At 38.2% G+C, this 120,979-nt stretch overlaps 4 protein-coding genes across 6 annotated transcripts; 2 read left to right on the top strand and 2 right to left on the bottom strand.

The window, feature by feature from the left end:
• The first annotated feature begins 5,343 nt into the window (after window positions 1–5,343).
• Window positions 5,344–16,108, top strand: LOC108680864 (DNA replication factor Cdt1). The gene is made up of 14 exons (XM_018169782.2): window positions 5,344–5,762; window positions 7,194–7,319; window positions 8,219–8,398; window positions 8,758–8,962; window positions 9,400–9,553; window positions 10,141–10,260; window positions 10,416–10,559; window positions 10,793–11,020; window positions 11,391–11,478; window positions 12,198–12,296; window positions 13,077–13,227; window positions 13,378–13,619; window positions 13,912–14,113; window positions 14,577–16,108. The coding sequence occupies exons 1-14, from the start codon at window positions 5,436–5,438 to the stop codon at window positions 14,732–14,734; spliced, it is 2,424 nt and encodes an 807-aa protein (XP_018025271.1). The 5' UTR covers window positions 5,344–5,435; the 3' UTR covers window positions 14,735–16,108.
• A 5,317-nt stretch (window positions 16,109–21,425) lies between these two features.
• Window positions 21,426–48,179, top strand: LOC108680863 (orcokinin peptides type B). Of its 2 annotated transcripts, XM_047881074.1 has the most exons (5): window positions 21,426–21,680; window positions 42,334–42,406; window positions 44,671–44,710; window positions 46,141–46,636; window positions 46,727–48,179. In XM_047881074.1, the coding sequence occupies exons 1-5, from the start codon at window positions 21,606–21,608 to the stop codon at window positions 46,802–46,804; spliced, it is 762 nt and encodes a 253-aa protein (XP_047737030.1). In that variant the 5' UTR covers window positions 21,426–21,605; the 3' UTR covers window positions 46,805–48,179. The 2 variants fall into 2 exon arrangements, with proteins under 2 accessions (XP_047737030.1, XP_018025269.1); XM_018169780.2 differs by having other exon boundaries at window positions 46,141–48,179.
• A 959-nt stretch (window positions 48,180–49,138) lies between these two features.
• Window positions 49,139–79,444, bottom strand: LOC108680861 (facilitated trehalose transporter Tret1-2 homolog). 2 transcript variants are annotated; one of them, XM_018169777.2, is made up of 6 exons: window positions 78,986–79,444; window positions 64,965–65,411; window positions 54,555–54,801; window positions 53,938–54,111; window positions 52,492–52,626; window positions 49,139–51,871 (listed from the first exon to the last, which is right to left on the bottom strand). In XM_018169777.2, exons 1-6 carry the CDS (start codon window positions 79,307–79,309, stop codon window positions 51,027–51,029), a joined length of 2,172 nt encoding a protein of 723 aa, XP_018025266.1. In that variant the 5' UTR covers window positions 79,310–79,444; the 3' UTR covers window positions 49,139–51,026. The 2 variants fall into 2 exon arrangements, with proteins under 2 accessions (XP_018025266.1, XP_018025267.1); XM_018169778.2 differs by lacking the exon at window positions 78,986–79,444 and adding an exon at window positions 65,739–66,118.
• A 4,073-nt stretch (window positions 79,445–83,517) lies between these two features.
• LOC108680862 (ubiquitin carboxyl-terminal hydrolase 24) lies at window positions 83,518–112,433 on the bottom strand. The gene is made up of 40 exons (XM_018169779.1): window positions 112,165–112,433; window positions 111,388–111,532; window positions 110,668–110,761; window positions 109,986–110,109; window positions 109,567–109,656; window positions 109,217–109,355; window positions 108,634–108,746; window positions 108,179–108,334; window positions 107,591–107,714; window positions 107,166–107,380; window positions 106,734–106,943; window positions 106,050–106,184; window positions 105,515–105,664; window positions 104,689–104,820; window positions 104,175–104,363; window positions 103,772–103,966; window positions 103,280–103,452; window positions 102,405–102,585; window positions 101,663–102,130; window positions 101,185–101,422; window positions 100,734–100,887; window positions 100,270–100,395; window positions 98,767–98,911; window positions 97,863–98,077; window positions 97,400–97,527; window positions 96,635–96,895; window positions 96,156–96,260; window positions 95,372–95,529; window positions 94,477–94,577; window positions 93,749–93,933; window positions 93,058–93,217; window positions 91,993–92,143; window positions 91,665–91,825; window positions 91,094–91,357; window positions 90,531–90,792; window positions 89,618–90,348; window positions 89,033–89,131; window positions 88,714–88,850; window positions 88,342–88,504; window positions 83,518–88,049 (listed from the first exon to the last, which is right to left on the bottom strand). Exons 1-40 carry the CDS (start codon window positions 112,348–112,350, stop codon window positions 85,775–85,777), a joined length of 9,438 nt encoding a protein of 3,145 aa, XP_018025268.1. The 5' UTR covers window positions 112,351–112,433; the 3' UTR covers window positions 83,518–85,774.
• Between the last annotated feature and the right edge of the window lie 8,546 nt (window positions 112,434–120,979).

Genomic DNA, 120,979 nt, shown 5'->3' with positions numbered 1-120,979 from the left:
GCAGTTTGGGAGATATTCTATAATCTATGCTAACTGATTCTGGAGTCCGGTCGCGAGACCAGCCGTCCGGTCGTAAATTTGTCCGAGACGTGCAAAACGTAGCGGTGTAGCAACACGGCTTACGTTTAATACGTCTCGGACAAAAACGCGGCCTGTTTCACGGCCGGTCTCGCGGCCGCGCTCCAGATTCAGTGTACATCGAATATCTCCTAAAGTACTGAACGTAGCTCGATGAAACTTCGTGCACGTATTCATTATGGCCTGACGGTGATGTCAAGCTCGTGACAATTTTTTGAATTTATAAATATAATTATGTATATGCAATGCAGCGAGGGAAGAATTATTACAATTTTTATATCATTTCGTTTTTGATCAAAACGAAGCTACCCATAACTATCTTAATTAAACTCAACCTAATTTTTGAAATTTTCGTTCAGTCCTCGTAATCGATGCCTCCTTCATCACAATAATGGTCTTCTAAATGAAGCTCATTCATCGAACAATATCAAAATAAATTACACCATTACAAGACGCAACTGATAGGTCAGCAGATGACTTCAATGCAGACGACTTTTAACTTTTGATCAACTTCAATCGCTTATTGCTCACGTCGGTGCTTCATAATTCGTATACCGGCATTTCAGCGAATTGGCACTCCTGCAGCGGTAAGCGTCTGCTACAGCATTTGGGTGCGACGATCAACGATGTGCGTTTTCTGTTAATCAATAAGGTGCTGTAGTTAGTAAATTTGTTCCTCAGGGAACAAAACACGAGGTAAATTTATCTAAATTGCACAATCAACAATTTTAAACATGAAATTCCAATAATTTGCTGAACCATTGGTTCAATTTATGCTTTATTATTAGTATAAAGTATAAACCTAAAACCTAGATGGATTGTTTTGGCTTTTGCTCTCAAATTTTCACCGGTTATATAATTTATTTGTTAGCTATCAATCTCATAACATCCAGATTCCAGGCAATAGACATTAGACAGTAGACATACCATACACTTGTAGATGGATTACTAATCCTTAAGCAGTTAAGGCTTAAGCCAAGGTAGTGGCCATAGAGTGATAGAGCTGACTGTGCTGTTACCTATTACATGCAAAATTAATTTTTTTATGTTTATGCTAGTTAGGTATTTTGATTTTCCATTACAGAATGTACTCAAAATTATTCTGAGGCTTCCTCATGTAGCCTATAATGTAGGTTACTTAATTATTTAATAGATCAACCGGTTGACAGGTTGCTTGGCTGAAGTTGGCCCATTCAGGCCATTGGCCTGCTGGCCCTGGATGCCTGGACCCTGGTAGTGGTGGACTGGTGGGTGGTGCCTGACTGCCTGGTGGTTGTTAACTTGCTGTCAGAGTCAACTGGTTAGGCTAATAGGTAATAGTACAAAATTTGTGTTTCCTTTTTCCAAACTCCTGTGCCAGTGAGCCTGTCAGTGTCCAGCACTGACAGGCAGCATGGTGGCAGGGAATTATTGTAAGTACTTATCGGTCCACCGCCGTGCGTTGGTCTTAACCCTTCGCAAATCGCAAGGCCCCATGCCCTTGGCCCTTGGGCCCCTCTTGCAAGTTGTAATGGTCTAAACTCAACAGTTCGACCCCTGGCCCCGGGCCCATCCCCATGGTCTCATCACAACTCCCTTTAGAAATATGTGGAGTTTCGAAATTGATAGTAATAAATCAATAAATATTTGAACTGGGAAATTCCTTAGTTACTTACATTGGTTCCACAATGATATCAATGACGTAAAAAATTACAATGACATCGGTTAAGCCTCACTGCCTCAGAGGCTCAGCCATGATTCTAGCTTTGCGAAGTCCTTACACTCTTACCTCGTAATTCATGATGTTAGAACTTCGATATTCAAATGTTGAATATCTGTCAAGTGTCAATATCACAATCAAGATTATTTCACAATCAGAAATATGTTATAATATCACAATCGAAAATATTATTCACAAATAACCATTCATTTCAATGCCGAAATGGACTCCCATCTAATCACGCTAGCCATATGTTTACATACGTCACAAAAGGTGACGTATGTCGTCCCACGGTGACGTCATCATACAAACGAACACGTGGAGACAAAAAAAAGCAATATTTCGCTGCACCACAAACAAATAAATGTAAATAATTGGTAATATAAAAATTTTTCTGGAACATTTTGAGAGACTGTGCCTAAGCAGAATACGATATTAATAAATTATTAGTGAAGATAATAACAATAAAGTAGTTCATTTGATGGCCGCTGCTACTTGCTAGCACTGGCATCTGAATACGGGTACATTCTATGGGTACAACTTCTATGATCAATTTGAATCATAAACATTTACCTAATGCAAGAAATTAGCAATCAATAATTCAACATTGTTTTGTAAGTTTTGTACCAACGGAACTATGGAAAACTACATTAATTACATATTAGCAACTTAAGCTAAAAAAAAATGCACTGTAATGGGAAACAGCTGTGAGAGAAGATGCCAGAAAGCGCGATGGATTCAATTTAGTCGTTTTTAATTTGAAATTGGTGTCAGTTNCAATAGGATCGTAAATTTCAGTGTAAAACCTATTAAAATTTTACGTTTCTGTGTGGATTTTGATGCTGTTAGCATTGAAATACTTGACAGTATCTCTGATGCAAGAAACACTGGCTAAATACATTTTAATTTAGAAATTAACGTCAATCGAAAATTCGAAATTGCTGCTGTCATCGCTATGTCGTTTCTTGCAAACCGATTGTTGCATCCAGTCGCTTATATTGAAAATAAAATGATTTAAGCAAGTATTTCTTGCATCAGAGATAATTAAAAGTTTGCTAATGTTAACAGCATTATAATACATGCAGAAACGTACATTTTTTTTATAGATATTAAAAATTTAGGCTCTATGATTTGTATACTATGTCTATCACAGTCTATAGGATTTTGAATCGCTGCATGCATTCAAATTCAAATTAGGTCCACCCACACCCCACGGCCAGTGTAGCTGTAGCTGTCAGCTTGCTCAGAAGTGTGAAAGCTTTTGCCGGTGAAGGTGTGTTATACGATCGGTCCATAAAGAAGTGTTGATCGGTTCAAAATGACATAAGAACAGGTTCTTTTGAATAACCTATGGATTGGCACCATGGATACCAGCATTATCATACATAAGAAATTGGTTCAAATATTGAGTAAATGAGGATGTTAGAAATGAACTAATTCTAAAAAATCTCTGGTTTGCCACTATGACTTAGACCACTTTTTGTTTTTTTGAACAAATACCCCCACAACTCAAAAACTATTTGACATAGAAAAATTTTGTCAATGAGCATTAAAGGCCTAATACTGAGGCTACATAACACAATAGAAAGATTTGAAAAGTTTGCATGTCTAATAGGTTAAAAAATTAAAAATGTGACCCATGAAAAAAAGCTATTATTTAAAGCCTGTCAGAGCACCCCCTCCAATTTTTTTATTTTTTGGTTAAATAACTCCAGGTTTTGATGCATTGTAGTAGAACTCTTCTAGTTACATAGGCAAATGACAAATTTTAGGAAAGTGTCATAGTTTGCAAATGGGGGTGCTGCCCCCAAATGGGGTAACTTAGACCACCTAATGTCAGCCCTGACGGGGTAACATAGACCAGCTTGGAAGTTAATATAAAATTGCCATATATAACATATTTTATGTTTGACAACCTATTTATGTTTTTTCTTTATGTTTCAGACTCTACAGAGTCTTATATATGGTAATTTCAACTTAATTTCCAAGCCAGTCAATATTGCCCTATCAGGGCTGCCATTAGGTAGTCACATTTCCCTCATTATGGGGTGGCGCCCCCCATTTGCAAACTATGACTCTTTCCTCAAATTTGTCATTTGCATATGTAACTAGAAGAGTTCTACTACAATGCACCAAAATCTGGAGTTATTTGGAGTTATTTTACCAAAAAGTATAATTGATTTTATCACCTGGTCTAAGTTACCCCAAGAGCTGGGGTAACAAAGACCATCACTTTTTTTGAAATTACATGAAGACTATGAGAGGCAGGAGCCAGCAATTTATGGTGAGTGAAGCTAGAGTATAGACCTGTATTTTGCATGTTTCAATTCAAGTTTAATTTAGCTAGTAAAAAAATGGCATCATTTATAAAAAGAAAGTGGTCTAAGACTCTAAAGTTACCCCATTTTATGCTACCTGAAAGGTAGAACTGGTAACCTACTGTTGCGCCCCCCTCATTTGGCTGTGCGGGTTCATGCCGAGCAGTGCGATGTTCCAGTTTCTGACAGTGACTTCAAAGTTTTAGCTTCCAGTTCCGGTGTTTCTGATTTGCGCATTTTAGAATTATTGAACATTTTTAAACAGAGGCCTAGTTTGAATTTAGCTTTTAGTTCTTACCCGCTTGAAATTGTCAATAGGTAGGTTTTACAGCTTAGATTTTTCGTTGTATTCTTGACTGTACTAATCACTGATTTATCTGTGTTCTAGAATTTTCAAACTGACGATGGAGCTGGACTCCAAAACGTTTTCTTTAAAGATACTATGAATTTTTGTGGAGTTTTCTTTGCTTTTAAGTTTTTAGTGAATTTGCAATTCAAGCAAACGAGTGATATTATTACTGATCTTGAAAATTTTCAACAATAAAGCCTGTGCTTGGACTTGTTAGAAAGCTTGAATACATTGCAAACAAGCTTTAGAACCATCAATTGCAGCAAATGAAACAGGGTAATAACTAAATAAGGGACAATTTTGAGGCCATTTGAGTGTGCTTTGTTAATAACTTCTTACCATGAAACATTTCATAAACAAGTTTGGGGAGTTGAAGTGGAAGTGAGTGGGAACGGGCTAATCCAGAACACTTGAAATAGAACTTGATTGTAAAACATTTGAAGCATGCGAATTGCAAAGTGTACTCATCCTATGATCCTGGATTCCTGGGTCATCCATTACCAACACTCACTAACAGTAGGCAACCTAACCTAACCTAGCTACTCTAATGTGAGGTCCGTCTTTTCCTTTGTAGATGATGTATGTAGATGTAGAATAAATGACATTTTTTGTGATTTTTACTTAATTTTCCTTTATTGATATGATATTACCAGATCCATACATTATTGTATTATTAATGTGATATAACCAATTTACCATATCCATGGACATGCCATTGTGCATTTAAAACGACCTTGTCTACACAAAGAACAACGCAGTATTGCTTGTTGTTTCATATAATAGCATAGCGGTTCTATTAAGCCGTAGGCCTGTCTCCTATTCTTAGTGTGTTTAAGTTTTTTAGAGATGCCCATTCCAACTTGTATATAGGTACCTGCTACATTTATTCACTTTTTTTCAGGTTGTACACCCACATGCTCATTGATGAAAGCTTTCCCCAGTCACTGGAGTTCATTGATACTTAATCTGTTCAAATAGTTTAAGCTTTGAGATGGCTTCAACACAACCAACGCTCAATGATTACTTCAAATCTAAACGTACCTCTCAAAGCCAGCTAAAATCAAAGATAGGAATAGAAAATGGTGTTACAAACAAAAAATTGTTAGAGAATTCTAAATTGGGTTCTTCAATCATACCCATAAATGGACAAAAATCTATAGTGTCAGATGTGGCTGTGATTACACTCCCTGAAACTCAGAAACCTAAACTTTCCAGAAAAAGTAAAACTATTGTTCGAACTAAAACCAATTTGAAACCCAATTCAAGTTTAGAAGATGTCTTGCAGAAAGCTGCTCAAAATAAGTCAGAGCAGCAAATGGTGAGTAAAGATGCTAATATCTGTTCTATTCTAAAGTTGTGCTATCCCTATTGCTTTCTTGAGCAATTGATGATCATTATATACATAGTATGTATATAAATGTAGCAGAATATCTTTTTGTTGCATTGTTTATAAATCATGTTTTTTATTTATTTATTGGATAAAATTTAGTTTGGATAAAATCTCCACTTTTATGGAATCTTAGTCCTAAAAAACCATGATGGTGAAATTCAAATAATTAAAGTTTACCTGCATATGCAAAAATTTGAGTTGAATGTGTGTATATATACTTGATTTTGTAATTTGAGCTTCCACCTGTGCTTTGCCATGAAGCTCAAAACTGAAAGTTCTTCATGAATGATATGTTTGCAGGTACAGTTCCATTATGTAACAGGTTGTTTTCTATGTATCTCTTATATGAATGGTAATTAGTATGACCTGAGGGTGGTTCTTCTGTAGCGGGATCCGAGGATATAGAGGAACAGCGTAAACGATTATATAATATACTTGTAGGATTATAGTTTGGCTCACAGTTTAGGATAATCTAAGTTTATAAGTTGGAGCTTTAACAATGATGTCTTCGGCGTCCAGTTGAAGTAAATAAATGAATGAGTCTAGAGTGTATCTGCGGGGCGTTCTCCACTCAGAGTCTCAGACGTTTAGCTAGTGTTACTGTCCTGTTTGACATGGACAGGAGCAATGGGGTATACCATAGTGGTCCTCGCCCAAGACTGAAGTTAATCGCTTGAGACAGAGCTTTTATAGCTTCGCTATCTGACGTCACCAAGGGCGTGACTTAATAAACAGGGAAGGCAAACAAAAGGAAATGTTTATGAACATATCGAAGTGAAGGAGATTATTTTTCATCAAGGAAGATATTAATGAGGAAATATCCAGGGACAAATGGTATAAATATTGTTACCTTGCAATCATGAGCCAGCATTTCCCAGTCTTCCTTTAATTTTGCCTTCTTGCTTATCATGGCTCCACATCATGTGAAAAATGACATCACTGACCTATATATACAGTGATATTTTAGCTATATGCTTTTGCCTTGAAATTCTCTACTAAATTTGGAAGTCAAACACCCATTCTAAACCCATGTGTTACCAAAGTAGTTACTAAAAAGTTTAGCATGTCTCCAATCTTGTAGTACAGCATGGCCAAAGTAAACAATCATGACTTTTCTTCATTAAGAAAGTGCCAGAAATTCATGGTGTAGAGGCTAAGAAATAAATGAATTCAGTTAAATTTTTCATGGGATTATCTATTTTTTATTCACCACCTAGATGGGTTGTGTTTGAGAAGCAAGTTATTTCTGATTTTTGCCTAGTATGCAGTCTTGTTTGACTGTTCTGTTCTGCACTCTTATGATTATCGCAGAAGAAATGCTTGAAATATCAATTTCAATGTTAATAATTCTTATTCCAGGTTACTAGTGGTACTTGTACAAGCAAGAGGCTCAGAACTTCTGATGAAGATGGGAATGAAGTCATTTCTGCAGAACTCTCTCCTGCAGCTGAGAATGAAGACAACATTCAAACTCCTACAAAACAGGTACATAGCTAAGTGTTTATCCACTGAAAAGTTATTTACTCAATAGCATTGAGGACGTGATAGTAGGAAACATTGGTAACATTTACTTGTAGAAATTCAAGCACCCAAGAACTGCTACAAAATCATTGTGTATATGAAATCATAGGCTAAGAATAATTCTGAATTGTGAAAACCTTCATTAACCCTTTTTTATATACATTATGTACACAACTGAAAGGTTCTCCAATTTCCATCATAGATATTGCCCTGTATATTCACCTGTCTGCACTTTTTTTTTTACTTCAGATGCGACTTCATTAGTAGGTATCTCATTGCAGCAATTGCATTATAATTGGAATATTATCTTTGATCCTTTATGTCCAGTTAAAGCATGTCTTTAAAAATGTCCTGATCTTGGACCTGGATGAATTCCTAGAGACTTGATTCACATTCTGTAACCACAAAACTTTTTTCAAAATGAACTAGCAGGTTTGCTAACAGTTCTTAACAGTGGATGCCAGAGTTAGGTATTGAACTGAGGTAGAGTTCATGTTCCTTCATTGTGGTTTTTAGGGCAAATGTATTGTATTGAGTTGTTTAATGCTAATATTTTGCCATGTTTATTGCTATTGGCTTGTGTGTTTTCATGGTTCATAGTTATTTTTTTATCTTCATTTGGTTGAAATTACTGACCTAAAACATAGATTTATGGAGAAATTTCTTTATCAGAACAACACACTTCATTTCAAGTCTTTTTATCAAGCATTCAATTTTTCATTGTGTTGTGCATTCAATTAATATCCAAATTTAAGGCTTGAAACTTCCTAAATAGATACAAGACATTGTGGTTCATAATTTTATGAATGGGAACTCTATGAAACTCGCGTTCTGTAGTTTGTTCATTGTTATTTTGTGTTCAGGTTAATGTGGAGGCTTCTGAATGGCAGCAGCGCAAGAGACACAAGCCTGACTTTGTGGCAAGTGATGTGGTCACTCCAGAGACCAGCAAATCTGATCCCATGCCTACATGTACTACTCGAGGCTCTGCACGCAAGAAGTTGGTAATGGAAGAAACCAAAGAAGCTTCTATCAAGGAAAATGTGAGCATATCTGCTTTGGGTTATAAGATAGTTTCTCATGTGATTGAATAAATAGTAAATCTGTCATTAAGTTTCGAGTATTTGTTTGTGCGCATCTCGGCACTAAAATGTTGCTCTTGTTGGTTAAGATTCAAGTCAAATATAATCAAGACGAAAATATAATCAGAAGAGTGATGGAATACCTATATCAGATTTGCCTTTTTATAATTTACTGGTAAACTTTCCAATCCATTAAGAAAGGTTTTAAAATAAGTATCAATTGGCAAGGTCTAAATACCCAACTGAAACCAGTTTTTAAAATGATTTGAAATTGCGCCTCTTAATAATATTAGTTCTGAAAATATTTTGTTGCCCCTCAGGGGCCTGCCACTGGCAATAACCTTCATCTAAGCAAGTGCAAGAAACTCTCCGAGTTACGGGCACAGTTACTGAAGGTCCGACAGTGTGAGCGCCAACTAGAACAGTTCCGTAGCGGCGTCATAGAGCCGGCCCAGCTGGAGGCGCAGCAGGCTGCTGCCTTGATTGCCAAGCAAAAGGGATTGCCTTCTTCACCAAGCAAAACAGGTTTGTAAAATTCTTGCCTACTTTGCAAATATAAACTCTATCATATTTACTCATATTTTATTATGAAGTACATATAAACAAATCTTGTTCATCAGTATTTGAACATGGATGAGCAATTTCATTGATAGATAATTAGGCCAGGAATTGTTCTTATTGGTTATTGCTAAATTCTGTATCATAGCTAACTTGAATATTGTAAATTTTCCATTAAAATTTTAGGTAATGCATTGCATATGTACTGTGTACCTACTCATTAACTGGAGTCGTTGGTCATATCCTATATGTACATTGAACCTCTAAGAAAAACCAATTCATTTACTAGAGGTATCAAATTGAGCTAAAAGTTTGTCTCTAATTCGACGATAATTTTGGTAAAACTGAGATGGGGAGTTAATATAGTGTGTGCCTTCATACATCATTTGAATGAAATTTTGTAGGGTCTCCCCTGAAGATGGCGTCACCGAGGAAGCTCTTCTCACCGCACAAGGAGCTCGCGTTGCCCTACAAGGCGGCACCTTCCCCCCGACGTCGGCCTGTCAATCCTCTACTTGAGCACTTCTCATCAGCCCTGGAGGTCGAGGTTCCTCTCAGGTCAGTTGCTCTCTACACAATTATTCTTTCAGATTATTTTCATGACTATGCCATGAAGTTTAGAGTGCAATTTTGTCCCTTTCCCTACATTAACTTAAAGGTTATTCTATCTTAATTAAATGAAAACTTATTCAATTCCTTTCCAGCTGCAATTTTTCCATGTTATCCATTAGTATTATTAACCACTTTCTTCAATATTAATATACATTTCTGAACTTTCATTATGTCTTGGTGTTAGCGTTGGTTTGCAAAATGTTGGTCTAGGTATTTATGCACTGTTTATTGCACGAATTCAGTTTTGCAGTACTCGAAACTCCAGGAGAACTACGAAATATAACTAGGCCAATTGTGTTCAGAAACAACCCCTGATGAGGCTAAATGCAGCTAATTCTCAGCTGCAAGAGTCACAATAGCACTTCTATATAATTGCTGCATATTCGTCTCGTTTTATTAATTACTTTACATTACATGAATTTACTTCAGTCGAACATGTACTACCAATATACCAGTTTGTCATAGTATACTAGGACACGGTATTAAAATTATGACGTTTTTAGTGGCTTGATAGTAAAAGATATTTGCTGCAGCCCAGTGAAGACACCTTGCAAGAGTCCCGGCAAAGAGCTGGGAGCGGTCCCGGCCTATGAACGCTTCCACCATCTTGTGCAGTCGCCTGCTGCTGCTCCCACTGCCACCACTTCGCCCAGGTAAATCTATAGATTATATTCTTAACACCAATGATTTAAGGTTGCACAAGTAAGTCTAATCTGCTGTTTGAAGCTTGACCTGCTACATGATTTTGTTTTTTAGGTTTTTTGTTTCATTTTGAAAGTCGTTTAAACTATTTGGTTCCCAATTGCAGCTCGGAGCTTGGCCTGCCGTACCACTACAGACTGCTGCGCGAGATGTTCCGCGCTGTTGACACAGTCGTGTCACTCATGCATAACAGGCACGAGGTCATCACTTTCAGTAAACTCAAGCCTGCAGTGCAGCAAATGATTAGGAGGTCAGTAATATGGTTCACAGTTTTCTAACAAGAATGAAACCTCGCTGGTTAGTACCTGCGATCGTTGATGGAACTGAGCTGTGTTTTTACTGCTGGCTGCATTTGTCATTTGGAGTTCATATTTTGCATTTGTCGCAAATTTGGAGTTCATAAATTACAAATCTTGTTTAATTTCTCATTTTAAACATCCTCTTTGAGACGGTCCTACGAATAATTTCTGTATGTTTCTTCAGGACATTCCAGGAGCGCAACCTAGGCCAAGTGTCTCGAGTGTTCCCTCTTGCATACATATTCAGGCAAGACAAAGTGCGGCCCGGACCAAGCATCACCCAGGAAAACAACTCTGGATACCAGCTCACAATCACGGCTAACCTCGACTACAAAAATCAACACAATTCCAATTCTGCTGTCACATCACAAAATCAGGATCCTCCTGTTGCCCGCATGAACCTCATGACCAAGTAAATATCATTCAATTATTGCACTGACATTTCAGAATAAATCTCGCAAATTTCTATAATACATGAATTTAACTAAAATTTGTGGACATAATTTCTTTTTTTTTCAGCTTGTTGTCAAAAAATTATTTTAGGTTCTTCCTGACCATTCAATCGAATATGCTGTAAAATTGCTTTATTAGTTCAGAATTCTGTAGGTGTTATGTTTCGTTTGACCAGTATGTAAAAAGCCATATGCGATGGAGTCAACATCAATTACTTCTACTATAATAGCCATACTGGTTTTAATGATGCTTTTGAACATTTTCCAGTTAACTTGTTAGTACACGTTTGATTTTGTAAAAAAAAAATAAGTTTTTTCTAATTTTGCCAGGTTTGACTCGCCTGCAAGCAGCAGCAGCCGCAGCTTGTTCAAAGAAGAGCCTCTGAGCAACTCTGGAACAAATGGCAAGGATCCCACAGTCAGTTGAGACAAATAACGTATCTGATAAGACGTTTCACATTGTAAGATTTTTTAATATTATATATACGATATGAACAAGCATTTATCAGAATTTTGGGAGCTGCATTCCAAAAAGCCTCAAGTGGCGAATCAATCGACTTTTGCAGCGAGTTTTATTTCAGTTGGATAGAATGCAAGAAAATCAGAAAAATAGTTACTAAATTATTTTAGTTCTTGAATTGATTCAGTTTTTGTTTCATTTCAATTCTTAAACAAATTCTTGTTTAATTGTCTTCCCTGGTTATCATTTCTTATCTTCAAGAAAACATATTGGCTGAGCGCCCTATATGTTCATCTTTCCAGCTTTATTAAACTGATAGCTCTTCTTGCTGGATGACTTTTGGTTGAATGCCCTAATGATATTATATTATCTTATTTTTAGGTAATATTATTACTCGATTAGGGGTTACACAATGACGAGGTTTGGGATAACATGATTAAAAATTCTCAGGAATTATCACGCCCGGCCAGCGCTGGGCTAACCTTATACCATGTTTAAAATTTCATGTTCATTCAAAAAACATAGTCGTTCAAGACACAGTAGCATTCTAACCCAGTAACTAATTTTGCTGCACATTCTCTGAGACTCCGAAGGCTGCGAGAAACTAAGCCTATTAAATTGGTGCCTGAGCACCAATTTAATAACAATAATAACGTTAATGACCAATTTCGCGGCAGTTTCGGAAAATGGATTCTTTGGTGCTGGTGGAGCGCCGTGCGTTCTTCCATGAGGCGCTCATCAAGATCGTGCATCGTCATCACGTCGAGTTTCTCAAGGTGAGCGCTGAGTTGGACAGCAATCATTAATGTTGAATTTTTGCGCTGGTGTCTGTGTTGTCATTTTTTTTGCCCATAATTTTTCGCGAAATCATACTTTTCATCTCAACTTTTGAGGGCTGCCAATTCTTTGTTATTTTTATGTTGCCACTGTCGTTTTTGTTTTTAAATTCAAAGTTGAATAACAAATTTTGCTCGTAATATCTGTTTTGTTGTCGTATTTATGTTAAACTTGGTTCAAGCAGTCTATTTTTGCTTGTCATTTTTGCTTCCAGGTTAGATTTTTAACACGTTTTTCTTAGCTTAGCTTCGCGTTTGTTTGTTTGTTTGTTTGTTTGTTTGTTGTTAACATTGACAACGAAAATTAGCCCACTTCTGATTGCTCTAGAGATCTGAAATTCGGCATACAGGCTATTTTCGCCTAACAATTTCAGATACGATCATAAAAATTACTTGAAAAAACTTTAAAAAAAAATACGTTTTTCTTGTGGACTAAAAAGTAGAAAATAAATTATGACTCGCCCCAAAAAACGTGTGTCGGGCAGATTTATGATTAAAGCGAAAAGCACACAACACACGAATTTTGCGAAAATTTGATGGTGAATGTACAGCCCGACCCACGTTTTTTGGGGCGAGCCATAATTTATTTTCTATTTTTTAGTCCACTGGAAAAACGTGTTTTTTTTAAGTTTTTTTAAGTAATTTATTAATCAATATATGAATGTTATTGTATATTAATATTGATTTTCCATCATCATTGAGTGCTTGTATCATTTTCAGAGCCTTGAACCAAGCGTCGAAGTGACAGACGTGAGCAGCATACGGCGCTGGCACCCTCAGTTCTCTTTAGAGGACGTGCCTGACATAAAACCTGCCCCCCTCCCCCAGCCTCCAACCACCCAGGTGCTCTCCAACGCCACTCACGTCCTTGGTTGGTACCCCTTTCTGGTGCTTTCAAGTGATACGGGTTGTTTGTTGACTATTTTCCCACTCGTTATGTACCTTTAACTTTGCTTTGAATATACAGATTGTAAATATAGTTATGTTTTATTTGTGGACCATTCGTTCCATGCGTCCCCAGGTGTTGCCCGGGACCTGTTCAGCAAGAACCCTCGGCTTGAGGCCGCTGTCGAGCGCGCTGCCGAGAAACTCTCATCCGCATCTGCTCCTGCAAGTTCAGCCACTCCTGTCAATGAGTCTAAAGCAAGCCTGCCCGCTGTTAACCCTGACCTGGGGAAGCAACAGAAACCCCAAGGGACGCCCACTCAGAACAAAGACGTAGCTCTGGCGCTGAGAGGAATCTCGGTTTCTCTTCTGGAGAAGGTACATAAATCTCACGTTATTTTTTATTAATGGGACTTTTAGTATGACAGTTTGAACGGGAAATTTCAAACATTAATAAAAATTAGTATTGATAATTTATGAAGTGTTCTAGTGCATGGCTTAATTATAAACTCAATTCTATTTTTATTTCTTGGCAGTATTTCAATCAGCTGCAGGGTTGAACTTCAGGTATATAGTTTAAACGGTGATTTAATACAGATTATTTTTAACGGTGATTTTTATCCAAATTCTGTTTGTTGAAACGATGATGCAACACTGAATTTATACGCAGATCCGCGCACGTGAGGCGGCGGCGGCGACGCGTGCGATGGTGCGCAGCGCGGGAGACACTCGCTACCTCGAGGTGCTGAGTCGCTTACCGGAGCTCGCGCGTATCCTGCGGCACACGCTCGTCGCAGAGAAGAAGGCTGCCCTGCACTGGCAGGATGCTATAGCCAGACTCAGGGAGAGCCATTCTGGCATGCTCACTGTTGGTCAGTTTATATGCTCATTGGAAACGTAAGCGTGTTTTCTAACGCGTCTTACCAGTTTGTAAAATTATATCATTTTAGTTAACATTTGCCAGACATTTGCTCTTCTTGATCAAATTAAATCAAGGCAGTTTTGAATTTTGCCAACTTTATTGTGTTTAAAGTACGTGGTGTTGCAGCATGCTCCAGACAGGCCTGCGGTTTGCAACCACTTATTGACAGTGTTCTAAGATCCTACTATTGATCATTATTGTATGACAATGTACAAGACTATTCTTCGTTAATGTTGTTAAGATAAAATTTGAAAACTAGTGGTATACACTAAACCAGCCAGGTTAGCCAAAGCTAATTTTTTTCTAGAAATATTGATTCTTGCTTTTTTAAGTTTAATGAATGTTTAATGACTGATGCTAATAGGCATTAAATATTTCTGAAAAGATGCTTCTACAAAGCTCTGTATTTTCAGGCGAAGTTGAGGAGCACTTGGAGGCTCTGCTGAAGGAAGTTCCTGAGTGGGTGAGCAAGCACAAGCTCAGCTCCGGCGTCTTCCTCAAACTCAACAAGAACAAGGACATCAATGTCATCGTCGACCAATTAAATGCCACGCTCAAGCAAAAGAGTTGATCAACCTAATCCCTTAAGAACAACAAAGAGCTGATCAACCTAATACTTTACGAACAACAAAGAGTTGATCAACCTAATTCCCTTACGAACAACAAAGAGCTGATCAACCTAATCCCTTACGAACAACAAAGAGTTGCCAACCTAATCCTTACGTACAACCTAGTGCCTTTTATAATTTTTGACAGTGGTGGCTTGCAGTTTCGAGAAGAATGTCTTCTAATTTGTGCCAGAATCAGGATGATAGATTTTTGACATCCCTGCATGCGAAATACTTGATGTTAATTTAATTTCCTACAAAATAAGATTTGCTCACAATTGATGAACAATTATCCCTGCATGCAAATATAAATTCAATTTTGGATTAGTTTTGACGTTGGTTCGTTGATTCGTCTGAATGTATTTTTATTGTTTGTATGTAATCTGTGTGGTATTCTAAGGACCTGCATGATGTTCTAAACTGACGTAGTCTTGTGTCAAGCATTAACTTAATTAAAGTCAATTAATGACATTTAGTTTTAGGTTTGGTGATCTCAACGTACGCCTCACGTCGAAAGCAAGTGATAGCTCATTAACGAAAAGGCAGGTTTGTTTTATCACCCAGATTTTTCCATTTATCTTTGTGTATTGTAAACAGCAGCAATAATTTATATCCACTTTTTTATGCGACAACAGAAATTATCTGCCCCATTGCTTTGAAAGCTATTTCATTTACACTGCCAATAGAGTGAGCTTCATTATTCTTGATTTTGTTTTGTTAATAAAATTTTGTTCATTCATTTTTATTTATTTATTTTTTTTTTTGTCAATTCACGACGTCTTATAAGAAGTCGTGAATAAGATTTTTTTTACTATGATCGAGTGTTGAGTGTTGAATTCATCCAACGGTGAAGATAGATCAATTCATGGCGAATTCATTCATTATTTTCCTTATTCAGAAGCATTGTTATAAGCCTTCATTAGTCGTTATCAACTTGTAATTACTGGTAATTAGTGAATAAGCATCGTAGGACTTCATTATTGATAATAGTATAGTCCGAACCTTGATGGTTTGTCTCCTAGATATCGATTTGAAAAAAAAATTTTATGTTCTATTGATAAGAAAAAATTACAAGATTCTGCGCTTGACCTCCAATGAGGCTCGTGTAGCCGTCATGCTGCTTCACGAAATTGAGCGCTCATCATGCCAAGCAAATCATAGAGGTTACGAAGAATTCGAATTACAAACATAATTCTGACGGTGAATCGTACAAGTTAATGTAGAGTTGAATCTATTGTAATTGATTTGTCAGTACATCCATGCATGTTTGAGGCTGACACGTAATTCTAGTTTATTGATGAAATTCAAAATAATTTCAAATATAGGAATATCACTTCGGATTTCTTTTAATTCCTTGATAATTTTAAACTTTCGCAGTTCACTTGGGTTGCCACTTACCTCGTCGTCGAATCTTCATGTGACCTCATCGTGTCCGTATAACTTTTTACCAACTAGCCTATTGAGAACCTTTGGTTCTACATGTGAGTTATTTTATAAGGTCAAAGTTCTGCGGTTGTTGCAATTTTTGTGGATTGCAAAGGGGCTGTGAAGATTGGTAGTCCTCGCCTCATCCGCAGCTACCTGATTGAGCACTGCGTGTCACTGACAGTACTGCACTTCATAGCGGACTGTCAAAGTTACAGTGACATGACAAAACTGTAAACTAAACACACTCGTGTCACTGACAGTACTGCACTTCATAGCGGACTGTCAAAGTTACAGTGACATGACAAAACTGTAAACTAAACACACCCACCCTACATCAAGACAAGATGCTTGCCAGAATGCTGAGGGAGGACCCACGAAGCAATTAAGAACCGTTCATCTTATACAATATTTTATACTATGCAACCTGCTAACAGAGATCTAGCATGATTCTATGATGGCACCGCCGTTTGACCATATACCAGAAAACTTAATTTGAACCGAGACCAAATTTTACTTGACATTAAAGACGCTACATTAACAGAAGAGATGAAGCCGAAGCGGACACGCGTTTCATGAGCGGAGAAATTAATCCCAAATCCCTTTGCTTCCACCGAAGAGATGCTAAGGACGAACTGAAGACCGTACCTCCATCGCGAAATATTCATCTGAAGCGCTAGTAAACCTACTAATAATTATCATTTGTTTTATCTTGGCGTCAAATATCATCTTTAATTAATTTTTGTTGAGGACTTAATAACTTTTATACTAAAATCTTTTCAGTCACATTTCATATTGCAAGGGACATGGAAAGATTGAGATATCGTCGCGAGTAGACAAGACAGTGCGATATCGTCTCGTCGCGAGTAGACAAGACAGTGCGATATCGTCTCGTCGCTAGTAGACAAGACAGTGCGATATCGTCTCGTCGCTAGTAGACAAGACTGCTATAAATTGTATCTGCCTCACCTTATTAAGCTAAGACCTGTCTCTTATACACATCTAGATGTGTATAAGAGACAGAGACAAGACAGTGCGATATCGTCTCGTCGCTAGTAGACGAGACAGTGCGATATCGTCTCGTCGCTAGTAGACAAGACTGCTATAAATTGTATCTGCCTCACCTTATTAAGCTAAGCCTTACTCGGCTCTCAGGCGAGTTACTGCGATAGTGAACGAGAACGTTAGCAAAGAAATCTTTTATGTAAATTTCCGGTACTGCAAATCCGGTGCCTGAATTAAATAATTCAGTCTATTCATTTGATTTGTAAGGAATGTGATACAAGATGCTGAGGATAGCAATGATTTCAAAAAAATGTGAAGATATTTTGTTTTTCTACGTTTATTTTTCAGTATTTTTTCACGAACTGGAATTTTATCGATATAATAATATGTCAAAACAATTTCAAATATGCAATAAATTCATATTGTATGCAACAGGAGATGGGACACCGTTTCTCATACTCGTGTTAATTAGCTTGTACACTAGAGTACAGGGTGCGCCACAGAAACTTACTTATTTGAAAAAATTCCTGTGCGGTTAGTTGGTCGGGTAGAGGGGCGAGAGGGGGTGCATCTGAAGTACCTCAAGAACAACATTCGCGACGTCATTGCCAAAATATCGATTGATATGCTGCATAGAGTGGAAACCATTATGAAAAAAGCGACTTCATTAGTTTATGCGCAATGGAGGCCGTCATTTATGAGATTTAATTTTCAAAACTGTATGAAAAAAAAATTTCGGATACTGTTTTCTCGAATAAAAAAAATTTAAAACAATAACTGAATTACATTTGTTTTTATTGACCTTTCAAATAAGTAAGTTTCTGTGGCGCACCCTGCATATATTGAGCTTCGCCACTGGATGATAACAAACGATAAAAAAATAACCACAGTCGAACTTCGCTCAGAAACATTTTCATTCCTCCACACTTATTTTATCTACATCGTTAAAAAATTTGCATTTTTAAAAAGCTTCGAAGTATTTTCAGCCTTAGTTCGGATAGCACGTACATAATAGGCCAAAGAACATTTTAATATAAAAAAGAAAAAGCTCGTTATTTTCCACTAAAAAGAATTTTAGCTCTTGACGCGAGCCTCGCCCGAAGCTTTGCTCTCGTCAATGCCAACGCCAGGATACCGCAGTTAACAGCTTTAAACCGCTGACATTTCTTCACTAATTCGACCTTCACAAAAACATAGAAGTCTTAAATGAAAACACCTGTGCTAGCTCTGCGTAATAAACAAGGAATCGTTAATTGGGTAAGGCATTGTAATTTTTCCGTCAATATTCCGTAATTTTTCCGTAACGCTACGCAATCGGGAACCTACGAGTGCTACCGAGTGTCAAAACTTGCATTTAAATACTTAATATGCACACAAAATTTTATAAGGCTCTCGCATTTTACTGCACAGAGACAACAATGAATAAAGCCTGGTATATTAACCTGAGCATGCACTTTCGGAAATTCTACTAGAAATCAATTTGGCAGAAAAGTAATAAAATGTGACATGCTGTATAATTTATGAACGATGATTAGTTGAAAGTGGCCTTCAATTAACGTACAGATCGCCGTCCAAAATCAACATACGTCGAGCCCGGCGCTCCTTAGAGGTTCGTTAGCACGCTTTCTCGTTAATCAATTTCAGTTTAAGATTGTTTAATGTGCACGCTGGTGACGATCAATCAATCGTCAATAATATTGTATCTACCCGAAGATGAACTGCACAGCTAATTACTGACTTCAGATAACCTTCATGTCTGGCATCCGTAACATAAAATTATCTTCAAAGATGTTGACTTCGCTTAACTAGAAAGCGCAGTTACTAAGCTGGAGGGTTTTGATGCGAAATTCCACTTATTGGTTTTAATTATTCAATTTATGCAATGGGAGACGAGGTACACTGAAACATGAATAATAAGCTATTAGTGTAATTTGACTTCGAGACACTTCTTTCGGAATTTTTCCTCACTATTGTGACAATTTTCATCCATTCTTGAGCTTCGGTGACATAAATGCCGAATTCGGTGTCTAACATTTTGTTGAATATTTTTCGTTCTGTAATTTCTTTTAATATGGAAATAACGTTCAGACCGTGTTCGTTGCATTGGAGAACATTTTAACCTGGTATCTGCATTTAGATTGTTGATCAACGCCTCAGGCTATAACTTGCTAACCATGTCCCTCAAGGATCAATGATCCGCACTTTTTTTACGAATTACACATGCAGTAAGAAGAAGGTGATAGTTTCTTCCACCTGCGTACATATTTACTGTATATTTACCATCTTCTTATTCTGCATAACTATTCGTATCACCTCTCCATTACCTCATTAGTTTATAAATTACGTGAGATGGTAACGATAGCCCGAAGCAATGTCTTTTATTGACAGGATTCTAATCAGACGAGACACGTTGTCAACAAGACAGCGACACGCAATGCGCGTGACGCACACACACGGGCTTCATTAACTGCCCTCGCATCTATTGGCTGCCCTCGCATCTCTTGGCTGCCCTCGCATCTTTGCCCTCGCATCTATTGGCTGCAGTCGCATCTATTGGCTACCCTCGCATCTCTTGGCTGCGACCTTGACTAGCGCCAACTAAATACGTCGTTGCAACGCACGCAGCGTGTGCGTGCTGCAGTAGAGACACATAGAAAATCGGAAGCCGGAACATTATCTGGAAGCCTTATAAAAATTTTAGTAGTGTTTGTGGCGACTTTTTTCGTCCCTTGCAAAAAAATTTGGATTGTAGTCATAAATATGCAGAGTTTACTTTTAACATTCAATAACGTTTGCTCCCGGTCTCTGATATCTCAACGATTATTTTTTTAGATGTCTCCACCTCTACCTTAAGGTTTGTGTCAACCTGAAAGTTGTCTTTCTGACTGACCAGCTTTGCTTAAGTTTGCTTGCTTAATACAAATCATCATCATTAAGAAAGAAACTGACTAAAAGTATAGCCAAATGACATTTTTTTTATAATTTATATATATATATATATGATTTAATTATTTATAAACTTCAAGTGTTAGTTTTTTTATATCAACGTGAATTAGTTCTTTGCACAGTCAATATATAGTCTTCGTTTAATTCAACTGTACCATTTTGCTAATAAATTTCATTAATCATAGTTGGTATGTATCCGTCTCTACTAAACTCGGCATGAACACGAATGCAAAATAACATAGAACTTCTCGGGCCTCCTCGCCTACAAATTAGATCCATATTTCTCTAACGCTTTAAGGTTAGCCTCGTTCCTTGCAGTGAGAAACAATCAAGTCGCAAAGTCGCCACTGAGAACCTCTTTTGAGGAGAAAAATGTCCTCAATCCCTCAGTATGTCAGCGACGGAGGGATGCCGTCTCTTTATTCCTCAGAATCCCTCCCCCCCCCGCTAAACTTACCAGAATCAATGCAATGTCTAATTTCCCGCTAGCAATTGGCATCAACTCTATTCCACCGCACTATCTTTTTTAAAACATTATATATTATGTATAAAGGCTGACTATAATCCTTTTATACAGGCTGCTGACCATACTCATTTCATGGAAGTCGCACAGCATACATTTTAATTTTCAATGTTACTCTCTATTTCACATCCCAAGGGAACGCACTATTACTAGTTTGTAGGTATTTTTTTTTTTGCTAGTTTCGTTTAAATTTGTAAAATTGTCTTCGTTTTAATTAATTGAACTATCATTGCAGATTAGACTCCCTAATTGTATTTAAGTAGCGTCTATATATTTCTGTTATGTTCATTTTAGAAAATTTACTTATTGTTAGATAAATTTCCAGATTAAGCTTCTTCGCAACGAAACTTGGTTGCCATCGGTTGCCCAAGGTTGCCTATGATTCTTCAAATGTATATTTTAATCCGTTTCTGGTTAAGTTTAATTTCTTAAAGGCTTGCAAAAACATTTAATTCAAAATAACTATTGATCTTGAAGAGTTCTAAAATTCTTCGGAAACGTATAGTTTTAGAGCTTTTTTAAAAATCGAAGACGTTAGCTAGTGCTACTTATGTCATGGTTAAATCAGAACAATGGTAAGGTTAACGGTTATGACCTAACGTGTTAATTGACAGTAATAGCAAGGATGTGATGAGAGGGAGGACACTGAGTGGGAGAGAATCCTGCGACATCCCCACGCACTGGGGCCGCACCTGATGCGTACCGCCGCCTATAAAAGCCGAGGAGCGCGAACCTCGTGTGTCAGTATTGCCGCATCCACCGCAACTGCAACACATCGTGTCACTTCTGCAGCATCACACTAACGGAGACACGAATTCCACGGTATATTTAATGGAAAATAAACCCATTTAAGGTTTTTCACAAGAGTCTCGGGAGTGATCAACAAATTAACAGAGGCCAATAAGCAGTAACGACCTCTACATTCATCACCTCTAATGACCATGGCAAGGCTGGGTCCCATGAGCGTCCTAGTCCTGCTGCTAGCGGCGTCTTCGCTCGCTGCTAGTCAGGTGAGCTCCTAGCAACAGATTTTTATTTTGCAGGAAAAATTGTACTAAAATTCAATGCGAAATTTTGCGATAAATTTACCGAATTGCGATCACAAATGAAACAATAAATAAATATAATTTGTTTATGAAGTTAAGTGAAGTGCCTGAAGAAGCAAACATTAACAAAATAAGTTATTTTGATTGGGATAGTTTTTTCAGACTTTTGTGATGCTGCTAGGAATAATTTTAAAATAAAAAAATATAACTCAGTACTTACAGCAGTGGGTGACAGAGAGCGCATGTTCTCGTCGACGAAAACTTAAGGTCACGGACGGACGGACGGACAGACGGACGGACAGACAGACAGACGGACATGGCGAGCATAATAGTGCATTTGTTCCATAAATGAGAAAATGCGCTAAAATCGAATTATTCATTCATTCACGAAGTACGTACTGGTTTGAATACATGAACATCACTCATCTTGGCGCAAGTAAACCAATAAAATTAATTTCCGACCATCAACAAAAATAACGAATTTTTGTACTATATTTAGCGAGCATCGAGATATTAAAAATTTTTCTAAACGACTAATTTTGAATTGTATCAAAGTATACATGTAGAAAGGAATAATTAGGATATGAGTTACATTTTAATACTCAGTTTACGACTGCGCCGTTTTTTTACTGTCATTCATGTCAATTAATGTTTGAAACAATTTTTCAAATCAATTAATTCAATGCTGAAAAAGAATATAATCTTTGCGAATATTCGTCAATTCAAATTTTAATTTTTTTACCACATAATTTTTTGTTACAAGTAGAAATTTTTTAAAACTCTTAGCCCACTTATTATCATTGTTAACTAAAAATTTTCAATAGTCACTTTTCACTTACTTTTCTGTGATTCATAACTCCGCTCGAAAAATTTTCATAATAATTTTATTTTCTGTTATAGACTCAGAACGCTAAATTTATTCATCAATTATCGTAGCATTTAAATTCAAATTCATTCAATTTTTGTATCATTATTTCCATTTTGTAGATAATTTCAATATTTCGAACTAATACTTGTCCACCTCACCCATGCTGCTTTTCATGCTAGCCCATTTCCTTGTGCATTATTTTGCATTCAGTTTATTTCGTGTGCAGTATTTCAACTTGTCGGGAATGTTGGTTTCCGATGAAATAGCATTCATTTCTAGACAATTTCCAATTTTTGTTTTAAATGAGGGAAATGCACTCATATTATCACTGACTTTCAGAAAATTTGGATTTAAGAAATGCCAGGATGGAAAAACAGATAAACTAATTGCTTTTTCTTGTAGGCTGGAGTGAAATAATCTAAAAAATCAACAGCTCTTTTATTTGCATTGAGGAATTATTTATTGTGATATCTGCTTCATTAGATATCGACTGCCAAAAAACATTTTAGCCTCATTATACAAAGCAACACGACAAACAAATTAGCGTGAATTTTTTATAAGATCATTTTTCAGGATTTTTGCGCAATCTATCCAAAAGCTGCGTGCACGATCTAGCATTTCAAAATGTACCGCAGGCACATTATTCGATGTAGACATGTAGTATACAAAGAGACTTAGAAATTCAAGAGTTTAAAATCGTCTAGTGTAAGAAACATTTTTGCTCTTCAAATTTTAAATTCATTTCTTACCAAGGAATTTTTATAATGATCTCCAAATATAAGAAGTTCCAACAAGACTCAAACGTGGGCGTCAAATCAATTGTGTAGTGTTTTTTAACAATTATTCAGTAGCCACTCGGCCAAACCTACACCCGTGCCCTTATCTCGCCTATATTTACTCACGTGACATTTCAACCATTCCTTACGATATCTGTTCTTATATTTTTTCAGTTCGGCCGCAACGTTTAATGCCTCAAACAAGTTACTTGTTACGACTCTACAATAAACTCGTGGTGTTGAAGAAACTACCAGATTATTTTACATGTCTCTGAAAAGTTCGCTTTGCCGCCAGAAAATCGGTTCCAATAAAGGAGTTTTTATAGGTGTGTTGACTTCGATATTCTAATTCCAATTGCTCACTTCCAGCGCAGAAATTAGTTTGTTTTTAATTAAGTCTGAGGTAGAGCGATCAAGGCGAGCTTCATCACTCGAGCTGATTACTTGCAGGCTTTTAAGAACCGCTGTCGTCGTTGTAAAAGTTTCCGACTGACAACCCCGCCCTTGCTTTTCCATTATTGGTTTGGTTTTATTTTTAATCCAAGTCGCTTACGAAACGTTTTATTTCATGTTTTGGAAAGAAAACTATGAAAATGCTAACCAAAATATGATCGTGTTGATCGCTTCAGGGTTTGATGCTAAAAAATGATAAAGATATGAGCTTTGAATTGCACAGCTTCAGGGCTGGAAATCGTTTATTGATAACAAGTTTTTGTTGCTAAGCGAATTGAACTTCGACGGCTTAGTGGAGCCTAGGGCGATTTGGGGAAACTTCGCGGATGCCTTGCATTTTAACCTGCGACCATAATTTACCGTTGCATAATGCCTGATAAACTTTACGAACGTACTAGAGTGGATGAAAACAAATATGGTTTTTACTAGGAATAAATTAAAGATCATTTAAATTTAAATAAATTTTAATTTTAATTGTGGATTGCGTATATTAGATTAATGATCCATCAATTTAGCCCATTAGTTGGAATACTAGTATTGAGAGAATATAGTTGAAGTGTAACTATTTGGGTAACTATCATAAGTGTCCACAATTTGCTTGAAAAACTGAGCATGTAAATTTTATCAAGTATGCTTAGATTTGAGATTTGCGCTCAGTATAAGGGATGATTATTTTAGCCATTTATCCAGACGTCCCTCATCCAGATTCTTTGATAGCGCTCCTCTGCTTGCTCAGTAGTGGGATCGATAAATTCTATTGAACAAGCGCAAAAAATTTTTCATACAAAACGACATTTTTAATGTTGATACCTTACATTGAGTGTGATAAAATCATGACGAACACAGACAAAAATGGCGCCCAGAAAACACTTCACTCTTTGCATTGTATATTAAAAGCCTCAATTCGTTATCTGGTCTAATAGTGAAGTAATATTGAAACAATTCAATTCAAAAAGTTTCAAAAGCTCAATTTTTTATTTTTACTTTTTACAGACGAAGTTAACACCATCGTAAGCGTTTTCCTTCGTATTGTTGTTGCGTTTCTTCGCTGCAGCGAAACAGAATTTTTTAAAATGTCCTCAAAAGGACGCGGAATATTTAATATGAGATGAGACTGCAGATTTGCATTTCCATCGGATATTTCTCCTATCAAAGTCTAGGCAGAGCTCAAATCTTCAAAACTTGGGCCAATTTGATGTCATGAAATCTTCATCAAGGAAAAATTGTTCGGTTGCTTGACAGCAGAATTTTGAATGTAAGTCACCTGCAATATGGAAGAGCTGAGAGAGCGTCGTAATATATGCTTTGTGAGATCCTAAACCCAATGAAATTTTAAATTAAATTATCGTATAACTGAACTAATCTTGAGGCTCAAGAGATTTAAATAATCTAATGGCTTACTGTTGATTATCGATTGTAAAAGTCATTGTTCATGTCTGATAAAATAGTGCCCCACATTTCCTAAGGCTCCATGTACAATGGCAAGAACTTAGTGGCAGAACCATTAACAACAGTTCGTGTGGCCTGAGTTGGAGAAGCAAAATCATCCGATAGTTATCGCTAGAACTTGATTTGATTAATCTTCGTCACGTTGATAGAATGACTAATAATTTTTCGCAATTCATGAAAATTTAACCTAATTTCTTTCTGAGACATGAAATGATGTCATGCCAAAAAAATTTAGGTGGTAAATGTAGCAAGAAGGTAATTCAAAGAATTATTATTATTATTATTTATTTGCAAAGCTCTCTAATGATTTTGAATTGAAGCTGCTATTTTATTAATGAGAGTATTATATATTTGAATAGTGTACTATACTGAGTGCAAGATGGTGCATAAATAAATTTACATGTAATGAACGGCACAAAATCAATTTATTTGGACAGTGAATCAATTGCGGACATCGTTTGATGTCTTCAGTTGGCAAGGCATACGATAAGGTACGGTGAACTTTGGGGTGGTAAGCAATTCGAATTTATTATGGAGTTATTCCATCTTTCCAGGTAACGCCAATAAATAATCGAAAAAATTTAAAATTAAATGTAACTTGAATATGATTGTTGATTTTCTCTTTTTTCAGTTAAACCAATTGCATTCCAGACATGATGTGTTGATACCTATAGATGAAAATTTTAGGAATTAAAGGATTTGTCCATATCCACATTTTTATCTGAATAATATAATTTATTTATCATGAAAATTGCTACTTATTATTGTGTTAATTTTTAACCGCTACATAATTTTATTAATGTAGACCAAATATTTTTTCCATGAATCCTTTTCTCGGATACAACATTGCAAGTTCTTTCCAGCAGAGCAACTCTTCATACACAGTATTACGACTTCAAATTTATTCAAAGGAAAGCCTGTTTACTCAAAAACCACATTAGTTTTCTTATTATTCTCTTTGGCAGAAACAAGACTTCCATCGTGCCCAAGAGCGAATCAATTACTTTAACATTCGTTCACTTTTTGCCTTTCGTTTGAGTGCACTTGCAATAAAACAACAGGCTGCGAATTTCGTCCTGCAATCATAGCCCATTAGAGACTATAGAATCTGAGGAGTGGTTCGTGAAATTGTACAATTTATTTCTTGTTGCAGTGACTTAAGATAGCGACGAGTGGCGGCAGTTCTTGATTTTGCGACAGGGCAAAGCCATCGTCCCTGGATAAAATTTATGAGAAGTGGAATTTTTGTTTGAACAAGTGCACGCCTCATGTTGGATCTAAAAGTCTGAATCAAATTTTCCTTTGATTCAGGAATTCTAATCCTTTAATTCATTTTTTATTCCTTTTGGTGCCGATTTTGTTACCAGTCTGGATCAATCTCTAATATATGAACCACCATTCCTAGAATTTCGCCTTTCCATCGTAAGTGTAACACTATAGATTGTCAGGCTCTGGTAATTTTTCAGTTTGTGGATTTCTAAGCGTCTCAATAATGAATCGATCCATGTTGTTTGTTTCTTCAAGAGTTTATTAATGCCACTTCATGCGGTAATCTATAATATATAATCCAAAACTGATGTTGCTTGAACGCGTCAACAATATTTAAGAAATATCGCATTGCAACTTGTTAGTCTATTGTTGTATCCGGAATTTTCAAGATAAATTTTAAGGAATAATTTGTAAAAGAACAAGCATGTTTTCTATGCATTAACGTCAGGCTCCTTTATGAGTTCTCAGCAGCAATATTTCTTCATACGGTAAATAGACGGCGACAAGATCTCCGTATTATAAATCATGGCTATTACTCACAATACAAAAGAGAGAAAAAGCATGATACCTCATGGTATGAGGCATGTACGATCGAGTGTTCTTCAGTGATGTATAATTTTGCCGATATCGAGCGTCCGGTGACACGCGACGTAACTACATGTGATGTGAGCAGAGCAGCGTCTCATTATTGGGTATAGTTTCGTTGATCGTCGGGTTACCTTTACCGTTAGTTACCTAAGATGACACACTCAATATCACCAATCGGTTATTTTTTTAGGAGTAAATATCAAATAAATTAATTTTTTACGGGCCTTAAAATTTTGACTTGTTATTTTTGTTATTGATTAAAATTTTTCCGTTGATAAGAACATTTCTTTCAAACTCATTCGCGTTAAATTGATGTCATTACTAACAAATCATGCTCGTTACTTGCGTGCAAATGTGTTGTTTAATACTTTGTGTTAACGAAAGAACTTAAGATTTCTGTGTTAAGCAAGTGTTTCTCTCGTGCGAGGCCTTCCATATGCGTCAGGAAAAGAATATCTCCCAGCAGCGGGCAGCACGGCTGATATCTCAACTGCAGAAACATGATCACGAATGCTGATTCGAATAATTTTGCGTGCAATCGAGTACTTACAAAAACTAGACAGCAATTTGAAGTTGTCTTTCAGTCTGGACAAAAAGATTGGTTTACTCTTCGAAATCCAACGCGAAAAAAATTTACTAACATTGTGACCGTCATGAAAATTTTCATGCTTGATAAGAAATTTGTATGAAAAAAAACTATTTCTACACGTTGTCAAAAAAATTAGTTGTTTGATTACGCAGCACACATGCAATCGGCTTTCCTTGGCCACAGCCACGCTAATGAACAGCGATCTTTCTTTCAGATGAGCGCCTCGCGATAAATTTCTTTGTCCTCGCTGCTAAACGATTCCTAGAGTCTATAGTATCAGTGTACCGTGCCTTTCACGGTCCAATGCGCAAAGATAAAGTGCATCTATAGTATCAGCGTGGGCGTGTAGCGTGCCTGTCTCGGTCTAGAGCGCATAAATAAAGTGCATCTATAGTATTACTGTAGGCATGTAGCGTGCCTGTCTCGGTCCAGAGAGCATAAATAAAGTGCATCTATAGTATTACTGTGGGCATGTTGCGATTGTTGCGTGCCTGTCTCGGTCCAGAGAGAAAAGTTAGAGTGTCTCAGTAGTATCAACGTGGGGATGTAGCGTGCCTGTCGCGTTCCAGAACACATAGAAGAGTGTCTCGAAATTATCAGTGGGCGTGCAGCGTGCCTGTTGCGCTCCAGAGAGCAAAGTTAGAGTGTCTCAGCAGTATCAGCGTGGGGGTGTAGCGTGCCTGTCGCGTTCCAGAACACAAAGATAGAAGAGTGTCTCGAAATTATCAGTGGGCGTGCAGCGTGCCTGACGTGCAAAGATTGCGTGAGTAAACTTGTCCACGTTATATAATTGATCGTTTATCGAAGTTTGTCGGATCAAGGAGTCAATGCAGGTCGTCTATCTACGTGTAGCTGTTCCATGATAGAAATCCTTCATGATCCACGATGTGTGGCTGATCTATGGTATAAAGCCAATAAGCAAGCCCTTATGAATTTAATCTAATAATAATCTCGTTCCTGGATCAGAGTCGGTATCGGTAACGTCCGTTCGTATAGTATTAGAATACATTTGAAGATGGTATATAACAGGCGATAAAACTAGAGCACACGCCTGGTCGCATGTAATATTTTGAAATCAACACAGCATGTCGTGTTCAATTGGTTAATTTTCGTATTTATTTGGTGTCTGCACGTGGCATTTAAGTTGACTAGGATGGAGTTGATTTGTAAAAAACCTGTTGTCACTTGAAGTGCGTACGCCTCCTATATAATCCCGTTGAGTGTGATTGCGACTAATAATCCCGTAGATTTTGTAACGCGACTGGTAATCCTATCGAGTGGTAAGTGCAACTGGTAATCCCGTCGAGTGGTAAGCGACTGGTTACCCATTCGGGTATAAGTGCAACTGGTAATCCCGTAAACATAGTCTACGTTTCTCGGTAATGCTGAGTTCGCATTTTACGGTTGTTTGTTGGGCAGCTGCTTAGAGGAAATGAGCCTCGTTTGCAACGACTTAGTAGAACAGAGCAAACATGGCCTAGTGTACGTCTGCCTCGCGTTATTGGACACAATTCGCTTATGAAGTTTTGGTCTGGGGAAACTTGTGAAAAACGGTGTCGGCCTCCACCTCCGCTGGGTGCTCATGGACTTATGTAGTTTATTTCTTCATTTCGTGGAACATAGTAAGCTAGGAGTGATATTACTCATTTGGTTGTAGAGAAATACTTTCAAGTGATGAAATAGTGACCTTTAAGTGCATTTTTTAGTCTTATAAATGCCGATACTTTTCCATTGTTTTGTTCAATGGAAAAGGAATACAAAATTTATCATTTATTCCGAGTTAAGATAAATAATAAAGTACTGACTCAGATTATGCCGCAAAAAATCGGAGGAGAAAATTAAAATCTGCTAGCAATTTTTTTAGATTAATATTGACAATCAGGAATAGTTGGCAATCTGTTTGTTAACCGAGTATTTAAACAAGTGCAAACAATAGTGAATGGAATCTTGGAAACATTGCAGAAATTTTTATAAACTTCTTTGAAATTAATCGTATGTCTAGCAGCTGTACCAAAGTGATAGTTTAAACCACTAGTCCAAACAGCAAGGAACTCATTTATAAGACATATTTAAATTACTTCGGAGGAAGGCCTATACCATTGTGGCCAGCGCCAGAAATACAAAGGCCTACCATTGTGGTCAATGTCTGCAGTACAAAGACGTCTGGGAGGAAATGGCCCTGACATGCGCTTCAGCTAATGAGTCATTTAGATCGGATCAAGCGATGTCCCTCAAAAACATTCCAGCCTTAGGAGCAACTCGTAGTGGCTCAATTAACGGTTTCAATAACCATCTCTTTTTCAATTTGATTTTTCATTTATATTTTTGCATATATTTCTAGCTAACCCATATTATGTTTAACTAACCTAACATTAGTCTTAAGTAAATTCCACATGTGTAAGTTATTACCATATCTTCCTTTTCCAAATTTTCTTGTGTCCATTCAGAAAATTCAATATGAACTTCTCCTTCGTAAATTTTCTGGGAAACAAAATATTTTTGAATTTGCGTCAACAAGAATTCAAATTCAATCAAAATAAATTTACATCGTGAATTATCACAAAAAAATCATTATTTCCCCTGACAAAAAATGTATCTGATTTAATGTCATAATAATCGAAATCACACGTCATATTTTGTGACTATAAATGTAGCCTCCCAAATTCCAAAGCACTGTTGTTGCGTAATAATGCAACTCTTTTTTATTTAATATTTATGAGCTTGAAAATCTGACCTGGCGACGTGCTGGGGCATGGGTCGAGGTGTCAGAATTTGCATGACGAATGAGTCTGGTTGTCGATCGTCGTCATTACAGGAAACCTCCAATTTTTCTGGAAGAAACTGAAATAATGTCCAGAATTTGGAAGAACAAAGCTATTCAGAAAGAAAGCTTAACAAAAAAATTCAATGATTTGGTTATTTTTAAAAAATAACATACGAGTTATATTTTTGAAATATACAATGAAACTATTATTAATTTTAAGCACTTCTGATCACGCTTTATTGAGCACAAATAACAGTAGGGAAAATTAATGCGTGAAATTGGACAATTCCTGAAGCGTATATGCATCATGGAGCTCGCACCAAGCATAATCATGAATAGCTTATGCAAAGCAGCATTTCCTGCTTACCTGCTCATATCTGCCGCTACAGATATTATATGCAGATATTATATGCATAATATACAGATATTATTATATTATATGCAGATATTATATGCATAGCTGCCGTTACAGATATTATATGCACCGCCTATATGCAATGATTTGAGCGCAGCTCAAATCATTGTTAGTTGCGTATTTATTTATATATGTTTTTATGGACAGATTTGATGTTGAGACAAATTGCTCGGCCAATCGAATTGCAGCGATCACATGTGAGCAAAATATATTTTAATGGCTATCAGACGTTGCAACTTTGTTAAACATTCTAGAATAAACACGTACTTATGGTTTTGTTTCACCAAGAAGAGTTTGAGGGAATTAATTATTGACAAAGCACACGATATTACTCCGCAACTTGGCTGCGTCTTTCAAAGTATCAAGCGCATCATTAGTCAGTCTGCTTCGATGACATTTTTTTCATAATAGCTCGGTCGATGGTGGAGTGAAAATTAAACGTTTTAACGTCATACTTTGATGAATTGTATCCATTTCAATTACAGCTAGGCTAACACCAGATCTTAATGATACAGATCCATGTAGATGGTCTCTGCAGCGGCCGGTGACAGATGAGTTTCGGACAGCAATACATGAAAGCAGATTTGATGTTCACCGGCTGTAATGAACCATTGTATGATACTTCACTGTGAATTTTATTTCAAATTAACCTAGTGGTTGAGTAAATGTTCCGTTGAAACTTCTTTTTCGCAGACAAAATTTGCCGTTTTGTGCGTTTTTACTCAAACACTATTGAAATTGAAATAGGACGATTAGCTTGAAAGTTCTCGTAAATACGGTGAGTTCTTCAGTTCTTTCTGATACGGTGATCACGTCAGTTCATTGTAATACGGTGACCTTTCTGGTTCCTTCTGATACGGTGATCTCGTCAGTTCTTTCTCATACGGTGATCTTGCAAGTTCCTTTTAATACTATAAGATTGCGTCAGTTCCTTCTATCGCGTCAGTATCTTGCTAGTTACTTCTAATACAGATCACATCAGTTCTTTATAATACGGTGATCTTGCTAGTTATTTCTAATACGGTAATCTTTCTAATTACTTTTAAAACGGAGTTCACATCAGTTCCTTCTAATACGGTGATCTTGCTAAATCCTAAATGAACTAGTTAACCTAGGAGACGACAGCTGAATAGATTAGAACTTAATTAGTAGCGCATAGAATCAACGTAATGCCACGCAAGAGTGCATACAGACTTGTCCGGGGTTCAGGTTCAAGCAGTCGCTCCTATATTCGCTGTCACTCGAGATAATCAGAAACGTCATTACGCATGCACAGAAAGCCTTTGGACTTGCTAATGTCCTGTCCAGAGATTTTAGGCATCGCATGTTTGAAGTAAAAAAGATCGTCTTACATTCATTACATGCGTGCGATCCAATATTCTTGGTTCTGGGCTTTGATAAGAGACTGAGATTCTTTGTAAATAATTAAACTTGGCAGACAAAAAATTGATCAAGTTTAGAGGATAAAAAACAATATGATGTCTTTTTCTCAATGTGTTCGAAAGTTACTGGACGTGAAGTGTATGTAAAAAATAGATTGCACAACTAATGAATACAAATCCTTAATTCAGTTAGTTTCCGGATCTGTTTGTTCCGTCACTACTTACATGTGCTTGTTCCTCATGTGGTCTCCGTGTTTCATGATGACCAATCGAATAAACTCTCTTGCTCGGGTCCCGCGCAGGCTAAAAGCCCGTGACAGCCAAACACTTCTACCTACGCCTTCTGCTTGCTTGCTAAATGCGGGCTTTTAAGAGTCCGGACGTAGCCACGTGAAATAGAGCAGTCCGAAGGTTGAAGTACAGCAAAAATTTAGCGCTATGAATTTTTTATTGGTAGGAAGTAAAGGTTCGTCGCATTCGAAACTTACGAGTAACTATTGCTTTGAAGAAGGAAGTAGGGAATGCCGAGTTCTTTGGTATTTTTCTTTTGGAATAAAGAATCACAAAATAAAAATAAGATATTTTTTGTTATAGTCCGCAGAAAAAAATTATTTATATTAGAGTGCCCCACAATCAAGCAAGCCCTTCACAAGATATAAAAAATATGTTTTTTTAGTACGCAATCATTTTCTTTAATTGAGTTTCATAATTCGGTACGCGTGATTATATAAAATTATACAATAGGGAGGCAAACACTTTGATCGGAAAATAACAATATGGCAGCGTCTCCAGACCGAATAAGCTTTCTGCCAATCGAACAACCCCATCAAGCAACTTATTATTAAAGAAGACAGCTAGTCAAAATAACTCAACATGCGCGGCAAAATTCTCCACCAGGAACCATCTGTTGTCAATGTTTCGAAATTTTACTGCGAATGGCTTAAACTTTACCCTTGCAGAAAATTTCCCTGCAGCGCTCGCATTTGGCACAAAAATTCTGATGACTTCCCGGCTTTGGATGTCAGCGTCGTAGCCGTTGGAAGATCATGACATCGATTTCAGGATTACGGTGACAAACATCCCTTTATTTCGTTACCAAGTAAGAATTACACGAACTGTTTTCAACTCCTTCACTATTCATCAGTTTGTACGAGTTTATATTAAGTTTTGATGCATTTAATTATTTTTTGTTTTAACTCTGTTTCATTCCTGTGTTAGCGTTTGACTGGAAAAGTTTAGCATCTAAAGCTCAACATCTACTTGCCTACTTATGTCATAGAACACACCAAAAAAAAATTGACGTTTGATGTTAAGCCATTGTGATATGACGTTGCTGGAGATGATATAACGTTGCTGGAGATGAAATGACGTTGCAATGTTTTAGAACAAATCTGAAGACATATAAACCTTCGAGCACAAACCGTATCTGCAGCAAACAACATCCAATACCGCAACAATCAGATTATATTAGCCTCCCTATACTAATTATAGGCAATCATTCGGGACACGACGGTCGTGACTAGCTCACCGTGTGTTTGTGCTGTTGATATCCCGCCATCAATTGCTGACAACATGAGGTATATAGGCAATTGCTGGCAACATGAGATATATAGGCAATTGCTGGCAACATGAGGTATATAGGCAATTGCTGGCAACATGAGGTATATAGGCAATTGCTGGCAACATGAGATATATAGGCAATCGCTGGCAACATGAGATATATAGGCAATCGCTGGCAACATGAGATATATAGGCAATTGCTGGCAACATGAGATATATAGGCAATTGCTGACAACATGAGATATATAGGCAATTACTGGCAACATGAGGTATATAGGCAATTGCTGGCAACATGAGGTATATAGGCAATTGCTGGCAACATGAGGTATATAGGCAATTGCTGGCAACATGAGGTAAATAGGCAATTGCTGGCAACATGAGGTAAATAGGCAATTGCTGGCAACATGAGGTAAATAGGCGTACAATAGCAAGCCTGCGCGAAATGAGTGTAAATGTCAGCCAACGTGATCTGCGACGAGTGAAGATTATTGTTAAGTCATGAATATTTTTGGAAACATTTTTAAAGAAATTTAATCCAAGACTTGTGTGTCAAAGGTCTAGGGACCAGTGCGATGACAAACAGAACGGTTAAGCTTGATTAGCATTCAAATATTTTAAATAAATAATTGAATAGAAAAACGAGGTAATATCTCAAGGAACATTTTATGATTGTGGTGCCGTTCAGAAAAAAAACTAGATCATATATTCATATTATGATGAATAAGATGATTTTAAGCTCATCTCTTACCAACGTCTTTATTGTAGTAAATATCGAGTCCACAACAAATGCTGGTTACCGTTACATCAGATCAAGGGAACGGCCAGGCATGTTCTGTCACGAATGAGTCTTTCGTCGCTAATCCAGTTTTGTTCAAACGACAGACAGAATTATTCGCAGGGTTGCCGAGAGCTTCGTACCCTGGCTCCCTAATTCTGCGTCATGGCGCTGTCACTTTTGATTTTCCGAGGCGCTTTCTGAAGGTCGCAACTCCAGTCTGCAGAACGCATCCTGCTGGTTGTTCTTGGTCTGTTCTTTTCTGTTGTGTGATCAAGAGATTGACAAAATCCGCGAACAGTACAATATATAGAGATGTTAAAACCGGGTACACCTTATGACTCATTTTATAGTGGGTGGCTTGATCGCAATTTTGCATAACTTCCAAAATCAAATTTACATGGCATTTCTAAGTCAATATTTATCTATTTTTCATAACTTAAATATTCATAGCCGAGTTGAGAAAAATGTTTTAACCCATATCCTCACTAAGAATATCAGTGCACGAATATGAACTTTTTTGTGGAGTTTTCAGCGGTTTGGTGAGCTGCAAGTAATTACCAGGAGCCGAGCGATGAAGACGCATAGCGCCTCTCTCACCTCGCCAGGCTCATTTCTCTGCCACGGGAAATTTTGCAATTATGGAAAAATGGCTAATTACGCAAGCGTTGCTGCACCCTAGGTATTTTTTAAGACGTACGATTACATCAGAGGAAAACCGATTCAAGAAAAAAATTGAAAAATTTTGATGAAACTGTTCAGTCTTCAGATATTGCGTGTAATTCCACGCGCGTTCATTTTAATATGTGTCAGCCTTCTTTTTTCATCAGTCACAAATAACGACAGTCTATGTCAAATCTTTACGACTAACTTTATGAGTTGAGCTCAGATTACATGAGCTATTGCAACGCAATTTTTGCACCTGGTGACGCAAGCATTATCTTCTCGTAGTATATGTACAAAAATATGTTTTAATTATTAAAAACTGGCCTCTTCCAATAAATTTTGTCATCTTTACACAAAGGGTTGATCTCCCTTAATATTGTATCAAAGATGATTTGAAAAAATTAGGAAATTAATCATTATGGAATAAACTCAATATTAGTGTTGTATAATAGTTTGATTTTAAATCGCGTAAATAATTTTTAACATCCCAGGCTATATTTACAATCTCAATTTCACATTCATAATCTGCATTTAGTAAGTTCATTACTGAAAACAATATTTTTACATTATCCAGTAATAAATATTACTCCCTCAGTATCAAATACTCCCGTTCAGAACCAAATTATGTTTACTTGAGCTGCCTTATATATAGTTCGGCACCAACAATGTTATTAACATTAATGGCATTAGATTTGGTTTTTCATTGTGCAATTCATTTATCTTTTGGTTCAACGGAGCAGTCATTTTGTGAACATTTCAACAATTAAATGTGGAGAAGAACAACTTGTGAGTTTAAATCTCACATGAGTTAGGGCTGGTCTATAACTAAATAGTTAATTTCATATTTCAGTTAAGATTTACTTCATGCTTGTAATTTGCTGCCCTCAAGTTCTGTGCCGAAGAAGACATGTCGACCGCAAAATGCGCAAGTCATGTTGATTACTGCAGTTATTATAGAGCGTCACAGTAAATCTTACTGGAACATGTCCATGGATGCAGACGATGCTGACCTCCATCGTAAGATCGTTACAACCGAAAACGAATTTATAGCTCGATTACTTCATGAGAATACGACTTAGTGCAGCTAGGTTCACCAAGGTTGAACCAGCGAGTTGCGGTTTCGAATCCCGAATAGTAGTGAAAATCAACGATGTCTTAAACAATAGGCAAAACATCGTAATTTTCAACTCTAACAACGATCTTTATTATTTTTATTAGTATTATTATCATTCGTGTCAATATTACTATGGTTTATCTAAAATAGAATTCGCAACGAAACATTGAGTTTTTGTTTTTCAATTGTCTGATGGCCAAATCGTATAGCCATTTCAAACTTCTGTCCTCCAAACTATACTTTTATCGGATTGAGATCAAGTTTCTTCGGCTTTCGTAACTATCGTTCCAAGTTGAATTGAATCCAAACTTCACTATACATTCCATTTTTGTCGCCTTTTTTCATGGAAGGCTTTCTATCACAACTAATAACACCTCGACGTGGAACGTTCGAACAAGCAGTGTTTTGAAAATGTGTTCAGTGTTGCATGTAGGATGATTGCCCGGCCCCTTTAACGCCCGCAGGTATTGCGTTTAGTTATTGAGTAAAATGCATCTATGCATTTTACTCAATAACTAAACGATAACTAAACGGATGAGTAAAATATTGTTGCATCTATTGATTTACTCATACGCTGAATACTTTGCCACGCATTTAACAAAAACTTTAAATTCTTTAGTTACTGAAATTTACCCTATAAAATTCGGTTAAATTTTACAGTAACAGAAAAAATTTTGATTTGATTTCTTATGGTTATGTCAGGACTATTGAATAGACGCCAGTTTTCTTGCAGAAAAAATTGTTCAAATATAACTCAATGGTAGTACATGTGCTTCTACATTTGTTTACAGATTGAGTTATTTGCAGTTTCTTAATTCGAGTTTCGTGCTTTTTCCTATTTCCTTGAGCAAGTAAGGATAAGGCTCCTAACTAATATATTTATCAAATATTCACAAATTAAATTATTTAAATAGTCATCAACTCATTTGTTCAATAAATAGCGTTCCTACAATTAAAGCTTTTTTATTTGAAACATTAGTGGAACATCCTTCACAAGGCGTTTTTTCCAAATAGCATGCAATTGTCCAATCGTTAAAATAATTTAATATAACGCTCTGAAAAATTCAATTTTACTCAACTCTTACATTTCATGTTCTTATTTCATTTACAAAGGATGATGCTCGTGTTTGTAATGTTATTACTTTGGTAGTATATGGCTTGAAATTTTCTGCTTTGTATATGTTTTTTATGATGGATTGAGTCGTGAACACGCACAGGCAAGCCTGAGCACGAATGCGAACCGTTGCATTAAATGGACTAAAAGTCTTAGGAAACTACTCCTAACGTTTAATTTACTTTTTTTCGATGCTCGGAAAATTGATGTTCCCGTATTGTTAGCATTATTGACAGTTTAGGCTTATGAAATTGAGATAAATAATATGAATGTTAATAAATTTGTGCATGAGCTTGAAATATGCTGTATCTTTCCAGGTCAACTTTGTTTTTAAATTTAGTCATATGATTTATGAATTTTTTGATTCAGAAAAATGCTCATTAAATACTAGCTTAAACGATAAAAATGTGAATAAATTTTGATTTTCTGTATGAATAAGTTTTTGGTTCGATTAGTTGAGCTAGGCATTTAATATTTGCAATAGGTTCACTGGAAATTTCAAAGCAACGAAAATTCATCATATCTTTATGGAGAACGTTTAGGAGTCCATCTCCGACGTTAGTTCGATAATTCTAGAATATTGATAATTCAAGCAATCGAGTGGCATTGATTGCTGCAAGTCGTTATATGTTGGCATACAACCCATATATTAATTATATTAATTGTCACAATCCGTATATAACCGGCAGTAGTAATCATTAGCCATGTATAGTCTTGATTATAGTAGTATAAGACGCCAAATATGTTGCATGGAAAATCTCAACAAACAATCCTTTATCAGGTTTTTCGTTAAATTTAAAAGGTTAAACCTAAAAGACGTTTAAACGCAGTTAGTTTTGCAATATTTTTTATTTAAGTTAAAGTGAACGATGTAATCAAACCAGTAATATTCTGAACCGGATACAGTAACAATAATAAACAGTGTCATAGGTATTTATTAACTCTAATGACATGTTGGCAGGTTACCGCTAACCTTCAGGCATCAAATCGCCTACCATCCTATGAAAATGAGCCCTAAAGAGTTCAGTTGAGAGACAGTTGAGAGATATACTTAATATTGATTAGATCGGCAATATTCTCTGTTATAATAATAATTGCAAGAATATGCGTAAAATATTTATCAACAAAAAATAACGAGCCACTGAAAATTTTAAAATTGCAGCCTACAGTAACATTATGATTAGTGGACACATTAGGATGTTTAATGTTGCTATGCCACTGGAAAACTTCCTTAATTATGGGCGTCAAACATACTAAAAGCATTTTTAGAAGGCATTATAAAATTCACGTGCAAATGTAAGAAATTTCCTCGCATTTAAATTTGATTTTTGATTCCCCCGTTTGGAGGTTTGCAGCGGCTCGATATATATGATTCAAAAATCAAAAGTAAGTTATTTTAATGAATTTCCTAAATTGAATTGTTCACAGATATGTGCATGTTTAAATTGTTCATGTCATCCATGCTGCTTTCCAGCTGTCGACATAACATAGCAGCGGATGCACCGCTATGCCGCGCTCCGCTTTGAGAACTTTCACCGAGTAATTTAACTATGCAGCATCGCTATCATCACATGCTGTGAACCGCTTCGAATTTTCTCATCGAACGAGGACTCCGGAAACCTGATTTGAATTTCCAGGAGCTTTCGTTAACATTTAGTATTTATGTTTAATCTATACTAGAATAGGAGTAAATATTTTATAATAGATTGATTTGGCTAGTGAAATCAGTAAAATAACTGGAGTATTGAAATGCAGAATTTTGCAATTCCAATTTCTATTTCTGTGAAAATCTTGATCGAAATCATTATGATGTTTTTATTCCCAACAACGTAGCCCATTAAAATTGGAGCTGGACATCAAACCCAACACAAGATTTATTCAATGTAAACTTGGAAAGAAGAGGCTTAAAAATTAAAAGATTCACGACAAGCTAGCACGGAAAAGCCGCTCAGGGGCCGTATTGTTGCATTGCTGCGGCGGTAAATCCATGAGCCTTGAATTCTAGATGAAAGTTGTTTCACTTTCGTGGACACTAAAATATTCTGGAGAATTTGTGTGATCAGAGGTAACGATTGTGAGGAATAAATTCATCGTTTATTGAAGTAAAGATGTTACGCTAGAAATCTAATTTAATTGATCTCATAAACAAACTTTGCACGTGTGTCAAAAAAAAAACCGCAGCCAAGGAACCAATACAGTTAGAACAAATCATTTTTCTATTATTCATCATTATTATTAAACATAATTCTTCGTCGTTACTTTTCTATAATTTTTCCATTAAATTTCGCAATATGTGCTAATATTGCATTTTATTTATTTAAATTCGTCTAATATTTGCTTCGATCAATAATTATTTTGTTCAGAATTGTAAAAGTTTAAACATTTTAGCCTAAACTTTCGAAGCGTGACGGAAACAATTAATTGACGGCCAATCATCGATATTGTCGAAAATGTCGTTCATTTGAAACTTTGTAATTTGTAGTCTTCTCCTAAATGTGTGATATTTCGTTAAAAATTTATAAATTGATGTATGAAATGATGAATTATATGAATATAAAAACTTCTCTTGTTGTTTTAGCGGACATGATCGTTCAACCAGCATCGTGAAGCTAGCTGGCGTAATGTTATCATTACACGCAGGTCACAGTATCAGGCTGACCTTTTTCTTCTTTGTTGCTTAGTCGATTGTTACGACTCACACGCTAATGTGATGGAATATCACACTAATTTCTTTTAATAAGCATGCTTCCTGCACCAAAGTTTCCTTATTCTCTTTGTCAACACTGTAAAATATTTGAAATAAATTCCACAAGCCTGCACAAGTCACTGAGGTCGTTTGCTCGAAGGTCGAGGTTAGTTGCACCTGCATGCCTGTGAAAGGCCTATTTCAAACACATCTTACTGGTTGATCAAGTTATAAAATATAAATTCAACCAGACATTGTAATAGATTTATTTTCAAGTTTAATCACTTCCAACTGAAGAATTTTCAATCCGAATTTTAAAAGACACATTAAATTTCAGTCACAAAAAACAGAAAATGATCGTATTTGCGATCGCTTATAGTTGCATTATTTTAACTGAACATTTTCGCCTTACATCTGCTGTCTAAAATTCATTAATTTATTATTTCAACTCATATTGAGTGTACCAAACGTCTTAAACAGATTCTAAAACATAACTAGAGCTCTGAATTTGTCATCAATCCACAGATTCGGAGACGTTGTTCCTCTTTGTTCTGCAAAGACATACATTGATGGAGCCTCAATGCACTGCATATCTCATGCAAGAACAATATCATTGTGTTGCCATGAATACAATATTATTCGATGGCATAACAGTGCAAAGGCCATTCAAACGAGGCAATGAACTATTTACCCAGAGCCTACCTTTGGACTATAACCATTCCCCGAAGCGGAAATGTGAATTTCAGTGGACATGCGTTTAACCCTTCTGGAATTATGCAGGGGCACAAACTTCTTTGAAGAATGGATCGAGGAAGTTGTTGTAATCCAGAGCATATGCTAGCAAAAGAACTTTCGAATCAATTTCGGGACTAAACTATACAAGAAGAATTTAAATTTGTAAATCCAACGTTTAAACTTCATTAATATTTACGCACCACAGATAACTACGTACTCGAACTTTAATCGATACGAATCCAGCTATAACCATTCCAATTAATTTATGATGGTTGCCGCGACATTCTCTTGCTACTCCCTTCACTGCAAGCGCTCGTAGTCAAGTGCTTCACTAATTCAAATTTACAGTTTTTCTTGAAAATTTGTTAGCGTCTTCTCATATTTTTGTTCATTTGATTTGATAAAATATTTCAGCGGAAAGAAGATTCATCAACTCATCTATTTAAGCTCTGCAAATAAAGTTCGAAGATTCAGCATTACTGAAGTTAATCGCATAAGCGGATCGTGGCTGTACTTCACTTGTGAAGGTCTCCATTGTGCAGCTCTCTTTTTGACTTAACTGCGCAATTTTTGTTTTCGATTATCATTACTGAATCTTTATTCATTTAATTTTTAGGGAAATACCAGACCATCACTTACTTTACCATCACATATTCATCGAAATAATCGCTGAAAAAATTTAATAATCTAGATGATGAAGAAAGGTAGCTTCTGAAAAAATTTTTTATCACTGTCAAAATTTAGGGATAAAACATGAAGTAACCAATTTCCTATCTGCGCAAATAATTTTCAAAATGTATGCCAACAGGTACGCATTTTCAACAAAGTTCCCCTCGATTCTCAACGATGCTCCAGACTCATTTCACCCATTTTCTGAAGATGGAACCCGGAAAAATTGACAGTTCTTGCTACATTATGGCCTCATGATACAAACCAATCTGCAAACAATACTTGGAATTTGAAATATTCAGGATCCTTTAGTTTGGTCGCCTCCTTGAACAAAGTATCCAAAGTAACATCATAAAAAAATTAAATGAAAAAATACAAGTAATATACGTATATACCCAATTCCACTTTTTTTCAAAATATTTCACCTTGATAATAATGTCTATGTCTTTTTGTCCATGCCACAAGAACGTGAAAAATTAGGAATCTGCGAATATAATTTCATCTTGGGCACAAGATGGTCAAATAAAATATATTTTTTATACTCTAAATTAATCTCAAATTAATTTTTTAAAATACAAGAATTTAAATGTATTCATGAAAGAAATAAACAAATTTAAACTAAATCAAATCATCGGAATTTAATGTTTCAGCAAATTTAATTGCTAATTGGACTGTTGACTGGGAAAAAGATTCTGAACTCAAATGTAAACCTCAAAATCCTCAATTAATTTTCTAATGACGTTAGTTGCAGGAGGAGCGCGAGCAACCTGTCGAGACTCCAGCGCCGGCACAGCACCTGCTACAGCTCCTGCATTCTGGTGAGCAGAAAAAAATATCTTTTGCAATTCACCATGAAACTGATGAAATTATATCATCAATTAATAACAAAAAATATTGCGGGAATTTTAGCTCGACGAATTGATACAGCAACCCAACTACAGATACCGGAGTGATATTTATTATCATTATTTATGACGAACATTCACGCATGTACATATATCGGTATAGTTTCCGTCATTATATATTGTTTATATTTGTCTGCTAATATTTAAACCTACATTTTAGAATATAGATAAAATTATTGACAATTATCATTATTCAAATTCTTCTAGAATTTTTATTTATTAAATATTGAAGTTTCTGCTCGATCAGGCTGTCATTTTTTAGGAAATATTCCTTCTGAGCATCAAGCTGTTATAGATTTCAATATTATTCATGCATGTTTTCAATTTTTATTTAGAAATAAAGACGCAAAGTGTTTTATTGATTCAAATTCAGTTCAATCTATTTAAGATTAAACTGTCGTCATCTTCGTGACCTGAATCTTGAAAGCTGTCCGCGACCTCCACGTGACGTGTGCCTTCGACGGCTTGTCGTGATGAGAGACTTGACCTTCCATGTCAGGTCCTAGACTGATGTTAACCTGCTGGCTCCCTCCATGGCTATTTCTGGGGAAGCTTACAGAGAATCAGACATTAAGATGACTGCGTTAGACAGTATTAAAACTGAATATTGTGACCATAGCAATAACTAAAACTAAATTTGAGTCGTGATGGAAAACGTGAACATCCATGTAAGGTCTTCAAAGGATTGTAACTTTCAAGTTTTCTCCATTGCTAATGCAAAGCAAGCTTGGAGAGAATCAGACATTACGACTTCCGCGTTTAAACAGCATTAAAACAGAATATTGTGACCATTGTAACTTCATCGGGAGCTGAGAAAAGACACCAATATCATAATGGCGGAATAACTACTATTTTAAAATTTTCTAGAAATAGCGATTTCTAGTGAGCTATATCAAGACGAGAGATTAGTCAAGAGCTTAGTCAGGAAATCTACGCTGATCTAAGTTGAGTATAGTGAGACGTTTATTGCAGATTGAAGTGTTTTAGTGTGTACGGTAGATGCTAGTGATGCGCCGTCTTGAAAAATGTATCACCTTAGATAGATAGAAATGTATCACCTCAAATGTAACCGCCTACACATTTACGGGAGGAGAGAGCTAGCTTTTTATAGTTAACACGATTTTTTCTTTATTTTTAACCTAAGATTTACCTTGTGCTTTTAAGCTCAAGGTAAGACTCTCCTCCAAACCTCATGACTTACTTTTTAACAATTCAAAATTAATTTTATCAACTGACGAAGAGGAGTTCCGTGTGTTGATAAATTGAATCATATGACCTCATGTTTCTTTCTTCCTGTACCAAAACACATTTGTGTTGGCTAAGCTTTTGGGGCAAAAAGTTCGCTTTAAAAATTTTGTTCCAAGTGTTGTATCTTAAGACTTCTGAATTTTGAGTTGTTTTTCGATTATTTTTCGTAGGCAGGCCTTTGAGCTTGAATCATTCTAAAAAAAAACAATAAATCCCTCGTATGTTCAAAAAGATTCGTGAGAGACTTCAAAATTCTCGGTTCAAAATTCAAAGATACTGTAAAGGAAGAGCCTCTTCCCATGGTTTCGGATGTTTGTTATTTATTACGTATTATAACCGGTACCAGATGATAGTTTTCTAGCCCACAGCTTGGCTGAAAGTTTTGGCTTCAAAAGTAGGATTATTTTCGACATGAATTACCACAAAACTTCATAATTGGGTCACCAGCGGAGCAAAATTTATTGCTAATTGAAACTTGAGTGGTAAAATCTACTAAGATTTCAAACAAACTACGTGTTTTCGCAATCAATTTTCATGAAATCTAAAACTTTTCATAATTGGGTTTCACATTTTCTAAGTTGATTTTTGTCAGTGGAGAACGCGTACACACTTCTATTAACCTTCCATGAACTAAAGGGATATTTTCTCTTATCATTCTTTTACATTTTTAAACAAACTGAGAAACTAGAAATTGAAATATCAAATTATTTAATAATGTGCGTATCATCCTAACAGATAGTGAGACAGTAACAGAATGATCAAGATTTTTGAAATAAAATTGTCCGACAACACGTCAAGTATCTGGAATGTAAGAACACTCCAACTTTTCAAACACAAAAGGATCTATTAAAAGCGAAAAAATGTACAAAACTATCATCAATTAGCAATACTTGTACAGTTTTATTAATCAATTATTTCCGTGTTTACAGAGGGCGAAGATGAACGGCCCAAACGCTTCGACGCTTTCATGTGAGTTTAAAGGCTGATATCTTAATTGTCACTCGTCATGCCATTTTAATTCTCATCGTCATGCTATCATATTGTTCACTTGTAATGCTAACTTGCTGTTCACTCTTCATGATATCTTAATGTTAACTCGTTATGTTAGCATAATGTTAGCTCGTCTTGACATCTTAATGTCAGCAAGAATTGACGACCGGCCTATCCAGGCCTATTCTTCATCGCCGAAGATACTATACTATGCTATACTTAACTTCTCATGTTATCTTATCGTTCGCTAGTCAGGTTATCTTATTGTTAACTCGTCATGCTATGTTATTGTTTGCTAGTCATGATATCTTATTGTTCACCCGTCATGATATCTTATTGTTCACCCGTCATGATATCTTATTGTTCACTTCTTATTGTTCATTCGTCATGATATCTTATTGTTCACTCGTCATGATATCTTATTGTTCACCCGTCATGATATCTTATTGTTCACTCGTCATGCTATCTTATTGTTCACTCGTCGTGATAACTTATTGTTCACTCGTCATGCTATCTTATTGTTCACTCGTCATGCTATCTTATTGTTTTCTTACTTACCACTCCAACAAGTATTATCACCCAATGATGGCCTAAAAATTGAGCTCCCTGAGTCTAAGACTTCCCGGCTTGATTCTGAATGTTTTGGGATTTAATTTTAACATATTTAAATGAGTGTAATGGAACGATCGAAATTAATTTTCAAGATCATGAAAAATTATCCAATAAAATAATTTTTAATAAAAAAATACAGATTGCATTCAAATAACTATTTACCTCTCTAGAGATGTACGTGAGAATTACGTCTTTAATCGCATCTGGATTCTTACCGGTTGACAACAATTTATAATACACAAACTTCATGAAATTGCTAAACTAAATCGTGCATTTACACCCACGAGCTTCATACCAATTCGTATTTGTTGTGACATTTATCTGCCAATAACCATTCCAGCAATTGTTAGTTTCTCGAATTGCAATCTCGCGCACAAATGTGGGAGCTTGTGCAATGTGCGTGACACCGTGGCGCTGCATATGGTCCTAAAATTGAATCATCGTTACAAACAAAGTTATGAATTTATTCACACGAGAAATTCATGTACTTCATAGTTATTACCACGAGCGCACAAGCCTGTACCTAGGCATTTGGTATTTCGAGTTATGCGGGATTATATTTGTAAGCGAAACGATAATTTATTAATAAATTTGGTTTATGAAAAGATCAAAATGTCGTTATCCAAGATTAATTCTAAATAAACGCAATGTTGTGATTCAGTGGCATATTTAAACCCGTAACATAAAGCATACGTTCCCGATTCTGACATTGCACAATTATAGTATTGCGCAGTTTATCAATAAATCAAAATTTGGGAAATCAGCTAATCTTTATTTGTTTTTTTTTTTCGTTTCAGGAACGGCTTTGGGACTTCAAAGAGGAACTCTGACGGAATAAACCAATCAAGTTCTGGACTCAACAAGCGCAATTTCGACGAAATTAATCGTTCCAGCTTCGGCCTAGACAAACGAAACTTCGATGAAATCAACCGCTCCAGTTTCGGCCTAGACAAACGAAACTTCGATGAAATCAACCGCTCCAGCTTCGGCCTTGATAAACGAAACTTCGATGAAATCAACCGCTCCAGTTTCGGCCTTGATAAACGAAACTTCGACGAAATCAACCGCTCCAGCTTCGGCCTTTACAGTCCCAACGATTTCAACCTCCAGGCGATTCGACGAAGCTCACATTCACCGAATTTTTTGTACAGACTTTTTTCGTTCTTAGACTCGCGACGTCTGACCAAGAAGAATTTTGACGAAATCAACCGGTCAAGCTTCGGACTTGACAAACGAAACTTTGACGAAATCAATCGCTCTAGCTTCGGACTTGACAAACGAAACTTTGACGAAATCAATCGTTCTAGCTTCGGACTTGATAAACGAAACTTTGACGAAATCAATCGCTCTAGCTTCGGACTTGACAAACGAAACTTTGACGAAATCAATCGGTCTAGCTTCGGACTCCACAAGCGGAACTTTGACGAGGTCAATCGCTCAAGTTTTGGTCTTGATAAATGAAACTATGCTGAGATTAATCGGTCCAGTTTTGGACTCCATTAATACATTCATTGCAATTTAAACGCAAAACGAGGAGCGACCAACGAGTTCTTGGCTCCAAGTTTTTTTTTCTAATTTGCTTGGACATTTTTAAGATATTGACTTACTGGTAATATTTATTGGCCAGTAATAACAATACTCCCCCGAAAAAAATTTAACTATACGGATGAAGTTCAGATAATTAGATTTAAATATTGATGACCAGAAACGCTTAAATATTACTTAGGCACTAGCGAATGACGGTAACTAAGACATCAATGAGTAAGCACTCAAATTTCTATCAAGTCAGTATCGATAATTCAAAAGGAGAATTAACGTCTTAGTGACATCCTTCAGGAGCTAGAGCATCAATATATGTTATGGTGATTATCAAGGAATTACAAAGCATAATTGATGACGTAAACAAATTGGTATTTATTGTAAAATTTTTTGTGAAGTGTAAGTGCATGAGTTTGGGAGGAGCGTCACTCATGAACTTTGTTCGTTGTCACTTGGTTGTTTCAACTCTGTTAGTTGAACATTTTCGTTAAAAATCTAATTCTTTGATGTTGGAGGCACAACAAACTGAAGCCGAGGCAAACAACTTGAAGACTAATCATTTTCTTAATAATTTTTAATTTTGCCCTAAGGTCAGCAGAAGCAGCAGTTCGTTTTGAATATACCTTAAAATATTTTGAACACAAACTCAGGTCATTATACACCTGTGGAGAAAAATGTTTCGAAATTTGTACCCAGAATTTTCACACACCAATTACATTGAACATGACACCAAAGTTCCTTTTACTGCTTGATATTAATCTTAAATATCAACTGAAAACAACCCGCATGAGACTGCGCATTTGTTACTATTCAATTATTGAACTCGTTTCAAACTCGTTGATTGCCCTGGAGTTATCAATTGTCGCTTCGATCAAGCCTGCGACGTCTGCCAGATTGACCTCATCAATCGAAATGATAGACCGCTGTTGATCTAATAATTATTCAGTCATTCGCTACACTACCTCCTTCACTCAAGCTTTGCTGGTAGCACTGTGAACTATTTTTTTTATCGTGATATAGATGTACTTCGAACCTAATAAAATATGATAACATCATTGAAAAATTTAATCTCCTTTCAATGTAATTGATTGCATATAATCTGTAATTTTAATATATCCCATCATTTTCAATCAGATATTCTATGTTGTTGCATCACTTACCGGATTAAAAAGAAAGCAAGACATATTTAGATGATTTTCATTGGGTCCTTCTTATATCACTGCGTTTACTTTTATCAGAGATGAGGTACCAAAACAAATCAGTAAGTCCAGTTCTCGGAATAAACATTTATAATGTTTGTTAATTTTCTTTATGCACATTTACGGGGAATTTGAAATAATACGCATTAGAAGTTGTACTTAAAAAGAAATTTCAATTTGATGTCAACCAGCTTCAAGCTTCACATGAGATCGAAGATAGAATGTCAGTTACATTTATTGAATTTGCTATCGGGCCTGCGTATTTTTTGCCGGAACCTGTCTCTGAGCTATCTGCAATCAATTGGCAATTATTGCAATTCGAACCAGAATTTCCAGGCGCATGCAATCCATTGTAATGACGCACAGGATTGTCAAGGCCGTTAATTTCAGTGATGCGGCTTGAAATGGGAATTCGGCAGGTAAAAAACTGACTTTTTTAGATATCATTCCGACTGAAACCGGACGAAAATCTGACTTTCTAAGATGTCATTCCAACTGGACGGCAAATAAATTTTTTGGTCTAGAATACAGAAGTAGAAAATATCTAAGAAATTCATCTTCGTCAATGAAAACTTGCAATAATAGTAACATGATTGGCAGCAGCATCTTGTCATAATTACGCCGTATCCTGTCATAATTACGCCGTATCCTGTCATAATTACGCCGTATCCTGTCATAATTACGCCGCATCCTGTCATAAGTTAGGGAGGCTTCATCCAAATAGCGATGCACTTCTTCCCTCTATTTTAGGTCATCCTGACTTACTTTAGGCCGGTTAAAAGGCATATTAGTGCAGCTTGCAGAAAGTGTTTCACCATTTAAACAATATGACAAATTCAATTTTTTTCGGAATGCGCGACCTTCTTACTTAACCAAAGCCAAGGCTGTGATTCTGCTCCTGCTAATTCAGAGGTTCACATGCACTTATATTATATTACCCGAACAACTGAAAAAGTTTTTTAGTGATATTAAAAGTGTACTCTAATATCCCTAGAAAATATGTTTATCCGAAGGAATTCAAAATAATTGAAGACAAATCAGAAATTGAAAACAACAGTCATGGCAGGCTCCTTTACTGGTAATATGTTTTCCGTACAAATATATATATGGAGTTATGGACAGGATATCATAAATATCGTTTGTTGATATTCTACCTACCGTCATGATAAGTAATAACTTCTTCTCAAATCAGTTTTGCAATGAAAGAAAAATATTCGATAGAAATCTGGCAAATTTTGAATGAAAAAAAATAACATCAATCAATGGGTTACCATATATCCATTATGACAAAGAATATGTTACATCATTACTGAAGTATTTTAGCGAGAGCACTTCATTATTTCACAGTTATTCACAAATTATTCAGTTCGCTACTTAAATGCATTGTATTAATCAGCTTCAATACATTTATGTAATTACACTTACTTAATTTGATATATGCCGAAAGTTTATAATAATTAATTATTTCTTTCAAAATAAAGCAGATTTAGCTACCGTTTTAACTTGTATGACGATAGTTATCATATATACGAAAAGGTATATGGTATCGTACCTACGTTTCTCTGCATATTACTTGCCTGGGATGAAAGGTCAGACTTATACAAATGCATCACTGGCTTCTTAACGTCGATGGTTCGATCGACAGAGAATAACCTTCATACTCTATTAAATGGGAGTAAAGTACATTTGGAGCTTAATTCAGCAGCAACTTTTCGTAGTAGAATAAAAAGAAGATAAGGCAAATGCAGACTCAATGAAAAACACATAATAACAAATAAGGTGGAAGTGATCCCATATGAAATCGCCCATGCTCGAGGGTTGCCATCGAGTAAGAAGAGTATAATTATTGTAGCGCTACGAGGGAGCTATGAGAAGGAATTATGTTACTATTTAAACGCTAAAAGGGAGCTGTAACTCATCAAGACACTCATATAAGAAGTGATAGATGAAGAATAACTGAATGACCGTTACAAATAATAATTTTTAAACACTGTAGATTGATATGTTACTCACAGTATCTGCAGGAACCATACATAAATAAAGTTTCCTCGTCAAACAAAGTATGTACGAAACATTAAAAATGAGGAATAACGTCCTATAAATGCAGGTTCTATAACACTCAGACTAACTAAAAAGTGGCTTTAATAGCATCCTTAATTATTATAAAATTATAATAAGAACTTAAATGTTTAAAAAATTGTTTGCGAGCTGCGCATTGTTGTGGAAACTCAACTCTCCATCTGAAACGGCTAAATCAACACCTATAATTTCAACATCAGAATTTTCCAGTACCAAGACTTCAAACTTCAGGCGGTCACGCTCCGATTTATCGTAAGAAAATCCTATCACAATTTCATGACAGAGATTTCGTACCGTTAATCAATGATAATAGTAAATCAATTCTTCACAATTTATTTACAATATGAGGGCAAGCTATACACAGCAAAAAAAATTATTTTTCTTCGACGGTTCCCGAGAAGTATTGAAAAGACTAGACTCGAGTCAATTCATTGATGCACTGAAAGCGGATACAAAAATTTCAGAAATTTTTACGTTCTATTCAACTTCGGACATGGAACTAGTATAGCCCCTATTATCCCTTTTCGCGAGGCATTGAAAACTCCACTCAAAATGCATACATGTACACTTTCCGCTGTTAAATAGCTACTATCAGCGGAGGGAACTTAGGCTTCAGAAAAACTAACTACGCAGCTCCATAGTCATTGCGTTTTGGAAGTCGACGAACTCCATTAGGTGGATTTCGTTATGAAATTAATTCTTTTCAAGATAATAAATACGTACGTATCTAATCAACATGAAGATATTCGGCAGTTGAGATTGAAGACATTTAATGTCGCTATTGTAACTGGTGCAACACAAAAAGCGTGTACTCCATGCAGACGGCATCAGGGCTTCAAATTATATCAATAAGAGAATGGCAAATATTAAGACATTATTATTCCTGAAACTTCACTCATTTTTCTGTTCATGCTAGGTTTAGTTCGGCCCATCATGATGGCTTCAATATCTTCCAGAGACAAGCCTTTGGTTTCTGGTACCATAACAACAGAGAAGATCGTTCCTAGTACCATGATGGCTGCAAATAGGGAGAACACGCCTGTCTCTCCCAAGAGACCGAGCATCACCGGGAAGAGCTTGGTGATTGCAAAAGTACAGGCCCAATTAAAAGCAGTTATCAAGGAGGCCGCAGGTCCCCGAATTTTTGCCGGCAATGCTTCTCCCATGAACAGCCAGGGGATCGGGCCCCAGCCCAAAGAGAAGCCCAACACGTACAAGATGAGGTTAACAAGTGGGATCCATGAGACACTGTCCATTGTTTCTGTCCAACTTTCATCCGTCTCCGCGTATTGTTTGAAGTAGAAGAATATTGCCAGCGATATTAGAGAGAAAACAATTAGTCCGTCGGAGATATAGAGCAGAATTTTGCGACCTAAGCGGTCAATGAGCGCCGTGGCTAAAAATGTTGAAAATAAATTAACGACGCCTATGATGACACTACACACGTTGCTGTCCAGGGTAGAGCCGACCGAGTTGAAGATGGAAACAGAGTAGAAGATGACGGCGTTAATGCCCGAGAGTTGCTGGAAGGACATGAGGAGCAAGGCGATGGCGAAAGGTTTGAAGTATTGTTTGGTGAAAAGTTCTTTTACAGAAGAGGACTGAGAGGCTGACATCTCGTGGTTCATCAAAATGTCCTGCAGCTCCGCATCGACATCAGCGTTGGTGCCGCGCAGCCAACACAGCGACCGGTAAGCTTCTTCTTCTCGGCCTGCAGATCAGTGGTTGCATTGAGATCATTTCATTATTACGGTAATAATTAAGCACAACATTTCAGTTCATTTCAATGATATTGCATGAATTTAAATAAGACGACTGCATCGAATGACAGTTTGTTTCGTAGCGAAAGTTTTAAGTACTAAAAAAGTAAACTATACGCTTATTCCACGACTTTTTCCACAAATTTTTCTGGTCGGATAAAGTTAACTAGCCCGTTGCATCGATCGTTTCACACATTTGCATAATTCAAGATGATGAAAGGAAAAAAAAAGTTTTTTTTTTCGCATATTTCGACTACTTGAGGTTAGCGTTAGAAAAAGGCCAGTGGATTGTTTGTCATAAATTTCTATATTATTCTTCATATTTACATCACATTCGGTACCGTAGTCCATTCAACATTTTGCCTATACATGAAGTTTCCCAACTCGATATATTGCCTGAATATTTTCCTTAGGAAGTGTTTTGAAGAAATATTGTTTTGTGCTACTTTGCGTTCATGTTGGGAAGAAACAAGTCTAAATGAATTTCGATTCCCAGATCGTTAAAATTATTCAAATGTACATTATGGAAATCAATAATATTTTAATGCTACTTATTTAAGGGTTTTGTCACCTTTAGAAATATACCAGCGCGGCGTCTCTGGTACGAAGATCATCAACATGAGGAACACTGCAGGGATCGCCGTGCCAATGTACGCCAGTGTCGACCAGTCGACGTAGGCGCCCGCCAGGAAGCAAACCAAAATACCTGATGGTTTAGAATTCTATGATTTTATTCATTCACGTCAAAAAATAGTAGTCGAATAATAGAATATTTTAATTGGTACTGCAGCGCAGTTGCGCAGAAGAGTGTAGTATAGTAGTAGTAGTAGTAAAATGACCGAGACAGAGAGGAACAGAACTGAAGATTCATCAGGAGATTAGAAGAAATTGAGGGGTCAATTTTTGCGCGGCCAGAGCCGCGCTTTTTTGACGCCAAGTTTCAGCAATTCTCGTCACATTTTGGCAATCTTGCAAAAAGTCGCCACTAAACCAGGATCGACTGATTTTGCAGGCCGATTTTTCCCGCTCCCAGAAGGGCTTTTGCCACCTGGGCAAACTCAAGACGAGGTGTTGAAATCTTTCAACAGTCAAGACAACCAACATGAATGAAATATTTTATACGTAATATTACAAACTGAGTCAATTTTACATTCAGAGCCCCGTCTAGAATCTATGTGTGGCAACAATTAGACCCAGAATAAGAAAAGAGATTAAAGAACCATGCAAGTTTGATCCCTTCCATTGACTGAAATAAAGCTTTCGAGTAACACAAGTTACGATGACTGCCGAATTTCGTGAGACAAGTTTTCTACTTTTAAACTCGTATTAATTCAAGTATAAACGTAAAAATCACAATTGTTTATTTTCCGTACTAAAAAAAATTAACAAATTACCTTCATTGTTGGGCTCTACACTATAATTACCTTCGTTGTTGGGCTAAACACTAAAATTACGTTAGTTTTTGAGCTTGACATCAAAATTACCTTCGTTGCATGGTAAAAATTACTACAATTACTACCATTACCGAACTAGACCTTGAATTATCTTTGCGTTGGATGTAGGAACTAAATTTACCTTCATTTTAGGGCAATAATTTAATGAACTAAAATTGCGCTTATTTCAAGGCTTTAAGCTGAAATTTATCCGCCTAAGATACTCTATTTTCACCCTCGTTGTCGCGGTCGATACCCAATTTCCACCCCAGTGGCCTCGGTTAACACCCAATTTTAACCCCCGTTGCATAATTCGACACCCAATTTTCACTCCCGTGGCCTTGGTCGACACCTAATTTTCACCCCCGGTGCCAAGGTTGACAACAAATTTTCACTCCCGTTGCCTCGGTCGTCATCCAATTTTCACCCCTTTACCTCGTTTAATATGAAATTTTCCCCACTGTTGACTGTCAACACCCAATTTTCACCCCCGTGGCCTCGGTCGTCACCCAATTTTCACCCCCATTACCTCGTTCAATATGCTATTTTCCCCACCGTTGACTCTGTCAACACCCAATTTTCACCTCCGTTGCCGAGTGTGGTGGGCAGCAGACCGAGCGTGCCTCGGATCTCTGCCTGGATGGTCTCGCCGAGGTAGACGGGCAAGGTGAGCGTCAGGAAACCCACGCAGAAGCCAGCAAGACACCGACCGACGTACAACATCCACACGTTTCTCGCAGCTCCCATTAGAACGTACGCTGCAATAACATTGTAAAGTTAGCAACAAATATAACTCATTTGTGTTTCCAAAAAGACATTTTAGTGAAAAGTCAGAGCCGGTTAAATTCAGCGTCTCTACAAACGAACAACTTCAGCGAATGAAGTCCATCACAACAGCGACTCCAAGCATCATTCACTGCACCATTGCTCTAGATGATTAGCATCAATATCCTCCTGCATAATATACACATATCAATGTTGTTTTTTTTAAACGCTAGCCTACCGTTAAATTATCGTTAACAGAGATCACAATAGTATGTTATTCGATGTTTATACCAGCACGGTAACCCAAAGACATACAAAAACATTAACTGAACTAAGCTGATTGTTTGAATCAGTATCAGAAAAAGAATTATCTCTAAACCTGTTACAGATTTGAGTCAATCATCTTTTAATACTTGATACTTCTATTAACACCGACCTACAATGAACGGTGGCCCACATAAGCAGATGAGCATCTTGCGACCAATCGCCTCAACAAGATATCCTCCGACCACGCTGCTGACCAGAGCGCTGAGAGGCATGAGAGATCCTACCCAAGACTCCTGGTCGCTGTTGATTTCTAGGGTGGAATTAGGCTCCTTCATAGACTCTAGGGCGGGTGATGTCCAGCCGGCGGTGAAGCCTACAGCCATCGAACCTATGGATACAGAGATGGCGGCCAGAACCTGCACGTTAGGGGAAGCAGGGTGAGGGGCCGCAGGGCATAATAAGCACTTAAACATAGGGAAATTGTTTAAAAAGATTGGAGACAGTATGAGAGTTTGAACAGTAAGACTGCGGCATTTTTGTCCGAAGAAAGAAGAAATTCTGAGTTTGAAAGGCAATTGAATTGTGGTCATAATCTGTACAAAGTTTGATAGAAAATAATGGTGACATATGCATGAATATGTATAATTTTTCGATGAACATAATATGGCTAATAAAAAATATAATACAATAGTTATGCTCGGTTGGTCTGACATGACCAAGAGTCTGACAAGACTCTACCCAAGTGGTTCCCAAACTTTTTCAGGCTGGCGCCCTCGTTGGCTCCCTAGTGAGTTTCTAGCGCCCCCCACAAAAACATACATAAACATACGCCTCTTTCTTTAAATTTAGTACGCTGCAATTTTAAAAAATAAAGGTTACACAAAAATGTGTATTTCTCAAATAGAACCCCATATAGTAAACCAATATGATTTTCAGCTGTTTTAACTGTTTCAGCACTAGAAACCTAGGACGTCTCGGGCAAATTTACGGCCGGACTCGTGACTGGTCTCACAGCCAATCTCCAAATTCAACGATCAAGGAATATCTCCCAAACTAATCAACGCAGCTCAATGAAACTTGGAACATGTATTCATCAGAACCTAACGGTGATGTTTAGCTCGTGAAAATTTTTTAAATTTCACCTTCATTCGTGAGTTATAGTGCGATACAGGCCGAAATTCGCAGTGATCAAAGAATTTTTTCCTAACTACTGAACAGATTTGAACGAAAATTTTAATTTTAGTCCTAACTACCAAACGGTGATTTTATTTTTTGTTAAACTTTTAAAAATTTTCGATTTTGCCTTCGTTTGCGAGTTTTTTTTTTTCATTTCACCGTCATTCTTGATTTCTCACTTCCTTATATTCGGCCCGCATCGTCAGGTAATTTGTCACTTAAATTCGCGGCGATCAAGAAATTTCTTCTAAACTATTGAACAGATTTCAACGAAATTTTGTATCTAAATACCTAACCTCCCAACGGTGATGTTTAGCTCGTGACAATTTTTATATTTTTCTTTCGTTGTCGAGTTATACAGATATAGGAGAAACGACCGGCTTCTCTACCGGCCGGTTTAACCAAGAGCCGTTTACGTATAGCCGTATGCGTATAGGCGTATACGTATAGCCGTAAACGTATAGCCGTATACGTATAGCCGTATAGTACGTATAGCCGTATAACTCGCGAACGAAGGCTAAATAGAAAAAATTATATGGAGCTAAACATCACCGTTGCTGAGGTTAGGTATTCATATACTAAGTTTCGTTCAAATCTGTTCAGTAGCTTGGAAGAAATTTATTGATTACTGCGAATTTAAGCACGTATTGCTGTTTAAATCACGAATGAAGGTCAAATGAAAAAAAACTCGCGAACGAAGGCAAAATCGAAAAAATTTTCACAAGCTCGTTCGGTAATTAGAACTGTAAATTCAAATTTTCGTTCGAATATGTTCAGTAGTTTGGATGAAATTCCTTGATCACTGTGGATTTCGGCACGTATTGCCATATAACTCACAAATGAAGGCAAAATTCAAAAAATGTTCACGAGCTAAACATTACTGTTAGGTCCTAATGAATACGTGTACCAAGTTTCATCGAGTTACGTTCATTAGTTTGAGAGATATTTCTTGATCGTTGAATTTGGAAATTGGCCGTGAGACCGGCCGTAAATTTGTCGGAGACGTAAGCTCTGTAGAGGTTAAAAAACAGATCTGTGTGAAAAAAACATCGCTGGGAGTCATGTGCTGCACGTGTTGTGTTAAATCGTCAAACAAACGTTCGAACTTCTGACTTCGACTTCGGACTGTCGCCCTCCCTACCGCCCCCTATCGCCCTCTTCTTCCTCATACTTATATTATTATAAAATCTTTCCACCGCCCCTAGGGGGACGATATCGCCCACTCTGGGAACCACTGCTCTACCCCAAATTTGTACCGAAATAAATCTTTCACTAGTGAATTACTCACTCCGGCGTATATTTAGTTCTCATCAGATATTAGTTATTATTTTCATCACTTGATTTCCAATTAATAAAATATTTACGAGAATTTATGTTATTATCAATTAATAAAGAATCTACATCAAAGACGTATACATGGTTTTCATGGAATTGTTTACTGCATTCCGAGGGATAGATAGCTCTTATCAATTTCCGTACCTGCTATGAAACAGTAGGTAATCTTTTCGTTAGTCGCTTCTACGCAATTATTTCAGTTCAGGATGACACATATCATATTTTAATACGTTATGACTCACTAAGAGGATAATAAAGCCTGAACTTACCAGCAAATTATTGTAGTCTAGCAAGGTTATCAATCTTTGCCAATCTTACTGTGCTTTTCCATTTGATGCCCCATAAGTTTAACCTTTAATTTTTTCTATAATCTTCTCCATATACCAATTTAAAGTTAGATTTAGCTAGCCACAATTAGCTTAATCGGTCAAATTTCATTTTTTAAATACAAGCAACATGATTCCAAAATTACTCGAAATTTGGAAATTCAATGTCCCGTTGTTTTCACTGCACGCATGATGTTGTGGCCAACATTAACTGGCTTTTATGGACTGAAATATTTTAATTTGCTTTCAATAAAAAGATGGGAATGCCTTCACAAGTTCAATGACTCTAATGCGGCCTAATATTGAAATTAAGTCGTCCGGATCGCCTTCATGTCGTAAACTACTTTTTGCGGCACCCAAGACTGCAAGACATATACGACAAAGCAGCAGGTTCTCCATTTCAGTAGGGATAAATGTTTCGGGGAATCAAATGCGATTCTTCGAACAGTTGGAGAAGAAGGTTTCGATGAAAAAAAAACTGACTACCAATCTTGCTCATTTCTATGAACTGCCTCAATATTATCATAATCAGCATCTCAATCCGTAATGTTTTCTTGAAGAAAAACTGATATGTTCCAAGAAGCAACATGTAACTATTATGAACCGTTTCAAACATCTTGAACGAAGCAATGATTTTAGAAGTTTATTTTGATTTAAGTTTCAACTATTAAATTTATCAATTGCCATCATTTTATAGCATTACACATTTGTAGTGTTCAGCTATAGAATCAAACACTGAAAACTTTATGGCAGTGAATCATCTTGAACGGTATATGTAATCAGAAGAATAAATGAAATTATTTCCCACAAATTAATGACATCAATTATTGACAAATAATTGGAACAGAAATCAAACTGAAATCTGTTTTTAATTCTCGTTTCCCATTTAATTTTTATTAGCAATTACGTTTGAGCTAACCTGCATGATGTAACTCTGAAATCCGTGTGAGAAGTTTTCAATCGTGTAATCATAAGCTACAGTGCGAAGGCTGCAAGAAGCGTCGGGTAAAAACGTAATTGGTAGCTCCATGCTAACCGTATAGCCGAATAGGCGCTAGCAGCTGTGAGCCGTATGTAGGATACAAGACAACTTGGTATGGAAGCGGTCACAGCTTTACTTTTTAGCAAGCACCGCACGTGGCCTAACTTTTAAGCCAAAGTAAAGACAGTGTTATATTATATAAACGTCTGCAGTTCGTACAGTGTTAGTTAAAATTAAAAACGTACGCAGTTCGTACAGTGTTAGTTAAAATTATAAACGTACGGTATGGAGTTCGTACAGTGTTAGTTAAAATTATAAACGTATGGAGTTCGTTCAGTGTTAGTTGAAATTATAAACGTAATCAGTTTGTACGCAGTTTATTTTTGTAAAGCTCTTACAGCCTGTTAATCTGTGAGGCATACACTGATCGAGGCATTAAAGGCTGCCTATCAATTTATGAGTTTTTCACCACTATTCCTGATTTCGGCTCATGCAATTTTAAACCTAATTATTTTAAATCAGTCGATAAAGATGAAGTAAAACTTACTTAATTTAATTAAATTAGAGGAGTATGCTAACTTGATGTATCTAACTTGACTGAGTAGATAGGTATGTTAATTTGATATAACATTACTGGGCGATTATTAACACAGAATATTCCAAGTCTAAACTTCAAATATCTTGTTCAATGTTTCATCTATTTACGGTAATCTTTGTTAAACGATTATGTGAATCAAGATACTTCGTCTTGCATTCCTTTTACCAAAATAATAGGAATGCAAGCAAGTAAACGCGGAAATTCACAGCTTCTACTAACCCAAAGAAATGCATGATGATGGGAGACTTTCAACTATCTATCGATTTGATCAAAAATTATAACTCGAAGGACCGCAAATTGTTTCAAAATAATGCAATGCGGAACTAAAATTTTACGTGCTAAATTCTGAATATTAATAATTTTCACCTGACATTTTAATTCCGATTTCGTAAAGGCACTCGAGGCTACCTGGCAAAGCAGTGACTACAGAACTACTGAGTGAAATTGGACCGCGGAAATTTGTTTGACAGACCATGCCAGACCTCGGCCGTCTAGACGTCGTTATTGCCTAATTTGTGACATTCTTTGGACAAAAGTTTCATGTTTTATGGCATTATCGATAATGGGGACTAACAATGAAATTGCAATCCTGTATAAATTAGGATATATGCCAACAATAGCCTTCGATCGATTTCAGGACGACAAAGTTTTGGCATTACATTTTTTCTCTCCTCAGTATTAACAGAGACACAGAAGTTAAAACGCAGTTCTACCGACAGTGTAAAAAATATGATTTGCCCTATAGTCCGAGTATGACGCACACAACAGCTCAGTCATTTTTCATTTACATTTTTCACAGCCCAGCGGCTAGACTAAAGCACGTCAGGCTGCTGCTGAGAGTAGTAATTATATTTTACGAGGCCTTAAGGGCAGTTGTTCCTCGAGCTTCGGAAATACGCTCTAATGATTGGTCCGCAGACGGGGAGTGGCACTTAGGTGAGAAATTACTGGCAATGCGATCGGAGGTCTCAGTGGACATGTACGCAACCACGTATGCAACCATGTATGCAACCTGTCATTAGCTTCTGATGATAGAGCCCACGAGCTAGGTCGCCAAAATCGAGCCACATGATAGCGGCGCACGTAGAAACTTCCAAGAGAAAAGGGTCATTAGAGACTATTTATAACAGAGAAGAGAAGTAAATTAAAAACGGAGATGAAAGCTCACGGAGCCTGTGACAGAGAGGTTACATCGATGCTTTATGGTTTCATTGCAATATTACCATGCCTCTTGGTAAATAGGCAGAACTATCTTGCATCTTGCAAAAAAATCAACATTTCAAGATACTATACTTGAGTGAGCCGACCATCATTAAGATACTGTGCATCATCAAGCCGATCTTATAATATTATTTCCACTCTTCCATCCTATTTTCATGATTTTTACCAACTATTCAAATATAACTTTTCAAATATTGGTTGTCGTCCCCGCGGCCAGCACTACACCGGCCACCGGATATGAGCTCCAAACCAATGTAGATGAGCGCATCCTGAAACTGTACGGTTAGTGAAGCTTTGAATGCGGTTATTTTTCACTTATTTTTTAATGCATCATGCTGACTATATACCGCAAGCATATCATAATGATGACTGTAAACATTCGAATTCAATAAGTTGTTCAAGGTTTTATTTACATTTGTGCTGAATACAAGTGCTCATATTGCGCTCTACTTGGCCAAAGTGTAATCGCAATGCTTAGGCTGATTCATTAATTATATTTGAGTGCTTAACGCGCACTTACTCCACGGAATCATTTAATTCCAAGCCTCTTTAGTGCAACCACGCACTGCGTGTGTACCAAGAACGTGCGAATTAAACAAGTATTAACGAAGATTAATTTATTAAGTCATCACAGAACAATAATTGAATCCAGCGCAATCGAGGTGTCTTAAGGGACTAGGGCAAGGCCGCCACCCCGATATGAGCTCAAGTGTCATATCTTTTGGCATCGCGCCCGCGCAATGAGCAATAAGTATGGTAAATAGAACAATTAACTAAGCAAAATTTATGGTAAATTATCGTAAATAAAACAGTTAACTATAATAAAGGCATTAAGCAATAGGCATGGTAAATAGAACAGTTAACTATTATAAAGACATTAAACGTTTTTCGGACGCGTAATCGATACAATCCAAAGGTCACGCGATTGCTTCTAGTGAATGAATAACAGACAAATTCCAAGGTAAAATATAAACATGATTCTCCAAACAGCCAAACTTTTTTTAGAATTTCAATTGTACCATGAAAAACATAATTTCAAAGTGCGGATGTTGAGGGCATTGAATAAACTGCGAACAAACATCGCGTCATTTTTTGTGTCAATGTCAACTCTTATCACTGATAATGACCGCAAATAAAAGGCGAAAAGATCACAAGGCAAGGTCGGGAGCAGAAGAGTGGCATGAAATATGTGTTCGTTGTATGCTATACTAAGAGCAGCAAGCGTTGTACCATAATCTGTACCATACGTACAGGTAAGTGACAGAATAAGAAGAAGCACATTATAGACACTCGATCTTAGTATTTGATGAAAACCCACAGCGTTCATTTTGATAATAATCCAGTTAAAGCGATACCACATTCCCCTGGATGGAATGTGTGTTAGAAACAAAACCAAATTAAGAGCTGCCATAAGTTGCTAACCACATAACTGTCGGCGTCGTGGTCTAGTTTGCATGGTCTACTATGCGCGGTCTAGTATGCATGGTCTACTATGCATGGTCTAATATGCGTGGTCTAGTATGCGTGGTCTACAACGCGTGGTCTAGTATGCGTGGTCTAGTATGCATGGCCTACTATGCGTGGTCTAGTATGCATGGTCTAGTATGCGTGGTCTAGTAGGCCTGGTCTAGTATGCATGGTCTAGTATGCATGGTCTAGTATGCATGGTCTAGTATGCGTGGTCTAGTATGCATGGCCTACTATGCGTGGTCTAGTATGCACGGTCTAGTATGCGTGGTCTAGTATGCATGGTCTAGTATACATGGTCTAGTATGCGTGGTCTAGTATGCGTGGGCTAGTATGCGTGCGCTAGTATGCGTGGTCTATTATGCGTGGTCTAGTATGCGTGGTCTAGTATGCGTGGTCTAGTATGCGTGGTCTAGTATGCGTGGTCTAGTATGCGTGGTCTAGTATGCGTGGTCTAGTATGCGTGATCTAGTATGCATGGTCTAGTATGCGTGGTCTAGTATGCGTGGTCTAGTACGCATGGTCTAGTATGCGTAGTCTAGTATGCATGGTCTAGTATGCGTTTAAGAACACATATGATCGACTCTTGGCACTCGACCAGATCTCACGCAGTCTGCCTAGGCGCGCCAGCCACGCGCTGCGCATGTGGTGACATTGCAAGGGCGCGTCTATGCTTGAACTCGATTAATATTTTCTTATTCAAAAAATAAAACTTCACAGCGTTATTGTCTATTTCCAATCACTAAGAAAGCGAATAACAACTTGATGCACTAATAAACCAATAATGCTGCTATCAAAATAATTAAAGCAGCCAATTTTGGATTAACAGATCTTTTGATTTTTAGATTTAACATACATGATGCGGTAAATTTTATTTTTGGTTCGTAAAGCCTTAACTCAAACTGCCTGACCTTCTTACAGTTCTTTATTTATCGATAGTATATCATCGAAGCAAACAAACTCAAAATATAATAGTGAATTCCATCAATCAACAAGTTAACCTAGTTGTTTCAAAGAGCAATGCGTTTAATCAATTATTACTTCACAATTATTTGAAGCCATTCCACGACAACAAATATTTTCTCCAACAAAAATATTTCTTCGCGGACTCTTTGTTTGTTCACGTTAAACAGTTCCCAGAGAAAATTCAAATTCTGAGTATCTCAAGAACATTTCTCTGTTCGATGCCATGAAGATTCCTTAATTAGTTACACTCGGGATCTATTTAGACTCGGAAGCCAAGCCTTCGTTTCTGTGTTTCACAGCCGAAGCTAATGCCTCTGGACTCCGAAGTTTAAAAACGAGAAAAAAAACACTTACAAAAAACCTTCGATCAATACAGCTAAAGCCATTACTAAAACTTGCTATTAAAAATATATAGCTCTAGTTCCTTTATTGCTCCTGCAAAACAATTTCAATAATAGCACAAAAAATAACGGTCAGTTCCGCAGAACTCAATTTTAGTCTCACAGTGATTAATCGATCAAAAGATTCCAGCTAGTTAATTTTCGCTGTTAGATTTAAACTGCAGCTGCGAGACACTCGACACACGTGGTGCAAACATGAGTGGTACATAAATGTTTCACATCCAATATTTGACCTTCGAGATTAGTGGAATCAAACATAAGTGGGACGAAAAAGCCACAATGGTAGCTGGTACACTAAAGCTGGCTAGAGGACCAAACAACTCTTATATTTTATATAAGTGCTTGTAAAAAAGTAAATTCAAAATATGGTTTGCGGCAGAACCAAGGGCTTTTCGCTCCACATTTATTTTCTATTTTTTCGTCACGTTTAATGATGAACTAAAAACCTTCCTACCCTCGATTTCACCCCCATTCAAAATTAAGATATTATTTTAGCCTCTTTTTTTAAATTTTAAGGAAAGTTTTTTTTATTTCATTCTCACAGCAAATTTTAATGAATGACGTTCTTAGTTTTAATAAATTATAAATTAAATTAATTGTCAAATCTCCAATAATCAGATAAAATGTGACAATATACCGTGCATAATACCAAGCGGGCTTCAAAAACGATGACAATGATAATGACGATAATAATTATAATGACGATGATGGTACTGACAATGACGATAATAATGATGATTACGATGACCCCCAATAACGTAACTCAAGTTTAGCTCCTGAGGTCCGTTTAAGTCTAATTCCAACAAAACAAATTCAAATTTTACAATTCTGTCTCACGGCAAATCTCTTAATTAGGAACAGGGCATCGGGATGCTTTTTATGGCTATAATACCGTACACCGAATGCAGTGTATGAAGTTGGGTGTGTATTGGTTTAACACCAGGATTTTAACACGATGAAAGAAAATACAAATGACTATTTAGATGAATGAGGAATGAATAATGAATGTTTTTACGAAATACATTTGAATAAATGAAAATGAATAGAAAAGCATGGATAGTATAAATGTGAAGTAAATGCTTTGTAATTCAGCTACAAACTCTTATAAAATGAATTTTATATTTATGGAAATTTTACGAATTTGCATAGAAAATTTATAGGAAAAGAAGAGGTAATGTAAAAATCCTGTAGAAATAATGAGAATGGGTAAAAAAGAATAAAAATTGAATGGACAATGAAAACGTATCATGTGTAAATGAATAAAAAATGCAGAGAAAGGATTTTGAAAAGGTATGAAATAGGGACGAGGTTTGGGGATAATATATGTTGAATGCATTACAATTATCTGAATATGAAGGGAAGAGACAAGAATAAATGTATGCAAAAATGTTATGGTGTAATACAAAATGCATAGAACAACAAATAAAAATGCATTTAATATTTACGAAAATGTAGGAGAAATGTTATTGAAAAAGAGTGTGATGCATGAATCGAAATTTTTCGGACGATATGAGAAAAATTTTTTGGAAAATGAATGGCAAATAGATAAAAAATTTGCATGAAAACGATGAAATAGATAGAAAATTAATAAACATATGCTGAAATTTTCCTGATTGTGTAAAACTTGCATAATATGTACAAAAATTTAAGGGGAATTGAAGGAGAGAATAAAAATTTATACAAATTAGTGCACATGGTCATTTATATGAGTAAAAATTGTTTAGAAAACTACGCAACAGCAACGAACATGAATGAAATACGTTTGTCTTGTATATGCATGGTGAATAATTTAATAATGAACGATAATTGTGAGGCAAAATTTCTTGAAAGTATTACGAAAAGTAAACGAGATTTGAAATGCTGTAAAAACTGTACGGAAAATGTCTGCAGAATATATGCACCATTTTAATGCTTGAACTTCAAATAAATTGCGACAGTATTAGCTGTATGGGTTAAAAGAAGTGAAATTATGATCAAGCCCGTAAATAATATCCTGGGATAGAGTTAGTAAGAGAAACCTCCAACTTCAGAACTCTACTCTCTGCGGAAGTTGGACTCAACCTTAATACAAGTATTAATTAATTTAATCTTATCAGTATTATCTTACCTGCGTAATTATGTATGCTTTGGCGGCGATGGTCGGGATGGAAGCCATTGACTGTCCCATGCTAAACGCAACGAACGATCCCTTCTCAGGGTGCAGCTCCATGTTGACCCGCGACAGGGTCTCTTTTAGGGACACCATCGATGGTCTAGAAGCCATATTAAGTCCCGAGTTCGAAGTCCCAAGGGTCCCAAAAGAGGCCCGGGAACCTCGTGCAGCTAGAGACACGCACGAAGGGCGCGTGGTGATCCTCTCATTGACGACGTGCAAGAAGGCGAGGCTTTCCCTCTTGCTAAGGTCTCCCAGACGCTCATCTTCGTCTTCTCCTATCGTCATCTGGATGCGGGCGTTGAGCGGCACGTTCGCCGGGTCCCTAGCGTGGCACTCATCGGCATGGTCGTCCTCTCCGTCGTGCAAAAGAGCATCGTCTTTTTGTGGGGACATCGGGTCCTTTAAAAACAACTTTTATTAGAAAAAAGGCGAGAAAAAATTTGTCACTTGGTGATAGAGAATAACAAGCCCCCGAAATAAAACGACGTAAATTGTCAAAGAGATATTATGAGTAATTTTTAATTACTTGTTTATTTAATTGTGCGCATAGCTCCTTGATAAGAAAAAATGTAATCATGCAAGTTCAATTTTTAAATCGGTAATTCCCGAGGCTCAATTCTACTAGCACTTTTTAGTTTAACATAGCACAATATGGCATAACACAAACACTTTTCAGTAAATTTGATGCAAATTTTTTTAAACGAACTTTAATGTACAAATTCTCACAGTAAGTAATCTTTTGCTCTCCCAGGACGTTTCAATGATGGAAACGAGAAAATTTTGAACCGTGGTGGGTTTCTCGGGAGTACTTAGATGAAGAAGTCAGCAGTGGAATGAAAGATCACATGGCCGCTCAAATTCTGAACATGCGGATAGTCGAGAAAGTTCCGTCGATATTTCGGTTCCGCAGTAAGCTATTTTCTCTCCACAAAATCACCGTTTTCTCATCGATATCATTTCAAACGATCTTAATTTATTCTTTAAAGATCGATATTGCGCAGAGAGTTTGGGCACCAAACGAACGCGACGTGCATATCCTCCACGTTTCACCGCGAGACTGAGCAAGTCGCTCGATACGGCAAGATTAGGAAGCACCGCCATGTTACTTGCAGAAAAAGTATACATTTGCCGCAGAGACGCAGGCCTGAAGAACGAATTGCCTTTTCCGCTACAAAATAGAAATCAATAAAAATTGTCGTTCTCCCACATTTCATGGAAGGATCGCGATTTACGATCAATATTTGATGACGTCAACTAAAATAGGGAAAGAGGCCAGCGACTATTTACAGTGTTGAACATTAGCGGTGCACGAGATAATCACTATATTCATAATACGTTAGATCGTGAACTTATTTTAATAATTTTACTTTTAAAATGTGCTCAGTAAACTTAATTCGAAGAATGAAAAGGTCAGAATGACCACGATTTTTTTAAATAATCAAGTTCGTTAGAATTTTCTACATGGCGAATGATCCGTTTCATCCGACCGTTGCTTTCTTTTTTATCGGGCACCCGAATAGACTTAGAAAACTAATCTGATGTGTTTAAGGCATGTATCATTCAACGTGTTTATGTTGTGTTTTAATTTGTTATCTGATGAACTTAAGAAATGTATTATTAGATATCCCAACAGCTGTTAAATATTATACATGTCCGATCACGTTATGCATGTTATTGGCTAGATGTTATTCGATGCGTGAAGCATGCATTGTCATTTGATGTTAAGAACAACATTAGGAACCGAAAAATTTCGTTGCATTTCATGCTCAAAAATTTATCACGTTCCCAACCCTGAGGTCTTGTGTGGACGTGATCCATTCACACGTAGTGTCGCTATGGTAACGGTCGCCGCACAACCGCCATGACGCAATATCTTCCGACTCCGGCGAAGAAAAAACGCATGGATACATCGGAACCGGAACATTCTGGTACGACAACGTGGACACCAAGCATGATAAGGATCAATAAAACGCTCACGCACGTGTAATCATCGAGATACAAACATATGTTTTTAACGAGTGGATTGAACTTTTGTTCATCTTTATTTTTTTTAATAAAGTATAAATGTTTCCATACAACTATTCAAAACATAAATTATTTGCGATTCTGCTCGTGCAGTAAACGTACAAGGAGAACTTTCAACAGTTTCAAGACGCAACTGGTGACTTTTGCGTGTATGACCAGATTTGTTTGTATGTAGGGTTTTTAATCAATATTCTCATCCACACGCGCTGATTTTGAGCGGTCGCCTGACTCTTTTATGTCTAGAATATTAATGTTTCTGACAAACAAAAAACAGGAACGACATCAAATTTGATTTGTTTTTCTTAACTTTATGATTTTACATTGATTTGGACAAATAACGATATCATTGTATACCAACTCGAATTTACTAGACATCGATGAATTCATGAAGTAAACAAGTAAAAACTATCCTTCAATGTGACAAATAAATTATTCCTTTGTGGTATTTTCTTGCGTCTTTTTCCTTGGTATTTTTGATTCCTATGATTGTGCGTTTCACCCAGAACTCACTATAAGGATCAATTGAGGTTTGTTGTGCGCAAATGATGCTTCTCAATATACGCTCTGGCAAATTGACTAATTATATCTTTGCATTCGCCGACCCTGGCCTAAATAAGGTATGTGCGCACACATAGGCTGACCTCTCATTGTGGAGAGCCGCAAGCAGTGCAGTGTGCTGCGTGTACCTCAGAGTAGGTGGCGGGCAGCAAGCAGTGCAGTGTGCTGCGTGTACCTCAGTGTAGGTGGCGGGCAGCAAGCAGTGCAGTGTGCTGCGTGTACCTCAGTGTAGGTGGCGGGCAGCAAGCAGTGCAGTGTGCGTGTACCTCAGTGTAGGTGGCGGGCAGCATGCTGTGCAGTGTGCGTGTACCTCAGTGTAGGTGGCGGGCAGCATGCTGTGCAGTGTGCGTGTACCTCAGTGTAGGTGGCGGGCAGCAAGCAGTAACGTGTGCGTGTGCTGCGTGTACCTCGGTGAACTTTTAATCCTATTCAGTGCGCCTCGTTTTTCTTCCGGTGTACGTCCTTCCTATTACTCAATAATGGACCATCAGAATATTCAACAGTCCGTGAAACCCTGAAGTACAACGACATTTAAAAGACATTATACCTGTATATGAATATGAAGCTATAGAATGCAGTTAACTCAGATTACATTCAAGTATCAATGTATCAGTAACGAATAGTTTTTGTCTTAAATGTTCAATTTATCAACATTACCGGAGCAGGTGAACCCAGTAATTTATGTGAGCAGTCTCGAACCGTTATATTGCCAAGCCGGAAAGCCCGACCATTGTGCGTCCAAGCAAAATAAGGCGACCTTGCTGAACTGATCACTGGATAGCGTGGAAATGGAAGGTTGCAGACAAGCGAATAATTGGCTAAAATAACTTTTTATATTTAATAATTATATTTTATTCCCATATTAGACGATTTTTATCATTATTTGCACTACCATGTGTAGTTTGTTGGAAATATCTCTATACTAATACCTAATTTATGAGTGCGAGTTAGAATACTCGTGCATTTGAAGCCTGCGATTCATGTTATTCATTCCATACATTTTAGGCTTCAATTCATTTTCACATGATTTTAACCGAAGATTGAAGTACTTGAATGGACATTTCAGTATTATAGAATGCGACCTTAACGTCCAGCAACAGTGTTTTCATTGTCTTAATAAATAGGCGCAATTACGTTCTACTTTCTGCAATTCTAGCCCGGAAAGATCAGTGGCCCGAGATTCAAAATCCCGTCTCTCAAATCAAATATGACCTTTCAAATCAAATCAAAAGTCTTTCAATCCCGAAACGATTTCGCCTATCTAACATGACGATGGACAGCCATGAAGTTTGCATATAGATAAACAGATTTAGACATTTCCTTGTGACAGTTTACTGTCCCAGTTGTAAATTCAGCAGCAGAGCAGCAGAATGCAACAAATGACGGGCTGCAGCAAATGAAATACGAGGGCTCAGAAATGTGCGACCTGCGACCGAGTTGGCTGCGTTTCAAGCCGAGTCAAATACTGGATCATTCCGGCTGCTTTATGATGCAGTCTTGCATAACACCTTGTCACTTTAAATCTTCTAATACGTTTTGTTGTGTTTGTGAAAATGCCCAGCCTTCTGCCTTTCAGAACATTCATGCTATTATTCATAGACTATTATACTTACCTACTATTATTCTTACTATTCTTATACTTTTATACTATTCATACTTTTCTTATACTATTCATGTCATCTTCATCCTCATCGTTTAGTTTGCCAAATTTCAAGCGGACACTTCGTTCTAGACGATGAATATTATATACATCTATAGATGCAATAAGAAATAAATAATATTTCTTTAGTAAATCCACCAATTCTACACCGTTGACTGTAGAATACTACCGTACGTAATACACTGTAAGTATAATCTTACATTATTATTTCAGGGAAGAATCAAGGTCACGGCAAAAATGACGGAGAGATAAAACTCGTACAATGACAGTTCCTGAGTCTGCTGTCGTGATCTGACTCGTGGGTTGCTCTTTTTTTTCTCCACGTTATCGCGTTTTCTGACACATACGTTTTTGCAGATAACGATCGAGGAGTGTATGGGAATAGTTGATTACAATGAGCTGGATGATGGATGAATGCATTCTTGATCTTCTGGACATCAAAGATTAATGAGAATCGATAAAAAATTCATATTTATTATTTATATTTATGCTATTGTAAACACTTTTGATGATGGATCCTGGACTCCCCGCTCAAAATGTAATTTTTTAATAACGATTGAATAGATTTTAATTATTTTTCGGGAAAATTTATGAAAAAACTAATGTTTAAAAGAACTACGCATTAAACTTTAAACAAAAGACAACAATGTTGCTGGGACATTTATTTTACGTCACATATCCAAACAATGCTAAACGAAGTTCATTACATTTACTTGGCCGACTTTACAAAAAAAATCTTCCTAATCTTACAATATAGACAAAACTTTACAACAAAAGGCTGCCGCTTCGCTCGAGTGCCTCATACTACAGTTCGTTTTGTAGCATTATTTTGTGCCAACTAATTAAATGTGAATCTAAGTGTAATTTCATCAGTGTCGAGTATATACGGCATGAAATAGCTTTACCTCCAATATGTTATACGTAGCCAATGCTTTCAAATTATATGATATGTACTTGCACATAACTAAAAAAGCGCTCAGAATTGATAATAATCTTGGTAAAGCCTTGCGCTTAACTAACCGTGCATGACTCACAATGAGATATGCGCGTGAGCTAATGCCACAGTGGTATTACTCGACGATAGTTCTTCTGCGATGTTAGGGAAATAAATGTAAAAGAACTTCTGCGATGTTATAGTTTAGTGTTTCGAAATTTTGTGTTTACCATTTAGAGGTGCAGAGCCGAGTTATATTCGTCTCACGTCCGACATGTCATAACCGTTAGAGGAACAACACTTTCAAGGTGCATTTGAACTTGGCGCACAAACCTGATTGTCCAATTTGCCTGTTATTCAGATATTTTTTCCAGTTTTTCTAGTTTTTTTGAGTTCACCTAAGTAATATCATGTAAAAGTTAAATAATAATCATTTGTACCTAGTATAAGTGTTGTCTGTTATGTTATAATTGTTGCAGCAGAGAGTTTTAACCGAATCGATTTTTGTTTCAAGCCCTTTTTTATGCACGTTAAATTGCTCATAAAGGGCTGGAGAACTTATTTAGACAAGATCACGCAGCTGGTAGACGAGTTGCAGATTTAAAATCCAACAATAAGGTCAGCATCAGCTTTGAGCAAATAAATTCATGCGATGGGTTTTTTCACAGGATTCATAATGTGTGATTTTTAAAACAGTGCTGAGGTAGGTTTGGTATTTTCTGTATATTACTTAAATTTCATTTATTTAAAATCTGCCTACATTGATGTGAATTTTATATACCAATTCAATGATGCAGGTAGCTCACTTGTGAAGAAATAGTAGTAGTAGCGCAAAATAATTTATGCCAGTTCTTATCATCATAAGAATCAGATCTAAAGAAAATAATTATAAGCAAAATTATCGAAAAACATTAATAATTTGATCTTAAAAATTCGATGTAGGATTTAAAATGTTGCCTGGATTTGATACAAACAGAATTCTTGTTATAAAAAGAACTACGCGTGACAAAATGAATATCTCACCAATCAATGTTATGAAAAGCAATGATATCGCATACAATGCATAAAAATGAGAGTTAAATCGTTCAGCTGGATACTCGTTGGCGAAATTATAGTGCACTCATTACAAAAATTTGAATCATGCTGTTCTAGCGATTACCGACATATTTTTATTTCATGTGTTCGTTGACACAAGAAACAGTACAATTTCATGCATGATTGATATTTACATATATAGTAATATAGAGCAGAGGTAGTAGAGCTGGCGGCTCGCGTCTGATCGATTTTCCTCGGTTGTGGTGGCGTCATCGCACGCGCTCACCATACGTTGCCCACGTGATGCCCGCAATAATGCCACGCTACGACGTGTTGCCGGTTATCGACATTCTTATTTTTTTCTTACCTCTAGACCAGCGTAATCCAAATATTTTTCCTTGTGCCCCAAAACAACATACCAAATAGGCGTATGACATGTATCCTGTGTGCAACATTTATACATATATGTAATTATATATAAATTACACTTCGCAATTTTTCAATCGTCCAATACTTCCCGGAAAGTACATAAATTACTCCCAATATATGGTGCTCGCAAAACCCCGGTTTCGGGACACGCACACCTTGGTTGTGGATAAATAAACCAGCTGAAAACAACAACGTGTAGAAGAACAAATAACTACTCGTATAGTATAGTACTTAGTATCAACGCCCGTAGGCAGAGCATGGAATGTCGCCCGTTCTTTTAATTTGCGCGACTTGCTCGCTAGAGACCTAAAAACTGACCTTTTTCCTAAATATTTTTGAAACGGATATTGAAATAAATAGTGACTGTATTTATAACAAGTATCATATGAGGTTATAGACACTTCAAGTCTTAACATTTACGTCTGCACAACTATGTCTTGCCTATTGAACGCGTTCATAGTCAGAGCGCCATCTCCCCTTTTTAAAATGTGTACCCTTTTACTGGAGAATGAATCAACGTTAGAATAGTAAGTTTTCGGCATAAAATTATACGTTAAAATATTTTCCTATTGTTACTGTGCATTCATTATATAGTTTATTTTCATCACTTTTTCCAACTTGCTCCTTCAACAAAATTGGCACACTCACGTTAATAGCGAAGTTATGCCATATATTTGTTTTTTTTTACATCATCATCGAAGAAAACGATCAAAACTTCAGCCAAGACTTTTGTAAATACATAAAAATTATAAAAGGAGAATAGAATAGAAGTGTCGGCATTGAAGAAATAGGCCCGTGGACTGTAGTCGATTCTTGTACTTTTCGTGACTTGATTCACAAGGGTTTTAAACCAAATCTTTCCATTACTGACGATTATTTGAGATGGCTACTGTACTTACTGAGGTCCGTAAGGTGCTAGGCGTTCCAAGACTGAACATAAGCTCCTGCATAGTTTTGTCTAGTGACTCTAGTCTGTTTAGAATAGCAGGAATAACAATAAAATTTAAAATGAAACACAGTAGCAAATATACCAACCATGGTGAATTCAAGTACGGCAAGATAGAAGCTTATTCATTTTTTATTGATCAGGAAACAATTTATTCAATTTGCCGCGATATTATATGCATGATGACATTACATATTAACAGCTTCTTTAACATGTGTCCGTGTGAATGGTTGAGCAGCGAGTTTGAAATAAGTTCTTCAAAACATAGGTAAATCACCTAATTGCATTGCTATCAATAGTTTATTTTTTAATTCTTATTCAGAAGTATTTTCGAGCTGGACATTTGCCCAAAAATTACGTTTTTGCTTTATAATCGAAAAGGCAACGACATAAAAATCTGTGAAAATTCCTAGACCTGAGTATTTTATTAAAAACTTATGTTCAAAATTTCCTGCAGATTCGTATATGGCTTCGGCATGTGAAGAAGTTATGCGCTGGGCAGTTATAAGTCCGCTGTCGAATTCACCGTGGTGTTCCGAAATATGGCGCTGTTCGCAAAACGAAATAGACGTTAGAAGTTATGTAGACATCCGTTTGCAGATTTCTAGCTGATCGTAAGACAAGACTCAGTAACTGTCAAATAGAATTTAAGTCATTGAAGAATTCACAAGGTGTGACACAATTTCAGCAGGATCGAAGTGGGAGATACTGCCGACGCTACAAGAAATGACCGAAAACAAAAAATTCCTTACATGAAAACTCCCTTTAATTGTGTTTGATAGTTTATTATTCTTACGTTCCAATAAAAAAAACAGGTGCCATAATTATAAACAGAAAAAAATGAAGATATAACTCAACCATGCGCATATCAACTCAATTTACCAATATTTTTTTTTTAATACAAATTGGTTCTCTCCGTGTCACCGGTAGAGATATTTTCTACAGGAGCTGCAGGCGTATGGGCTTCAGGGGAAGATGGTTCCTGTTCATCTCTTACAGAAGGCACGGTCTCTGTAGGATCTTCAAGAGGACACTGAATGTCTGGTGGAACTACCGCGAGAGGCACGTTTTTGTCGTCGCTCATATTGGAATTTGAATTATTGGCTACCTGCGGCAATCACTTTCCGGATTTTACTTGGCTCTTTCCCCGATTATTAAAGTGGCCCTTTCACCCAACAACGAATGTACTGTCTAGGGAAACTATATCTTTTTATGTAAGTTAAGTAACCATCAGTAGCTAAAAAATAACGAAGATGTAACTCAACCATGCGCATTTTACCTCATTTTACCGACTTGTGGAACAGACTAACTTTTGCAGTCGGTGATATCTGGAGTGTGAACGCATATAAGAACTGACTCGACATATTCATGCAACGGAATTTATTTGAATTATTCACCTCCCTCATTGTGATATAAAAATTGCTTTGTAGCATCAGAGTTGGGTTTACAATTAAACTACCAACATGAAGATTAATGAAGAAAGATTAAAGAAAGATTAGAGATTAAAAAAGATAAAAGATTATAAACTACCAATATGAAGATTATTAAAGAAAGATTCAAGATTTTGAAGCTTCCGAACCTCTGTTATCGACGTCTGCGTGGTGACCTCATTCAAGTATACAAGTATACCCACGGTTTATACAAAGTAGCAGAAGGATTACTAGAACTTGTAACAAGAACCGACACCAGGGGCCAGGGCTATAAACTAATAAACTGCGTTGTAACACATCCATGCGACAACATTTCTTCTCTCTTCGAGTCACCGACATGTGGAACAGCCTCCCTGACAGCAACGTTGACGAGTCCAACATGCCCGTCTGTCCGACGAGAGTTCATGGTTAGCCCTTTTTCTGCCGGCGCATTAGCCTTCGTAACATAACATAACATAATGATGTCGGCGCTGAAGTGTAGTCCCAGATGTGGCCTGTCGCAGATTCTTTCCATTTTCGTGCCTTGTTCACAGAAGATCTAAAATCGTGTCATTTGACCGGATCTTTTAACGACTGACGATAGCTTGAAGTAGCTACTATTCTTCCACCAGGTTCGATATGGTGCTAGGCATTTCAAGTCTGAACATATATTTTTCCATGGCTTTATATAGTCTGTTCTTGAACGCGTTCATACTTGGAGCGCCAACGATGTAATCGGGGAGGCTGTTCCACATGTCTGTGATTCGATGCGAGAAGAAATGTTGTCGCGTGGACAAGTTGCAGCGCAGTTTTTTTAGTTTATAAACGTGGCCCCTGGTGTTGGTTCTTGTTTCAAAATCTAGTAATCCTTCGGGGACCTTGTATAAACCATGAGTATACTTGCATACATCAATGAGGTCCCCACGCAGACGTCGCTAACTGACGCTTGGAAGCTTCATAATCTTTAATCTTTCTTCATAGGACTTACCCTTCATGTCTTTAATTCACTTCACTTGACGAAGCTATGCAGGAGCATATGTTCAGTCTTAAAATGCCTAGCACCTTACGGACCAGGCAATAAGTCCAGCAGCTATCTCTATCAATCGTCAGCTATGGAAAGATCGAGTTCATAAGGCCGGATCCCTTGTGGAATCAAGTTACGAAAATTACAAGAATCGGCGACAGGCTATGGGCCTATTTCTTCAGTGCCAACACTTCTGTTCTATTCTATAAGAATTGGTTGCAAACCGCAGACCAGGATTTTGTCCAATCTTCAACGTAGACGCTAGTATATTATAAACCACAAAAGAATCAAAAGTGAGCAAAATTTCGAATTAAGTATCATAAAAGTATAGAAACCATACGACTTTTCAAGGTTTCCTTTGTTGTTCGCAATTCGTGAAATGCCGACTGAACTATTCCAGTTATTTACAATAATTATTCGTTTGAGTTAAATAAATTAAACGAAAGAATTCCCGCCAAATAAATTAATTTTTCATTGATCTGCTCCGCCAACCAATGAAATTTGGTTGGCGGACATCGCATCACAAATCGCATCACACATCACACATCGCACCACAACACAAATTACAAATTGGCAACATTTAGTGAAATTTAATATCTTTGCTGAAATTATTTTTACCTATTTATTTATTTATTCTTCTGTGATTTGGTAGCCTGCGCTTTTTGCCTTATACCGGTATGCCCTCCATTAGTGTCCAAGAAAATACTGAAGAAGCGAAGTAAACTTTGTTGTGGTTGCGTCCACGTTTGAATATACGAACGCTTTCATTGAGTGACTGTTTTTATATGAAGGATTAAATTCCCTTCTAAAGGGCATTGTCGTGGGTATAGTGTTAAAAAAAGGATGAATGAGTACGATAAATGAAAACTATAATAAGCAAACGACAAATACAAATAAAGACAAAACTATATAACCGTGTGTTCCCTTTGCTCAAGTTCTTACTTTCGGTCTCAAGATTCGGAGCCTTTCTGAAATTAAGAAATAAGCAAAAATTTAGAACTAGCAATATTTGAGCAACAAAAGCAGAATATTACGCAAGCCAGATAAATAACTTATAGACTGATAACCATAATCATGAACAAATCTAAACAACACCACTGAATTGCGACAGAAAATGATCACAAAAATAAACAGACCGAATAATAAAGTAACGCGTACCTCCGTGGTGGATCATATAGCAATGAACAAGTTTCGGTGCTTATCTGAACGAGGTCACGTCCGAGGTGACTTGAAACCAAAAATCCAAATATCTAACTGTAAAAACGCGCTATTACACTACGTACCCTAACAGCATAAACTTTTATATGTGTCCGTAATAAATACTATAGGAGGAACGAACGTTTTCGTTGCGTTGCTCATCTGTACAAGGTCCGGCAGGAAATAATGGATGATTGGAGCTGCACGAGATATTAGGTGGGAGTGATCTTGGGTAGTATAGACTGGGGATACATTTTTAATTCAACACTCACAACCATTTGAAAAGGACCCAAGATTATTATCACTGATTATGCCTGATAACGTGAGATAACCTCCTAAATCAAGTTTCAGAAACATTATTTAAAATAAAACATTCTGCATGCATTTTTCGTCGCACATACTTCTTATCTCCGTCATACTTACTGAAATTTCTTTCGTCATCAAACACATTTCGTGATCAGCAAGACCATTCGTGATTTTAATGACTTTTGGCAGGTTCCCAATTACGTTCTTTTTTATATTGTCTGTTTGCGACTTGTGAAACAGGCTTTAAATTCAAATTTCGCAAAGATAAATGAACATTTCTTCAGCCACGGCAGCGTAAATGCATTTTTTCACAGTATCAATATGCATTGGCAGTATCTCACGAATTTTTTTAAACGCAAACGATATTTTTGATAAAATATTGTCAAATCATTACACAGGGCTAAATTTTAATGCAATGTTAAAACTCAATCTCGAGTAGAATAATCGTTATTTCATAAATTGTATAAATATCCGTGCATCTCTGTTGGAATCTGAAGACATGAGTGCCGTCTTGCCTTGTGTTCTGAAAAAATCTAGTTAAATATCTCACAAACTTTTTCATTGGATTCACAATTTGTGAATGAAAATTCCGATGATTCTCCTGATGTAAGGTTTTCAATGCTTAGTAGCAAAAAATACGAGGCAATATAATATTGTGAAAATTTTGCGGGTTGCGCAGTTTCTTCCTGGCGCCATTAGACAAGTCGTGGCTCTGCAGTTGGCTTTACTGTTGTCGCCGCAGTTTTGGCAGAGCTCCGTGACGTGGCCTCCGCTCATGGCCACCCTAGTCTACCACGCCAAGTCTGACCAACTTCTCTGTAGTGACGGTGACGGAATTTCGGAGTTTATTTAAATTATATTTATATCACGTGATCCTAAATAAAATGGCACTGCTTTGCTTAATAAACCAATACGCTACTCGTATTACTAAGCTAAACAAGTGAATATGCTGATTTAGGTGCATGACAATACCATGTGGAACTAGAAAGTAATGACTAATCGTTTTACGGTTTGATAAAATATTGATAAAATAAACAAAGTAGACAAACAAACGACAGTGATGTCAAGATGAAGAAGCTACTGTCACCACGCTGTAAAAATTAATCCCAAAGTCATCCATTATCTTGAGCTTGATAATATAACATTTAATTACATCAAACGTAAATTCTAATCACGTAAAAGAAATTTGAATTAATATTGCCCTCTACTTGCTACTGTTTATTAAAGATATAATTTTTCTCTGACGTTTCCACAAGTAACAACTCAAGGATAAGGCAATGAACTTCTAGGTCCCAGAGGGACGAGTGCCAGTTCTGCGTGAGGGACACCGCTGCTCGAACATGCATCTCGTGTGAGGCGTCATTAAAGTAACAAGTGTCGTTTGTGTAACGAGCTCCAATGTTTTTCTCTTGCTCCCTCATATATATTAAAATAATGAAGGGCATGAATGGCCGTGAGATTAGGTCAATTGATGTTGCGAGTGGCCTAGTCACCATAACTTTTATCTATCACAATAAAACTTATTGAATGAAAGTATACAGAACGTATTTTAATCCCTTCACGATCCGTGTATAAATAAGTTTTTCGGTTGAGCGGCATCCTTCTTCATTTCCATAATTAATGACAGTGATCAACACTTGTTTCTACGCAAATCAAGGTCATAAACAACGAACCAATGTTCATGACCTTATCAATAAACACCATAGAATTAATGGAGAACACACATTTTGCATTTGTAAATAAAAAAGGACAAGATAAATGTATACGAATTTTACATATAATGTAAGAAGACGCTTCATGATTATCACCGGAGAGCAATAAGATCTATCCCATGTCTTGTCATAAAATAAAGCTCAATTAGTAGCGGTGTTTACTTCTTTCTCACATGTACACCGTATCAATGGATGGTTATCTGAAGTATATCTTAAGGCTGCAGTAGTTTGATCATGGCGTGCTTAAGTGGCCGTATCTATCATTCAGCAGTGCTAAAAGATCAACAATTTATTGTGCAGTCGGGAATCTTGTCATGCAAATAATACTTATCAAAGGTATACTTAAGCCATGAACGCATCACCATCGAGCACGTGAATTTTGTTATTTTGATTTCTATTGCATGAATCTTTTACAATTTTGTTACCGTTCGAATAATATTTAAAAAGATAACACAGTTTGCTGTGATATTTAATATCATTTGATGCGAAAACAATTTTTCGTGTCCGACAAATAAATTATTTATACGTCTTCATTCAAACTAATGCAAAAAAATTGTGCCTACGTATTTAAAAATTGAAATGAAAATTGCTCGCCGAAGATATTCAGAGAGTATCAAGACTACTGTGGATATTCAATAAATGAAATAAATAACAATGTCCTGCAATACATATGTTTTTCACACTAAAGATCTAACAAAAAGTATTTAACGTACCATTCTTAACTTGTTAGCGACCCACCGTGGTTAAGAAAGAGATCTTTCTCTGCCGAGCGTGAATGTTGCCTTCTGAAAACTTGCGGCTCCTTAGTTTATCATTTCTGTCGCTGCTTGGCATTTTAATAATTGAAGATTTTCGGACTCTTGACTGGGGCTCGCTCAGTTTCCTGGTTCTCTCCGTGTCTCCGGTAGAGATATTTTCTACAGGACCCGCAGGCGTAGGTGCTTCAGAGGAAGATGGTTCCTGTTCATCTCTTACAGAAGACTCGGTCTCTGTAGGATCTTCAAGAGGACACTGAATGTCTGGTGGAACTACCGTGAGAGGCACGTTTTTGTCGTCGCTCATATTGGAATTTGAATTATTGCCGCTATCTGCGGCAATCACTTTCGGGATATTACTTGGTTGTTAAAGTGACCCTTTCAGTCACTGTACTGTATACGGAAACTATAAGGAATAATTTTTAGTGAGTTAAGTAACCATGCATCAGTAGGTAACCAGATCACGAAAAATATTTTAAAAACATTTATTTGTATATTTTTTGGTTTCAGTCAAATAAACGATAATGTAAGATAATTATAATTGAAAATTTACTGAGAAACAAATAAGTTCACTGAATATGAATATATCACATACATCTAATTATTATGATTTTTTCTTTGAGCGAGTCTCATGAAATAAGCGGAAAAATTGCATGATCCGCTTTGATTTTTTAGTTTTTACAGGAATAGAAAAATAAAATGGACGAAAAACCGTCAAATTGATTCATATTCATACAAGAACTAGCTAATATCATATTAATAGATGGAGTACGTAAGAAAGAACAGTTAGGCTACGTAAAGTGGTATTGCTCATATCTTAAAGTATTGAACATTCTAAGTCTCTAACGCAACAATAGTCAAAAAGGAAGCAAATTAATTAACTTCATTTGTATAACTGATTAAATGTTTCACAAACGTGGTGCAAATTTCATTAAAAAACCCTGAGCCGGCACCACGCAATGATTTTATTATTCTAACACTCTCGTTCGGCGTAATTTCTTGCTTGCGTCGTAAGAGCTGTTGTAACACTGCATGCAGCCTGCTTCCCCTTCACACACGCGCGTCTAGAAGTCGACTGTCCGGCAGAGCGCAGCAAAGCGTGGGCACAGAAATGTACGTCGCAGCCAAGCCATGCATTGCCTCTCAATGTCGCTCACGTCAAAACAAATAAACCTGGTTGTTGAGTGGAGTTTGCAGTCCTGCAATATGAGAAACATATGAACGTGTAATTCAAGACACGCGATAACTCGATGCGTCGTTCACTCAAGATGCCAGTCTTGTATTTACTAATGAAGAAAACATGACACAGTCGGAAGCTAGACGACAGAAAAAAAAACGGAGATAAATTTTACGATTTGTTTAAAAGTAATACGCCACGAAGTAAAAAAAATTGTATCAATGCATGAAAAAATTGTTTGTTATATTACTGTTTTCCATGATTATATTAAATAACTGAATTAAAATTATGTACAAAAGCCAAACAGACGAGAATAAAACAAATTTAAATTACATAAAAACACCGATCGGCATCATTGAACAAGGTATATAACCTGACCGAATGATTATTCTAGTTTCCAGTTTCTTATTCTCCGAAAAATTACGCGTACGTATTGTACTTAATAAAGAATTTCTACTTTATCATAACTAAGCATGATGAAAGGAAGCAGGCATCCGCGTTAGTTTCCTGCTCGAACAGTGGGGCGGGGCGGACGAGCGGTCACGAGCCTTGTGGTCGTTGACTGATGACTTACATCCTGACGGGTCACTGGTTACGAAAATGGATGACAAGACTCCTCATCATACGTGACATTTCATCACTATAACAATGCATCATTAGGACATTTCATCGTTACAGTAATTCACCATTATATTTCATCATTGCATAAAGTGCACATTGCAAACATAAGCATCTACATGTAGATTAGGTTGGTAACTTAATAGTAATTGATGAAACGTCCCAATGATGAATTGTCTTCTATAATGAGGAGACATTTCAGCCATGAAAATGCCACTCCAAGCTGTCGCCATAAAGTCAATTTACAGGTTGTGGTGCGTTACAGTGTAACGTTTGAACAAGATGGTTTAAGCAGGAACATCATAGTGTAAAACTGATGAGTTTATCCGCTGCGACGAAAGTAGTTGGCGGTTAGAAAAATGAAAGGCTGCAGTAAATGGTTTCGGTATCAGCATGTCTATTAATACGGTTCTGTTTTTTTTAATTCCCATTGCTGTCAATGCCAATGACCATTAATGTAATCTTGAACGAGTTTGAGGCATGCCCTTTCCAAACCTTACACAAGTATAAGGCAACTTCGTTACCAAAGATATATATATATAATATATATATATATAATATAGATGATGATCTTTAAACCGTTAACTGGGACCACACACCTCACCGATTTTTAAAGTTCTCTATAACGGGAAGGTACAAAAGAAGCTCTGATACTTGTCATCTTTCATTCCAACTCTAATATTTGTGTTCAATAAAAACATGTTAAAGACGAAGTCTCGCGCAGCAGACCACAGAGCTAATTAGCATGTAATTACTCAAGACAAAAGCCTCTTTGTGTGGTTAGTGGACGATGCCCGGGTGAACATTCGAACTAAATCTTATCAAACCTGAATTGACTTTTATGACCACGTTTTATGTTATTCTCTTGATGAAGCACAGCAAATTACGCATTTATACAGGGTCCGCCTTATTTATGGCAACGCATGTTTATTGTTATTTCTCAATGAAACAAGCAGGTGCATTGTTTGTTTATTGGATGAGCTAGTAGCCAATAATTACCTAAACAATTCTCAGACATATTTAATCAATATGACCACCCTTATTTTTGATGTCGGCCTCCAATCTACGCGGGACGGCGGGAAAGCTACACAGGAGACACGCAGCAGTTCTTGAGGGATCAAGTGCCATTCTCGTGCCAATTTAGACTCCAAACCATCCAAAGAATCATGAGGTGTTCTGCAGACCCGACTCTCTATAAAATAGCCCACACAGAAAAGTCGAGAGGATTCAAATCAGGGCTTCTTGAGGGCTATTCATTTTTGCTGATGAACGCTGAGATGTGACCCTGAATCCAGTTTTGGGTCATGTTTGAGCCATGTGATGGGCAGAGTCTTGTCGAAAACTCCATGGTGAGCCGTTGAAGTGTTTACGGGCCTAAGGTAACAACGCAGCTTCCAAAATGTCCGAAATGTGTCGCCAACTGTTTAATTTCACTCCAGAGAGGACAAAAACGAGTGGGGACCTCCCAGTGGCGGTTACCGCGGCCCAAACCATCACGGACATGGGATTTTGACGTCGTGTTGCTGTTCTGGTTGCCACAGATCCATCCCGACTCCAAACTCTGTCATTTTGACGGTTAAAGCTTTGTTCAATATCAATTTTTTTTGTCACTGAACACCAAGTTGGGTAGCGTGTCATCCTCAATGAGATCCAGAATGTTCTGGCATCTTTCAAGCCTCATTCCTTCATGACGTCTGTTAGTTCATGCCTTGTTTGATCTTGTAAGGGGAGGTTTTGAGGTCATCTTTGAGGACTCTACGCATTGATGTCTGACTGACTCCTGCTTCTGCAGCCAATTTTGCAGCTGAGCGACGAGGGTTTCTCCTCAACTTCTCCCTCGTGTTTTTGACCAATTGTTTTGTTCGGACACTTCGTTTCCTTCCTTGACCAGGTCGATTGCATGTTTCACCAGTTTCCCTAAATTTTTTTTACCACCTTCCACACAGTTTCACGACGAATTTGGAGCTTTTTTGCAATGACTGAATTTCTCTCGGCCTTTTCATGAAGGGTTACAATTGCATTTCTATCTACTGCCATAAGTAATAGTAAATTTAGACACCTTAGACTTCTGCAATATAAAATAGATGAATTAATAGATTATATTAAGCTTCATTATAAAAGAAAAGTCTCCTAGAAACCCATTAATTTTTATATAGCAAACATCCGTTACCATAAATATGGCTGACCCTGTAGACTCGTTCGACGTTTCAACTAAGCTGTCACATTCATTTAAGTGAGCGATGTCGCCTCGTGCGTTGGCTGTTCAGGGAAAATGTTCATCTACGTTGTTTTAAATTGCAGTTTCAAACTGCATATGCTAGTTTCGGTTCATTTAATTTTTTTTTGTACATGTTTCTGTAAAGACTGAAGTATTTCTGCAATGACTGAAGTATAGAAGAAAGTTTCAACAGGTGTCAAAAAGGCAGCGCTCTAGCTACTGATCATTCTGATGACTCAAGAAAAACTTCCACATTTACTAGCGGATCTTTCAGCACTGAAAGAAGTCATTGCAGAATTAATATAAGGGTTAGGTTAGGCGTCAACCCTAATGGGTTAGGCGTTGACAAACGATCTGTATAATCTTAATTTTTTAATTACTCTATTAAATTTGATACTTTAATAATTTTTGCACATATAATGAAATCAATTCTTACCGCCAACAAACGAAACCTATATTGAACACAATTTCGTAAACCGAAGATGGAGAACAAACGAGCGAAATACTTTACTATTTTATTGGTAAGAAATTTTAAAACTTCACACGCAGACAAAAAAGTATGGCAAATCCTTCTTAGATCGTTCTGAAAGATGCATTTACTCGATATCAATACTTCCTGTAGATGAGACTGGACGATCCAGCCCCTCGCAACAATCAATAACCAGAAGGTATTGTTTTGTAGATCCCACAAGAAGGCTTAATAGTTTAAACATCATCAGTCACTGGAGAAATTAATTTGAAACTACGTTCAAGTGTTTAACGAGGTGACACAAAGAAAAATTCATACCCTAGAAAAAATTTAGATTCACTCGCCGTACCATAGATAATAAAATCCACAGACAAAGTCGTACTATTTGTTGAAGGAATATGTACAAATATAATAATCGGTTGCGTACGCTTAAACAACAATCACATAGGCGAAGACGTCCCAACAACGCAACAAGTGAATGATAGAACAATGTTCATTAAATAGTGAAATTAGATTGGTTAAGAAAATAAGGGGTAAAAATTCTGATAAGATAATTGACAAGCAATATTGAAGCAATAATTTTGTAACAAACGTAGCGGATTCATCGAATTTTACGTAGGCTAACAATACGGAATGGGAACAAAGGCTACAGTTAAGCAAAGCGATGGCACGGAAGCGCCTCTGTCGGCACGTAGGCAGAGGCGGAACAATGAGTAGCAATAAACGGCATCCTCCTGCCACAATAATCACTAGAAAATGTTTGGCATCCCCTGCTTTACGTCATAAAATCAATAGTCACATGTATATCTTAATTTATATAACTTTCGTCTAATAATTGGTAGTCACACAGTAACGTTTACAAGTGTAATATATATTCTCAACTACTTCCCATTTCGATCAATTGATCATGTACAATAATTAATGAACTAACGGCTAGAACGATAAATTAATTATTGAGCAAGGATTGTCGGGCATTCCAACAAGTCGAAAATCAAAACGCGCTTTTCAATAAAAGATAATTAGCATTTTAACACAAGAAATCCAGTTCAGGTTTATGTTCGTACATTTAAACTTATTCCAAACTCCGATATCGAGCAGGTTCAATCCGTCTCGCTCTTAATGCTAGAAAATCAATGGTAACTCTGAAAATTAAGTCTAGATATCAAACGAAAGTAAGCTATGTCAGCAAAACTTTTTTGCATACATTGATCATTAGAGTAGAGTTATGCAGTGCCTGAAACTTGACAGGAGTATATTACAAAATTTTAAAACGAACCCAAAAGTAGTCGAGGAGGCTAATAAAATAATACGTATGAACGAGCAGGAATAATCACAGGACACCTCTGGATACTATTGCTCAAGCTGGATTTTTGAAAAAAATGAACATTAATTTTGACGTCATGCTCGAAAGTATGTAAAACACTTCGCTTGCTCGATCAATGTATGAAAAATGTATTCAAGTGAATGATTACGACACTGCTACTTATTGTTGGTCAACACCAAATGCTAAGTCCAATGAGCGCCAAGAGAATACCGGAAATGAAAATTGTCTTGATTTATAAATTTCATGGAAACTTACTATAGTAGCACCACTAAACGTAGAGCTCAAGTTCTTCAAAATAGAGGCAACCATCACAATGATACACTATTAACAGGAAAATGGAGAGTAAAATATCACGACAGCATCTCTAATTTTTTAAAAGAACACGAGAGCGAGTATAATACTGAGTAATGTGTAGGCATAGCACGGCCGATAGAGGGAATCTTGTACTTTCATTCTGTTCCCATCCCGAAAGAGAAAAAAAATCTAGAGGCTAAATAGTTGAAGGCATTTCTTAGGCACACACAACACTCAGGATATGTGGGCAGCAAACGCCTCAGACATGGCACTCTCTCCAATTTTCTTATAACAACTAAATTTGCACATTTTCTGTTTAGTGGAAATACTATAAATTACTCGATCTATTCACAGGCAAAGGATGTAGTTCTCAAAGAGATTGGCATATTGAATAGAGGTATTTAAGAGAAAAGTACTATTTTCCATCCAGAATATAATAAGTTAAAGTATAAAGGATGCATAGAAAAGTACAAAACAACCCTTTTAGAAGTCACACAAAACATTGGTATGACATAAGTGTTGCAAAAAAATATAAAAAAAAACAAGGTTAGGTAAGATACATTTCTAAATTATTTTTAAAACGCACATGTTTCTCTTTGAGTTAATTGACATACGACGATGGGATACAACTGGCATGTGAAATTTCAGATGGTTAATCAAAAAAAAATTCATCTAGGTCCATCGTACGGATGATCCACTAAGGTTCGAAGGGGTGGGAGAATCTTCGCGAATATCGCCTAAGCCATCGTTGCTGTTCTCAGTGTCCATAAGAATATCGGCTGGTTCCATCTGGCTGAGGAGAAATGTTGCCTCCTCAAGAGTCATCTGGGCGCTAGTGGTGCGCTGGAAAACGTTTGTGTGGCTACCTTCATTGCTGAGAGCTGCTGAAGCTACGTTGAAATTACTAGATGAATCCAACGCACTGTGGATGGTGTCTTTGAGCCACTCTACAGCCCAATGCCACTTGGAGCTCGTATTTGAAAGCACATCGCGAGCTAACGTGAAACGAGACGAAATGTTCACGCAAAGTTTCATGCACTGATATGCTCGACGCACGTCGCTCGTGTGGTACTCGTTTATTAGTTCCAGTAAACCAGAGCACTTGGATCCTTGAGTGTCTATACCACCTTCTAGCAGGAACACAACGCGCTCTTCATGAAGCTGATCACTAATGGTAAGAGTCTCGAGAAGTAGTTGCGACAGCTCCCTCAACATATTGGACGGTGCACTGGAGTATTGAGATAGCACGGTGCTGATTAGGCTTGTTGAGAAAGGCCTATTGTTGACACAGGCAGTCATTAATACAGTCGTCATTTTTGGCATGGGTTCGAGCAGTTCCCTGTAAGCAGTCACTACAATCGAGAGCCACTGTATAGAGACGCTATTCCCTGACAACACCTCAAGTATGCTGGCAGTCGGCGTTATACCAAAGCTTCCGTCAAAATTATCCAAGTAGACATGCTGCTGCACATTTTGCACAGGAGTAACGTTGGGAGAAGCAAGGTCTGTCATAAACGAGTCTTGATTATACTCTGTTTTAGAACTGGACTTGGGAGATTTTTGATCAGAGTCACACATTTTTGATGTTTCTACGTCATGGTGGACTTCCATCAGAACGGGGCTCTCAGAACGTTCACTAACAAGTCTTTCAGCATTGATTTTTTGCCTTACATTTGTCATGCTCTGGTCATGATGATCGTCGTGAGGAGAGTCTGCTGTAACTGATGCCATACTGATGTTAGTTGGAGCAGACTGAGTGGCAAGACATGACAGATCACATCTGGCTATGAGTTCAGCGCAGATAGCATGGACCGAACCAAACTCCTGGGCTTGCACAGACGTCCAACGTCGGGTGCTGTCTTCGGTGTTGAGCTCGTCACAGTCTGTCTTGCGCTGTCCCGCATCATCTGATAGTTCCTTGCCAAGGAGGAAGAGCATAAGCAGACTAAAGCCTCCAGCTTTAAGAACGAGATTACATTCTCGTTTGCCTTGCGAACAAAACTGTAACAATACAGAAAAGTAGTGCTGACTGTGCTGCACAGCGGAAGGCACAGCATCGCGAAGCATCTCAAGTAGAGTCTTAATGAGGGTCTTGAGGGCTGACATCAGAGTGTCGTCTCCATTGCAATGTTTGCCAGCCTCCAGCAGTACACATTTAAGTCCAGTACTGCAGCATTCTCGCATGCCTCGGTGTGTCGAATGCAGTAATAACGGCCGTAGATGCCGGTGACCCGAGTCCTCGGAAAAGAACTCGAGAGCCGCGGTGCAGCCAGCCGGACTGAACTGCACAATCTCGCTCAATATTTGGCACCACTTTTCTACTACGCTCCTCTTTTTGTTCTTCAGTCTCAGGTAAGAGTTGAATAGAAACGACAAGGCTAATTTTGTGGCTTGACTATGAGCCAGTTGCTCATCGGTAGAAAATTTTACCTTTGTCAAAGATGATGACTGGCAGCGTTTGGGATCATCAGATGTCCGAGAACTAGAGTTTGCTGCAGGTTCTATTACGAAAGGAATGGGTTCAAAAGACTGGGTTTCTGTGCTGCTGGGGAGAACCAAAGAACCACACAATTGCGCAAGAAAATCATAGTAAGGTTGGACGTAAATGCATCTGTTGCGGTACAACTCAAGATTGTGGTGGACGATTGAAGCGAGGATATGAGGCGGAAGTCGCTGCTGGGAAAAGATTCCACGTTTTTCTCCCTCTTCCATGAGCTCGCGAAGCTCACTTAGACTACTACGAGCGAAACGCTCGCGGTTGCGCTCTTCTCTGGACACTTGCTGCGCTACGTCGCTAGCCGAGTCGAAGCACTGAGACTGGGAAGACACGAGAGGAGGATTGGAGGTTGTGGGTGACGGAGTAGTGGCGGGAACTTGCTGGGGCTCCTCAGTACGACGACTGCGACCAACCACTGGACTCACGTTCAGGTTGAGGGCGCGCCTCACTCTGCAAGTATCACATGAGTCGTGATGCACGAGAACAAAGAGAAAAAATACATTCTGAGTATTAATAGTTTCTAACTGGTTAATGGTAGGTAACTAGTAACACTAATGTATTTTCCTTTCCTGGCAAGTATAGAAAGAAAACATTATATAGTCCTTATTCAAACAGGACAGGCTGAATCATTAATTTTTGAAAGTTTCTTAAAGCCAAATGGAATACATCTTCATAAACAATGCAACAAGAATTCAAAGTAAAATTATTTTCCAAATGAAGTTAAGAAAGAAATTAAACAGACCCATGCGTAAGCTTCAGCGAGCGAGCGGAGTGCTGGCGAATACGAGGTGCCGTGGCAGGCGTGGTGCGCGTTGGCGCCGCCAAGCTGCCCCGGGGCTCGCGACGCTCGTAAAACAACAGATAGCCGCTCCAGTAGCGGTTACGCTCCTCTGGTAACGACGAACCTGATAATATAACATAATAATAATCTGATAATAATAATAATCAGAATACTTGAGATCATTTGCACTATGATGAGCAGAGCTCATGAGAGCAGAAACTTCAGAGTTTACCTCGGGTTATTCCTTTATATTTCTCTAATTACATGATTAAATAAGTTACTCATCATTGAATTAATTACTCATCATTAAATAAGTTGCTAAAAATTTCTTACTAGAGCTTGTGGGCGCGGTGTACTGGCCTCCGAAGCACTCGTGCTCCAGCATGGCTTGCGTCATCTCCACAGCCTCGACTGTAGTGTCGTTGAACTTGAACCATCTTCCCTTGTTAGGATTAGTGAGCGAGTCCCCTCTGCAAGCGTTGTGTATTTTGCTTTATGATTGTTTCTAATATAGACTAATAAAAAGGGTAATTTAATTGAATAATATAATAAAAAAACTTTCTAGCGGCTGATCAATTTCTCAGATTTCACATGGAAAACACAATTGTTTCAGAGATCAACTCTTTACATAGAAGAGAATGCTGGCACTTGCCTCCTGTCTTTAATGTAGGAGTAGTAGTGACCAGCTGCCGCCTGACCGCTGTGAACCACAACGCCCACGAGGTCGTACAGCAACGCACGATTCTTACGACTGCAAACAACATTACAGATTAAATAAAGGGTTAATATATCACTAAAATGGTTTAAAAATAAAAACGAGAATTAAATATAGGTGGCTTTATTCATAAAATGTGAGAGATAGGGTCTGGCAAAGCAGAATGATTTTTATGTCACTAGTCTAAATCCTTCTATTCTTTCATTTTTTTTTTGTCATTATTCTTAACGTTGTTCATAGTCTCACAGAACAAGGATCCTGTCGCTCAAATTTTAACTAAGACTCACAATTAAGGTAACAGAAATTCATTTGACCCAATACTGACAAGCAATATTTCGAGCAATAGGACAGCGACTTACGTTCGTGAGGAACGCCTCATGTGAAATGTGAAGTAGTGATATCTTAGAACTGATATCACAGCAATAAAAAGCAGAAAAATATTCACACGTAAGAAGAACAAGACTGATCTGCTTTAATATAGATAATACTGATCTAATTCGATAAACAGTGTACAGAACATACTTGCGAACAGGTCGAGGACTGGAGGTAGGGGTGGCGAAACCCTCGCTTGCAGCAAGGGCAACAGCACCAGGAGGCGTCGCTAACGGACCCACGCGGCAGGCAGAAGCTGGGAGTGACGATGAGAGAGAGGGATCTTTGATTTTGTCACCATCTATTGGAGGAGGCGTGCGAGACGTCGGAGAAACGAATACGTCGCTGGATTCAGTGCTGCTGGAGCTGCTGAGCGCTTCTTGACGAGTTCTTCGACGATGCTCATAGCCTGAATCTTGTCTGCCGTCCTGATTAACTGGTACCTGTCGACCCTCAGGAATAGAGTCTTTGCAATGTTTCTCTGACGTGTCGTTCTTCTTCCGGCTGCTTCTCCTTATTGGTAGGGGTGACGACTTAGCAGAAGAGGTCAGGGCTGGGGATGGAGGAAGAGATCCTACAACCTTATCGGGCGAAATCATTTCAGTATCTTCGTCTTGCATGCCGGAGCTCGAGGAATCCTCCCCATAGCCAGAACTGCCACCACTCACAGCTTCTTTGATACTCACGGGGATAATGTCAGGTTTATGCGCAACGGCTTCAGCATAACTGCCTCGTCCCGCCAGAGGTTGTAATTCCTTTTCAGGCGAAGGTGTGGTGGAACGCGGGCTGTTGTCGTCACACTCGAGTTTTTTGACGACACTGTCCTCAACTTCTGCTAAATACTCAGCTGTGTAGGGGGCCATGTCAAGAAGCCAAGGGAACTGTGGAGAAACATTTAATTCAAAATTTGGCGCTTAAGGAGATAGTACGAGTTTCAACACCTTAAATATGTTGCATTATTTAGTCAAACCGCAAAAACCTAGTTATTAGCTGCTGCAATGAAATATTTTCATCAATAATCTTAATAAATTTCGCAATTAAACGCATATAATTGATTACTCACCTCATAATGATCATCAAACTTGACCGATCGCCCTCTGTCGTAATCGTAGCCAAAACGCTTCAGCTGAATAGTGAGCACTTGAGGAGCAGATTTAATGCATGTGCGCACCACAGCACGTCCCTTCACACGGCAAATGTCACAGTAACAAGCATTGTCACCTTCCAACAACTCTCCTTTCACCAGCTGGTCTAACGAGCTGTGCAAGGCATCAAGTTTCTTCACGGTCAAGTTCAGAGACAAGAAGGATTCTTCGCGTTCGAATCTGAAAGATTAGGTTGTTTCATAAGTTACAGATGCTATATCCTTCATTTTAACTAGGAGTTACGAGATATTTGGCTATTATATTAGTTGACTATTCACTTGGCTGTTCCATTAGTCGTCACATATTTTTACCATGGCCAAGTATGAACAAAAAATTAAATCTTGAATCCGTTAGCTGTACCTTTATTTACAAAGAAATCAACTTTAAGCGAATATAAAAAGTGGAGATAATACTTCGACCATAATACACAATGACGTTTTTCCAATCGTCAAAACATGAACGAAGTAGGAATAGCATTTACCTGTGAGGGCAGTCTTGACACAAACGTTGTATGGAGAAGAGTCCCTCAAAGCGCCTCGCAAACACTCTTTGAATGCCCCGCTTCTTGAGGCACTCGTCCACTTGCTCCACCAGTCGCGTGTAAAACTCAAAAGCGTCTTGCTGCTCTCGGATGTTCACGGGCTGTCCGTCCATACGAAAACTTTCCCAAAACTTCCGAGGCTCGTAAAACTGCAGTTCTGACTCTAGCAGATGACCAAACACAGTCTGCAGCTGGTACAGTAAGCTGTGCGAACTTAAATTTATTAGAGGAATAATGCAATGTAATTTCAACATCTTTACTTATTATTTATGACAAAATTTAAAACATAGAGATTGCGTCTTTTACGAAATTAAAAATTGATTAAATAGGTACTTTAATTTTGTAGTAAGCCAGTAACACATTGAATAACGACTTGAAGTAACACCATGACATGAATTAGGCTTAATTCCTAAAATATCTCAAGAGAATAGGCTTTGACTTGAATATTGTTGAATTAAAATGACAAACTCCATTTCAGTAGGAAAATCAAAGAAAATAAGAAAATATCTACCTTGTCTCGGTGTTGTCGCGAATGGTTATGGAGAGCAGGTCTTCCCTGACACCCGGCACCAAGAAGAGCTGCTGTAGGACGCTGTTCATGTAACAGGTTGCGCCGCCGTTCTTCAGGCCCACGAAACCGCAAGCAGCCCGACTTTCTACTGTCGGACATGCCTGTCACATGACGTTGGATAATCAGGCATGTAAATTTGATGTAGCGTTAGAGAAAAAATATATTCTACGATAATAATACGCAAGAAACGAATTACTTCATTACAAATGGTCTCAAAAAGGAGTACCTAATAACGGCAGTGACATGAATATTACAATGGCGTGCTTACCTCCCACTCCGTAAGCGGCTGTGAATGGTGCAGTCTGAGGATCTTGTGTGCTAGAGAAGCCATGTTCAGAGGGTGTCCACGGCTCAATTGCACAAGTAGTAAGAAGGCTTCTTGACGACTTAGAGCTCCACAACACTTGCCATTGTACGCCCTAGCAGAGACAAATTAATGTTAGAATCTCGACCTTTTTCATTTGCGTTCTTTAGGCTTGCAGTTGTTTATAATGAAGACTACTATAAAGATCAAGCACAGTTAAAAAAAAATACTTTAAAATACTTTTTTTTAAAACACGTTTTTCTTGTGGACTAAAAAGTAGAAAATAAATTATGGCTCGCCCCAAAAACGTGGGTCGGGCTGTACGTTTACCATCAAATTTCCAAAATTCGTGTGTTTACCCACGTTTTTTTGGGGCGAGCCACAATTTATTTTCTACTTTTTAGTCCACAAGAAAAACGTGGTTTTTTAAAAAAGTTTTTTTTAAGTATTTTATTTTCTACTTTTTAGTCCGTTGCTACACATGAAAAACGTTGTTGCGATCCAATTTACTTGACTTGACGTACGTATCGATGATACGCAGCGTAAGCGCCTGCTCGTCTATAACGTGGAGCGCCCGCACGTCATACTATATATATATACTATTTATATATACTTTACTCAATATAACTAATTTCGGTCTCTAATTACTAGTTTTTATGATTGTATCTGAAATTGTTAGGCGAAAATACCCTGCATGCCGAATTTCAGATCTCTAGAACAATCAAAAGTGGGCTAATTTTCGTTGTCAATGTTAACAACAAACAAACAAACAAATAAACAAACAAACAAATAAACAAACAAACAAACAAACGCGAAGCTAAGCTAAGAAAAACGTGTTAAAAACGTTTTAACAATGTTAAAAAACTAATACAACTTAGGGGCTATTAACGCAGATTGTAGAGCATAGTGGTCCGACAGCTTTTCTTCGTAGAAATTACCTATAGTAAAATTAGATAAATACGTAACTACGCTCACTTGACAGCAATTTATAACTACGATCACTTGACAGCAATTCATAACTACGCTCACTTGACAGCATTTTCGAGCACGGGTTGGGCACGGTCATCAAGAATCATGACCGCGGCAGGGAAGAGGTACACCTCCACTATCATCGGGATGAGCTTGTGGCCAAACTCAAGCAAGTCGACACCAGGCGCCGTCAGTAAAGCGCGAACCAACGTTAGGTGACCTGAAACAAGCGGTGACGTTAAAGATATTAAGGGACTACATGTAAAAGATTTTGCAATTCAAGGGATTCAACTGAGTTCAGAATTTAAATATTGTTATTCTAGCGGATTGCAAGTGGTAGACTCTGGAATTCGAGATTGATTCAATCAAAGCCTAAACTCACTAAACTTCTATAGCATCATATGTCTCATTTTATATATCCCATTAGCGGAGTGAAATGTTTAAAATAGCGGTTCAAAATTGTTTGATAATCATTCACTGTAAGGATTTATGTCACCACGACATAATATAAAATCAAAATCAACAACAGAACAAGACTCTAAGGCCTAAGTGAGCAAATCCTTAGACGTCTGAATTTTTTATGATCCAACTAACGTGCAAACATTTGCGTTGCATTTAATTACTAAGTACTTCACATTTTGCGACTGGTAGAAATACAATACACAATGCAACGAAATTAGCTGAGAATAGTACGAGATTAGCTGAGAATACAACGAAATTAGCTCAGAATACAATGAGATAAGCAACGTACCAGCACAAAGAGTGTCATCAGCGGCGCGTCTCGCAGCTACACCAGCACTCTCAGGGCGGTGTCGGCTGCGAGGTCTGGTGAGGGTGAAGTTACTCAGCCAACTCACTTCATCCTCCAGCATCTGGCGCGCTGACACGCCCAGCGCTGCCTCCTGTTCTGCAGTCAGACGTGACAGCAACAGGGACCTGCAGCGGGTAGGTTTCTCATCAGTACTGACTACTGATAATATTCTGTACTTCTAAGTCGAATTGAATGTATTGTAACGCTGATTTTATTATGATTGTTATTTACTACGAACTAGGAGCTTATAAGCACGCAATTCATGGCTTGTAAGCATGAAAGAGATAATAAGCATGAAAGAGATAATAAGCATGAAAGAGATAATAAGCATGAAAGAGATAATAAGCATCAAAGAGCTAAGCATCAAAGAGCTAATAAGCATGAACGGATCGTAGTTTCTCTCCATTGACTGGAACGGCATTTTCAAATCACAAAAATAATTTACATTCGTAGTAATCCCTAGAAGTTTTACATTAGTTTCATCGATTGTTTACTATCGACTTGGAAGAAGAATCTTCATTTGAATTTTTCTTTAAACATTAGGCGAGCAAGGAAGTGGAGAATCGTGGAAGGTTAGGCAGATGCTTTTCAAAAATAGTTTGAGCGAGATGAACCAAGTATATTACCGCGTGTGGTATAAAAGTTGATTTTTAAATAGCAGACCTCACCTGAGTTTGAAATATTCCAGGGACTGAGAGATGATGGTCGGTGCAGCGCCTCTAGCGTGCGAGGTAGACACCCACAATGGTAGGGGAGCTTTCACCAGAACCTAAACGTGTTTTGAAATTAATAGCACGTCATTGGTCAGTAATTTCTAACTAACAATTGTGTATGGAATCAGAACCGTATTGCTGGTCTAGCTCTAGCCATTGTATTCCCAGTTTTATTTATTTCTTGGCGGATTTTCCAAATTTAACAAAGATCCATTCGCACGTAATTCATGGGTTCAAAAATTACTTATCATCACAATTATTTCCACGAGCAGAGTAATATAGAAAGTTAAAGTTAGCTAAGAGTTTAGGATGTAGCCATGTTCTTCATCACGGCTGAAATTAATGAAGAACATGATTTGGTCATCAATACGGTATACTAAACAACAATTCAGTATAGTCAAACTAAGCAATTGAACTGATATTTTTTTCTTGTGATATTCCTCCATTCCTATTTCTTATTGACATTACGGGAGAGTTGTACAAATTGACAATACAAGCAAAACAATTCACTTCTTTGGCACCTAAATTCATCGCGATGACCAGGGATATTAAATTTGTAAATGCATACTATCAGATCTAACAAATACCTAAATTATTTTACTGACCATGGGATATTCCTCTTACAAATGTATGCTATCATTTGCTTCAAACAAACAATATTATTGTACAGACAAGCCTGGCGTACCAGAGACACAAAGAGCTTAGGGTGGGGCTGCACGCTTGTGTTGACATATCCAACAAATATTGGTACTTTAGATTATTTTACAGACCCTAGGATATTCCACTCACATATGTATGCTATCATCTGCTTCAAACACTCAAAATTATCGTACAAACAAGCCTGGCGTACCAGAGACACAAAGAGCTTAGGGTGGGGCTGTACGCTTGTGTTGAGCTGCGTGAGGATAGTTAGCTGTTGAGTTGCTGCCTCCCTCACCAGCTGACTGCTGCACCCCAGCACCAGCTGCAGCAGGTACTGCCGCACACCTGGCACGCTGTACCAACTACCTGCATACCATATAATACATATATTATCAGTAAAAAATTGACTAGAAATCGTGATATTTGCATGATGAACAATAGACGCAACATCAAATTAAGGAAGAGACACTTATCAAAATTGATTCAGGTCTGGAACTCGCCACTCGACTTCCTAAGTTCGGACAGATAGACAAAGTTTTACAAGACGACTTCAGAACAAATAAGATTGCACTAATAATTATCCTTTCATGAATGTTGTTATGTTATTTTTGAGAGCTGAGGTGGTGCAGTGGTGAGAGACTGTCTCTCGCACCCAGCTCCCGAGTTCGAGTCCCACTGAGGACAAGTTCTTCCGGGAAGCTCAGCTCATGGTCAACTCAGCCATTCATCCAACTCTGGCTGATAAACGAGTACCTGGCTTGTCCAGGGTGTTGTGTAATGTAATAAAATGGTTCTGGCGGGTCAGCGAGCCAGTGATGGTCGTGGAACTACCAGTGGTACCGAGTGACCGGAAAAACTGACCTATCACCCCCCCTCCCTAGCCGCCACTACCAGGATGGGCAATTACAACAACAACAACAACATGTTGTTTTTGCCGTGGTAAAAATATTGGTTTTGAATCGCTCGTAATTATAAATCAAACTTGAACTCACCAATGAGGTTTGGTCTGATGGCGAGAGCCGAGACAAGCACAGACACGGATAGCGCCGTTATTTGGGCTTCTTGCATGGACACCTCCAAACTACTGCCGGCACCACCTGTCAGTAGCAAACGAGGTTAAAATGTAACAAGGATTACAAGCTGACAAGCGTAGTGCTATTGCTGACAATAAATATAATCTTGCTTCAATACATCATTGTAGTCATGACATATCAAGACTGGTTTCAAGTATTTTTGACATGAATTAACATACATCTTAGTATTGGTGACCAATATTTTTTTCCTGTCCAGGCATAAGAGCGGTATGAAAAATCGCAACAGGAAAATTTTTTTCCCCACAATAAAGCCACAAAAATCATTCAATTCGTTTAGAGCACCAGGTCTGATACAAAAGCCTATGGGCCTATTTCTTCAGTGCCGACACTTCTATTCTATTCTAATAGTAGTGAGCAGTAATTTCAACCTTACTAACCTGATAGATCAGGACTAGTGGCAGAGCTCTCTGGGTCAGAAGAAGTGTCAACTGTTTTGATGACGACGTCAATATCAGATGGCAGAGGCAGCAAGAGTTTAGAAGCAACAGAAGGAGTGGCGGTGCGCATGACGGCAACCAGAAACGCCAGCCAGTCGCTCTCCGACAGCACCAGGATTGCGGCTCTTGCAGGACCGTGACACGCAGGTCCAGCATCCTTAAGAAGCGACTCCTCGGAGAGAATGCGCTCGTTTGCTTTACCTGAACACACAAACAAACGTAAGGAGGTGGAAATACAAACGAACATTGCAATAATGAGATGGGGAAGATTGCTAAGATTGTTCAAATAAACGAGAAGGTGAGGATAATTTTGAAAATGGTGATACCTGAATAGATGATAACTGACAGGTGAGATACCTGAGAAGGTAAAAATATTCAAGGTGTGTAAATCTGAATAAATCGAACATCTGATGGAATATGAGCACCCGAGATAGACAAAAACCCTTAGAATTTCTTATACGTATTAAAAGGATACTTAGGAAACTAAATATAAGAAAGCCACAAAAATCATCCTCCTTATAGGGCACTGTTAAACCTTGCTTATAGGTACTGTAAATTGTGGTTTAAAATCAGTTACAATTTAAATTTTTAATGAAATAATTATGAGTAATAAGTATTTTGGTCCTAGTATAATTCGCTATCATGTGAAGACGTTTTACACTTGTTTATTGATTGTCGTACATCGGATCTTTTTCATGAGCTAACCTGCGGAAGTGGCAGCAGAGGAGCTGTCTGAATGGAGTCCTTGAGAGGCGGGTTGCTTGAGGGTGTTGGGACAGGCACTGAGGGTTGCAGGCGGCCGCTGCAGCTCACCAGCCCCACACATCAACAACCTGCGGCCACACATACATGACAGTTCACACACAACTCATGTCATATCCATCAGGTTGAACACTAAAAATCTAAAATTATGAAGTACAAGCCCAAAACACAAATGTCAACCGGCAGGCAACGCAAAAACCTGTTTGAACGTCAATATAGAATTCAATCGACACCCATGCACTGAAATGAGAATTTTATGTTGTGTCACCTGCAAATTAAACCCTGTTTTTGTTTTAGAACCTTAATTGCGTTGAGGCTAACTGATTTGTATAAATTCAACCCTCAACTACTGCAACACTAGTTTTAGTTTTGATGAATATAGTAGAAATAATATAGGGGAACTCACTTGAGCAAATGCAAGGTCCGGAAGTGGATCTCTCTCTTGAGGTACCCATAAGCCTGAGCAGCGTTGCGACGAGAGGAGGGGTTGGGAGGCAATGTATCCTCTTCTAATAATCTCCGCAGCAGGCGTAGCCCTCCACACCTTAAGAACTCGTTACAAAACTTCCGATCAAGGCGATTTTCTGAAGGATTTGAATGGAGCAACTTGCTTGATAACGCCTGCAGGATGGTAAACAAAATTCACTAGAAACACACGTCCTTTAGCGTTCCAGGGTAAGTTCACAAACACATCATTAATTTAGTATCTCCATCTCTTACATGATCAAGAACAACGCAACCGTTTCGTTAAAAATAAATTGAGTAAACGATGAGATTTTCAAATATCGCTTAGCGGGTATATAATAGGTTCATAGGGTTGCGTGTATAATTGGGACGAGGTAGATATACTAGAATAAGCTAGTGGGGTATTAGGATTGCATCAATCAGTAGCATAAGGAATAGAAAATACATCAAATTCCTACCATTTTACTCACTACACGGGGCATTGAACCAAGATTTACCGCCCTAATTTACAGATTATATATTAAAAAACCTCAAGGTTATAGAGGAGAGTGAAGATGGCATAGATTGTATATAATTATCACACCTCAAGGTTATTGAGGAGAGTGAAGATGGCATTGATTATATATATATAATTATCACACCTCAAGGTTATAGAGGAAAGTGAAGATGTTATAGATTATCATACCTCAAGGTTATAGAGGAGACTGAAGATGGCATAGATTATATATATAATTATCACACCTCAAGGTTATAGAGGAAAGTGAAGATGCTATAGATTATCACACCGCAAGGTTATAGAGGAGACTGAAGATGGCATTGATTATATATATATATAATTATCACACCTCAAGGTTATAGAGGAGAGTGAAGAGGCTCATGCCAGGGTGCTGAGGGTCGAAGAGACTTCGCAAGATGCCCACGCTGGCGGCGCTGTCACGGAGCTTCTCGCGCTTGGCGGGCGAGGAACCTTCACCTCTGCCGCTGCCTTCGCTGCTCACATATTAACTTGCAATCAACAGGAATTAAGCTTTAATCTCTCATATTATTGTTGATTCTCTTCTTCAATGATCTATCAAGATATGTCAATAGTAATAGTGTCACTTGTTTGCTTGAATCGCAAATTCACTAAAAACTTAAAAGCAAAGAAAACTCCACAAAAATTCATAGTATCTTTAAAGAAAACGTTTCGGAGTCCAGCTCCATCGTCAGTTCGAAAATTCTAGAACACAGATAAATCAGTAATTAGTACAATCATGATTGCAACAAAAAACCTAAGCTGTAAAACCTATCTATTTACAATTTCAAGCGGGTAAGAGCTAAAAGCTAAATTCAAACTAGGCCTCTGTTTAAAAATATACAATGATTCTAAAATGCGTAAATCAGAAACACCGGAACTGGAAGCTAAAACTTTGAAGTCACTGTCAGACACTGGAACATCGCACTGCTCGGCGTGAGCCCGCACAGCTGAATGAGTCGTACGCAGATGCACATCGTGCACAACTATATTCATAAACTAGGGACGCTCGCATATGCATAGGGAGAGTATCTTTGTACCTAAAAAAAGAACCGATTTTAAAATGGTTGACCAATATAACACATAGGTTAACATTTGTGAAATACTTAGAAAACAGAAGTTTTAGCTCCCTTGACATAGTTTTGGACGCAAGGCCGAAATATGGAAGAGAGCAATAAACAACATCCCTACTGTCGCGCTCGGGGGCAACCTCATTGTACCGCTTGGACATGAATTTCTTTATTTGGGTAAACACCAGATTAGTCGGAAATCCATTAAGCGAAAAAATATTGCGCAAAAATTCGAATTCAGCGTGCACGCTGAAAATATTGCGTAAAAATTCGAATTCAGCGTGCACGCTGAAAATATTGCGTAAAAATTCGAATTCAGCGTGCACGCTGAATTCGAATTTTTACGCAATATTTTTTCGCTTAATGGATTTCCGACTAATCTCAAATGAGGATAATATTCTTTTGCGTTTGGGGTTCAAGGAAAACCAGGTGTTATGAGGCACATGACAAGGTATATACGGTATTAGGATTTAGCCGTAGCTGTATCATGTGGAGCATTGTCAATCTGGTGCAATGGTTTGGACAAATTAGTTGCGGTGTAAGTTATAGGTAATACCTAGAGTGACAATGTTCAAGTAGATCACCTGTAAAACGTGTCGCTTGGTTTTATTTAATGTCACAGCAAATCAATTTATTTTGTTTTTATCAGACCCACCAATACCGTTTACACAATTATTGTATGCACCTAAACCACCAATAACGCTATACAGTCTAGGAGAAACATGAACGAAAGGCTCACACAAATATAAAAAACAAAGGCATACCCAGCAGCAGTAGCCAGCTCCACAGCGTCAGTGTCGCCACAGCTGCTCGCCACGGCGTCCAAACGGTCCAGTAGCTCGGAGTGTGTGGGAATGACGTGTAGCAACGCACGCGCACACAGCACCATTCTGACCAACATCAACAAGTGCTAAACTTAGTCGACACAGACACTTTGTAAACTTAGTTGACTAAGTTGACACAGGCACTTGGTGAACTTAGTCGCCGCAGGCACTTGGTAAACTTGGTCATCATCAGCACGAACTGAAGCTTGCGTAGTAGAAATAAGTGAACATGAATGGTAGGCGTTAACCCAGAAGTAGTAAAGCCCCATTCTACAATGCATCCAGTAGTGAGGCCTGCACTGACAGTGATCGCCGTAGCTACAATTTGCACAAGAAAAACCAAAAGAATGTGAACCAAACATGTTGGCACTAGATGAAAGGAAATATAAGAAATGAGAACCCACCTTCTATCTTGCAATGTGCCCAGACTGAAGAAGAGCTCAAAGACCTCGCAACCTTTCTCAGCCATGAGCACCCCGGGCAAAGATTTCTCAGTTTCAAACTGTCGGGAAGAGGCCGCAGCTAAGCCACTATCCTCGCTTTCGTTGCTGCCACCTCCTAGTAAACCATTAGAATGTCAAATTCAAGGAATCATAAGAAGAATTTGCTTACTTTTTGTTTTCTACTAGATTGGAAGACCTATTAATTACACGTTTGTAAAGGTCACCAATATGAGACACATAATTAAACAATCTGATATATCTTATAAAGAACTCCAAGTCTTCATGAATTTTAAAAAAATAGACATAAACATGTAATCTTTAAAATGCAGGCCTATACAATGTTCTGATCCAATTTACACCATGATTTCCATCAATAAACAAGCGCCAACAAATTCCGAGTCATTTTTCATACCGGTAGCTCCAGCCGCTGCAGCAGTGATGCGAGAGCCGGTGGTCTGTAGTCGGTCAAAAAGCGTCAGTTTTATGGAACCAGTGCTCGAAGAGGAATTTTTATTTACAGAGTCACTTGGATTTGCAGCTTCAACAGTCACTTTTTGAGGAGAGGAAGAAGAGAAAAACGAGCTGCTAGTTGTTGAGTCGCAGTAGCTACTCGGTCCAGGCAGCTCATTCCAAGAGTCAACTGATGAAATCTGTAAGGTGCAGAACGACTTTCAAGTTATAGCTTCCAGCATACTGATTACTGTTGTTATGGAAAGAAATTTCTCAAGAATCATAGAGCCTCACTATCAGTCAGTTTTTTAAATGACCTAGATGGATCAATGTGCTCCTAAACACGTTAGCCTAGCTACCTTGAGATGCAAGTGCAATGTATAATAGGAATAAAATTAATGAAGCCTGAATGGTGGCGTAAATGAGTTGACAAGTCTCACCTCCTTGGTCGCTGAATTTTTAGCTGCAGTAGCACTGAACACAAGTTTCAGCTCGCAAGATTCAGTGACTCCTAACTCAGCTAAGAGTTTATTGTCACGTTCGCCGAGGATGCAAGTGACAGATTCGAGATCTTTCTCGTCAGATTGCTGCCTCTCACTGGTCCATTCAGAGCCGCTCTCAGATGAGTTATGAACCGCAGGCAGATGACGTCGGGCTGAGAACGTCTTGTCGGCATCGCAGCTCTCGAACACATCCGATTCATCCTCCTCCGGCCCTGCAGTGAACTCCCACGGACTATCTTTGCTCGGGGTTATTTTGAAATATTCTTCCCTCTCGCACTTGTCGCGGTGGATCACAAAAATCAGTTGAGTAAGTTGATCCGCGGAGCTGCTTATTGAGGAGTTGTGCTGATCTATGGCAGCTACAATACGACTTCGTAAGCAGCGTATCGTTTCATGGCTGTGGCTCTGAGAAAACAAAAATGAAATTAATGCATTTACTGCATCAGTATAACTTTCTGAAGTATTCTCAATCTGAAGGACACAAGAGACCTAAAAATATTTAAATAGTGAATAACTGAATCGTAAATCTTTCTACAGGTACTTGTAATGCTATTGCTATTGCAGGAGAAATAAAATAAGTTACTAAAATGCACAATAACACCAGACAATCTCTGCCGATACGACGTAACTGAAATATAATTAGCATAAAGTAGATCCATGTCGGTAGTGCGCAACCTACTGCCAGTGTCAAGGTGATGGCAGGAGAAGCCGATGTGACGGTCAGAACGAGGGGCGTGCCGGTGAAGGTGGCGGCGTGAGGAGAAAGCGTGCGCGGCCAAGCGAAGCTTTCCTCGACACGACTGAGGTACTCGCGACACAGACACACGAGCCGCTCTACTTGTGACACCAGGCCCCGCCAGCTGCATAGAAAACAAAGTGATGTCCACACACATAAAATTATTTTTTCAAAATGACACCAGTTCCCTGTAAGTTCGTGATTCGCTATGGTTTTCAAAGGCACACAGAAAACTGTGTGTGAGATTCACTGGTGCACATTCACACGTTCATATTTTTTCTTGTACGCTTTTGTGAGATTCCAACATTCTTATAGAAATTCGTCAATTTAAGAGTCAATAGAACAACTTCAGAATCCTTTGACGATATTAAAAGCTAGAAAAATCAGATAATTTGAAGATAGAGGAAGCAAGAGCCTGTCTTCTAAAGATGGAGGAAGCAAGACTAAGCAAGTCGATCTATTCATTACATTAGGACACAAATTAAGAGGACTAATGCAGTAAACATTTTAACCCTTTGTCTAAAGATTAAACTTTAGTTGCCCTTGTCAGGCCTCTAAGTAAGAACTAAATTTACTGCGGTAAGAACATTCGTGGACAAAGACCTAAAATATTCTTCTTCTTAAATGTTGCATCAAATTTAAGAGGAAGAAGTAGTAGTAATAGTGGTATGGTAAATGGTTTGATAGCGCTTCAGCTATTAATCTATTTGGCACCGAGTCATTAACATCGTCAGCAAGGCGGAAAGTCCCCATTATTGAAAATTTATCGAATTGTTCATCACCCACAAGGATTGAGAAGTCCAAATTTAAGAACGAACCTAGGTTTCTGCGGAGGCGGGATCTCGGCGGCGCCAGTGACAGCCATGGCGGTGAGGGTGTTGGTGGCGGCCGTGACGGCGGACACGAGATTTGCCGTGCCACTTGCCACACTAGCATCTGCTGTGTCATATCCCTCGCTGCTGCCCACACTTCTAAGCTCACCGAGAGCCTTCTGCAACACTCCAGTCATTAAACTCACTGTAACACCATGCATGGAGACCTCATACAAATAAAATGGTCCAGAAACAATATTATTAGAAAAAATTCATTTAAACAAGTTATAGATTAAATTACATACGTTGTTGAAAACAAGAACTTCAAAAATATATACATGAGCAATCTCGAACATCTGATCAAAATCATGCGAATTACACAGGTATCACAGCTGAGGTATCACAGCTGATACCTCACAATGCATGAACATAAGCTAAAACATTTCGAAGCAGAACACTCCCTCTGAAAATGTAACTGGACAAAAATGCACCACGCACATCAAGTTTCCTGTAGCAGTCTTTCACAAATCTCTGGTGAAGACTAGAGGGATTTTTCTTAAGTTTGGGCGAGAGGTTGAAGAAGGCGGCAGCGAGGAGGAGGTTAGCGGCGTGATTGACGATGACGAGGTCACTGCATTCGAGCAGCACGCGCCATAGGTAGTCCTGTCCCAGCAGCTCCAACGAGTCCACACACTACAATTAACAAGGATAATAATTACAGTCAAGGCGATAGTAGTTCTGCTCCTGCAACAATGTTAAAGTTAGCTTTAAAATAACATTAGAACTAAATGGTGATGGCGCTCGCAGTAAAACAATATGCTTCTATCAAAATAAGTTATCGGATCACAAAGATAAACAGCGATTCAGAAACTATCGATTTCTATGTTAAGGAAATACTAACGTAAGTGCCGTTGTACTTGACAAGGCGGCGGTCTGTGCGGTTAACGGCCGTCCAGAAAGCCAGCAGGCAGGTGTAGGCAGGACGTGTGAGAGCAGCCGGCGGCAGCAGCAGCAGGCGCTCCAGCAACAACTCTCGCTGGCTCGCGCCTTCCAAATCCTCCAGGCAAACCCGCAGCAGAAAGAAGCATGTCTGAAACATTTGAAAGTTAAATTTACATCACTTTATTTTCAAGGAGGTCAGTATACCACCACAACTTAACTGTGACAGGCATTTCAAGATGAATAGCCAACACCAGTAATTATGAAAAGCACGAATATGATTGATGACTCATTTTTAAGAAAAACCATCGGTAAAATCTTGAATAACAAACACCAAACGTAAATTTGGTGTTTGTAAAAGTACAAAAAAAGTCTAAGTAAGTACAAAAAAAGTCTAAGTAAGTACAAAAAAAAAGTCAAATACCATCCAAATCAAACTCATAAAAAACATGATTTAAAACTGGCCATAGAAATACCTCTTTGTCATAAGCAGAAGCGCATGGATTGGTCACTAATGTGTCCCAGATTTCTTTGGCGTGTCGTGACGTGAGGAATTGTTCTCCCTCCTTCAGAAGAAACTTGAGGAACTCCATGTGCACGGTCAGGTACTGAAATGATGGCAAATGATAATAAGTTAAACAGAGGATATGTCATTAATTGTGCGTACAGAGCGTAGTTGGAGGGTACCTTAATATATAACCTCAATTATAAATCACAAGTCAATGTTAGAGAGCTTATGTTTGTATGGCTAAGAATGCGGAGTCAGGCGCTGTAGTGTGCAAGACGGCAGTGATCCGGGACTGTACGAGCGAGTTTGTTTATGCCCAACGACGCCAAACTTATAATGAGGTACTTCAACTGTACAACCGAGAGATGTAGCATCAGTTTAGGGCAAAATGTCATACTATTCGCGGCAGCTACGTGGTGTACAAGCAACCTAAATTCGTACGCGTGGATGTGCTTGCGAGGTCACGATCACGCGAGCACGATCAGTAGCTCCGTAGACATGACGAAAGGTTGCAAGAAGTAACAACCGCGAGAAATTTCCAGTCCTTGATGAAATTGCGACTGGTGCCTGAGATCAAAGCCTATAATAAAAGATCAAAACTGCGATATTGATGTATAATAAAAGATCAAAACTGCGATATTGATGTAACGCCAACATCAACACTATGACCAAGCTAACAAGGAACAGCATACACTTGCAACTATGTAAATGTACAAGGTTTTATTTGGTCCCTCGGCCCTCGTGTGCTCAAATTGCAATAATTAATTGATTTAGAGCGTTCGCCAGGTACTCGCCTGTTTGTGAGTATATTTGCCGTCTATGAGGGTGTCGGGCAGCGGAGGTCGTCCCCCTTTACTCTGCACCGCCAGCTGATGGCATTTGGTCAGGCTGGATGCCAGCAATGCTATCAGTTGGTGCTGGCGGCAGATGTCAGACAACATTGACTGCACAAAGAGTGAACTTCGTCAATTTGCACCGTGATAAGTTGTTCACAACAGGCAGTGAAAGCAATATTTGTAAAAAATATTTTGGTTATGGTTGATTTTGCAGCTTCGATGCTAGAAATGCAATGAAATCTGCATATGCAAGGGAAAAACTACCCGCTTTGATAAAAAATATGATACACACAAAATAGTTATCAATCTACGGAGTGAATCATGAGAGAGAACTTAGATAAAATATTTCTAGTTGACTATTGTTTTTTTACCTGAATAGAACATATTAAATGAAAACAAATCATCCGCCAAACATTTCAGCAACCAGTCCACACGTCCCAAGTGTCACTCTACCAACACCAGCAACGCGATTAAATGCATGATGGTGACTGACCTTCTCAGTCTTGAAGTAGCCATGCCCGCCTTTCGTCAGTGACTGAGCAAGAACGTGAAGCTGCTTCAGTGGGAGAAAAACTGCAGGACTGCGCTTGATGTCGGTGATGCAGCGTACGATGTACTCACGACGGAGCTAGCACAACAGAAATTAGACACTGCATTAGTTTAGCTTTAGTACAAACGGTGTTGTTTTTGTAAGTGATATTCAACCTTCGTGTGGGAGAAGCAAATTTACGAAAATAATATTTATTTAATGATAATATTTATTTAATTATTATTATTAAATTTTATTTGTCAGTCCAAACAGACCACAAGTTTACAGCATGAATGGAAACTTTCATTCTCAGTTGCTTTGCAATTACCTTGAAATTAATTCATCAAATTTTCCTTCTTTTTCCTGTACAGTCGCCTTATTAAACTTATAGGGATACAACTTTAGGAAAACTGAGGATAACAAAATAAATGAGTCATGATCGAAACTAGGCTCAGAAAGTGAACTTAGAGCACTAAAATCATTTGGATCGTTAACTTTTACTAGGAAGTCATCAGGAGTGAACACCCTATTGAGTCCCACCTGTCTCAGTGGGATAGGATTTTGATAGGCTGTGTCATGAATCGGTTTACGACGGGAAATCCTTTTGACCAAACTGTCGCTCGTTAGCCATAAAGATCGGACACTCACCGAGTCCCGGGTGGCTGAGTGGGAGAGAATGTTGAGATGTTGTTTCATGGCTCGGTCTACGAGGTGGGCAGGCAGGTCAGGACGTCTGGCCAGCCCCCAGACCACGTCTAGCATCGTCTCCGCTGTCCGCCCCAGGCGGTTGTCACGACCAATCGTGCCCAGGAACGTCAGCAGCTTCTCCTTCAGCCGCTCGGAGCCGCTGTCAAAGCTCTGGAAAAAATGTACTTTTAATAATTGAAATGAGTTAGCACCACAGCTCCTTTGGGCCAAATTAAACATCTCAACTGATTTAGGGCCAAGCACGACACCTTTACACCTGCTGCAGACCAGATTGGCCCAACACAAGTGCAAAAACAATCCCGTGACACCAGCCCTTACCTCATAACACGCCCCATCAGCCCTCACCTTATGACACACCACAACAACCCTCACCTTGCACACGAGGCCGAGGATGTGCTCGTACTGCATGGGGCTGAACTTCTTGGCGGCGACCTCGAGGATGGCGTGGATGTTGTCCACCACCTGAGGGTTGGCGGCGCGGTCCACCAGCTGCCAGATGCGCGTGAGGTCTTCCATGCGCAGCTTCGGGGCCAGAGTGTCCATCAGCTCGCGCATACGCTCAGTGTACTGGATTTGGTCCAGGTTTCCTGTCAATTTCATTAATCTCAGTGTACTACGAGGTAATCATAATATAAAATTAAGATTATTGCAAAACACGCAAAATTTACTAGAATATAAAATCATTCTAAGTTCCACTAAATATGTCTATCGACCTTGAATAACTACTTCTGCCAAATTATTTGCAGTGACAAATTGCCATCGTCAACAGAGAACCCCAGAGTTATCAGCCAGCTCACCATCTAATGCATAAAAAAGAATTCGTTTTTCTGTCATCCAATTCTGGACGTAGTCGATATCATAAAGCTCTGATTGGGCACCAGAGCGGCCTTTGTCGCTGTCGGAGATCAGCTTGCCCAAACCCTGAAAACATGAAAATTCATAAATTAAATCAGCATATATCACGATTTATTCCAGCCAAATGCACTGAAGTTTCACCCTAGCACTGAAGTTTTACCTTGCACTGAAGTTTCACCTTTCAAATTTTGGCATGAACAACCCAGTTACGGTACCCTTCTTTACTTTGATTGTCTGTACTTCTGACAAAATGTATTTCATCATCATAAGTTAGTTTTTATCATTGCCAGTAACTATTATTTTTAGCGTCGCTGCACAGTTACAACTACCTTACTACTTCCAACTTTCCAGTGGATAATCAGAGTCTTCTTCACGCTTTCATTTGCAACAAGGTGCATATGGAGGCAGTAATTATTTTCAACAATATTTACCAAAGATTTTAATAACAGGCTTACGACATTCCAACTTCTGGTAGTATTTGTCTCTTATTTACTGCGATGCTGTTGAAGATACAAGGCAAAAAGATTTACCTTGAGAGCATTAATCCTTGCCGAGAAGTGTGGCAATTTGATCATGGTGTAAATAAGATGAAAGTGGAGGCTAGTGACATGCTCCAGCTGCTCCAACCACATGGCGCTGCAGATTTGTTGACAAATCTCTAATAGTTGGAAACAGCGCTCTGCATCCTGCAACAGAAATTCAACAAATGTCAACTAGCACTTGCAATATAGGACTTGGTCAGCCAAACCAATAATAATAAAAGCCAAAAACACCTTTTTCATGGACCAGTGAAGAAAAATAAAATTCAGAATTTTTTTTTTTTTTTGTGGCAATCAAGAACACAGAAAATAAGGAAGATAAATATACAAATGTAAAATTCCTGAATTATTAGAGAGCCATGCAAGACTAGAAATGCTAAAGGGTAACCACTTGTGTTGGATGTAATTGAAAACATACCGCAACGTTCGACAGCCGGCATACTCACCGCGCTTTTGAGGAGAGTTTCCGTCATATTCGATAGTCTATCCACCACAGACTCCAACACAGGATGCAAAGCCGGCCAAATCATGTCCTTACGCAGCATTCGACAGCAAACACCTGCGAATTATAACATAACATAAAACATTAATTAATACAAAGTGAACAAGTCATTTGGGATCGTGTTCACTAAACATATTAGGCTGCCAATCTCAAAAAAATCTCTTTCATTAGTAAACTTGATTGAAAGAACATCTGAAAATATTGGAAAATAACATAAAAACTTCATGGAGTTGAAAAACTTAAACCAAATATTTAATCCATAGATCATAACATTATATTTATTGATCTGGTGAAAATTCTAAACAATTTGACTGCTTTCAACTAATGCTCATGGTATAACTTAGGGCTGGGCCGTAAAAGGCCTCACTAATTGGCTGTAACACGACACGCTGATTGGTCTAGCATGACTCACTTGCTGGCCGTAACATGACCCACTTGTTGGCCGTAACATGACTCATTAATTGGCCGTAACTCGACTCACTAATTGGCCGTAACTCGACTCACTAATTGGCCGTAACTCGACTCACTAATTGGCCGTAACATGTAGACCAGCAGAGCCAGCGGCAGGTCAGGTTCTGCCAGACGTTCAAGCAGCGCCACAAAGCCGCCAAGATCAGCAAACCTATTGAGCAGGTCTACCAGCCAGCCATAACTGAACTCGTTAGGCTGTCGAGAAAAAGAATCCATCAGTTGCGCAGAGAATAAGCGACTTCATATTTTTTATCAAAAATATTTTCTAAGTGACTAATTTTCCAACATTTGATATATTCTCTAGCATGCAGTCCGTGCCATATAATGCTGATCTCATGGACGCTGGTAAGAAGATAGTATCAACAATGAGCTCGGACAAAATGCAACGCCAACTCAGCCATCTTACCTCAGGAGTAATGGCAATAGCAGAAGTTGCCTTGTACTCTGATTTCTTCAGCTTGTTCTTTGTGTGAAATTCATTCTTTGGAGTGAACACCTGTAAATGATGGAAAAATCATAGAAACAGGAGCAAGACGAGCTAAACTAATCTAATTCTCTAACATTAATTGCTATTCAATCCATTTAGATGTCATTAGAATTTACAATTCATTCTACAAATTTTTTTTAGTTTTACATTGTTTTAAATTATTATTAGTTATTTTTTAATCATTTCATTCTAGCCAAAGATGGACAAGTTTGTTACTGTGATAATATTCATCACATAACATATCGGTATATGCGAGTACCTAATATTCACCTAAATATTACCTATATTACTATAACATTCACCTAAACGGGTGACGCCTAAAATACAGCCTTGCTAACCTGGGCAAGAGATGCCATAACACCAGGGTGAGGTGGCATGGCTTTGCACTGCAGCGTTGCAACACTAAGATCCAACAGCATCTCAGCCATGTCCAGCACTCCTTCTTGAATGTCACCTGTCCATCTAAAATAGCACAAGTATATTTAAATGATGTATACCTACATTCACAATTGATCATACAAATAATTAGCAATAGGAGATACAGCAGTCAGGAAGTCCATCTGATTTACTTCTGCATTATTGATGTCACAAATTCAAAATAAGGATTTAATGACTAAAGAAATAAATATGTGGCTAATTCTGAGAAACACAGTAATAGAAAATACCTGAACTAATGTCTTTGATTGCTCATCATCCCCTATAGGTACAGATCATGAACCAAAGTCTACTTGAGATAATGGTTTTTATATGTCATATTCAAGCCATTATAAATTTATATTTATATAATAAGGTATATTTTAGGTGGTTCTGGGCATTTAAAGTTGACTTGGAAAGATTTTCAACCACTAAAGCACAAGCAAATGTAGATATTACCTCCACATTTAAAACAGAAAAGGCAATTTTAATATCAGCTTTGAAAGGTGTAGCAGTCTACCCACAATGGGTAAAACTTCTGATATCAATCATTATGGTAAAAATAGCTAGCCTCTGTAGGTATTACAAAGAGAATATTCAACAAACCTGCGAACTGCTCCTGCATCCATGAGCTTCTGAAAGCATTCTGGCAGTAGTTCATCCAGGAACCTACGGCATCCAGAATCTGACATGCATAGATCTGAAACAAAAGGAAAGATAAAGACACAAGTAGCTAAGTTATTTTAAAAACTATAAGAATTCTACCCAGATACCAGTACCCTTTGTGAACAAGGAGAGTACAAAAATTCAATATATCATTAGATCTATCAATATTTATTTCCCATATATATTATAAATTTTCCTCTATCTGAAAGTTAAACTATGCATTTCTACTCATGGGTAAAAAATTGATACCACAATTTAGGGTACAAAAAATAAAAAAAAGGCTGGAATTTTAGCAAGGTAGGTAGGTAGGTATTAAATTAACCAGGATGCATAGCATATTGGACACAACAAATCACAGTCAGGAGTGGATGACATCAAAATCCCACAACCAATCGCAGTTTAGAGTGGATGAGATCAATACCAATCACAGTCTGGAGATGGACATACATCCACCCAAAAATGACTGAAGCTTTCTTTACTATTCTAGAATTCCAGCCTAAAAATAAATGCTCAAACTTAAATTTTAAAGCATAATAAAAAATAACACAAAAGAGCTGACAAGCACATCTTCATAAGAATCCATTTATCATTTCATTTCAAGATTGCATATGACACATATGTATATTTCTAGCAAATGAATTTTAACTGGTCATTATTTACCTTGCTTTGCGAGATTAATGGCAGCCGTAATACACTGTCCCAGAGCCTCATGTTTTTTGTAAGGAATGTTCCAAGAATCAGCAAACACGCGGTTGTGTAGAGCTTGGGCAACCGAGTTTGGAAACCCAACTGCAGTGTTCCATTGCTGCAAAATTGAATATACACATAAAATATTATTCATAATGTGTGTCCAAATAAAATAATTATTTATATAATACGTACTTAGACACAATTTCTTTCAGCAAGAACAATTTGAATTCATACTTACTGAAAGTACCAACTTTTTAAGTTATGAAATGATGTTGTTCAAAATGGCAAAACTAATAATCTTGTGATAAGCATCAACCTAAAAGGCATAATGGTAACAGGCAAGGCAAAGACAAGATCATGAACTTTGAAATAGGTAATACTGTAAAATGGGGTGACTTGGACTATTTTGACATTCAAGAATAGAAAACCCTACTCAAAAGTTCTTGTCTTGGAAAAATTTTGTTGATGGCTCTTGAAGTAGTACCTAGTAGTTAACCTATAAAGGCAATAAAGAGATACATTTATAGGAGTACATTTACTATGAGACTACTATTTGTATCATAAAAAAATAACTGCAAAAAATGGTCCAAGTTTTATGGTAGGTAGGTACATTACTAATGAATGTGATAGACATTGAACAATATCATTTAAATTGTCTAGTACTTTTCATGTTAATGGTGGATTACTTGCATTGGAACAAAAAATTGCTAAAATTCTAAATTTTATTCTTTTCATTATATTTCTTACCTCATCTGCCACTTTAGTGAGATCATCTTTGGTGGCATAAGACTCAAGGGTGTTCTCTGTAAGCATTGACACAGCTTCATTGATGTCACCTCTGCTGGCTTTTAGGGCTTGAGATATCAAATCCAGGTCTGGAAACCCCATTGCCATAAGTAGCGAAATTTTTTCATCTTCAGTTTGATTCTCCATTGCTTGTCACCCTTTTACTACCTTGAACATCTAGCTGGACTACTAATTGCAATATGTGTTATTGCCCTGTTGAGAGCATCTTTCTGAAATTGATCAAAATAATTAAAATTTAAATAAATAATAACAAAGGAAATAAATAACCTCGTCACCAGACGTTTGCCGCAACCTTTAATGTCAGAATGTCTTGAGCCTTATGGACAAACGCCAGCAACTATCTTGTTAAAATATGATGACTTTGCTAAAAGTTCAATTGCACTTTATTGCACTGGGATTCCATTGATTAAAATTTGGTTAACACGGATAAAACTTGGCTTTTATTTCAGAAAAGAACACTTAAAAGCTATATGCTGAATAAAATAGTACAAACATCAAGCTGCTAGAGAGAACTTTTAGAGCACAACCAAAAGAACTAGTGTTGGGGCACAAGATCACTAGTGGAGCAACGGAGCAAGGTGAGTCAAGGTTAGTGGGGCTGGCAGGACACCACTGACTTCTCAACCATAGGCACACAGACTTGACCTAGCACTACGTAGCTCCTACTGCAATAAGGTCCAACTCTAATATTACTGGTGCAGCTTCACCAGATGTCACAGAATAATTTAGAGAAAAGTACATAAATGCACATGAGAATGAATGATAGCATCAATCGAGCAATAAATATTAGTGAACAATGTTCATCGTTCACAATCTTATCAGGTAAATGAAGCCTTCTTTTGTCACTGCAACAAATCAGCAATGTTGTATTAAGTTGAATATGGGAAAATGGCTGAACAGAGCAGAGTTTTGACAGAAGCAGATATATTAGTCAAAAATGACTGAACAGAGCAGCATTTAGACATGCAGCCTATCCACAGTCTCCATTTGTTGGGGAAGTTGAAATTCATGGAATTTCTATGGAAAAGTGAATTGTTGCATTCTTCTTCTTAGCCAGAAGAGAACTTACCAAGTGTTTAGACAGTTTATGTTTTTAATGTGTGTTATTGAGTCCACAAGTATAGAACTTGTTCCAAGTGATTTTTTAGCATACACAACAGCAAGAACAGGCTTTTGCCTGATTTTCCAGCTATTTCTTGAAGACTTAGAAATAAAAATTTATACATTTGTCAATGTCTGCCCTTCACCTGCTGATGCTACTACAACTTGCATCGCAAAACTTGCTACTACTACAACATTGATTGACAGCAGAGCTGTGGTGGCGCAGTGGTGAGAGACTGTCTCTTGCACCCAGCGCCCGGGTTTGAGTCCCACTGAGGACAAGTTCTACCGGGAAGCTCAGCTCATGGTCAACTCAGCCATTCATCCAACTCTGGTTGATAAATGAGTACCTACCTGGCTTGTCCAGGGTGTTGTGTAATGCAATCAAATGGTTCTGGCGGGTCAGCAAGCCAGTGATACTGGTAGAACTACCAGTACCAGCCACTGGTAGAACTACCAGTGGTACCAACTACCGAGTGCCTGGAAAAACTGACCTATCACCCCCCCTCCCTAATCGCCACTGCCAGCCTGAGTGCCACTGTGCCAGGATGGACAATTACAACAACAACACTATAACTTGCATCTCACAGTCTCAGAGTTGAAGAAATATTCGTTCATATAGCCTACTTAAGATCAGTTCAGTCTCCACTGGACACTAAAACAGAGTGAACAGACTGGACTGGAGACTCTCCAGTCCAGTCACAGTCAGTTCACTCTGTTGACTTCATCAGTTCTCAAATATTAGCAATAAATATTTTAAATAAAATGTACATCTAGAATAGAATTCTAAAATCCAAATTAAAAATGCCCTTGGCAGTTGCCCCTTGGCGGCCCGGGCTTGGCCTCTTGTAAAGATGAAAAATTATGAAGTTTCCAACTCACTTCCAAGCATCCCTTATCAATATCTGCGTGGTCCGTGGTGTGGTGACCTCAAAGAAGTAAACATTACAAGTATACCCACGGCACGGTTTATTCAAGGTCCCAGAACGATTATTAGAATTTAAAACAAGAACCAACACCAGGGGCCATGGCTATAAACTAAAAAAACTGCCAATGTTTCATGTATGAAAATGCTAATAACCATTAACCATGATACCTAACTGAAATAAACTGATTTACTTACCCATAGTTATAGTGTGAGGGAATGGCTTTTTGCTCCATGTATTTTGTGTTGCCATTCCTTCTCTCATGCATTTCTCCCTAATCCCTTGTGTCTCTTCTCGTTCCAGATCATCAATTATGATAAATAGCCTATGCACAGATTGTTTTCTAGATTGTTGCATGGTTATGTGATTTCAGCATGTTATACGGATCACCAGTTTGGTTGGTCTCAGTTGCCTAACAGTGCACAGATTAGTGACTTGCAATTGGCAATAGTAATTATGCTTTCAACTGAATTGATGTTTCATGACTCACTGCTTTGACTGTGATGCTGGAGGACCAGTGATCTCTTGTGCAGTATTTCTCAGTGGTTCCCTGATAACCCAGAATTGGAAATCTGATTGGGAGCATAAGCAACCTTTGTGATTGTTCTCAACTGTGCTGAAAATTCACCTCTTTGCCGAGTGCAACTGATTGCTATTTTTATCTTGCTAAGTGTTTAGTTCAAGCAAGTGCAAGTGTTTATTCTTGGTGCGGTGTCAGTTAATCACAAGTTATACAAGCTGTGAACTGGTGAACCCGGAACCTTACCCTTGCTTCAGCCGTGAGAACGGACAGGATACCAAGAAGAGAAGAGTCCTTTGCTCAAGGACTGGCCATGGATCCTGGAAGTCTCTGGAACATGCAAACTGTTTTGTGAGCCTTTTGTTGTATAGAATTTTTACTGTTCCCTTTATAACGTTTTACTGATCATCAATGTACTATAGGGTTTTAGGGTTCTTGAAATTTCTTTATTTATTGTGTTTCATCCATTTCCATTCCAGTGTATCACCCATTAAACTAACCCCTCATCCTGATGCATCTCATTCAATTGTAAAATATGTGTGCCAACTAGTTTTAGAGTTCATTTAGCTGGATTGGTATTGTGTTTCATTGTCCTGCTGTTGGGTTGGTTCAACTAGTTTTCCGCAAGATAAAAGCCAATACTATATTGGTCTTACCGGACCTTTGGAGCTCGAATGTTAGGAGTGCCCCCAACATATTTTGGTGCCCAGACCCTATTCATTTCATCATCTAGATTTTCTCATCTTCTTCCTCTCTTTGTTTTCTTGCTTGTTTTGCTTATGGTCTGGTCTATGGTTTGCATTCCTTCTTTGTTGATTGGTAAATTTTGTCATGGCAGAGCAAATTGAACAATCCTGTGTTGCAAGAGATGATTTGTCTGGTCCTGATGAGTTCTCTGGTCGAATTCCTAGACCTTTACATGGATCTTCAATGCAGGGAGCTGTGTCTTCCATTGCTGGTGTTGAGACGGGTGCCATTCCTAAGACTAGAGGGAAGTTGAAGGTTACTTCTGAAGATGATGCTGGGTGTGGTCCAAGCCAAGCAGATGATGATCAATTGGAAGTTATTAGGAAGTTGTGTGACCATGTGGACCGGGTAATGATGACCTTAAGTTCCAAGTCAGGGAAAATATCTCGTGAGTCATCTGAAGTGGTACAGAAGCTCAAAAGTAAAATGATTCTATTTGCAAGTGCACCAGAGAATAGCTCATCTCTTGGGAAGAACGTAGTAAGGAGGTCATCCTTGAGCAGCACAGGTGAATCTAGTGATGCTGGCGGGTCGAAGTCGTCTGTTTATAGCTCTTGTGGAACAGATGCTGGTCATGGCACAAGAGTAAATAGGTCGTCGTTTCCCGTATCAGCCAGGCGGCTCAAGTCGTCAAACCTAGCTCTGGAGGAAAGACTCCTGAATGCTCTAGAAAGACTGGATAGTCGGACTGTGCCGGTACCTGAACCGTATGATAGTACATCTGGTTACTCCTTTCGGGCATTTCTCTCTGATTTTGAGGATTATTGCCGGCATAGGTTCAGGGGCGATGATAAAAATTGGGTTGGAGAATTGAGCCGACTTCTTTTGGGAGAGATGCAGAAGGCTCTTTTGGCTCATCGGGCTCCAGGTGATTCCTACAGTGTAATTAAGACCAAGATGCTACGTTGGTATGACGAATCAAAGCAACGTAGAGAGGCAGGCAGTAGAGCAATGTTTAACAAGGCCACCAAAGCCCAAGGTGAGACAATCAGGCTCTATGCAGCTCGCCTTGAGAATCTGTTTAGAATGGCTTACCCTAGGAAATCTGCTGGTAGTAGCCAGACATTGAAGGACAAGTTTCTTGGGTCTATTCCTCGTAAGTTTCAGAAGCAGATAAAGAGTGCCATGAGTCTCACCAGGTCAGTAGAGAAGAAACCTCTGAGTTGGTCGCAGATTGTGACTTTGGTTGGAGGACTAGAAGAAGCTTTTGCAGATGATAGCGAGAGTGAGCGCTCTTGGACGGTAATGAAGTCAAGTGTTAGGGTCCTGAAAGGCCGGTGTGATGCAACTACACAGTGTACTGATGCAGGTGTGCAGTCGGTATTCTCAAGGGAACAGTCAGATGAACACAAACGGTCGCAGTCGTTTCCCCGTTTTGATCGTGGTGCTCGTGATGGTGTGGATCAGGTTCGATTTGGCGGTCGTGAGAGGTCCTTGGCCACCACTTGCCATTTTTGTCACCGAGTTGGACACATGAAACGTGATTGTCGGCGCCGTCTGGGTCTATGTCTTGTTTGTGGTTCGAATAGTCACATGGTTGCAACTTGTCCTTGTCGCCAAGTAGATCGTAGGTCACTTGGTAGTGTGCCTCACAGTCGGAATGTTTGTTTTGACTTGCAGAATTCTGACTTGTCTCGTGACTCTTTAAACCGGTCCAGCCCGAGCCAGAGGGGATCACCTCGGCGCTAACCAGTGACCGTTCCCCTACAGAAACTGCTGTATCTGTGCCTCCTGTTATTGTGGAACCCGCAGCTGAGCAGGTTCTTGGCAGTAGTGGTATTTGTCCAGTAGAGACACATACTTCAAATGTGTCTGAACCCTCTTCATGTTTCAATGTTACCGCATTGTTGCCAGTGTCTTTAATGACTGTGCCTATTTCAATTTTTAATAAACAGTGTCATGCGCTCATAGATTCTGGAGCAACTACTTGCTTAATGAGGGATTCTCTTGTTCCCTCGGACGTCATGTTAACTGCAGTACAACAGCAGGTTGTTGGGCTTGGTGGAGTGACAAACGTTTCAGGCAGTGTTACTACTGCAATTTGCGTTCGTGGTCTGAAGCTAGGAGTTACAACATTTTTAGTGGTTCCTTCCACTTGTCTGTCTTTTGATGTTATACTTGGTAGTGATTTTCTTGTTGCCAATCGTATTTCAGTGGATGTTTTGCGTAAGATGTTGAGGCAAGATTTGGATCGTGGATGGACTGAAGTGTACCTGACTTTGACAGAGAAAGCTCATGAGCAGGTGGTGCACACTCAGGTACCAGTGTTCGCTGCTGAGGATAAAGTTATTGCTCCTGGTGAATGCTCTCTTGTTTCAGTTTACTCAGATTGCACTGATGGAGACCTCTACTATGATGGTTGTACTGATCGTGCGCATGTTCGTGGAATTGAAGGAATTTTACCGTTTGATCGTGGTTGTGGGCAGATTCTTGTTTCAATGGCTGCATTTTCGAGATCTCCGAATGTTGTGACGAAGGGTTCATTTGTTGGTACGCTGTAAACCGTGATTGATCTCGAAGTTGATGATGCTGAAGAGGAAAATGTCTCTGAATCATGGTCGCTGGAACGTATTGCTGCGAATGTTTCCTTGAGTGGACTATCGGATGAGGAGGTTACCAGAGTACTTGGCATGCTCTTTGATCGTTGTGGTGTTTTAGGGAGTAAGGATGGTGAGATCGGTAAAGCCGCTGTAACCGAACATAGAATTGAGCTGAGCGATTATACTCCCATTCGTCAGAAACCTAGACGATTTGCCGAACCTGTTGTTGAGGCAATTGAACAGCAATGTGACGAGCTTCATGCACTGGATATTATAGAACCTACCAAAAGTCCGTGGTCATCTCCAGTTGTTCCGGTTCGTAAAAAGGATGGAACTATTCGGCTTTGCATTGATTATCGGAAGCTGAATGCAGTGACTATTCCTGATCGTTTTCCAATGCCCAATTTGAATGACTTGGTGTTCAGCTTGCATAGGTCTGATTTTGTTGCTAGTCCTGATGGTCTACCTGATGGTCTGAGAGTTCATGAGAAGGTTGATGGTGGTGGAGATTCGATGGTTTCGAGTCTGTTGTCGGTCCTAGATCATTTCCAGAATCACGTGAATGCTGATATCAACTTGCCCGAGTCAATCGACCAACTGAGAGCTCTTTTGGTTGACGAGTTAGTGACCAACAAGCGATCGTATTTTAAGCAATCTCGTGTGCGTAAGTCAGAGTTGATGATGATGAAAACTCCAGGACAGCTCTTGACAGATGAGGCATTGTTGGCATTTTCCAAAATTTTTTCTTTGCAAGTTTGGGTCCATTGCGGTATGGACAAACCATTGATTTATGCTCAACCTGGAGAAAAGCCAGCTTGTTCTCAAAAGCGAGTTCACCTTCAGCTGTTAGGTGGGTATCATTACAATCCTGTTATCGAGGGGAAGAAGTATTGTCCTATTTTGCCTGAGGAAATAGTTCCTGCTCATGTTCCAAGTACTGGCGTGGAAGCAAGTGATGGTGAAATTGATACAGCCGCTCTCATTGTTGATGTTCAGCAGTTGAGGCTAACTTGTTCATGTGACATTTCATCTCCTTGTATGACTACTGTCCGGTTTGGGTCGTTGACATGCTGTGCACTTATCGACACGGGAGCGCAAGTCTCGCGCATACGTCAAGACGTATACGAGTCTTTACTAGAAGACTCACAGGTATCTGTCCAATGAGATTCACAGGAAGTTCGACTTGATGGAGTCGGGTCTGGCACTACAGTTATTAACGGAGTAGTTGATCTAGTTGTACGGTTGGTTGATCAAGATCAGTTGTACGGTTGGTTGATCAAGATCTTGGGGAATCGTTCCCCTTTGCTGTTATTGGTAAAGAGAGTCTGCCTTTTTGTGTCCTTCTAGGGGCTAATTTCATGGAGAGGTATAGTGTTAGGCTTGATATGGGTTCTAGAGTTGTTTCATTCATGTCTTGTGGGTCTAGGTTCACGTATCCTCTCCAATCACGGAGTTCTGTTAAAAGTGTCGAGGTGCAGTTCTGCTTTGCACATGAGTTTCATCATGTTGTGCCTGATTGTATCCTGACTGGCAATAGTATTGTGGCTTTGCAGAACCATGATGCGCTGCTCAGCACTCTGAAGGATGCGGTTTTGAATAAAGTTCCTGTTCAGGATTGGCGTGATTTGGGATTGCAGAAGTTTCAGCGCAGTGCTGATCGCTTGTCTGTGCAAAATGATATACTGTGGTGCTTGTCTCACGAGGTGATGGTTCCAGTGGTTTCTTTCGATGTAATGGTTGATATTGTTCTCTCTGTCCACGTCGGAATGGCTCACATTGGTCGCCATAAACTTGTTGATATTGTGACTAAGCAGGTGTGGCATCCGAATGCTGAGATGATAGCTCGTGATGTTTGTTCATCGTGTTTCCAATGTCAGACAGTGAAGATTGCTCATCAGACAGCGTCTCCTCCAGTGCTCAAAGTGGAGACAACACGGCCCTTTGATTTAATATCTGTTCACTTGATTAACTTTCCACGTTCAAGTAGAGGTCATGTGGCAGTAATGATGGTGGTTGACCAGTTTTCAAAGTGGCTTTTAGCTGTTCCGTTACGAGACAAGAAGGGCGCCACAGGTGCTGATGCACTCAAACATCGTGTCATCCCAGTGTTGCCTCGCGTTCCATCTAGATTGCTTTCAGACAATGGCCCAGAATTTCGTTGTTCGGATTTTGAGGAGGTTCTTGAGAAGTTCAATGTGTGCCATGTACATATATGCAACGCCGTATTCACCATCCTCAAACGGAGGGGTGGAACGCCTGAATCGTACAATGGCTGAATTTTTAAGAGGTTCCTTGGTTGATGGCTCTGATTGGGATTTGCACTTGAGTCAAGCGGTGGTGGTGTACAATAGTACCATGCATCGTGAGCTTGGAATTTCGCCGTCAGAATACCTGTTGACTCGAGCTCATGATATGGTTAGTCAGCCTCTTTTACCGGCATTGGTGAAGGATACTTGGCAGGAAGGGCATCCTCAGTTTGCTCCGTTCCCTGTAGGACAACTTGTTTTGTGCAAGATAGTTCGTTCTGGAAATTCTACCATAGACAAGTTCAAGCCCAGTTTTGATGGTCCTTTCAAGGTCACGGAAGTCCGAGGCAATGGTGTCACTTATGTTATCGAGCGAGACTTAGGCGATGGTAGTGTTAGAATAAACGTATCACCTATCTGCAACATGTACTGTGAGTTCTCGGATTCTAGCGTAACTTTTATGTCTCTTGCCTTATTTCCCTGTAAGAGGAAGCACCCGCTTCTCCTATCGCTCTCTAGCTTCTGGTCTTCGGCTCGAGCAGGTTGCTCTCTCTTTCGGTGTTGAAGTAAACCTTAGCAGAAGACTTAGCTTTCATTCAATCCCACAACCGTAAGACTATCATGCCGTCACAAAGTGATAACGTAACAGGTAGATTGCTAAGGAAACCCGTACAT

The sequence above is a fragment of the Hyalella azteca genome, unplaced genomic scaffold (assembly GCF_000764305.2).
Source record: "Hyalella azteca isolate HAZT.00-mixed unplaced genomic scaffold, Hazt_2.0.2 contig6971, whole genome shotgun sequence".
Classification (NCBI taxonomy): domain Eukaryota; kingdom Metazoa; phylum Arthropoda; class Malacostraca; order Amphipoda; family Hyalellidae; genus Hyalella; species Hyalella azteca.
Note: the sequence above shows the minus strand (reverse complement) of the source record. Positions and strands in the feature narration are given on the sequence as shown.

Bases quoted from the DNA above. Each gene is read 5' to 3' on its own strand.
- LOC108680864 (XM_018169782.2), top strand. From the start codon at position 5,436: ATGGCTTCAACACAACCAACGCTCAATGATTACTTCAAATCTAAACGT. The intron at 11,479-12,197 runs GTCAGTTGAGAC...ATTTCGCGGCAG, and splicing joins CAAATGGCAAGGATCCCACA to TTTCGGAAAATGGATTCTTT. The intron at 13,228-13,377 runs GTTGGTACCCCT...ATGCGTCCCCAG, and splicing joins CAACGCCACTCACGTCCTTG to GTGTTGCCCGGGACCTGTTC.
- LOC108680863 (XM_018169780.2), top strand. From the start codon at position 21,606: ATGACCATGGCAAGGCTGGGTCCCATGAGCGTCCTAGTCCTGCTGCTA. The intron at 42,407-44,670 runs GTGAGCAGAAAA...CCGTGTTTACAG, and splicing joins GCTACAGCTCCTGCATTCTG to AGGGCGAAGATGAACGGCCC. The intron at 44,711-46,140 runs GTGAGTTTAAAG...TTTTCGTTTCAG, and splicing joins AAACGCTTCGACGCTTTCAT to GAACGGCTTTGGGACTTCAA.
- LOC108680861 (XM_018169777.2), bottom strand. From the start codon at position 79,309: ATGAGCGACGACAAAAACGTGCCTCTCACGGTAGTTCCACCAGACATT. The intron at 54,112-54,554 runs GTCGGTGTTAAT...ATGTTATTGCAG, and splicing joins TGGGCCACCGTTCATTGTAG to CGTACGTTCTAATGGGAGCT. The intron at 51,872-52,491 runs GTGACAAAACCC...ACTGATCTGCAG, and splicing joins GCGCTGGTATATTTCTAAAG to GCCGAGAAGAAGAAGCTTAC.
- LOC108680862 (XM_018169779.1), bottom strand. From the start codon at position 112,350: ATGGAGAATCAAACTGAAGATGAAAAAATTTCGCTACTTATGGCAATG. The intron at 91,358-91,664 runs GTAGATATTTTC...AAGTTCGCACAG, and splicing joins CGCGACAACACCGAGACAAG to CTTACTGTACCAGCTGCAGA. The intron at 89,132-89,617 runs GTATGTTCTGTA...TGTTGTTTGCAG, and splicing joins AGTCCTCGACCTGTTCGCAA to TCGTAAGAATCGTGCGTTGC.